Source organism: Adiantum capillus-veneris, chromosome 26 (assembly GCF_014529385.1).
Source record: "Adiantum capillus-veneris isolate H3 chromosome 26, ASM1452938v2, whole genome shotgun sequence".
Lineage (NCBI taxonomy): Eukaryota > Viridiplantae > Streptophyta > Polypodiopsida > Polypodiales > Pteridaceae > Adiantum > Adiantum capillus-veneris.
In genome coordinates, this window is record NC_140956.1 from 45,490,292 (window position 1) to 45,634,470 (window position 144,179).

The following is a 144,179-nucleotide window of genomic DNA, read 5'->3' on the forward strand; positions in this document are numbered from 1 at the left end:
AACATTCAAGGGATTAGTTGGCTAAGCATGGGCGCCCAAGCGTGAATGGGTGAGCTCATATAAAAGTCAACTAAACCTAAAATTCACTCATTCTCTCATTTGTGCAATTGAAGTGTGCTCTTGCTCCATCTCCATCTTCTTCTTCTCCATCTCCTTGTGTATGTGTGTATGCATGAGAGAGAGAGAGAGTGTGTGTTCGATCGAGCATTGTGACAACAGCACGGCGGCGGTGAAGCGGTTGAGCTCGGCATAGCAGCGTCTCCTTCTTCTTTGCGGTGCGGAATCCTCCACGAAGCAAGCGTAGAGCGGTGAGTGACACACCATCGTCATCTTTGAGCTTACTAGTTTAGGCTTGTTGTGTGCTTGGAGCCATTTGTGGCTCGCACGCGGTGTATCGGCAAGTTCCTTGCATTGACACGTACGACTTATGCACACATTTTTGGGGCCGTTGCCGGGGATTGCCATACACTAAACTTGAATGGCACTCTGTGCTTCTTTTGTGGTGCAATTTCTATTGTAGGAAAGGTAGGGAAGGAGTGTGTGTGTGTTGAGAAGAAGGATTTGGTGTTGTACTGTGTATTTTTTTTGTTAATAGAGTTTTCAAAGGTACTGTGTTTATTCTTTGTGTATTAATGTTGTTAGTTTTCTTTGTTTATGGAGTTTTCAAAGGTACTGTGTTTATTCTCTGTGTATTAAGGTTGTTAGTTTCCTGTGTATAGTAAGTAGGAAGTAGATCTATGAGAGCTAATAGAGTGTGTTAGTGTGTAACAGTAGGTGTATTAGTTAGAAGTAGGTAGATAGAGAGTGTGTGTGCTCTCGCGCAGGCCGCGGCGACCTTATCCTTTCAAAAAATTAAAAAAAAACTAGAAAAAAAATTTAAAAAAATTAAAGGTAGGACTAGGATCGGGAATATCTCCCAGACCCAAGCCCAAGCTCACGCTCAGGCCTAGGCCTCAGTCGCCTTTTAAAATTACGAATTTTAGCTTCACACGTAGCTAAAAATGGATTTTTTGAGGACCAACGAAACTTCAGATGCCCGAAATTGTGCTGCAAAGCACACAGCGACCCTCTAAGTGATACGCTCGTTTTGAGCTATCACACACTTTAATCAAAAAAATCAAACATTAAAAAAACATTAAAAACGTAAAAAAAACACGAGTGAAAACGAACGCTTAAAAAAGGTAAGCGGTTAACCTTCGAGGTTATTCGCTGACACTTGTAGGGTGCTTAAGGCACATGCATTTGCGCTCTGGTCGTGTGCTAGAGACGGAGCAGCTAGAGAGAATTTCAACTTACACAAGTTCTCAATATCCACCTACTTTAGGTTCCGGGCCCTCGGCGGGGACCCAAGGTAGTACAAACCAAGACCCGAACATAGTGGCTAGTGACTCTTCCTCTGACTACGACGTCATGGAGGGTTTCCCAATGCCTAATCCCGATAGCTCAAGCCAAGACATGCATGCGATGGGTCCTTGGTCCGGGCCGAGCGTGCTTAGCCGCCTGAAGGAAACCTTTAGTAGAGCCACTAGCTCCGAACATGGAGCTAATAATGTAAATGAGGGGGGTGGGGAAGTAAATTCTCCATTTGTGACCAACGTAGACCCTATACCGTTAGAGAATGTGCACGTGAATACTTCATTCACTGCACCTCCTGACTCTTCAGAGTTATTTCCCTCCGAGGTCATATTACCCGATGGTAGAAGCCTTGCCGAAGTGCAAGAGGTTGAGCGATATATCCTTGCAGCGAGGGAAAAGGAAGTCGAGAGCTTACGCAAGGCGAAGCAATGAAGAGAGTTAAAAGCGAAAGCCCCTATGTCAATATCCTTGCTAAGAGAGCAATTGAGTGCTCCTGACTTAGCAACCGCTAAGGGCCAACCCCTAGAAAGCAACATTGCATCTAGCTCAAAGGACACCCCTAGCACCTCAATCCCAGATGGAGTGTTCTTAAATGAGAACTGGGAGTACGAATTACAAACAAAGACTCTGACCGACCTATACACAGGTCACAGCTATCACGTGGGTTGGTTAGATGTCCTACAATCCACAATGGATGCTACTAGTGTGGAGGATCAACAACAAAGAGTTTGTGAGGTCATCTATAGGGTCATTGAGTTAGAGAGACAAAACAAGGGGATCAACATGCCTTCAACGGGTCTCACGAGATTCTTGGATACAAGAAAAGCTAAACAACCGACCTTATCACAAATGGAGACTCCCTCGGTAAGTCCGATAGATCCTCCATATGTTGTTTCGCCAAGGGTCTCAGTGCAATCTGAGCCCACAAGTGATAGCTTCACCTTTCCAAGTCTAGCTCATCTTTCCGTTGATGACACCACGGCTACCATGCCTACCCCAATGATGGGCATGCCAAGAAACACGCCATGGACCTCATTTGTTAGTAAAGCACCGCTACATGGTAGCTCAATGCTTGCAACAATACCTACAAGTGTGTACCAATCGTATACACCCATGGGTCCTCGTACTCATGTAGTCCCTACCCCTCCCATTGTTTCAACTACCTATGCTCCACAACCACAACACCCAAGTTCTTATTTCCATGGGACTATACCGGCTAGCATTAGCATGTCACATCCAATGTCTGCTATGCCTAGGTCCACATGGCACAACATCGTACCCAATGTGGAACCCAAGGGCTTCCTATGCGCCAAGCCCAATGCCAATACCTACTCCACATGTAGTTTCTAGAGCACCTCCACCCACGGTGCCTGCTCACTTAGGTGACTTGGCAACATTTGCTCAAGCTATCGGTCGATCTATTGCTGAGAATATGCGTAACGCGTCTGATAGAGACCCTAGAAGTAAGGCAGTACAAATAGCCAAGCTCGCACAAAAATTTAGTGGAGACGGGGATGTGAGAAAGCATATCGAAGTGTTTGAACAAATATGCGATTCTCTAGGAGAACACAATGACCTACAAAAGAGCAATGCTTTAAGCCTAACCTTAAGTGGAAAGGCTGGGGATTGGTATAGAACCCTAAGGGTGGAAGAAAAAACGATTTACCCTACTCTTAGGGGACTGTTCTTGAAAGAATACATACGAGAGGGAGTACTTTGGGGTGTAGCCTCTCAGCTCCACAAAGCCCAACGAGAGGAAGGAGAACCGGTGAGAGACTTTATTAGTCGCTTGAAGCATTTGAATTCTCGATGTAATCCAAATGAGCGCTTCAATAATAATCAATTGCTAGATAGATTCATTAGGGGATTACGACATGAGGATATCTACAATGGCCTAGTCATTAGAGGTATCACCACTTGGGAAGCAGTCACCACCAATGCGATCCAATTGGAGGATAATTTAATGATTCAAGGAGAAAGAGTGTCTGTTGAGCCTAAATCTATTAGCTCTCAAGCATCAAGGCATTAGCTAATGACCCTAAAGCCTATTGCTAAGGAGCCAAAGCTATCTGGGATGACTTTAGCAGATCTCACCAAGGCTATTCAAGAGAGTCTTAGAGACAATCGTGCTCCGCAAAACAATCATATGTATCCAAGAAGGGAGCAACAATGGTGCTCAGTATGCTATGGTCCGCATAGTACCAGTGAATGCCCTACTTTTAGAGTGAAATTCAATGGGAAATGCAATGCCCAATGTCCAAATAATCCAAATGCACCGAAGATCACGCCGTTAAACTTGATTGAAGTTACCAAGGAGCCATCACCAAGTACACCCGTGGTACCAATAAACGTACCCACACGATCGATGCTCCAAAAACAAAATTATATTCTTAAGGAAAGAGACACGGCATCAATTGCCCAATCTCAGAAAAAGAAGAAAACACGAAGGAAGAGATCGCAAAAAGCAGCGAAGTCAGACCCCAGTTCAAAGACCAACATAGGGACTGGTGATGACCCCGTATATAGGAATGACGCTGAAGAATGTTAAGTATGGAGCCTGATTTACCCTTGTAATTTTCTGTGGTAAAAGCGCACATTTGTAAGGCCCCCATTATGAGGAGAAGCCATCGTGCGTGAAGGAAAATCACTCACCGAAAACCAAAATTTTCACGGACAAGAATCAGGGGCAACTTTCGCCGGAATATTATGGCCAGACGGCGGCCGGAAAGTGGTCGGAAAACAACATGCCGGTTGGCCGGTGGCCGGTAGTCAATGGCCGATGGCCGGTGGTCGGAAGTCAATGGCCGGTGGCCGAATTCAAAAGCGGACTTGTCTTCTCAAGGGCAGCCACACATGGACGGATTGGAGGGTCCGATTTGGACTTATTCGCACAAGGGCGGCTACACATGGCTGTCTCTCATAAGAGAGGGCAGCCCTTTTGGCCTATAAAAAGAGGCCATTTCTACACACATTTCATAGTGTGAAGTTGATGCAACAAGGTGAGTGTGAGGTGGTGAGAGTGAAGCAAGGCGCGAGCTCCATTAAGGGTATAATCCCTTTGTAAACTACTTCTTGTTTTGAAGTACTAAAGCCATTGAGTGGCTGCTTTCCCGTGGACGTAGCCCACATTGAGTGAACCACGTATATCGTGTGTACTCTCTCTCTCTCTCTCTACTCTATAATCTCATGTATATAAATCTGTCTCTCTCCATTAAGTAATCTACTCAATTATCTATTTAGCTACGTCTTATTTTCTAACAACTGGTATCAGAGCAAGGTTTGCTCGTAGCTAAATTATCTCAAGGAAAGGATTCCTTGAATTGAGTGGGAGTTATGGCGGAGGAAGGGAAGCTCAAGATTGAGAAGTTCAACGGCAAAAACTACCAACATTGGAAGATGCAGATTGAAGACTATCTCTACCAGAAGGACCTCTATTTGCCACTAGGCAGTCTTGCGAAGAAGCCCGTAACAATGGTAGATGAAGCATGGATTGTCCTTGATCGAAAGGCACTGGGAACAATCCGGTTAAGCTTGGCGTCAACGATGGCCTTCAATGTCTCGGAGATGAAGACCACGGAGGACTTGATGAAGTCACTTGACAACTTCTACGAGAAACCATCGGCATCCAATAAGGTATTTCTTATGAAGCGATTGTTCAATCTAAAGATGGCAGAGAATGGTTCAGTTGCAGAACACCTAAATGACTTTAACACAAACATAAGTCAACTTCGATCAGTGAAAATCAATTTCAATGACAAAGTGCGAGCTCTCCTTATACTATCATCTCTACTGGATAGTTGGGACAGCCTCGTGATGGCTGTAAGTAATTCTATCCCTGGCACAAATACTCTTAAGTTTGATGATGTTGTGGGTGTTCTCCTAAGTGAGGAAATGCAAAGGAGAAGCACAGGAGAATCATCAAGTGCTGCACTATCAGTGGAAACAAGAGGAAGGCTTAAGGAGAGGTTCCAAAACCAAAAGGGTCGTGATCGCTCAAGGCGGAGCAAGTCACGCACAAAGTCAGTTCTTGAATGTTGGAACTGCGGCAAGAAGGGCCACGTCAAGAAGGATTGCTGGTCCAAGAAGAAGAAGGAGACTGAGTCTCAAGACAACAAGCCAACATCGGAGGCCAATGTGGCAGGTAAAGTAGAGCAAGATGCTCTAATTCTCTCATTAGACAATGTGTCTAATTCCTGGATAGTAGATTCCGGGGCTTCATTCCATGCGACACCACACAAGCAACATTTCCAAGACTACACCAAAGGTAATTTTGGGTATGTATACTTGGGAGATGATGAAGCTTGTGAGATTGTCGGCAAAGGTACAGTTTCTGTAAAACTGCTAACGGAAATGAATGGAATCTTAAAGATGTTAGGCATGTTCCTTCTCTTCGCAAAAATTTGATCTCTACAGGACAATTGGACGATGAAGGTCACAACATTGCATTCGGAAACAAACGGTGGAAGATCTCAAAGGGATCTTTGGTGGTTGCCAAGGGTGAAAAAGTCGGTACACTTTACTTATGTACTGTTAGTACGCAACCTTCAGCTTGTGCAGCAACTACAGAAGTTGACAGTGCGGTGTGGCACTACCGACTTGGGCATATGAGTGCCAAAGGAATGCAAATCCTTCATACAAAGAAGCTTCTACCAGGTTTGAAAGAAGTGGACTTAGAGTTCTATGAAGATTGTGTTTATGGTAAACAAAAGAGGGTAAAATTTTAAAAATCAAGAAATAAAAGAAAAAATAAAACACTTGAGTTGGTTCATTCTGATGTTTGGGGTCCTGCAAGTACACCATCACTTGGTGGCTCATTGTACTATGTAACATTCATAGACGATGCGACTAGAAAAACATGGGTTTATGTCATGAAGAATAAATCCGATGTATTTTCCATATTTCAAAGGTGGAAAGCCTTTGTGGAGAATGAAACAGGTACCAAGGTTAAATGCCTCATATTCGACAATGGAGGCGAATATTGCAGCCAAGATTTTGAAAGCTTTTGTGCTGGCAATGGCATTCGGAGGCAAAGGACAACCCCAAGGACACCTCAACAAAATGGGATTTTGGAAAGGATGAACAGGACAATCATGGAACGAGCACGAAGTATGCGGCTACATGCAGGCCTACCGCTTGAGCTTTGGGCGGAAGTTGTAAGTACGTCTGTGTACTTAATCAATCGGTCACCCTCAACGGCATTGGATAGGGGAGTTCCAGAAGAGGCATGGACAGGTAAACCGGTGAATTATGCATTTCTCAAAGTGTTTGGGTGTGAGGCTTTCATGCACATAGATAGAAGCCTAAGATCAAAGTTAGATGCAAAGTCCAAAAAGTGTTTCTTCATTAGCTATGGAGAACGAGGCTTTGGGTATCGCCTATGGAATCCTAAAGATGGTAAAATCCTAAGGAGTAGGGATGTAATTTTTAACGAACAAAATATGTACAAAGATTACTTGGAAAGAAAAAAAACAAAAGAAACAGGTGATGAGTACATGGAGCTTGAGGACGGTGAAGACTCAAGGACTGCAAACGGTGACAATGTGCAACAACGTCAACCAAATGAGGAGCCTCAACCTATTCCCCGAAGATCTACAAGAGCAAGTAGACATCCAGAAAGGTTTGTTCCTTCCTTCAACCATCTCTTGATCTCAGATTCTGGAGAGCCGGAATCATATGAAGAAGCTATGCAACATGAATCCAAAGAAGAATGGACGAAAAGCATGCAAGTGGAGATGGACTCACTACATCGCAACCAAACATGGGAGTTGGTTGAGTTGCCTAAAGGTAAGCGGGCAGTTCAAAACAAATGGGTGTACAAGCTAAAGGAAGAAGAAGGTGGGAAGAAAAGGTACAAGTCTAGGCTTGTGGTAAAAGGTTTTTCTCAAAAGAAAGGTATTGACTTCAATGAAATATTTTCTCATGTTGTAAAAATGAACTCAATTAGGCTTGTCTTAAGCCTTGTGGCTGCTCATGATCTAAATCTCGAGCAAATGGATGTAAATACGGCATTCCCTCACGGTGACTTAGAGGAGGAAATCTACATGCTTCAACCAAAGGGGTATGAAGTAAAAGGTAAGGAGAAAATGGTTTGCAGATTAAAGAAGAGCTTGTATGGTTTAAAGCAAGCATCAAGACAATGGTACTTGAAGTTTGATCGATGGATGTTGGATCATGGATTCACAAGATGCAACTCGGATCACTGCGTCTACACGGAGAATTTGGGAGATGGAAAATTCATCATCCTAATGTTGTATGTTGATGACATGTTGATTGCAAGTGCTAACATGCAGGACATCAAAGACCTAAAAGAGGAGCTGTCCAAATCTTTTTCAATGAAAGATTTAGGTGTTGCAAAGAGGATACTTGGTATGAAAATATCAAGGGACAGGACGAAGAAGACAATAAAGCTATCTCAAGAAGATTACATCAAGAAGGTACTAGAAAGGTTTGCGATGCAAAATGCAAAACCAGTTTCTACACATTTGGCTGGTCATTTTAAACTATCGAAGGATATGTGTCCAAAGACACAAGAGGAGATAGCCTATATGTCTAAAGTTCCATATGTTGCAGCGGTAGGTTCTCTAATGTATGCTATGGTCTGGACAAGGCCAGACATTGCACATGCAGTGGGACTTGTGAGTAGGTTCATGGACAACCCAGGTAAAGAGCATTGGCAAGCTGTGAAGTGGATACTTAGGTATCTAAAAGGGACAACAACAAATGCTTTATATTTTGGAGGAACTGATATTTTTCTAGAAGGGTATGCTGATGCAGATATGGCAGGTGACAAAGATACTCGAAGGAGCACTACTGGCTATGTGTTCACGGTTGGAGGCACAGCGGTAAGCTGGGCTTCAAAGCTGCAGAAAGTGGTTTCACTTTCTACCACGGAAGCAGAGTATGTAGCAATGACGGAGGCAAGCAAAGAAATTCTGTGGCTTCACAGATTCTTAGAAGAGCTTGGATTCAAACAAGACAATTGTGTCTTGTACAGTGATAGCCAAAGCGCTATCCATCTTGCGAAGAACTAAGCCTCTCATTCAAGGACAAAGCACATTGAGGTGAGATATCACTTCATACGCACTCTTTTGGAAGAGGGACAACTAAAGCTAGGAAAGGTGCATACAAGTGAAAATCCTGCAGACATGTTTACAAAGGTGGTCAACAAGGAGAAGTTGAGCTTTTGCTCATCTTCAATCAGCATTCAAGGATAAGAAGCCAGAATGGAAAGCAGTCACAGGTTTGGTTTGGAGATCAGTCTCCAAGTGGGAGATTGTTAAGTATGGAGTCTGATTTACCCTTTTAATTTTCTGTGGTAAAAGCGCACATTTGTAAGGCCCCCATTATGAGGAGAAGCCATTGTGCGTGAAGGAAAATCACTCACCGGAAACCAAAATTTTCACGGACAAGAATCAGGGGCAACCTTCAAGGCCTCGGGGGCGGAGGCCCCCGAGACTTTTTTTTTCGCCGGAATATTATGGTCGAACGGCGGCCGGAAAGTGGTCGGAAAACAACCTGTCGGTTGGCCGGTGGCCAGTAGTCAATGGCCGATGGTCGGTGGTCGAAAGTCAATGGCCGGTGGCCGGTGGTCGGAAGTCAATGGCCGGTGGCCGGTGGCTGAATTCAAAAGCGGACTTGTCTTCTCAAGGGCGGCCACACATGGGTGGATTGGAGGGTCTGATTTGGACTTATTCGCACAAGGGCGGCTACACATGGCTGTCTCTCATAAGAGAGGGCAGCCCTTTTGGCCTATAAAAAGAGGCCATTTCTACACACATTTCATAGTGTGAAGTTGATGCAACAAGGTGAGTGTGAGGTGGTGAGAGTGAAGCAAGGCGGGAGCTCCATTAAGGATATAATCCCTTTGTAAACTACTTCTTATTTTGAAGTACTAAAGCCATTGAGTGGCTGCTTTCCCGTGGACGTAGCCCACATTGGGTGAACCACGTATATCGTGTGTACTCTCTCTCTCTCTCTCTCTCTCTCTCTCTCTCTCTCTCTCTCTCTCTCTCTCTCTACTCTATAATCTCTTGTATATAAATCTGTCTCTCTCCATTAAGTAATCTACTCAATTATCTATTTAGCTACGTCTTATTTCTTAACAAAGAAGATTCTGATTCAGGTGAAACCATGGAGACCAAAATAACCACTAAGATAAAAACCAACAAGGAAGATCTTCATGAGCCACAATGGCCAGGATCCAAGAAGAGGATAGGAACTTATCCAAACCCTACAGAGGAGATTGAGCGAGTCAAGCAATTAAGGAGTTTGGTAGAAGATACCCAAAGGGATATAGAACCAGCACCTAGGAAGATCCAGATTACAGACATCGTGTTCCCTACACAACAACAACCTCACCAAGACCATAGACCCTTAGCCATACCTAGTGTCATCCAAGAAGAAAGTGACTTAAAGTCATGGGAAAGTGGGCGTACTCACTTCTTGATGGAAAGAATTTTTACAGAGGGACTACTTGATCTTATCAAAGAAATAGAGATCCCATCTTCCCGCGTCAAGGGACTGAAGTCCAAAAGGTGCCGTTAAACATTGCCAAATTGATGGATTTCATGTCTTCAGAAGTTAGAACCACCATCATGTCCAAACTATATAAAGACCCTGAGCTAGTCTCAGCTCTTCGAGCCTTCCTCATGGAGAACTAAAGTTTGGGCTACCACAATTTGCACAGATGGATGGAGCTGGGGAGATGCCAATAGAGGAGGAACACTTAGATCCACAACCCAACCTAGATGAGAACCTTGTTATAGAAATACCTGTTAACAAGTTGGGACAATACTTTGAGGGTGATGAATCCAATGCGACCATACCAATCACTACTAAGGGATTAACTGTGAATTAAATCCTTGATGGTGGCGTTGGGGTTAGCATTGTGACTAAAAATTGCTGGGAAACTATGGGAAGACCTCACCTTGCGACCACAACCATAGTAGTGAAGATGGCCAATGGGTCTATTGTTAAACCTATTGGGGTGCTAGAAGATCTCAAGATCAAGATCTTTGGACATAAAATAAGGATTACCTTCATTGTTATGGATTTCTCCAAACACACTATGGCATCGGAGATGATCTTAGGACGTCCTTTCATGAGGGAAGCAAAAATGGTGCATGACTAGTCTAAAAACCATGTCTACTTGCAGTTCCAAGATTCTGTCATTCAAGTGGATCTTGTGACGGGTCGAGCACATCCTCTAGGAAACAGGTTTATAATTGATCAAAGATCTGACACCACAGTTCACTCAGCCCCATTGTAGTATTGTTGCACGTGTAAAGCAGACACTGATGTTGGGGAAGATTCTCCTTATATGGATGTACTACCTGGGATGACTGATTCGGACAATGTGGATTGGGTCCACCTAGCAGCCACCATAGACACTTGGGGAAATAAGGGGACGACCTCGGTAACACCTGAGGGGGATAAAATGCCAGCACTTGTACCCTTAAATATGCTACAAGCAATGCATATAGCTTATGATAAGACTCATTCTAATATAATGAAGAAAACATACAAGTGGATCCCTAAAGCTTCTTTAGTGACCATAGCTAGTGCTAAAAGAACAGAAGCTTTGCAAGAAACGTACCACTCGCTCCAAGAAAAGTAAGAAAATGTGGTGTTGGATTCCTAAACGACTATTGGAAGCCCAAGGCTACTATCAAGGAAATGATCAAATATGGGTACCAAAACGTGATTGTGTTCTTACCTGTCACCTGACCTATGTGAGTCAAACCCTGTGACGACAAAGCCGATGAAAGATCATGGGAAAGGAAAAATCACAGAACACTATACACCAGATCCGGAGCTAGTATGGGTTCCCAAGCGAGAAAGGCTTGTTTTTCTCAACTCAACCATAGAAAAAACGAATAAAGCTTCTAGCTCCTCATGTACTGCATCCATAGAGGTAAAAGCTTCTCCACAGCCTCCACCTACAATAGTGGACCTCCATAAAGCTATAAAGAAATCCACACCTCCCAGTGTTCAAGAATCACCTGATGAACCACTTCAAGTTCGATCCTGGGAGAGTACCTTACCACCCTTGCAACTTGATGAGGCACCTAAGGTAAGAGAAAACTACTGGCAAAAATCCTCAACTATTACCAACTGGAACGATTGGTTTCAAAGGGTGACGAGCTCATTTCAAACGATATGATCTACCCAAGGAAGGGGGGAGTGTTTGCTGACAGTCATCATTCACTCACTCCCCTCTCAACCTTCCTCCCTAACCTCTCAATCTCCCAATCTTAGGGAATGTACATATAAAGCCTTATACTCACAAAAAAAAAAAACATAAAGAGCAAGAGCAATTAGCAAACGAGTATGCACAATAAAAGTCAAAACATTGACTCAGACCTACACATTCACATCTGGTACATTGAAACAGAAACCTATGTCATAGGACACCTTTGATCCTCATCACTCAAGTGATGGAGGGTAGGTAGGATTAGTACGATAGGAGTGTTTCTGTTTTAGAGTTGAGTGATTAGCAAAGTTCCTTTTTCCCACTGATGTGCCTCCTAGAGGTATTCTTTGTGTTTCCTTGTGTGTATAGGAACGTGTTGCTGTGGTTAGGATTTGGACCTTCATAGAATCTTTCTCTCATCCACTTTTCAAATCAAGAGCGACCATCAACACAAACAGGTGTTTCTTGTCCATTAGCATTGCCCCTTATCTTTTTTGCATCCATGTTTGTCTGCTTTGATTGTGATTGGTAGCATAATATTCAATGCATTTGCTTAGTATCAAACATTTAATTCAATGTAATCTTTTGTCATAATCACTTGTCTAGGTTTAAAAATCAAGCAGTTTGACTAAGCTAGTTTGACCAAGTTAGGTGTTACAGATCTTCTCTTAATACCATGGGGAATGCCTTCCTAATAATCAATGGTTACTTAGGTTCTTAATCCGATTTAGGCAGCATTGTGTGAAATGCACTAGGGATTTCTAGTGGGATTAGTCCCTATTGATCTTTAGCTTAAGTATTATAAAAGGAGTTTACTAGTGTGATGAGCCTGGGGAGGTGTAACAGTGTTATATATATGACCCCCCAAAGTTACAAAATTAAAATGCTGAAAACGAAAAAACAAAAAAATCAAAGTGCCACAATGTAAAATCTTAAGCTGGAAGAGAAATCTCAGCTTGATTTGGTACTTCACTCACATGTATCGCCTATGGTACTAGAGCCCTAGAGGTTCCCAGTGTGGGCGCTTTTCCTTGAAAAGCAAAAAACCCAAGGCATACAAAATAAGCACATACATTAAAATTGAGTCACTGTGAAAAGACTTTGGGGGGTCAAAGAAAAGGTAATCAGTCAGGCGATGATTTCATGACAAATTCCTTTTATTGTAGCTTAACTACAAGGTTTTCTCGGTATAGCCTCTAGTCAGCCCTCGAACATGAAATACTTGGCTCTCACGATTAAACAACTTAATTGACCAGAGAAAATTAAGAAGCTTACCCATGGTATTCATAGTCGATCTTTAGTGCCTTTCGACCATTAAATTAGCGACCCCATACTTGTTTAATTTTTTACCTTTACATCTGTTTATGCATTTGTTTATATTGTAATTTGATGTTTATTGTTGACAAATGGTTTAAAATTTTGTTACCAATCAATTTGTCTGCCTAAAACTGCATATGCTTTTTAATTGTATATGAGAATGCAATTACTGTGCCAATGTTGTTTGATTTTGCAGTGAATGAAGAAGGCTAAGGACATTCATCTCAAAAGCTCTTCCACATCGACAAGCGTGCTTCAACTCAATAGCTTCCGAGGATGGAATCTACATCAGGAAGGGGGGCATGTTAACCCTCACGGCTCACGGACACCCTATCACCTACGACGAACGTTGTATTATTTACTTCGTAGAGTCAGGTACCGGGCTTGTCGGTCCAATAGAAAAAGGGTAAGAGTGATCGTCGATGAGAGGCGCACTCTAACTGGAACATTCAAGGGATTAGTTGGCTAAGCATGGGCGCCCAAGTGTGAATGGGGTGAGCTCATATGAAAGTCAACTAAACCTAAAATTCACTCATTCTCTCATTTGTGCAATTGAAGAGTGCTCTTGCTCCATCTCCATCTTCTTCTTCTCCGTCTCCTTGTGTGTGTGTGTGTATGCGTGAGAGAGAGAGAGAGAGAGAGAGAGAGAGAGAGAGTGTGTGTGTGTGTGTGTGTGTGTGTGTGTGTGTGTGTGTGCGATCGAGCATTGCGACAACGGCACAGCAGCCGGTGAAGCGGCTGAGCGCGGCGTAGCGGCGTCTCCTTCTTCTTCGCAGCGAGGAATCCTCCACGAAGCAAGCGTAGAGCGGTGAGTGACACACCATCGTCATCTTTGAGCTTACTAGTTTAGGCTTGTTGTGTGCTTGGAGCCATTTGTGGCTCGCACGCGGTGTATCGGCAAGTTCCTTGCATTGACACGTGCGACTTACGCACACAGCAAACTGTTGAATACATAAATCCTTCTCTGCATTAGGAATATTTATGCCTTTAATACTCCCCTTTTTCATAGCATCTTGCACTAAACATCTCAAGGCATCAGAGCAGGCTACATATAATAAAGGTGCAATAGGACAACCCTGCCTTATTGAATTAGTGAGTGGAAATGCATCAGATAAATTGCCATTAATTGCAATCTTTGCAAAATCATTTCCAAACAACACCTATACAAATTTAATAATTTTTTTGCCAAAGCCCATGTCAAATAGAGATTGAAGTATGAAGTCCCTCTGGATCCTGTCATATATAAGCTTTGTCAACATCAATTTTGAAAAAAATAAACTCCTATTCACTTTCTTGGGCATATTCTACTACTTCCCACAAAGTAACGATTGAGTCATGAAACCTTTTTTCTCTAGAAGGATAATCTGATGCATGGTAGGGTTAATTCTCCTAGTAGAGCTAATGAAAAGATCTTGTAAACAGAAGTCAGACATGTTATGGACCTCCAATTGCCTAGCTTCTCTTTCACTCCCCTATTTATGGATGAGCTTGATAACCCCTGTGTTTATAGAAGTAAGGAGAGCACCAACAGTTAGAAATTTCATCCATATGGCCAAGAGATAGGGAATAATGAAATCAAGAGTATGGTGAAAGAACTCATTTGGCAGACCATCAAGCCCTGGTGACTTGCCAGGTTCAAGAGCAAGTATGGCATCATTTAACTCCCCCTTATTAAGGGGGGGCACAATTTTTGGGCGAGCAATTTCTGGCGAGCGGTTTTTAAGAATCGGGCGAGCGGATTCCCAAAAGAAGGGACAATCTACCCATCTCTCTCTCTCTCTCTCTAAAATTTGATTGTCGTTTCACGACCAACTTACATTCAAACAAAAAACACCATGGATTCATTCAATACACTATTAATAAGAGAAATAGAAGTTCCTTACACACAGTTATGGTCTATTTCATATAGCAAACCCCAAATCTGTGTGTTCCATTGCATCAAAAGTAAATACATATGGGGGGTGATACATCATGGGTGACGTGGATGAAAGAAGGGCGATGGGGGGCCATATGCTCTGGGAGGAAACAAAGGTCGTGCCAATGGGGACACTACACCAAATGGTGGGGGAACTCCTCCAAATGGCAGAGGGTACGAACTATATGTGGGGGGGGGGGGGCTGTAGGTAATGAAAGAGGCAATGGATCAACTCCGGGCGGGGCCTAAGATGTGGAGGCAATGAATGCACTGGGAGACGGTCCAGATGCACGCATGCCAAAACTGGGGCCGTGAAAGTGGGATATTGTGCTGCTACTACCCCGCCCTGACTGCTGAGTGGTGTTGGGAAAGGTGGGTCAAGCGGATGAAGCTGCTCGGACACCTGCTTCAGTTGCTCAGTTACCTGAGCTCTGACACTCCTATGAAACATCAATGTCGAGCCTAAATCAGCAGGTAGGCGCTGAGCTGGCTCCAGACAAGCACTGAAAACTGCCCAATCCTTCTCACAACTGATGCAATGTCTACGTAGTAGTAAACTGTTGAAGATGATGAAACAGGAAACAGAAGGAAGACAGCAACTCAGAGTAGGAAGAAGATGGAGAAGGAGAAGACACAGAGCTTGTGTACGAGATCTCTGTAGTCTCTCTCTCTGTATTGGAAAAATAGTGTATACAAACTCAGAGCTACAAAGCTTATATGAAACCCTAAGAGATAAGGTGTCCTTTCACACCGGATGTCCAGGGGGAAAAACCCAGTGGGAGAAAAGTGCCCCTGGTGAAGCGCGTATACACACTAACACTACTACATGTCTACAAATCCCCCCTGTAGTGATAGTGTGAATCCGTACAAGGTAGCAGATCATCATGTGTATGAGAGTAAGCCCAAAGCTTTTCGGAAAGCTTCAAACTTTTCTCGTGATAACGCCTTCGTAAATAGATCTGCAATGTTATCCTGTGTAGGACAGTAAGTTAGTGTGATCTCCCTTGCATGTAGCCTTTCCCAGACATAGTGGTAGTGAACCTCTATGTGCTTTGTTCTTGCATGAAATACTGGATTCCTTGCAACTGCCATAGCACTCTGACTGTCAGTGAAAATGGTAGTGGGTGCATGTTGACACTCACAAAGATCTGCCAATAACCTGCGTATCCATACACAATCAACTATTGCCGTGAAAGCTGCCCTGTACTCAGCTTCACAAGTTGATGTAGCCACTGTGGGTTGCTTCTTGCTTAGCCAAGATATACATGCATTTCCCAAGAAAAAACAATTGCCACTTGTGGAATGTCGTGTGTCAAAATCACCAGCCCAATCTGGATCGCTGTAACCAAGAAGCTGCATAGAACTGTGCTTTCCATACATATCCCCCCTTGGAAAGAACATGGCAAGATTAGGGGTACCTGAAAGGTAACGAAGTATGCGCTTCACAGCCTGCCAATGATGCATACCTGGGATGTGCATAAATTTGCTTGCTTGTGAAACCCCAAATTGAATGTCTGGACGAGTGTTGCCTGCCAAATATATCAAGCAACCAACCGCTGCTGCATAAGTATGTACATCAAAAGGTTCTCCAGCATCGTGCATGCTCAACTTTGATCCAGTTTCTACGGGTGTAGAGATTGGCTTACAATTTTGCATACCAAACTTGTCCAAAATTTTATGCAAATATTTTGCCTGCAACATGTATATGCCATCCTCTGATTGCACAAACTGAATACCCAAGTAATAATGTAGCAAACCAAGATCAGACATCTCAAAGGTTTTTCTCAAAGCATCTTTAAAGGCTTCAATTTCATCTGCAGTATTGCCTGTAAGAAGCATATCATCCACATAAAGTGTTAGCATAATGAGAACTCCATCTCTCTTTTTGACATACAAAGTACTTTCTGTTAGACTATTCTGAAATCCCTGGCCAATCAAATAAGTATGTATCTTCTCATACCATGCTCTTGGAGCCTGTTTGAGACCATACAAAGCTTTATGCAATCTACATACCTTTTGCTCTTGACCTTTTACAACAAAACCACTTGGTTGAATTACATAAACTTCTTCCTGCAAATCACCATTCAAAAAAGCAGTTTTGATATCCAACTGATGCACTTTCCAACCATGATGAGCAGCAATTGCAACTAGTGATCTAACTGTGGACGCACGAGAAGTAGGAGCAAAGGTTTCATCATAATCTATGCCTTTCTGTTGCACATAGCCTTTTGCCACAAGCCTTGCTTTGTACCTGTCAACAGTACCATCTTGTTTCCTTTTTACCTTAAAAACCCACTTTGTACCAATAGGCTTTTTACCTGTAGGCAAGTCCACTAGATCCCATGTATGATTCTTATGAATAGAATCAATTTCTTGCTGCATAGCATCTTTCCACTGAACACACTCTAAAGCTTGTTCAAATGAATCAGGCTCATCTGCATCACAAAGAGTGTTAAAGCAAGCCAAATCTACTTGCTCTCTGCCAAAAGTAGTACCAGCACGTGTTTTTCGTGGCAACGGTGCATCGAACTTGCTATCCTGTAAAGTTTTTTGAACCCATTTAGGCAAGGTTCTTTCTTCCCTGAGAACTTCTTGCTCTTCACGCACAATTTCCTCTACATCATGAGGTGTCACATGCTGATCAAAAGATTGATCAAGATTATCAACCTGTTGTGATTCTTGATTCTCCACAAAAGAAGGAAGCAAACCTTCAAATACATCATGTGTCTGCATATGAGGTACATCAAAAGCAACCATAGGTTGAGCAGTAGTTTCTGCAAAAATTACATCACGACTTTCAAAAATCTTGTTTGTAGCAGGATTGTAAAGTCTATAACCTTTACTTCCACTACTGTACCCCACAAATATACATTTGATTGACTTATCATCAAGCTTCCCACGTAACTGCTGAGGGATGTGAGCATAAGCAAGACAACCAAAAACACGAAGATAACTGACTGAAGGTTTTTTGTCATACCAAGCTTCATATGCAGTAATGGTCTTCAAGGCACGAGTAGGACACCTGTTCAAAACATGTGCTGCACAAGCAACTGCCTCCATCCATAGCTTATGAGGCAAACTCTTAGCCTTGAGCATACATCTAGCTGTCTCCATTAAAGACCCGTTCTTCCTTTCTGCAACACCATTCTGTTGTGGTGTGTATGGCATAGTGCATTGGTGTTTAATGCCTTTCTTTCCCAAAAAATCCTTAAATGCACCTGACATGTATTCACCTCCTCGATCAGTACGAAGAGTCTGTACTTTGCAACCTGTTTCATTTTCAACCATTGCGACATAATGTTGAAAAACTGCAAACACATCTGACTTTGCTTTGAGTGGATACACCCAACAAAACCTGGAAAAGTCATCAATGAAGGTCACAAAATAAAGGCTGTTTCCTATAGATGGCGTCCTCATAGGACCACATACATCACTGTGTACAAGCTGCAACTTTCGTGTCGCTCTAACTGAACCATCCTGCAAAAATGCAAATCTGTGCATCTTTCCAAGAACGCAACCTTCACATACATGTCTTGGTGGCATCTCCAATAAAGACAAATCATGCACCATATTATGACGTTGTAAAGTCATCAAACTGCCATAACCAACATGCCCAAATCTAGCATGCCACAACTCAGCATCCTGCATGGCTTGAGTCTTTGTTTCTGCAATACATACCTGAATCTGCTTTTCATAACGATCTAGCACAAATAGTCCATTGTCCAGCGTACCTGTAGTGATAAGAGAATAACCATTCTCTCGATCTCGTACAACACATTTGTCATCCTCAAAAATGACCCGAAGACCATTTTTTGCAAGAGAGGATACAGACAACAAATTCTTCTTGATCCCTGGAACATATAAGACATCTGGCAAGCATAAATCTGAACCATCTGAAATGGTAATCAAAATCTTACCAACTCCTTTGATTGGATAAGAAGCATTATTTGCACATGTCACCTTCTTTCCTGCTGGAGCTGCATCCAATGAACAAAACAAATCCTTCCTTGAAGTAATATGCCTGGATGCACCACTATCAAAGTACCAAATCATTTGTGTCTTGTCAACACTGTAAGCAAAAAAATCTGAACATACTACAAAAGCATAAGAATCCTGCACAAAGTTTGCAGACTCTTCTTTAGCTTTAGAAGAATCACCAGAAGCTGAAACAACCAAACTTGACTCTTTCTTCTTTTCTTTAGCAATTCGCTTTTTACACTCACTAATGTAGTGACCAGGTTTCTTGCAGTAGTGACATTTACCTTTCTTCTTGGACTTGTCGGAATCACCTTTAGACTTCTCTGAAGACTGTCCTGCACCAGACTTGGAGTGATGAGCACTCTCTTTACCCTTGTTTTTGTTCTGTACAACAAGAGCATGATCCATACCATCCACCTGTAAAGACTTGTTCTTACGTGATTGATCCTCCTGCAATAGCAAAGCCACTAACTCTTCAAAATGAAGAGGGTCAGGATTAGCTCGCAAAGACAGAGTCAAAGAAGTCTGAAAAGTCAAATAAGATGGTGGTAGTGAATTGAGTGTTTTGGAAACCAAGTCCTTCTCTGGAATCACTTCATCAATGCTAAGCAATTGCTCTTTAAGATCCCTGATTTTTGTAAGATGCTCGACAATATCGTCACCTTCGTCCATCTGTATTTTGTCAAGTTGTTTCTTCAAAAAATCTATTCTGGCAGCGTTTCTTCCTCCAAACATAGCTTGCAGAGTGTTCCAAGCATCCTCAGAAGTTCTGCAAGATCTTATATGTGGTGTAATTGTCCTCTTTATGGTTAAGGCAATCATGGCCATAGCCTGTGCATCTTTAGTATCCCATCTCTTTTGCTCTGGAGTGACTTGTGAGGGTCTTGCACCAACAGCTGCACCACGACCAGTGCACCACGACCAGGCATGGCAGGTGCAATGCTACCTGGACGAACTTCATCTCCAGATACATAATCTCACAATCCTTTACCAACCAAAACATTTTTGGCCATAAAAGACCAAAGAGAATAGTTGGTACCATCCAATTTGTCTTCGGATGTAAACGCACCAAAAATCTCTTTCTCCGTAGATTGAGCCATACTGTAGATGCACACAAGAGAGCAAAAGAACCTCCAAGAGATTCACAAATCTCCTCTCCAATCCAAGCAAAACTCTACACAAAATCTCAGCACAAAGCTAAGACAAGCTGCTTCCCAAAAGAACTGTTTACCTGAAGAAAATCTGTCAAAAAGCACACCCTCTTGATCTAAACGCCTCCGAAAAGTAACTTTTGCTACGCTGCTCAGAAAAAAATTATGAGGGCTCGAACGGCTTTGAAAGGGGGGTAAAACTCCAGATCGACTGATCAGAATACTCCCGGAACGTCGAGGATGCTCCCACGAGCAAATTTTCCGAAAACTGCCTGAAAACTGCGATTGCGCGCGCGGACGCGAAAACGCAAGTAGAGGCTATGGAAATCACCTCGCTCTCATACCAATTGTTGAAGATGATGAAACAGGAAACAGAAGGAAGACAGCAACTCAGAGTAGGAAGAAGATGGAGAAGGAGAAGACACAGAGCTTGTGTACGAGATCTCTGTAGTCTCTCTCTGTATTGGAATAATAGTGTATACAAACTCAGAGCTACAAAGCTTATATGAAACCCTAAGAGATAAGGTGTCCTTTCACACCGGATGTCTAGGGGGAAAAACCCAGTGGGAGAAAAGTGCCCCTGGTGAAGCACGTATACACACTAACACTACTACATGTCTACATAAACATTGTGCTTCCAATGTCCCAACTCCTGCAAAACAATCCAACACAGCATCTCCCATGTCTGTGAAGGTACCTAGTAGCCATCTACAAAAAAAAAAAAAGTAACCTTTAGATTTATTATACCTATAATTTTAAAGGAACAATCAGAAAAACTTCCAAAAAGTTTCTACCACCTGGCAAACGCTGGACTCCTCTCAACACCTCTACGATAAGGCCGGCCCATACGATCAAGCGTCCACCACTGTGTGGAATCTGAACCTGGTAGCTTCTCCCACAACATGTCATCATCTGCAGAGAAGCCACGTACATTTGCTGCAATCTCTCCATCCGCTCGATCGTACCTTGGAAGCCGACACCCACCGGTTCTAGGGGGTGAAAAAATGACCGGCAACAAAGTACCAACCTACGAATGGAAGTAAAACATTATTTTTTGACATGCAAACATCGAAGTTACTATTCATTATCCAAAAAAAAAAAACATACCCCCTCTAAATAGTCCTGAATAGTCGTACAACTAGACTCCGACAACCGTATGTACAATATCCTCAATAACTGGAAACCAGCTCCCTCTGCCTTCGAAGTGACAATGGAAAGATGTTCTGCACGACATGTCGCCACAACCATGCCATCAACCAAAAGAAACTCGGATGCCAGAAGGAATGCAGCATCCACAAGCTCACTATCCCATTGGTTCCATAAAGGAACCCCACCCGCGCTAGTTGCATGTGGCCTGGTGTGTAAGGGAAAGGCCATGTACACCAAACGTACGCCACCCAATCTCAAGCTGGGGTTCATCTGCCTTGTTCCTGATAGAGAGCCCAAGTATCTACGTAGTGACTGCATAGAACTGCATGCAATCTTTGTTAGCACTAAAATTGTGCACATAACTATGATTGTAAATAAGCGTGGCTTACCTGTCATTGCACAACACATCTGGAATAGCTTTTGCCAACTCTTTGGCACTAGCATGCACTGCAAGGTGGCGTGGCTCTACATGCATATCTGTATGTAGCAACATAAGATCAAATATATCTTTCAAGCAATGCTAAAGAGAACAACACAACATTAACCATTTTCACGTACCTGGATGGTTATCTCCCACAACTGTGACCATGTCTGATAGGTCCTCTGCAGCCCTACCATGTGATGGTGAACATGGAGGGGACTCCTGGATGCCCCCCACTGGTCTTGGAGTGAAGGATAGTGTCGGTACACTGTGGCTCATAGCACCAAGGCTATGAGCACTATCGCTGACTTCTACAGAATACTCCGCAACCACATGCTCGCTCTCACTATCACTGGAAACTACAGCCCTCTTCTTTCTCTTCCCACGTTGCTTGTTAGCCGGTTGTGCTTGCGAGTCTTTCTTTGAGGTCTATTTCTTCTTGTCCGGTTTCTTTGATGTGTTTGGAGATAGAGCATCCTCTATCACAACCTCTTTCTTTCGTGACGCAGTATGCTCCGCTATTAATTAAAAAAGAAGATTTATTGAGCCCATGTTGTATTGCTTCATGGCAAAGGTAAAAACTATATAGAATGATACCTATGTATAGCTCTTCCTCTTCGGGTGGATACTCCTTGTCTGTGTAGTCCAGCCACCAAGGACACTTGAGCCACTCTCCCTTTGGCCGCAAGTCGTTTATCCACTCGTCAGGATATAAGCTCACCTCCTCTCTCTCCAACCTGCACCATGCATCACTGGGGTGCTCGGGAATGGGAAAGAGAAGAGCATCTCTCCACCATCTACAAGACAGACCACAATGTTTTGAGCCACCAAGAACAAGATTAGTGTGTCCTACTACATTCTTAATTTGTCAATTAAAGATGTCAAACCTGTACAACAAGCATCGTGCCGTACAAGCAAAATGGGGTTGCTCTTCGGGATCCTTTGTGGACTTGATCCAAGCACTCCACTTCTTGAAGGCCTTCTCAAAGTGCTTGCGTCTGTATGTCAGTAATGTGTGGGCAAGTGTGCAACTATGCCTACCTTCAGCCTTCTCATGTTGGATAGCAACATCATGATTCTCAGCCTCCATTTTCTCGGCCATCTCAAGCACTCTCCTGCAGCAAATAATAAGTCACAAGTTACATTATCAACAAATTGCTAGCTGGTGCACATAATCACTAAATCTAACCTTTCCAATTGCCACCAATACATGTGATATCCAAGCCACTGGATCCAGGCCTTCTCCGTCAAACCGATGCCATTCTCCTTCAAGGATGCATCACCGCCTTGGAGCAAATCAAGCAAGCGGCACTTCCTATCAAAGGAAAAGCGAGACTTATTTTTTATTGCTACATAATAAAAAGAGAAATATATCGAATGATTTAAATGACTTTTACTTACTCTGTCGGGCTAATGCGTGCACGTGCAACCTCTGCCACTCTCGAGGGTGTCATTTTCGTGGTCTTCTCGCCCCAACCTGTAAATGATATACATTTCTAGAAAAAATCGCTGCCATTCTCTGGATTTGCAATGGTGGCTATCTCAAGCCCTTTGCACGTAAAGTATTGCTCCGTTTGAAATAGCGCTAGATTGATGCTTTCCTCGTATGCGTCAGGTGCCAACTCGTAGTCAAAACTCCCTTTTGATGGTAGCCTTTCCGTTTTACTACTAAACATATGATCGAACTCTTCCTATCATTTGCCAAGGACTCAATCAAAATACACATAATAAGATTTCGCAATCAAAACATATTCTCATTTAGCATTGGTTTAAAGCATACCTTCCAAAGTAGTTGCGCAAGGACAACCATTGGCAATTTTAGCCACTTTGACTTGTTTGGACCTCTAAAATTCAAAGTCCTTTCTGCTGCCAAACGCGCTCTTTCGGGGAATTTTTGCAAAAGTGAAGTAGGGTCTGCCAACCCTAGCTTTCTCATCATGAAAATATCATGAGCAGTTGTGTAAGGCACTGAAACCCTCGTGACCCTGTTTAACACTCGATTGTAATTTATATAGTTAAAAAATAAGATGCATTTACATTCACCCAAAAAAAAATGGGCTCACCTATTGATCATACCCAAAACCAATAGAAACTCCGCTGTCTCATGGGACTGAAAATCAACTAGAACGCACTCCACCTTTTGTGCCTTCTCAATTGGGATGTCATTCTCGTTCATCCACCACATCCATGCCTCCAATCGGTGATTACCATCCCAAACCACAAAGTACCTCTCGACCATGTGACTAAGCTCGGGGATTTGGCGAAGCTCCTCATCCAAATCATATGACATTGCAAGATCCCTCGAAGCGTGACCACGACAAGAAAATTGTTTGTGATCCTCCCCAAGAATCCGTTCACTAACAATAAATCTTGCCATGGTTGGTTGGTAGCTTTTGTTTGCAATGGAGAGTTGAAAATCGGCCACATGGTCATCATGCGTGCGGATGGCGGGGTTTGAAAGAAGTCGACATAGAGGCAAGCGTGGAAGTTTTCCATCGTATGGTACTCTATGAGAATCCACCCAGCCCAATGAAATGTGCTTGTCGACAACGTTTCCAAACGTTTCATCTCTTACATCTTCAATAGCGATACCTATTTCGACACGATGACTAGGTCCGACGCTTGATTGTGTTTTTTCATCCACTCCAGTTACGATGGACACAATGCGATCTAAAGAACTCAAGGCTTGAGATTGTTCGGTATCATGTGTGCATAGCGGAGGTACTTCTTGTGACGTAGTAACATCAACCTCATCCACGGCAGCAATATTTTTGGTTTGATTTCTTGTTCTCATGCTTGTGCTAAAGAATTAAAGAAGATAGATATAGGATGATTTATGAGAAATTATAGGTAAGAGTTTGAGATGTGAACAAGAGAAAACTTGACAGAGAGAAAGAGAAAGATCTGAGCAATAGAAGAAAATAGAGATGAAGAAAGTGGAAAGAGAACGTCAATGCACTTTATAAAGCTTTCATTTTTATTTATTAATTTTAATTTTTTAATTTTATTATTTTGTCCTTGTGTGTGTGTGTGTGAGAGAGAGAGAGGATTGTGAAGGTGTGTGTGTGTGTGTGTTGGCGTGTGTGTGTGTGTGTGTGTGTGTGTGTTGCCGTGTGTGTGTGTGCGCGTGTGGACGCGTTTGGGCGTGTACGTGTGTGTGTACGTGTGTGTGCACACGTGTGCGTGAGTGTGTGCACGTGCACGCATGTGCATGTGTGTGCAGTTCGTAGACGTGTGCGTGTGTGTACACACACACATGTGTGTCTGAATGTGTGTGCATTTGTGAGTGTGTGCACACATACACGCTTCGTGGTGCGTGTGTGTGCGTTTGTGTGTGTGTGTGTGTGTGTCGACAGACACACGTGGCAGTCCACGTGGACACGCTGGCCACCCTGGCCATCACGTGTCCATGTGGACTCGCCACATGTACCGTCGTCAGCCGCCGACAGTACACGTGGCAGGCCACGTGGCCACGTGCACTGCCACACAGGCAGCGCGTCGACCATGTGGCCTGCCACGTGTACTACCGCTGGGCGACAGTACACCTAGCACGGCGTGTGGCGCCCAGCGGCGGCAGTACACGCGCACTGTCTGCGTGGCAGTGCGCGTGGCCACGTGGCGACGCAGACAATGCGCGTGGCCACGTGGCGAGTCCACGTGGACACGTGACGGTCGGCGTGGCCCGCGTGTCCACGTGGACTGCCACGCGTATGACGTGTGTGTGTACTCTGCCTCTGGCCAACGCGTGGCCAGAGGCAGAGTACACACACACGTCACACGCGCCCATGGCCCATGCGCTGGCCATGGGCTTGGCCGCCCATGGCCAACGCCCCGCCCTCCCCCCCCTCCGTCCCCCTTGCGGTAGTGCCCCACCCCCGCCCTTTACCAACGCGCGTGCCATGGGCGCTTGGCCGCCCATGGACAACGCTCCGGCCCGCCCGCCTCCACCCCCCTTGCCTCGCCTGCCCCCCCCCCCCCCGATAGCGCCCCTACTCCCGCCTCCGCCTCCGCCCTAAGTGACGGCCCTACATGCAAACCCCGCCCCGCTCCGCCCCTCCTCTCCTTACCCCGCCTCCACCAACGCACACGCCCCCCACCCCCCTTCCTCGTCGCCTAAATGGCATGGGAGGGGGTGGGGAGTACTATCTCCTAAACGTTCTCGTTATTTGACTCCTCAACCCTTCGACTTCGACTTACAGCATCTTGCTCCCCTATCCTTAGCACACCCGATTACTCACACATCTCCTTTACACAAACATTAAAAAAAGAAATTAAAATAAATAAATTCACGTGATCACACAGTCACAAACAAACATTTTATAACAAATATTTTTATTAAAAAAATATTTGGTATTTTTTTACATTAATTTTTCAAATTAATAAAATAATATTAATTTTAAATTTATAACGTTTATATTATTAGACGTGAGTATATAAACAATTTGTTTTAGTTTATACAATGTGATCTTGTGCTTAATTATTTGCTTAGCATATTATTATGGCTTGCTCTTTATTTTTCCTGGGTAAAGAGTTTTTTTATCCTTTTTACAATGGTAAATTTATAATATCTGAATCATTCTTTTAAAATTAATTTCTCCAATGCAATTTACAACTTTAGATGCAGTCATTGAAGTAGGTGATATTGAAATGAATTTGCCTCTTGAGAGGACGCTCAACAATTTGGGTGAATTCATCTATGTACTGGATGAGCAGCTTTCACGTAAATACAAAGTCAACGTATCCCATCAAACACAATATGCTAGCTCACCTAGCATGACTCCCATTGCCATTGTGGATAGTCCGTTAAAGATGCAATTCGGTCAAAAGGAGTTAATAGATCTATGTAACCCCCCTCGAGTTTTGCCCTCAAACAACTTCAAAAGGAGTACAAGACAAAAACTCTTGCAGGCCGAAAAGAAGGGCACATTGACAAAGCTTTTAATGCAAATACAACAAGTGGAATAAGTTACAGAGATTTCAAGGTCTTACAATGGAGTTAATAGATCTATGTAACCCCCCTCGAGTTTTGCCCTCAAACAACTTCAAAAGGAGTACAAGACAAAAACTCTTGCAGGCCGAAAAGAAGGGCACATTGACAAAGCTTTTAATGCAAATACAACAAGTGGAATAAGTTACAGAGATTCCAAGGTCTTACAATGGAGATCTCGTTCTAGAATTTCCACCTACCATGGGAAAGTTGCACCATATGCATGCGATGGAGCATAAGTATGATCCTCATTTGTGGTCGAAGCCTACTACGTCCAATATTGTTTTTCCAGGTGTAGTGCGTCTTAGTCATTGCATAGGATCTCTCAAGTGCATGAATGAACACTGTGTCGCTTGGTTAATTATCATATTCCCAATACAAGTTATTTCAACAGGTACATACAAAAGGCAACTGCACCCGGGCAATATTGTAAGATTGGAGATAAGAGCCTTACATGCCACTTTTGTAAGGCAATTGCTTTCTGTATTGCAACATGTGATTGTGTAGTATACGACAACCCACTTGATTCACAGAAGTGATTCTCGGATGTGGTGGTTGCGGTCCTAGCACTGGAGGTGGTAAGGGTGTTGTTTGAACAACATTTTGGGCCCTAGGTACCATTGTGTTGTGACGTTTGTTCAAGAGGTGGGGCCAGCATAATGCAGGCACTCGAGGTGTATCTGTCCATGCTAAGGTTGGTCTATTGGCCATTGCGTGCTTAAAAAATATGCAATTCTTAGCTTGATGACCATACCTCCCACATGCATTGCAGTTTCCATTGAATTTTACTCTAAAAGTAGGGCATTCACTGGTAATATGCGGTCCATAGCACACTGAGCACCATTGTTGCTCCCTTCTTGGATACATATGATCATTTTGTGGAGCACGATTGTCTCTAAGAATCTCTTGAATGGCCTTGGTGAGATCTGCTAAAGTCATCTGAGATATCTTTGGCTCCTTAGCAATAGGCTTTAGGGTCATTACCTGATGCCCCGATGCTTGCGAGCTAATAGATTTAGGCTGAACAGACACTCTTTCTCCTTGATTCATTAAATTATCCTCTAATTGGATCGCATTGGTGGTGACTGCTTCCCAAGTGGTGATACCTCTAATGACTAGTCCATTGTAGATATCCTCATGTCGTAACCTCCTAATGAATCTATCAAGCAATTGATTATTATTGAGGCACTCATCATGCCATCCAATGAGACTGCCACTAGAGTCATGATTCATCGTGGCACACATCGACACGATGTGCGCAACGGCACATCCAAAACACTAACGGACAACACCAAGCTGATGGTGCAAAGGATTTTGACTGTTGACCCACACGCAGGAGCCAGGAAGGTTCAAATGTGTTTGCCAAAAGAAATTATAAGTATAACACTTCTTTGCAACAACACCAACGAAGGAATTTTAGGCGAGCAACAACTATTTGCAATCGCTAAGGAGTTGGGGCCATTGGTTCTATTGTGGTGACAAGACCAATACAATGAGCGGTCGAAAGCGTTCTTGTCTTTTCCATTGGAAGCAAAGCTTGAATCAACACACAATGAAGTATGTGGTGCAAGCTTCTCAACACACACACAAACAAATGTGTGAGAAGTGGAGGCAAGCACCAACAAAAGAGACTGCAGCAATAGAGGCTCATCTAATACGCCAATGGTGGCGTACGGTCATTGCATAGACAGTAACATTCCATACATGGATTCATGGCTTAGTTGGTGGGAAATTCGTATTGCACATTAGGGTGGCATTATGACATGCGTAGAAAGTAGCTCTGATGGACCAAACACTCTACGGACTAACCTTGCGGAGAGCAAGCATGGTAGCTGGCTAGTAGGGGAGGGTTTCTGTAAACACATTTCATTATATGATGCATGTACAACCGACCTTGCGAATTCCATCTTACATACCACAAAGGCCATTTCATACAGCCATGGAAAACACATTGGGAAGGGTCCATCAATACAAAAGCTTACGGAACGCCATGAAAAACGTCCTAGCCAAGTGATAAGAGAAGTGAATGTGGCTACTGAGGGCACTCCAATGTATAAACAACCAACTCCATTAACAAGAGATAAGGAGACATCAAGGCAAAAACGCAAGCCAAATGAGGTTATCAACGTGGAAGATGATGCATCACATAGGCCTGAGTACAACTCGGTCACCAAAGATCGCAAGAAGTGTGGAAGACCACGTAAGATCAACTTTGCAGAAGAAGGGATATCACAAACCCCAAAAGGAAGTATAGGTTCTGGTGGGCATTATGTAGTTGAGCGCAAGGTCAATGAGGCAATGTGGGCCATACGTTGAACTCCACAAGGTAGTAGGGTCACATGTAGCGGCACGCCAAGAGGAGGACGCAGGTGTGGATGCAATATAGCAGGTTCTAGCCTTGGTATACCAGCCCCATCGTTTGAAGGATATCAAAAACATCCAAATGGTGTGGTGTGTCAATGGTTTTGGTTTTGTCTGGATCATGTCTTGCATTGCCATATAGTAGACCAGAACATTGAGCCGCAGCCTTAGCATCCACCACACACTTGGCCCGTGCATGTGGGCACCAACCTATCGGAGGATGAGGTGCAAATATTGCATGAAGGGGGGTATCAAGTGGAGCTCAGCAAAGAAGGAGTATCTAAAGTAACTCCAGTTGCTCCTGAACAAAATATGACAAACTCTCCTTTCAAGTCAAAAGATACATCCACTCCTGAAGGCAATTCAAGAGCCACAGTGCGAGATGGTCTGCGTGTACAGTATCGAAGTTCCATTTTCGAGGATGCTGCTCGCAAGATCAGTTTAGCACTAGCCCTAAGAGTGAAGGTCGTAGAAGAGATATGTGCAGCAGATGGTGTTAATGAGGTCTTCAAAGTAGAGACCAAAAGTGAAGATGGTCATGTTGGGATGTACAAAGTTTGTATTAGCAACCAGCCATCGTGCACATGTCCAGACTTCATGGAACGGGTGTCAAAGCAAAAACCATATCTTGCATGTAAACATTTGTATTTTATTTATCTGTGTGTGCTAGGGCTAAGCCAAAATGAGAACATGTTTATCCGTCAACCAATCCTGGCAGATGTTGATATCTTCAGAGCACTGAGCCGAAGCCGGACTTATCCAGGCATGGATGCATAGCATTTGTCAATTCTCACTTTTTCTTAGTATGCTTTACCTAAACAACTATACTACTTTCTAATTTTATCTTATAATGGCCACATTTGGATACATTCATTTGCAGTTTTTTTTCATATTTGAGTACTGGTTGTTTATGTGTCAAATCGTGTATAAAGTAATATAATATTTCCACAGTGGCTATAAATTGCCATAAATTGAATTATTTTTGTGAAAGCGTCCACTAGCTTCCTAGCACACCTCTCTTTCTTTTCACGATGTCCGACGATCTTGAGAGTAAAATCAAGTCTGCGTGGGATGCCATGGAAGCCATTCCCAACGGAGATGCATTGTATGGAGCCGACTGGTTTAGGGAGGCTCTAAAGGAAACCATCAATGTGTATCGCCTCTATCGATGCCGCAAGGAACTAGCTTAATCAATTTGAACGAGACGGGACAATTTGTTTTCTCTTGCTGGAAGAAGATTGGGCTCATCACAGAGGAGGATATATGAGGAGGAAATGACGCAACAGCTAGGGAACGTGGTGAATCTTAATTTGCCACTCGAAGGGAGCACATCAACTCCTAAAACCGGGCCTTCCAGAAGATGAACATTCCTTGCCTATGTAATGCAAGTGCAATAAAATGTAACTTTTTTTATTATTAATGGGTGTTCTTGTTTTAAGTACCCTTGTCTCTATTGTTTTTGGAACAATTTGTTTAGCTTCCATATCTTTGACTATGTCTCAACCTCCCTAATACCTCTCTCTCTCTCTCTGTATCTTTGTCTATGTCTCAACCTCCCTAATACCTCTCTCTCTCTCTCTCTCTCTCTCTCTCTCTCTCTCTCTCTCTCTCTCTCTCTCTCTCAGAGAGAGATATGAAAAAGAAAAAAGAGTCGACAAGGAGGAAGAGAGAATCTTTATAGGAATCTGCTCACCTAATTCCTAAAAAGCGCTCACCAAAAACTGCTCGCCTAAAAATATCCCCCATTAAGGGGCTAATCTAGAATTCGAGCCATTTGAGGGGACATACTTTTTTTTCCTTATCTTGTCTATTTGAGCCCTGGCCTCAGTCTGGTCAACCCCTCTAAAGGGGGGGTTGGAAAAAATGCATGTATAGTACATCTTAGCAATATCTATGTTTCCAAGGTGGGTTTTAGTCAGATTGCCATTATAATCCTTCAAAAAGGGAATAAAGTCTTTATTTTTTTTCTTCTAAGAAGAGAATATATATGTTTGTTAGGCCTATCAATCTTGCCTGCCCAATGGTCTCTGGTCCATAGGATGGAAGCTCTAGCTACCAGGATCTCCTCATTATTTAACGTTTCTTTTAGCTCTAAGAGGGGAGGAGAGGGAGGGCTTTTGGGTGGGATAGAGGTTTCTAGGTCCTAGTCATCATTCTTCTTTTAGCTCTTAAGTCTCTAGCTTTGGATTTGTTGCCTACTATGAGTTTTTGAGTTTCTTTGATAGCTCTATCCCAAGCTTTGAAGGCTAAGTGATGTTCCTAAAAATATTTTTAAAAAATGCCCTTGATACCTTCCCTAACAATAGTGATGCCCAATAAAGTTTGGTCCATATGGGGCCACCCTGTCCTAAAGTTGCATTCTTCCTTTTGAAATTCACAAAGAATTGGAGAATGATCACACCTAGGCATAGAAGAATCCTTGGAGCAACTTACTTGCGAGTGATCTTGAAGAAGAACATAACTCATGTAAACCCTATCCAATCTGGCTGCTCTGAAGCAGTTACTTGTTTGCTTATTGCTCCATGTGAAGCGTGTGTCTGAGGAGATGTCCAGTATACTGAGGCTACTTATCATGTTATCCCATCTTTCCTTTTCTTTTCCATTGATAGTATGACCAAGGAGGTTCCATTTGTCTTCTTTACTCTCCACCATGTTGAAGTCCCCCATAACTATACATGGTTGCTGCAAGCTAGCAATCTCATTCCAAGTGACAGTTCTATCAGAGATTGCATTTGAAGCATAAATAAACACAATAGTGTACAAGGACTTGAAAGAGTAATAGCTACCCAACTCCCATTACTTGCCTTGAGTACATTGGAAACCAGGTGACTGTATTTTGATGAGATGGCGAGGGTTGCACCTCCCTTACCACGTGGATGGTCTGTATAGTACCAAGTGAAGGTACTTCCAACCTTGTTCAAATTACTATTGAGCTGGAATCTTGAGGTTTTTATTTCTTGAAGACAAATTAAATCAAACTTTTCATTAGAGACAAAAATCCAAATTTTGATGATTTTGGCCCTATTAGGATTTGTGAGCCCCTTGGAGTTGAGAGAAAATCCTTTAATGTTAGGGCACTTCATTTCTTGCTATTTTTAGAGGGCTTTGCCAGAGAAACTGATGCCCTGATAAGATGTTTTGAGGGTTCTTTTTTCCTCTTAGGATTGCTAGTTGAAGGGGCTAGTAATCTCTCTTCCTCAGCTTGGGTCATCAGAATGTCCATTGAGAGGTCTATTGAGGCCATAATGTGTTCTCTTGTGTGCTTATCCTGCTCTTCCAGCTGCATTTCAAACATATTATCATTGTCTTGGATTTGTATCTTACCCTTACTTGAAGGCTTATGCACCTGAGAGTTGGGAATAGTTTCTCCCTCTGAATCTGAAGATGAGGATGAAGAGCAGCACCCTCTAGCCTTGTCTTGCGGGCTATCCGTAGTTAGGTCTTTGGGAAGGTTCTGATCACAATTGATTTGCACTTGAGTGGAGGGAAGAGAATCTGCAAGGTTTTCTTGTTGAGTTCCTTCTTTAGGATCAATGTTAGAGTTGGCTCCAGCTGAGATGTTTGAGGGACCATGGATATCATAGTTGAAAGGGTCAAACACATTAACTAACAAAGGATTGAAAGAGTTTTTGTTCCTGGAGTTGAGGGTTTTAGCAATTTTGGGAAGGGTAAGGGTTGAAAAGAGTCTTTCTTTTCCTGTTGAGGCTCTTCTTGTGGTGCAATGGGCTTGAGGTTTGGGCACTTCTTGATGTGATGTCCTTGTTTAAAGCAATGAAAGCACGCATTATAGAGATTCTTGTAAACAAGAATTTGGAGGTGAAGGTAGTTTCCATTAGGATCTCTGATAAAGATTGAGGGAATTAGATCCTTGTTTAAATCCATTTCAATTAGAAGTTGAGGGTCCCATTAGGGGTTGATGCTAGGCCTTGATCTCTGTCTGAGAACTCTTCCCACAAAGGTGCCTATGGATTTGAGCCAAGGATAGAACTTGACTGGAAGGTCAGGAAAGTCTATAAGTACAGGAGCTTTTGTAGGTTTTGGGCCTCTAGGGTTAAACCCCTTATACCAATTGAACACGGAGAGGGGAGTGTTTCTTATAAGCCAATGTCCTTGGCTGACAACTTGCAAGGCAGAGCTAGGGTCATTAAAAAAAAAAAACAGATAGAAGTTATTAGGCAAGTATTGGATGTGAGAGGGTTTGAGGTTTTTATTTAGGAGACCCATGATTTGAGAGCTTCAAAGGAGGGTCTAACACCATGACAAAGGCCAATGACTACTCTTTCTTGGAGATGAGAATATCATTGCTCTAGTTCACATGTAGGGATGACAACCCCGCTTTCTTGCTCAGACAAATCCTGATCAAAAATAGGATTGGGGCTTGCTTGAGGGTCTGTTCGATCGGGAGCTTGCTCATTTAGAATGTGCTCAGTACCTCTTGTGTCTGCCCCATGTGGAGATGATTGAAAGAAATTATGATGGGGAAAATGTACAGAAGTACCTGGTTCTGACTGATTGACTTCAGTGTCGAGTCTCACATCCTTGCCAAGAGAGGCTGAGTAGGATGCTATTTCAGGTGGATTACTAACCAGAGCTGGGATTGAAGTTGGGAGCTGGGGGAGGATGTCGAAACCTTGGGCATGTACTGAGAAGATGTTGTGATCTGAGCTTGAAGAGGGAGCCCCTGCCACCGCTGCGTGCGAGATCTGAGGATGTTGAGGATGAGCAAAATTCATGACGTTATTCGAAGCGCTCAGTTGCTAGGAGCGGAGGGATTGAGGAACTAGATTAGGGGACTCGAGGCCATCATCGTTGAGGTTGGAGCATTGAAAGAAAATTCTCGCTGATTGTTAGGATTAGTAGAGGGAGCCGTAGTGAAGCCATTGAGTAGGCCTGATTGGAGCTCCATGACCCTCCCTATTCCCAAAGGAGAAGGGAGCGAAGGAAAATACGTAGTGCTTAAAGCGTGAAGAAGAGTGGAGTGCGAGGGGTGGGACGACCGAAGAGGCCGTAGGGGTCATGCAGAGACACTCACAATCATCATTCCTCTCCTCTCTCAAAGCAACCGAACCCGAGAAGTTCTTTTCTCAAAGTGCCCCTAAGGCCCGGTTCAGACTGTTGCCGTGCAACCCTTTTGTCCTTAGCTGGACCAATGACACAACGCGCCGCTCATGCAGCCATTCAGACCGCGCATCCACTCCCCACTTGCAAGCTGAGTTGGCTTGGTGACTCACACCCAACTACCTTCTAAGGCTGGGTTCAGACTGAACCGACGGAAGAAACAAGCCTTCGCAAATCTGCCACCGCCTAGTGTGAACAGTGTGGAGGAGGAAAAGTGAAAAAGTGAAGGGGGCTGAGAGAGGCCATCAACTCTTCCGAGAGGGGGGGGGGGGGGGGGGGGGTCGAAAGAAAAATGGAGGGCCCGACGGAAGAGTGGCTCAACTCCAACCAATCAAATTTCGCTATGGAGCATCGACGCCCCTTTGCATTTCTCTTCCGCCGCCTAGTCTGAACCCACCCTATGTTGTTCTGGCTTGGAAGCCCGCCCATGGGTGGAATGCTCTCTGCGCGGCCAATCAGCGTGAGAGAGAGACTGCATAGACAGCTAAAAGTGCAGCTGCCTACTCGTGGAGTGTGAACAGGAAGCTTGGACGGGCGTAGAAAAATGCTCCTCACGCCATGTGAACGGAGCCTAATTCCTTCAAATTTTGCCACGTTAAGTACAACGAATCAAGATTCAAGAACACATATACAACTACACTCTCTCTCTCTCTCTCTCGCGGACACATACACAGAGCCAGCGCAGGGCGTTTCTTTCAAGCGCTTTCCTCCTGGCTTCATCATCTGGTGCAACAAGGTGCTCTATGTGTGTTGTTCTTCGAGAGAGAGAGAGAGAGAGAGAGAGAGAGAGAGAGAGCTTAGTCCAAGAGTACTCAGTGAGACTGCTTAGTCTTTCTATGTGCACGGGTAAAATAATGATCTTGGTAGTTAGAACTGGGGATTAGTGTGTACTGAACATTCTCTGGGGGTGTTTACAACGGCCAAATGCAGCCCATCACTACATGCTATTGGATGCTATGGTGTAAAGCACTCTGTAGAGATTTCTGTATCCACCCTCAAGTGGTCTTTGGATGTATTGGGTTCTTCTGCATGAGGCTTTATCAGAAGGTGACCTTTACTTAGAAGAGAAGGGGGGTGTGTGTGTGTGAGAGAGAGAGAGAGAGAGAGAGAGAGAGAGAGAGAGGTGCACTTAACAACTGGCACCAATCATTCGGTTTTTTGGTGGGAGTTGAGGACTGCCATTGGAGGCAGGACCGCTTCATGTGGCTGGTGAGAGGTCTCACCTGTAGGTCTTTGGGTTTTCATGTTGGCATTGATGTGTCAACTGAGTAACAATTCGAGCCGGTCTTGCACTCTATCAAAAGAAAGCTTTGCAAATTGCCATTGGTCCTCTTTGCATTTGTCCTTGGCTGGCATAGCTTTGATTGTGAATCGGATTCTACTCAAGATGCATAGCCATTTGTGCCTCTTGCCAAGCTTGATACTACTTGATACTAGTTAATGGAATCACCCAACAAATACATGGCGGTTGTTAAAACTTTACTACTATGGGTTTTCTTGGTAGTGGCAAAGCGTGTGTTATATTGATGCAGCCAATAATAAATCACAGATGCACCCATCTTACCATAATCTTCCAAAATTCAACTTTTCAGTGACTAGATTATTGAAGTTGTCATCTCTACCCGGTCTGCGTGATGACTCGCCGGCCTCTTTAGGTGGATCGCCCTTCGAAGAGAGAACTTGAAAAACAAACTCTTGCATGCGGAGGTCTTTCTAAGCCCCACGCTCTAGCTCCATATCTATCCTCTTTTCTTAAGTAGCTATGCGTTGAGTTTTAGGCTCCCTTTCGATTGCGGCTTGCTGGGCCTCCTATTGTAGCATGGATTCCATCAAAGACTCCATAGAGCCTGGGGCAATCCGGGGCAAAGATGGGGATGGAGGAGGGTCTGGAAACGGCCCTCGTGGTGTAGGGACTTCTTCTCCACCTTTAGTCTCATCACCTTCACACAATATCCAGTGTGATTCTCGTGATGACCATGAATTGGGTACTAGGGTACTTGGGATCCTTGGGTTCTTGGGGTACTGGATCCTTGGTACTGCTTGCAATTTGACTTAAGAAGGCTTTTCTCTTACCCAATCTGAACTCCTTGTGGGTGCACCCCTCGGTGGCCTTGCACTCACACCAAGGTTGCTTTTCCCCACCTCACGTGGATTGGCTTGTTGCAATGTGCAAGGTTTGCTCTCCAAGTAACCCAAAAAAGAAAGGCTTGTCCAACCTTCCCTTAATCCTCTTTTCCAATAATTAAAAGCACGAATTAGAGACATCAAGTGGTCTTGGGTTAGGTGCAATCTCAAACAAGCAAATAAATTTTTTTGTGGTTCTTCAAGTTCTTTTCTTGAATGATGATACCGAACATTGTCAAAGAGCTCTGACACCAATGTAATGTGCAATGAAAGTGATTTAAGGTGATAACTCAAGATGAGTGCTCAGTGCTTACTCAAGGTTCCTTTTAATTTATGAGAGAGATGTGCAGTAGAGTAGAGAGTGAAGAGAGAAATTGTAGGGTGAGAAGAGAGAAACTGTGTGAAGGTTTTGTGTGTGATAAAGAGAGAAAGAAGACTAACACCCGATGGGGTTCAAACCTCCCTCCAAGTGCCCCGCTCTTTATTGCTAGAGAGGTATTTGCTTTAGATTGCACAAATGCCGATACAATGGTCATAGATGCTGAGATGCTGATGGGAGCTTGCAGTAGATGCTTAGATTTGCGAGGCTAAGAGCTGAAAATGCAAAACGCTAGGGAAACTGCTGGGGATTTGCAATTGTGACGAGGTAGTGGGCTGGATTCCTAATTCCGATGTTGAGGGTGCCGATAACGATGTTGGAAATGAGCTAAAAATTGTAAATGCTCGCTGATCTGAATGGCTGAGGCTGAACTATTGTCTCTAGGGATTAGTCAATACTATACATGATGGAGCTGATGGTTATATTGTCTTGTGGGTGACTACGATGGGTCTATACCTTGCACTTTCCTTCAAGGGTGAATCTGGGCTTATCCTGGATTCATCTAGGTATATATATTATCAGATAATTATCTGCTAAAGGGGCGCTGAAGGGTGCAAAAACGCGAGGGCTGATTTGTAATTTGGAAACGCTAGTGCATTTGCTACATGAGGGCGATTGCTGCTGGTGGGCTGAGGTGATTGTGGAAACACGCCATAGCTGAGGGTACTGATGGGCTGGCTGCCCATATGGTACTATTGTTTTGAATTCTGATGATGCAAGTGGTGACCCTTTATACTACCAAAAGTGCGGGTCGAGCAGCATGCCAGAGAATCCCACGACTTGCTAAAATGCTCACTTATTAATTAATGAGTTAAAACCTATTATAAGAGGTTCTTCACATGCAGGTAAACTACCTAGGCTTGGTACCATGCTACTGGTTGGGAACATTCCCAATGCCTACACCTAGCAGGCATTGGCTGTGCTCATGCACAATCAGAGGGTATGCAACTAATCTAAAGTGCGTGGACATGCACATCTTGCGTATAGGCTCACAAGGGTGCTAGAATACTTACTAGGCTATCTGAAACCCTAGAAGTAGGAGTTAGCTTGTCCACATGCACATAGGGTTCGATGTGCATGCGACATTCTCTGCCTCTTGTTGATACTTGGGTTATTGGTGGTGATTTCAACAACATTGAGTCTGATGTGGATTGGTGTTTTGCATGCAGACTAGTATTGTCTCTGATTTCAACTCTGGAGTAGCAGGCATGGAAGCGGTTTCTTTCGGCAATACACAATGCGGATGCTTGGCACATTTCGGCATTTGGTCGCCATCAGGGATCTTTTTGCTACTCATGGGGATTCAAGGGGGCAACCAGACTGCTGAAGCGTGTGATAGATTTTATGTTGGTGCATGGGCGGCCTCGAGGGGTGGCGCCACCTTGATTTGGGCTGTTACTGTATTGAGATAATTTCCTTATTTTACTTAACATCTCTTTTGGGGTTCCTTCGGTCTCACAAAGAGGTGCTTGGATCCCAAAGTGAGTTAGCACAAATTATGTCAGCAGTTACAACAGCTTTGGTCAGAGGAGGCAGCAAGGCATCATGACAACACTCATTTTCTTTAATCCAGGTGCTAAAGAAAACTTTATCTCACCAGAGTTGGCTATCAAATTGGGCATTAAAGCTCAAGAGATGGGGTACACGGCAGAGGCAGGTTTGGCATGTCTGGGCCACTCAGAGCGTGTTACTCCCATCATTGGAAAGCTGCGTTTGTATATCGAGTCGTATGTGGACACAAAGGAATTTTATATCATGCCACTGAAAGGGTGTGATAGTTCTTCACCCTTTTGCTTCCCAATGCTTCTAGTGCAGAAGAAAGATGGCTCTTGGTGTCACGTGCACATCTAACCCTATGTGTACGTGGAAAAGCTACTTCATGACAAAAGACCAATTTAGGAAAAATAGCAATTATTCAATTCCCAATTTTTGAAATGAGATTGAAAATAGAGTCTTTTTCAAGGGAATTCTTATTCTTATTGAAATTTAGAATCATGAATCACTTTGGCTTATTTGATACCACCTGATAGAGAAAACAAGTGGAATATATAGAGACAACCACTATGATATTGAAACAAGCAATCAAGAAATTTAGCACATATTCAAGTGTCAATATTGTTGTCACTTATCATCAACTGAGAAGGATTTTGTCTTTTGACACATACTTTATATTCCTCATTAATATAATTTTATTGTTTTAACTTGTAAATGTAGGATGCACTTTGTGGTTTGGTAGACTCAATTTCATGTTTTGAACAAAATGCATTGTTGGAAATATTATAAATTTTATAGTTAGTATTTATTTTTTATTTCTTTAGATTGTTGTGACTCTGTGAATATAGGATATACTCTTTGGCTTTGGTAATCTAAATTTTCATGTTTTAAACAATGATCAATGGTGATTACAAATTTGATACATACTTATTCTTATTTTTTTTAAATTGGTATAACTTGTAAATATAGGATTACTTTGTGGGTTCAGATATTATTTATTCTTAATTTCTTTAAATTGCTATGACTTGTAAATATAGGATTTACTTTGTGGTTTTGGTAGTTTTAATTCCATGTCTTAAACAATAAGCATTGGTGGAGAGATTAGAAATTTAGGAGAATAGATTATTATGCTAAAGGAAATTTGCAAAATGGAAGTGTCTTATGTCATTCATGACATATTTAAGATGATGCCTTATATTTTGGATAAAGAAGTTGAGCCTCCTTAAAATGATGATTATGAACTTACAAATACCTTTGATAAGTCTTTCTCTAAGTGTTAGTTATTTTTTGGTAGAGTCTATGTTATTCTAGCTGTAGCGACAGAGTCCAAACTCTATGGTGCCTTATGACCTAATTAACAATTTATAGAATAAACTTAAGCTTAATTGTGGAGTGTCATCCATATCTACTAAGGAGAAAAATCCTTAGCTTTAAAACAACTTGAATGAAATACAAAGACCCCATATGTTCCAATTGGAGGCTAAACTATTCCCAAATAAGAAGAGACTCATGTTCTGCCGCTTAGGAAATATAGGGTCAAAGAAGTGGAGTTTCAAGCACTCATGGTATTTCCCACGTAGGGTGTCTGGAGACTCGAACTCAAGCTCAAGACTTGTGATGGTTTTCTTATCTAGTGTGGTTAGCAGTTTCAACCTTCACCTACCTTACATCACTAGGAAATTACACTATAAGAGTTTGAGACTCCGCATCTTCACCTATGAGGAAAAAGGTTTGAACTTAAGTTGGAGCCTCAATCCTTTTAAATCACTTGTCACCTAGTGTGGCTTAAGTTCAATCCCCCATCCTTAAAGGTGGTTACTTGCCCATTGTGGGCAAAGGCTTAAACTTCAAGTTGAGCCACTGAGCATACTTATAGATTGTCTCTTTCATAGTTTCCTTATAAAGGATATTTTGTCTCGTGTGGCTAGAGGGTTCAAGCCTCCATCCTTACAAATGGTTTCCTTATAGGTGGTTCTCTTGTCTAGTGTTGTCGAAGGCTCGAACTTAAGTTTGCGAACTTAAGTTTGAGCCTCCATCCTTCCAAATGGTTTCTTTCCCACTATCCTCTCACAGGCGGTTTCTTGCCTAGTCCGGTTGGAGGCTCGAACTTAAGTTTGAGCCTCTATTCTTATAGGTGGTCTCTTGGCTAGTATAGCTGGAGGCTCAAACTTAAGTTGGAGCCTCTATTCTTATAGGTGGTCTCTTGGCTAGTATAGTTGGAGGCTCAAACTTAAGTTCGAGCCTCTATTCTTATCGGTGGTCTCTTGGCAAGTATAGTTGGAGGGTCAAGCTTAAGTTCTAACCTCTACTCTTATAGGTGGTCTCTTGGCTGGTATAGTTGGATGCTCGAACTTAAGTTTGAGCCTCTATACTTATAGGTGGTCTCTTGGCTAGTATAGCTAGAGCTCACGGATTTTTTTCGCCTTGGAGGCTCAAAATTAGGTGTGAGCCCCATGGTTATCTCCACTAATAGGGTCCCCAACTCAAGTATGCTTTAGACATTTAGAGCGGCTTAGTTCAAATACTCATGAAATTTACTTTCTTTATCATATAGAAAATACACTAATTCTACCCTAATTAATTTTTATTATACACCTCACTCTTGCCAATCGAAAGCCAAAAGCACTCAGCTCGTAACCTCCAGTGGACTCGTAGCCATAGTTGCCATACAACTCCTACTCTATCCTTTATTCAACGAATACAAATGCCTTCCACCCAACAAGGCACAACCAGTTACCCTCTATAAGCGCTAACCTTATCCAGACTTCAACGGGCTAGACCCTCATAACACCAAAGCCTGTCTTTGTACGTAGAGAAGAAATTAGCCGCTCAAAAGCTGGATCCCAATCCAATTTAGGAAAGACACAATAGAGTGTGCGGCTGCCATACTCATAGGCGTGGCAATAATGAAGAGATCCCACCAAGATTCCAAGAAAGAAGACGGTAGCGTGCTTGTAAAATCAAATCATGTGGTCAAGGCTAGGTTTGTATACTACTACTTTGCAAGCTTGTGTTCAAGGACTGTTGTAGTCTAGTTCACTATACCTTGCCAGGTTGCGAGCTTCAAGGCCTGCTGTAGTCTAGTTCACTATACCTTGCCAGGTTGCGAGCTTCACAAGTTTGCAAACCTACGGAAATCTAAAATATGAAGATATTGGCCTACAATCTGATTCATACCTTGATAGGTTGTCGCGAGCTTTGGAAGTCTCTCTTGCCTACAAACCCACCGACATCAGCAATATGGAGATATCGACATGCAGTTCCATGCGAGCTTCAGGACTGAATAGTATCTCAGTGATAACCCATGGACATCAGTCTGCACACCCATGAACATAAGCAATATGGAGATATTGATATGCAGTCCTATAGCTAGGTTGCGAGCTTCCGAGCTAGTCTTCGAGATACTACTGCACCCAAAAAAGCCCGAGCTTCAGAAATGTCTTGAGACCACAAATCCATGGGCATCAACAGTATCAAGATATCGGCCTCATGCAGTCCGGTTGCGAGCTTCAAAAATCTCCTTGGAGCAAAATGCTGACTCAAGGTGTCGTAGTCTTTGAGATACCGCTGCACCAACAAAAGGCTGAAATCTATCGAGCCTACAGAACTTTGAGAAAACAGTGAGAAAATCAACTTCAACTCACCTTCGTAAGGACACATGTGCCTTCTCCATCAATCCACCCTTGATCTCCCTCAAGCCATGGAACCTGAGAACGCTCTCTTCCTATTCAAAAATGATCTTGCCATGAACCTCTGTGTGTAATTGTCATGCCAAGCAGGATCATAGGACCAAAGCAAGGTTGCCAAGGCGCATTCCTCATTGCAAGGTTCCCCCTTCTGTCTACAAGGTACAGTTGACGGCAGCTTGCTGTCAGTTTTGAATTTTTCCGTCAGATTCAAAATTTGAAATTTGCTTGTGCAATGTGACCTCATGGCGTGTTTTTGGGTTTCTTTGTGGTGCCCTTCTGGAGTACCGTCATTGTCTTTCTCGAGTCAGATCTCAAGCTCCCTCTTAAGTTCGAGCCAGCCTAGCCCAAGTAATACTAAATTCCTTGCTCCAAATACATATGTTCATAGTCTCGCAATGTCTTTGAGGCATGCTTAAACTCTTGCAAAAGGATTGGCTCTTTTTTTCTAGATTCCTCATGACCAAACATGCACTTGCCACTCTACAAGACAAGAGCTTTCCTTAGATTCCTCGTGACCAAACAAGCACATGTCACTCTACAAAACGAGAGCTTGGGCGCTCAATGTCCAATTCTAGCTATCCTGGTTGAAGCAAGACCGAGGCTATATGGCTTTCTCAAGTCTCCTTTTCAAGTCAAGACTATCCTTTTGTGTGAACATAGTGATCATGTGGTACTAGTTTTTTTCTAGTAACCTTTAAACAATTGCAATGAACTACTTGCTTCTACAACTAGAGCATGCCCTTGCAGCTCTAGAGAAACTAGAGCTTGGCTGGTCAAGCTTGAGTTTGGGTCAACAGAGCTCAAGTAGGACTACAAGCTTTTCTCAAGATTCCCTTGAGTCAAGGCCTCCGTCTGTGTCAAAGCACTTGTCATGTGGTAATAGTCTTCTTCTTGTAGGTTGTACATTGTTGCAATGGACTAGCTACCTTGCTTCTAGAACTCAAGCTTAGCATGAGGAGAGCATCAAACTCTATCAAGTTTGATTTTCTATTATGTTGTAGGTATCCTTATGAGCTTCAATATCAAAACCACCTTCCAAATTTATGAAACAAACACTTGACTTTTAACTCTTACTTATTAACAGTTCCACACAAGCTCCAAGTTTGAGTTTCATACTTGATCTCTTTGTTTACAAATAGGTTCTAGATACACTAACAAGCCCACCTAGTAAGTACTCTAACAAGGATATCAATATATATCACTTCCTTTCAATCAGGCCTCCATGTTTTGTGTTTTTGGTTCCCCTTTGTTTCTTCATTAGAATTTGAAACACTGCAATTATCCCAGAGAAAAGTCATGTAGTGCACTACTTGATCAAGTCATTTGTTGCTACGTGAAGTAGCTTCAATCTTGGTTGGTCTATCATCCACAATGTACATATTTTGCGCATCACAAAATTTTACTACCTTATCTGTCTTCTTCTATTGTAGAATGTAAGCTTGATCCTTTAGCATACTTCATGATTAGGATTTATATTTTGGTTTGACATGGCAAGCAAGGGATCCAGGCTCAAATATGTCCCAGAATTACGAATTTTTTCCAAAATTCCTAAATAGGCATTACAAGGGTTCAATCCAGTTCAGTCAATCTAGCTTAGGAAGTGTTCTGGCACTTTTGTGAGTCTGTTCGTAGACCGTGCATGTCCAAGCACTTAGATTAGATGCATATCCTCTGGTTGCACACAACATGATCATCAGATTTCCATCAGAACCCATCAGGAGCATTTGCCATTTTTACAGTGTATAGACCTATTTTCCTATCTTTGACATTTTTCACTTATTATTTTTAAGTGACTTTTATTGGGAACTAGGTAGGGCAAATTAGGAAGTGAAGTATATAAGAAAACCTAGCGCTAGCACTTTCTGGCAGAAGAGGCAGTAAGAGCTTCGGTTTAACAGGCACCTTCTCAACAGGACTCCCCCCCCCTCCCCCCACCCAGCAAGGTCTAGCGTTTTTGCAACACAGCAGCAAGGCTAGTGTTTTGCATCCACAAGACAGCCTTGGCGTTTTTTCATGGTAGATCAGCCTCGGTGATCACAAGACACAGCAGATCAGCCCCAGCATTAGCAGATTCCCACAGCAAATAGCAGATTTTCTTGCAAGATTTCCCCGCAAGATCATTTTCAGCCCTAGCATTTTTGCATCAACCTGGCAGGCCAGCGTTTTGCACATCTATCGCGACAAGACCTCAAGAAGCACCAGCGTTTTCAGTTTTCAGCAGTCAGACATCGCAGCAGAAGTCCAAACCTCGCAGACCTCACCATCCCGCAGCGGATCCTCGCCGCACGGTAAGGTCCATCGAAGTTTGCAGTTTCAGCCCGGAAAACGCAGATTTCAGCATCTGCGTTTTCAGCACGTCGTCGTTGCATCGTCGTCATTGCTGTCGTCATCGACATAGAGTCAGAATTCAGCAGATACAAGATTTGCAGATTTCAGCCCTTAGCATTTTCAGATTTCAACCCGTCTCGTCATCGTCCTCATCGTCGGTAAACCCAAGCATTGTAGAGATTTGTGCAATCAATAGTAGACCGCTCTCGCCATAGAGAGTGGGGCCTTTGGAGGAGGGTTTTGAAAACATTCTGGCGTCGTATTCTTCACTCTCTATCTCTCAGTCTCATGCACCTTCATTCACAGTGTTCACCACTTTGTTTGTGTCCATTGCACTCTCACTAAAGGAACGGAAGGCTCTCCCTTCCCCAAGTAAAAGGAACCCTTGAGCACAGTTCGGAGCACTCATCTTGAGCAAAGTTCAACATTCACTCAAGGAAAGAACCACAAGAACCACATATTTTTTTTTGCTTGTTGCGATCGCACGTAACCCAAGACCTCTTGGGTGTGTCGATTTTTAATCGTGTTTTTGAAGAGTGACAGGAAACCCAAGAAAGAAGGGCTTGTCCAGCCTCCCCTTGTTTCTCTTTTCACTTATTCAGAGCTTTGGCAGTGTTCTGTTTCACTCAAGGAAAGAACCACAAGAACCACATATTTTTTTTGCTTGTTGTGGTCGCACGTAACCCAAGGCCTCTTGGGTGTGTCGATTTTTAATCGTGTTTTTGAAGAGTGACAAGAAACCCAAGAAAGAAGGGCTTGTCTAGCCTCCCCTTGTTTCTCTTTTCACTCATTGAGAGCGGACCGTGCACTTAGCGACCGGCAAATTGACGTGAAGTGGGAAAAAGAAACCTTGGTGTGAGCGCAAGGCCGCCAAGGGGTGCGCCCGCGGAAAAGAGAATAGCTCAGGTAAAGAGAAGATCCTTCTCTAACACAGATTGCAAGCTAAAGAAGAACCTCAAGAACCTCACAACTCAAGAACCTCAAGAACATCAAGACTCAAGAACCAAGAACCACAAGAACCCAAGTTCCTCGTAAATTTAAGAACCCAAGACTTCAGTGGATGGTCATCACCCGAAGCGGAATGGATACTTTGTATGAAGGTGGTGAGCATGGGAGTGACGAAGAAGAGTTTTCCCCACCAGGAGGTTTTTTTGACTCTCCCCCTTCCCCATCTACGCCAAGGATTGCACTAACTCCTATGGAGGCTTTCGACAAGATGATAATGGACAGGAAGCTAGAAAGCGACGAAGGAATGGCAACCATAGAGCGTAAATATGAAGAACGAATGGCAGCCATAGCACGTGAACGCGAAGAAAGATTGACAGCCATTGAGCATAAGTACGAGTAAGCACGCTTGGAAGCCAAAGAAAGACAAGCAGAATTTGATCTCGAGAACAAAGCAAAAGAAGCAAAATTTGATCGCGAGAACAAAGCAAGAAAAGAGAAGAGCGACCAACACATGAAAGAGTTGTTGCGACTCTTTTCTATTGTGCAGGCGCAATTTGAACAGAATCATGAGAAGATATAAGGTGCAAGTGAGAGAGTGCAATGGACATAAACAAAGTGGTGAGCACTGTGAATGAAGGTGTTGAGACTGAGAGATAGAGAGAGAAGAATACGACACTTGAATGTTGTCAAAACCCTCCTCCGAAGGCCCCACTCTCTATGGTGAGAGCGGTCTACTATTGATTGCACAAATCTCTACAACGCTTGGACTTGCCGACGACGTCGACGACGACGAGACGGGCTGAAATCTGGAAACGTTAATGGCTGAAATCTGCAAATCATTATCTGCTGAATTATGACTCTATGTCGGTGACGATGTCGATGGCGACGATGCGACGATGACGCGCTGAAAACACAGATGCTGAAATCTGCGTTTTCTTAGCTGAATCTGCGAACTTCGATGGATCTGACCGTGCAACGAGGATCTGCTCTGGGAAGGTGAGATCTGCGAGGTTCGAGACTTGTTATGGTGTGTCTAAGTACTGAAAACTGAAAATCGTTGATACTTCTAACTGTTCCGTCGCGAAGGATCTGCAAAACGCTAGGATGGTATGTTGATCCAAAAACGCTAGGGCTGAAAATGGGTTCTGTTGCAAAAACGCTGTGAATCTGTTGGTGCAAACCATTAATGCTAGGGCTGATCTGTCTTTTGTTGTCGCCATGCTGATGCAGATGCAAAAACGCTGGGTGATCTGGGTTCTTGATCCAAAAACGCTAGCTCCTCTGCTGTGATGCAAAAATGTTAGAGAATCTTGGGGTCTTGTTGAGAAGTTGCCTGTGAGCAAGCGCTCGTGCTGCCTCTTCTGCCAGAAATGCTAGTGCTAGGGTTTCCATATATATTAACTTAGTCATTTTGCCCTACCCAGTTCCCAACAAAAGTCACTTAAAAATAATAAGTGAAAAATGTCAAAAATAGGGAAAAATAGGTTTAATACACTGGAAAATGCTCCTAATGGATTCTGATGGTAAAGTTGATGATCATGTTGTGTGCAACCAGAGGATATGCATCTAATCTAAGTGTCTGGACATGCACGGTGTGCGAACAGACTCACAAAAGTGCCAGATCACTTCCTATTCTAGACTCACTTGATTGAACCGAACCCATGTCATGAAGTAGCTTGTCCACGGACACATAGGGTTGGATGTGTCACGTGACAGAAGAAGACTCTCTTAGTCTCTTTTCCTCCAAAGCATGACACACATGAAGATTTGCATGATGATAAGTATGATGATTTGGATGATAATGACAAGCACGATGAATTGCATGATATGATTGGCATGATCAAGATGTGATTATTCACAAGCATGATGATTTGCAGAAAGATGATGTGATTGTTCACAAGGATGATGGTTTAGTTGATGCTTTTTCTAGTGAAGCTAACCTCATTGCAGATTCGATCAATCACCAAGAACCGATCTTGGCTCTCGAGTCTAGGTCCAAAGAACCCCCACAGGAAGTATTATGTATTCGAATGATTAGTCAACACGCATTGTTCGAGTGTTTCATTCGTGATGCTTTCCTGTATTTTAGTCACCGTCCTTACGTGATCCCTTTTCGTAGGCATGACATATTGTTCGATGAGCATGATTCACTCATGAATGAGCACGAATGTATGCGGATTACTCATGAAAAGATGAAATGTTTGCATTTAAGGAATTCACATTCCATGTCTCTTCCTTGGCATGACATAGTATCAGAAAGAGCACAAGAAGGATTGAGCATTAAGCATTTCCATTGTGTTTTGCCATAGTTGATTGATTTAGATCAGAAAGTCAAGATTCGACCCCATTGTTTGCGTGTGTTTGATGAATGGTTTGACACTCCGTCTCCATTGCATGCACAGTCTTTTCGAAAGACTAGAATTTTTCCAGTCACTTTACATGAAATGGGTATGTTCATGTTTTTGTGTTAGAAGTGGTTTCAAGAATTTTCATCCTCGGAGATTCTTGAAGAAGGTAGACGCATGACTATGGACGAAGTTAAAGCATTGAAGGAGCCACAAATGACTTTGTGCTGCTTTCGGCGCGGTCCAAAGAAGCAAGCATCGCAGACCTTTATGAAGTTCAAGTATCGCATGACCCACGCATCAGAGTGGGTCGGCGAAGAGTCCTTTTAGGATTCCAAACCCTGTTGGCGATCTCCCTCGACGCCATACAGTTCGGTACCAGTACCTCACTTTGAAAAGTAGGGGATGTCACGTGCACATCTAACCCTTTGTGTACGTGGACAAGCTACTTCATGACAAGGGTTCAGTCTAGTTCAGTCAGTCTAGCTTAGGAAGTGTTCTGGCACTTTTGTGAGTCTGTTCGCAGACCGTGCATGTCCAGGCACTTAGATTAGATGCATATCCTCTGGTTGCACACAGCATGATCATCAGATTTCCATCAGAATCCATCAGGAGCATTTTTACAGTGCATAGACCTATTTTTCCTATTTTTGACATTTTTCACCTATTATTTTTAAGTGACTTTTGTTGGGAACTAGGTAGGGCAAATTAGCAAGTGAAGTATATAAGAAAACCTAGCGCTAGCATTTTCTGACAGAAGAGGCAGCAGGAGCTTCGGTTCAACAGGGACCTTCTCAGCAGGAAACCCCCCCAAGCAAGGTCTAGCGTTTTTGCAACACAGCAACAAGGCTAGCGTTTTGCATCCACAGGACAGCCTTGGCATTTTTGCATGGCATATCAGCCTCGACGATCACAAGACACAGCAGATCAGCCCCAGCGTTAGTAGATTCCCACAGTTGATAGTAGATTTGCCTGCAAGATCATTTTCAGCCCTAGATTTTTGCATCAACCTGGCAATCCAGCGTTTTGCAGATCTATCGCGACAAGACCTCAAGAAGCACCAACGTTTTCAGTTTTCAGCAGTCAGACATCGCAGTAGAAGTTCCAAACCTTGCAGATCTCACCATCTCCCAGCAGATCCTGGCCGCACGGTCAGGTCCATCGAAGTTTGCAGTTTTAGCCCGGAAAACGAAGATTTCAACATCTGTGTTTTCAGCACGTCGTTGTTGCATCGCCGTCATCGACATAGAGTCAGAATTCAGCAGATACAAGATTTGCAGATTTAAGCCCTTAGCATTTTCAGATTTCAGCCCGTCTCGTCATTGACCTCATCGTCGTCGACATTGTTGGCAAGTCCAAGCATTGTAGAGATTTGTGCAATAGATAGTAGACCGCTCTTGCCATAGAGAGTGGGGCCTTCGGAGGATTGTTTTGACAACATTCTGATGTCGTATTCTTCTCTCTCTATCTCTCTGTCTCATGCATCTCATTCACTGTGTTCACCACTTTGTTTGTGTCCATTGCACTCTCTCACTAAAGTAACGGAAGGCTCTCTCTTCCGTAAGTAAAAGGAACCCTTGAGCAAAGTTCAACATTCACTTCCGCTGCACCTTACACTTGGGACACGTGTATTGATTACCGCGCATTGAACAAGAATATCATCAAGAACAAGTTTCCTATTCCTAGGATTGATGATACTCTTGACCGTTTTGAGGGTGTTGCAATTTTCAACATGATAGACCTTAAGAGTGGATACCATCAGATTCGTATTGGGCCAGAGGATGTGCATAAGATTGCGTTTAGGACGACATTTGGTCTGTATGAGTTTTTGTGATGCCATTTGGTCTTACAAATGCTCTTGCTACATTCAACAGGATGGTGGATCGGATCTTTCGCCCATATCAAAAGTTTGTTGGCACATTCTTTGATGACATGATAGTCTATTTAAAGAATGAAGAGGAGCATAAGCATCACTTGACCATTGTGTTCGAAGAGCTATGCTGTCACGTGACACATCCAACCCTATGTATCCGTGGACAAGCTACAACATGATCAGGGTTCAGTCAGTCCAGTCAAGTCTAGATTAGCAATGATCTGGCACTTTTGTGAGTCTATTCGTAGACCGTGCATGCCCAGTCACTGAGTGTAGATGCATATCCTTTGGTTGCACACAACATGATCATCAGTATTCCCTTTAGAATCCATCAGATTCAGTCAGGGGAATTTTCCAATGCATTTAGCCTATTTTCCCTATTTTTGGTATTTTTCACTTATTATTTTTAAGTGACTTTCCAACAAAAGTAAGTAGGGCAATTTTGCTAAGTTAATATATAAGCAAACCCAAGTTAGCACTTTTTGGCAGAAGAGGCAGCAGGAGCACCGCTCAACAGGCACCTTCTCAGCAGAACCCCAGCAGTACCCCCAGCGTTTTGGTTTGCCATCGCTAGACTCCACCTCTGCCTGGTGTTTTCAGCAGTCCTTGACCGTATCAGATCCCTATCCTCTAGCGTTTCTGGATCGCCATCAAGCCTTGCAGATTTGCTTATCAGCACTCAGCCCTAGCGTTTTTCCAGACCATCGTCAACAGTACCAAGTTTTCAGCATTTTTACTAACGCTAGGGAAAGCAGCAGCGTTTTTGGTTTTCAGCCCAATTTGCAACAGATGCACAGCATTTTCAGCAAGCCTTAGAAGCAGACAGTTCATCCCTAGCTGGATGCAGAAGAACCCCCATTTTCAGCCTCGAAAACGCAGCCAAAACAGTCATTTTCAGCCACCGAAACAGTCCCGAATTTCAGCAGTTAGAAGACCACAGATTTCAGCCCTAAAGTCGTCGTCGTCATCACCGTCGTCGTCATCGGCATAGTCCCCGGTTGCATCAATCCATTGCATCGTCATTGTACCACTTTGTGCAATCAATAGTAGACCACTCTCGCCGACGAGAGTGGGGCCTTCGGAGGAGGGTTTTACAACGTCTCTGGTGTCGTATCTCTCTTCTCTCTCTATCTCTCAGTCTCATACACTTGCACGCACAGTGTCCATTTACTTTGTTTATGATCATAGCAGTTTCCATTAAGAACGGAAGGCTCTCCCTTCCATAAGAACTAAAAGGAACCTTAAGCACAGTTCGGAGCACTCATCTTGAGCAAAGCGCAAACAATCATTCCGCTGCACCTAACATTGGTATTAGAGCTTTGGCAGTGTTTTGTATCACTCAAGGAAAGAACCACAAGAACCACAAGAATTTTTTTTGCTTGTTGAGGTCGCATGAACCCAAGTTCGCTTGGGCGTGTCGATTCTTAATCGTGTTTTGTTGAAGAGTGACAGGAATCCCAAGAAAGAAGGGCTTGTCCAGCCTCCCCTTGTGTCTCTTTTCACTCATTGAGAGAGGACCGTGCACTTAGCGGCCGGCCAATCGACGTGAGGTGGGAAAAAGCAACCTTGGTGTGAGCGCAAGGCCCCAAGGGATGCGCCCGCGGAAAAGAGTAGAACTCGGGTGAAGAGAAGATCCTTCTCAAACACGATTTGCAAGCGAAAGAGAACCTCAAGAATCTCAAGACCCTCAAGAACCAAGTTCCTCGTGAACTTAAGAACCAAAGATCCTAGTGCATGGTTGTCACCCGAAGCGGAATGGATACTTCGCATACAGGTGATGGGCATGAGAGAGGCGACGAAGGATTCTCCCCACCAGGAGATTTTTCCAACCCTCCCCCTTTGCTATCTATACCAGGAGTTGTTCTAACTCCTATGGAGATGATGGTCAAGTCAATGATGGACATGATATTGGCACAACAAGAAACGACTCGCATTACGATGAAACGAAATGAAAGAAACGCACTACAACAACAAGAAGCGACTCGCCTTACTTTAGAAGCGAATCGAGTTGCGTTGGCCCAGCAAGAAGCCAATCACCTTGCTTTCGAACGCGAGCGTGATGAACGAAATGAACGAAAAGCAAAAAGGCAGGCCGAGCGTGAAGCTCAAAGGGAGCTACGCACTCAAGAATTGCTTTCCCAAGTACTTGCCTCGAAGACCGAACCACCCAAAGATCGTGGGAGTTCATCAAGTGGTGCAAGCCACGACGCGGATTCCAACCTTCCAATCACAGAGAAGTTGACTTTCAGTAAGTATGACGATAAGATGGATGCTACGGTTATTCATTCTTGGTTGCATCAATTTAATGCTTATTTTGCGACAACTACGAAGACAGGAAATAGCAAAGTTTTGACGGCAGCTATGTACCTTGCCGGTGATGCCATCAACTGGTACCATGCATGGCAAGAGGCACAGCTAGCCGCGCACCTAGAGGAAGCCGACAGATTCACGTCCCTTTCTTTCGATTGGGCTGATTTCCAAGACAAGCTCAAGGCGCGGTTTATGCCACCTTAGTACCTTGCACGATTGAAAGAGGATTGGCGCAATCTCAAGCAAAATGGTATGCCAATCATGTCTTTTCTAACTGTGTTTTGCAGCTAGGCACTCAATTACGCAAATCAGATGATGAGCGCAAAGAGACTTTTCTCTTTGGGTTAGACGAATACATCAAGTTTGATGTCGAAGTCTTTGACCCCGCGGATCTTGTAACAGACTTGGAAACTCCAAGTCAAGAATCAACCACGACAGCACCAAATAACCACTTCAAAACAAGTCACAGATCACAATAGATGTACACTAGCCCAGTGGTGTTCCGTGCCTAGAGATATTGGTCCCAAAGACTGGCGCTCCTTTCGGTATTTCTTTTTGTATTAATCAAATCAAAGTACAAGAGAGTGGCTAGGGTTTCACTCTCAGACTCTGCGTCCAGATGCTCTGAGAAGTGAGGCCCTCACCACTAATTTAAAGGTTACAAGGGATGCCCAAAAGCAGAGCCCCAAAAGCTTCAAATCAAAAGCGATTGCTCTCTCTCTCTCTCTCTCTCTCTCTCTCTCTCACAGAGAGTCAAAACTTGAAAGCAAAAGCATTCTCTCTCTCTTTCTCATATTGTAGAGAAAAAAGCAAAATTTGCATCGCTCATCATTTAAAAAAAAAAAAAAAATATTTTTAAATTTTTTTTTAATAATAGCCTCCACGATTTCTGGAAATTAGGGTTTTTGGCAAAAATTAGGGTTTGCAGGAATTTTAGGGTTTCCGGCAGAAATTAGGGCTTTTGTTGCTATTCGTAGCCACGTCATCACTTTGTGACATACCCTCCTCTTAAAAGCATTGTAATCGACCGCGATTACGCTTGCAAAACCGACAAAAGCCATAAACCGTCTTAGCAGACATTGACTGTTAGTATCTACGTACTAGGAACACACATCTAGCACATGTACAAAATCGACAGTCACATCACACGACATCACAGGACATCACCAGACATCACAGGACATCACATGACATTCAACATTCATTCGGATCTTAGACCATGATTTATCGGCAATGTAGCTAGCAATCACATCTAGGTCCAATCGGGACCTCAACGATGTCCGATTGACTAACCACTATTGCAACCATGTCTATTCGAGATCAATCAGACCAAAATGCTGCAGTCATTTCGTCCTGCACTCACAAGAAGTCAAGAACAAATCAGTATCATTGTCAGGAATTCCATTTCATAAAGTCATCCAGCAGAATACCGTCAGCTCTCAGTATCCCTGAAGCTCAAAGAGACATCAGTGACTTTAGTATCAAAATCGAGGCATCTGTTGACAAGGGAGCGGAGTGACTCCTCTCTTGTGCATCCCACTGCACCAGATCTCCGGCCAAGCTGAATTCTGGGTTCCGTTTGGAGTAGACTATGCTAAACCAAAACATCGAGGTAAAGTTTCACAATCCGAGGAATATCTGCTAGGTCCTCCTCCTCCATCCACTTCACATCAAATGCAGGAAAGTTCTTGAACTTAACCAAGAACCGCCTTCGGACTTTACCTTTCTTTGTATGGTTATGTGCCAAAATCTGTTCATGAACAAGGATCTCCTCGTTTTCTTCCACTTCGGGTTGCTCATTAGGCTCCCCATCATCAGGCACATCACCCTCAACAGGTTTCAAGAGACTCACATGCAATGCATTGTGAATCCTCCAAGTATCTGGCAGTTTCAATCAGAAGGAGACATCATTTATCTTGTCAGTGATCTGGAAAGGTCCGTAGTATCGCATACTAAGTTGTGGAAAAAGCCTCTCCTTTCCCTTTTTCTTTTGTAGGCGTGCCTTCTCAAAACGTAAGAGCACCCAATCATCCTCCTTCAATTTCAAGTCGCGACGATGGCGATCCGCTGCCTTTTTCTGTCGTTCTTGAGACTCCTGCAAAGTCTCGCGAACCTTGGCAAAAGCCGTATCCAAATCTCGCGAATATTCATCCGCTTCAAATATCTAATCTTCGTGCTCAGGAAGGATGGAACCTTCGCAGCACTTTCAACAATCTCACACGGCGTCTTCCCCGTCGAAGAGTGTATCGTGTTATTGTAGGCAAATTCCACCAAAGGTAAGTTCTTTTTCCATTGAGTCTTCTGATCCGAGATACAAGACTTCAATAAATCTAAAATCATTGAATTGGCAATCTCAAATTGCCCGTCAGTCTGCAAGTGGAACGATGACGAGAACTGCAACTGCGTGCCAATGTTCTCCCAAATTGCCTTCCAAAACAAACTCATAAATCTGGGGTCTCTGTCGGAGACAATCGTCTTAGACGCGCCATGTAATCGGAAAATCATCGTGATCATTCTGTGTTCTCGGGAGATAAAAAATGAAATCCATTTCAATACTTTTTCAAGGGCGGGTGGGTATGGGTAAAGCCTTTAACAATCCCTGTGCCTTATGCGTGTCAAAATTGACCTTCTGGCATACTAAGCAACTGCGCACAAACTCTTCCACATCCTTTTTGAGTCTCGGCCCAAAGAAGTATCTCTCTACCCCCTTCATGGTGGTGGCAATGCCGCGGTGACTCGTAAAAGGTGGACAGTGGCATTCAGTCATAACCTTTTCCCTCAACGGTTGTGTAACGCACAACATAGTCTTTTTCATCAAGTAGCCTTCCTGAAGGGAGTATCCAGCTACTGTCTCCCCATCCCGTATCCGTGTGAAAATATCTGCAAAATCTGTATCTGTGGCATACTGATCGACCATATCCTCGAAGCTCCTATGATGTATCGCGGAAATAGCCAGATCCAACGGCTTCCGAGACAAAGCATCTGCCACCACATTCTTCTGTCCCTGCTCATGGACAATCTGGAAGTGAAACTGTGATAAGATGTTCGCCCACCGCATCTGCTTTTCCGAAAGCTGCTTCTATGACAAGAAGTAGCGCAAACTCTGATGGTCTGTAAAGACAGTAAAATCCGCTCCGAGTAGGTAGTGCCGCCACTGAGTAAGAGCATGGATCACTGCCAAAAGCTCTTTCTCATATATCTGTGCTGTCATCTCCGGCCTAGAGAACAATCGGCTCTCGTAAGCAATGACATGGCCTTCTTGTATCAAGACCGCACCGAGACTACGACCACAAGCATCACAAAATACTTCAAATGACCCGGCAAAGTCAAATCTGGTCCTGTAGTCAATTTCTCTTTCAATGTCTGAAAGGCAGTCACCTTTGTGGGTCCCCATGAGAAAGGTACTCCTTTCTGTGTCAAGATATGCAAAGGGGAAGCAACCTCTGCAAACTTTCGTATGAACCGCCTGTAGTACGAACACAATCCCAAGAAGCTTCTAACTTCATGGACATTCCTCAAATCGGGCCAATCACGGATAGTCTCTATCTTGGCCGGGTCCATTTGCACTCCTCTGCTGACACACTGTGTCCCAAAAAGTGTATCTCTGGTAGAAAAAATTCACTTTTCTTTGCATTAATCACTAACTTGTGATCTCGTAATGCCTGAAAGACTTGAAGCAGATGATCTCTATGTTCCGCCTCATTCTTGGAGAAAACAATGATGTCATCAAAGAAAGTGCCAACAAATAGCCTGTACTGTCAAAAAATCTTGTCCATCATCCAGTTAAATGTCGCAAGAGCATTGGTTAAGCCAAAAGGCATCACCAAAAACTCAAATAACCCAAAAGTCGTCCGAAAAGCTGTCTTGTAGACATCTCCTGGTGCTATCCTGATCTGATGATATCCACTCTTCAAGTCAATCCTGCTAAAGCACGAGGATCCCTGTAACCTGTCGAGTATATCATCGATCCTAGGAGTCGGAAATCTGTTCTTGATGGTGATTTCGTTGAGAGTGCTATAATCGATACACATTCTCCAAGATCCGTCTTTCTTCAAAACCAACAAAACTGGAGAGCAATACGGTGAAGTACTAGGCTGGACAAGATCCTTTTCCAAGAGGTCTTTCACTGGGTTCATAATCTTTTCATTTTGTACTTGGCTCACACAGTACGGTGGCCGATTCGGTGGCGTGCTTCCAGGTATCAGATCAATGGTTTGATCTTCAGGCCCTCTGAAAAGCAATCAGCATGAGTATGGAGAAAAATCTTGGCGTTCTTTTGATCAGGTCAAAACATATTCAACCTTTATCCATCGTTCAGTTCTCTCCCAAAAGAATGAGTAAGAAATTGAAGTTCATCAAGTACAATCTCTAAGCCCTTCATTTATCAAAGTCGCTTTCTCGGCCTGATAGTCAACCACGGCGTAGTTCTTGTGGTACCAAGGGATCCTGAGTAGAACGTCACTCGCGTGCCCTGAACACCCCTATCATTGCAAACGAAGTTTGCAATGCTCGGTGTAATGGCAACATCCCATCTGGGTGCCAGTCGAACTACCTCCGTCTGTGGCGTCAGTCTGTCGGGTGTAATTCCAAATCGAGCTGCCAATTCCAAGTGAAAAGAATTTGGCCTTGGCTCCTTCAAAAGAGCTTCCTGATCCTTCATTTTGCCCCAAAAAGCGGCAAAGTTTGTACCTTCATTGATTTGATTCGGTGCAAGTCCCACGCCATGTGGTACCAGTTCTGCTTTTCTGTCTGCCTTTTTTGCAACGTTCCTCAGCTGCTCTCGAACTCTCAAGCCTGTCGTCGTCTTTATCATTCTGTTCTTTCTGTGCCTTTTTAGGACACTTCGCGGAGATATGTCCATGTTCCCCGCATCCAAAGCACTTCCCTCTCTGATGAAGCGAGCTCTCTCCTCAGAAGTAAGCTTGGGTCGTGCATCCTTTTTCTCTGGGTTGCTCTTTTTCTTTCTACTTCCATTCCTAGAAGTCTATTCGGCTCGTTGTGTCATGGCCTCATCTGTGGGGTAGGTCAGACTGCCAGAGTGAATGGCAAAGCCCCGCTTCACATGACTCATCAACTCTTGAATAGAAGCTGACTTCTGTTCCAAGCGATGATCTCGGATCTCTGTAGGTAGACCCAAGGTAAACCGCTCAATCTGTTCTCTGAATGAGATCTTCTTGAATGAAGAGGCGGGTAGAAAATGTTAGGGAATAAAGGCCTAAGTGCCTTGTACTTATTAACTTATAAGTTAAAAGACTTATAAGTGAGGGGGCCCAAGTGTGAATGGCCCCCTAGTCACTTACTCATATACTCAAAGGTCAAGCCCAAAATATAATCTATCGTGACTTTTCCCAAACTTCTACGAGTTCTCTCTCTCTCACGTATTTTTCTCTGCGTGTGCTTCTTCTGCGGCACTCTCCTCTTCTCCTTCACTCTCATTGCATAGAGTAGCAAGTGGGCTCTCTCTCCTGCTTCCCCACACATGGTATCAGAGCTTTAGGGTTTCAGAGAGAGCCATTTTCGCAACACAGATCAGAATTCTGTTCTTGCTCGCTGCGGGAAGGATATTCAACCGTTTTCGATTAACTCTGTCGCGAAGGGATCCTCTCACCGTGTAGAATCGACCTCCGGTGACAGTTTCCCCAAAATTAGGGTTTCAAAAACTGGCGAACAGCAGCCTATTTCTGCTGAAATTGACCAATTTCGGGGTCAATTTGATGCAATTTCATTAGGGCAAGTCTCACAGGTCAATCTTACAGGTGTTTCCACCAACGAGGTTCTGAAAATTCAGCAAAACAGGTGTTTACAGGTCTGATTTTTGCCCTAAAACAGGGAATTTCAGCAAGCAAATGATGTATACACCTTGTGGAAACCTTTGGTAAGGGTTTGGCAGTGAATGTACGCCGTTTTGGGGTGATTTCGCGTGAAATTTGCTCGCTGTTTTTCTGTAACAGCAAGCTGTTTTTTTTTTGCCCGATTGCGCACATTTGGGCGTGTTTAGGTCGGCAAAACAGGGTTTCAGTGTTTGCAATCACTCAGAATGGCTTCTAGCAGTGAAAGTGGCAATTTGTTGCACATTCGCAAGCTTGAAGGGGTCCATAACTTTGCTATATGGAAGAAGCAATGTTATAATGTGATGTTGCAGAAGAAACATGCGAAACCTATTAAGTTACAGGGTGTGAAACCGGATGATATGGAGGTTGAAGAATGGGAAGAAGTGGACGAGTTGGCTCGCTCCACGATCATGCTTTCGGTGTCTGACAATTTACTCTTCAATGTAGAGAATGAGCAGACAGCATGGGGCATGTGGAAGCGTTTAGACGAGTTGTATGCACAGCAGAGTGCTGCCAGTAAAGTGTATTGGCTTAAGAAGCTTATGGATCTCCGCATGAAGGAGGGCACGCACATGTCAGTGCACCTCAATGAATTCAATTCTATTTTCAGCCAACTGACAGAGCTGAAATTCACGATTGATGAGGAGTTCAAAGCTACTTTTCTGCTATGCACATTGCCCGAGAGTTGGGATGTATTCCGGACAGCTCTTAGTAACTCAAGTGCGTCACTTAAGTATGCAGATGTAGAGAGTTCTCTCTTGATGGAAGAGATGAACAGGAAGAACACCACAGGTGGGTCTTCTAATGCATTGCACTTGAGAGGCAGGTCTCAACAGAGGGAGAAATCTGACAGTAAGGACAGGGCACGCAACAAATCTCGTAGGAAAGATGTTGTGTGTCATCATTGTGGAAAGAAAGGGCATTATAAACGGGAATGCTATGAGTGGAAGAAAGAGAAGAACAAGGGTGCTGAAATTGATGCAAAGGACAAGGGAAATGCCAAGAAGAGCACTGTGTTGATTGAGGAAATCAATGTTGCTAGTAGTTGTGACAGTGACAGCAGCACTGATGTACTCAATGCCTCTTCTGTGGATGCACATACCCTTGCTATGGGTTCTGATGTGGACATGCATACTTGGATTCTTGATTCAGGTGCCTCCTTTCATGTAACACCTCATAGGGATTGGTTTACACAGTACTCAGGTGAGGTGCAGGGCACTGTTTATTTGGGAGATAACTATGCATGTGACATTGCAGGTATTGGCAGTGTCCAGTTTTCCTTTGCTGATGGTATGACTTTTGTTTTGCACAAAGTGCGCCATGTGCCACAACTCAAGAAGAGTTTGATTAGTACAGGGCAGCTAGATGATGCAGGCTATCACACCACTTTTGGTGATAGCAAGTGGAAAATTTGTAAAGGGGCCCGGATTGTAGCCAAGGGTTGTAAATCGGACACTTTGTATCCTTTGCATGTATCTAGTGTGCGTGACCATGTTGTCGCCGTAACCGAGCAGCCAAGTGTTTCTTTGTGGCATGGCCGGTTGGACACATGAGTAAAAGAGGAATGGAAACTCTGTCTCGTTGTGGTTATTTGCCGTGTTTGAGGTATGCTGATTTTTCTCATTGTGAGCACTGTATTTATGGTAAGCACAGTCAAACACTGCACAAAAGGTCTCTTTCTTTGAAGTCTGACAGGTTAGACTTAGTGCATTCCGATGTATGTGAAATGCCACAGTTGTCCTTAGGGGGAAAGAAATATTTTGTCTCGTTTATCGATGATGCTACACGTAAGGTGTGGGTGTATCCAATACGTGCTAAAAGCGATGTTTTGGATACTTTCAAGAAGTTTCTTGCGTTTGTTGAGAATCAAACTGACAAGAAGCTTAGGTCTTTGCGCTCAGACAATGGGGGGGAGTATGTATCAAAAGCATTTATTGACTTTTGTGCTACTAAAGGTATTAAAAGAGAGCTCACGGCTCCTTTTAATCCCTCTCAGAATGGAGTTGCAGAGAGGTTGAACCGGACTATCCAAGAGAAAGTTCGGAGTATGCTGTCACATGCTGCATTACCTCATGGTTTTTGGGCAGAAGCTGTGCAAACAGCTATTCACTTGATTAATCGCTCACCTAGCAAGGCTTTGGGTGGAAAGGTGCCTGAGGAGGTGTGGTCTGGCAAGCCACCCTCATATGCACATTTAAGAGTGTTTGGTTGTGAGGCCTATGTTCACATCCGGATTGAACTGCGCACCAAACTAGAACCAAAGTCTCATAAATGCATTTTCCTAGGATATGGTGAGGATGGTGAAATGGGGTATAGATTATGGGATCCCGCATTACGGAAAATCATACGCAGCAATGATGTTCATCTTCAATGAGAATTGCATGCACAAACAGCCCACAAAGGTCGAGGAAGTGCGCCGGTTGTTTTTCGTGAAGATGTTACATATGGACAGCCAAGAAGGCCCAATGTTCAGCAGCCTTTACATGCTGAAAATGGTGCTGAAAATCAGCCATTAGCTGCTGAAAATCAGCCCCAACAAGTTGCCATTGATGCACCACAGGTAGGGGAACAGGTTGATGCTCCTAGACCGCCCGTTGTTGCGATGCAACCGGCTGAACAGCCTGCTGTTTTTGATGGTTTACAGGTTGAAAATCCACCTGTTATGGATCATTGGGTGCGTAGGTCTACTCGGGTGACAAGGCCCCCGATAGATATGAACCGTCTTTGGACTATGTCATGCTTACTGATTGTGGTGAGCCGTCTTGCTATAAAGAGGCTATGCAACGGGAAGACAGTAAGAAATGGTTCAAAGCAATGGTTTCGGAAATGCAGTCTTTGGAGAAAAACCATACATGGGACTTGGTTGATTTGCCTAAAGGGCATAAGGCTCTGCCATGTAAATGGGTTTACAAGACCAAGGTCACATCTGATGCTTCTTCTAAGTACAAGGCACGTTTGGTTGCTAAAGGGTACAAGCAAAAACATGGTGTGGATTTTGATGAGATTTTTTCTCCTATTGTAAAGCTTGCCACATTACGTCTTGTTTTAGGCCTGGTTGCTTCTGAAGATATGGAGTTAAAGCAAATGGATGTCAAAACAGCGTTTTTGCATGGCGATTTGCTTGAGATGATCTATATGATGCAGCCAGAAGGTTTTGTGTCAAAGGGGCAAGAGAAGAAAGTATGTAGACTCTTGAAGAGCTTGTATGGTTTGAAACAGTCTCCCCGTGCATGGTATCACAAGTTTGATACATTCATGAGGTCTCAAGGATACAAAAGAAGTAATTCTAATCACTGTTTGTATATCAAAACGGCAAGTGATGGATCTCTTCTATTGCTGATTTTGTATGTTGATGACATGCTTATTGCGGGTAAAAATGTCACGGAGTTGGATGCATTACAGCAAAGCTTAAAGAATCGCTTTGACATGAAGGATCTTGGTGATGCTAATCATATTTTGGGCATGCGTATCTCTCGAGATAGACCCAACAGGCGTCTGTATCTATCTCAACGAGATTATGTTAATAAGGTGCTACATCGTTTTCATAAGGATGGGGGAAAGGCACTTGGTACTCCGCTGCCTCCATATGTAAAACTGACTGCACATGACTGCCCAAATACAGATGATATGCGGGCTGAAATGGCCAAGATTCCTTATGCATCAGCCGTTGGCAGTTTGATGTATGCTATGGTTGCTACACGTCCGGACATTGCATTTGCGGTGGGAGTGGTAAGCAGGTACATGAGCAATCCTGGCAAAAAGCATTGGGAAGCAGTGAAGTGTATCTTGAGATACTTGAAAGGCACTAAAGACTTGTGCATTTGTTTGGGAAGAGTGAGACATCTGTGCATGGCTTTACAGATGCAGATTTTGCTGGACATCCAGATTGCAGGAAGTCTACCTCTGGATATGTGTTTACATTCACAGGAGGTGCAGTTTCTTGGATTTCTAGACTGCAAAAATGTGTTGCTTTGTCTACCACTGAGGCTGAGTATGTGGCTGCCACTGAGGCATGCAAAGAAGCTTTGTGGCTCATGCGTTTGGTAGAAGAGCTCGGCATTAAGTCACCGGTTCCTGTGCTACACTGTGATAGTCAGAGTGCTATTATGCTTGCAAGGAATCCTGTTTTTCATGCCAAGACAAAGCACATAGAGGTGAAGTATCATTTTATCAGGAGTGTGCTTGATGACAAGAGCATTACACTTGTCAAGGTGCACACAGATGACAATCCTGCAGATCTTTTGACCAAGAGTCTTCCAGCAGAGCGGTTTGCATATTGCCGTCAGATGATGGGTGTTGGATGAGTAAGTGCATGATCAGCTGATGTATCATAGTTAGCTGATTCTTTGATCTCCCAAGGTACATTGCCTTTAGGTGGGAGGTTGTTAGGGAATAAAGGCCTAAGTGCCTTGTACTTATTAACTTATAAGTTAAAAGACTTATAAGTGAGGGGGCCCAAGTGTGAATGGCCCCCTAGTCACTTACTCATATACTCAAAGGTCAAGCCCAAAATATAATCTATCGTGACTTTTCCCAAACTTCTACGAGTTCTCTCTCTCTCACGTATTTTTCTCTGCGTGTGCTTCTTCTGCGCCACTCTCCTCTTCTCCTTCACTCTCATTGCATAGAGTAGCAAGAGGGCTCTCTCTCCTGCTCCCCCACAGAAAAGAGCTCCAGAATCTTTCACAATAAGCATTGATTGTATCTTTCTTGGTCATCCGAAGATGGTCAATCCAAGATTCCAAGCAGCTCGTCATATTCATCTTTCAATCAAGAAGAAATAAAAAGCTTCTTAAAACTTCAGCTTTACTGCCCAGTCTGTATTAAAAGAAGCGTGGACCACCATTTGCATTCCTCTTAAAGTAAAGGCACACCTCTCCTCCTGGTCTGCTCTGAATAGCGTCCTCATAGCCCGCGAAAGCGATGTCAAACTGCTGTATAAAAGACAAAGCCTTTTAAGCATCTGAGTATCTTGAAAAAGTATCAAACTTGATCGAGTGGCCACCTTCCTTAAACTCTCGGACTTTCTTGCTTTTATCTTCGAGAAAGTCATACTGGTTAGCTTTGTAAAAATTCTTCTTGTTCGCATAAAACTTTCCGTCATCGGAATCTGAGCTGTTTGTAGACGAGTCCTCAATAGAACTGTCGGTCCTGGGCGAGATGTAGCCTTCTTTGCCTTTTTCTTGCCCTTTCCGAAGCTTTGTGTCTTGCTTCGCTTTTTGCTTTTTCTGTCTTCTTCGCTCGAGTCTGAAGAGCTAGAAGAACTGTCAGAAGAAGAAGAAGAATTGAGTAAGCCTTCAAACTTGACACGCTTCTTCTGTTTCTTTGCCTTGTCAAAAGTTGACTGACGACCCAAATAACTTGGAAAGTCGGTGCTTTTCTTCTGCTTTTTGCCGTGCTTTTTGGCTTTCTTTTGCGCGTCAAAAAGCTGAGCAATCCGTGCATCAACCACGTTCTCTAGTTCCTTCTCCGTATATTTTCTTGGAGACAGAAGGTTTCTTGAGAGCGGGTTTCGGGAGTGGTTGTGGTTCTCTGCCACTCCGTCTGTACCTCTTCCAAAGAGGTTTGGTTCATATATTTTGCCATCTTCGGGTCCTCGGCAAAATTGAGCATCATCTTTGTTGCATCGCCGATCAACTGGCGATGCTCCATCTCTCGTCGCTCCGCCTGAGTAGGCCAAGGCGGGCCATACTCTCTGTCGGAATCTTCGTTGTGATCCCTGCCCGCATCTCCAGATGCAGAGGGAGTCGACTGATCCTTGCGTGAAGCCATAGGTGCCGCGGAAAAAAAAAATTGGGGATCGGATTTCCCATAGAGGAGTGCTTTGATACCACTGTAACAGACTTGGACACTCCAAGTCAAGAATCAACCGCGACAGCACCAAATAACCACTTCAAAACAAGTCACAGATCACAATAGATGTACACTGGCCCGGCGGAGTTCCGTGCCTAGAGATATTGGCCCCAAAGATTGGTGCCCCTTTCGGTATTTCTTTTTATATTAATCAAATCAAAGTACAAGAGAGTAGCTAGGGTTTCACTCTCAGACTCTGCGTCCAGATGCTCTGAGAAGTGAGGCCCTCACCACTAATTTAAAGGTTACAAGGGATGCCCAAAAGCAGAGCCCCAAAAGCTTCAAATCAAAAGCAATTGCTCTCTCTCTCTCTCTCTCTCACAGAGAGTCAAAACTTGAAAGCAAAAGCATTCTCTCCTCTTTCTCATATTGTAGAGAAAAAGCAAAATTTGCATCGCTCATCATTTTCATTTAAAAAAATAAAAATTATAATAGCTTCCGCAATTTCCGAAAATTAGGGTTTTTGGCAAAAATTAGGGTTTGCAGGAATTTTAGGGTTTCTGGCAGAAATTAGGGTTTCTGCTGTCCGTAGCCACGTCATCACTTTGTGACATATCTCAACAAGGCGGTAGCAATCGCTCTCTCCCAAGAGATGAAGCACAACAAGGGAAAGCCTAAGGAGAACAAGACTTCCACAAGTACCTCGCAAACTTCTTAGAACCCTTAAAACGGTAAGAATGATAACTCTTCTAACCAATCTTCCAACAGTCTCTCATCAAAGAATTCTTCCAATGAATCTAACGGGAAGGCTAACACAATTGCTAAACCTAAGCTTACTCCAGATGAAAAGGTAGCACAAGGAATTGTAGGAGGATATATCACGTCGGAAGAGCAAAGCACTTATTCTAAGGAAGGTCATTGTTTTCATTGTCACATTAAGGGTCACATAAAAAGAACATGTCCTAAGCTTGAATCGAATGAATCTAAAGAACCCATAGCACCCACTTCCTTTGTCAATGCAATGAATGATAACACGAATGTGCCCCAAGTTTCTCATGACCCTCCCATTGATAATTCTCTCATTAAATGTTATGGTCGTATGTCGGGGCACCGTTTTGTCATATTGTTTGACCCAGGTAGTATGCATGATGTGATCAGTTCCTCGCTTGTTGAGAGAGCCCGCCTCGAAGTTAGTCCGAGATCTCCTATCGAGGTCTCTGGCTTTCGTCCTGGTATGGACGCTCTCATCACGGAGGAGTGCCTTGATGTGTTGTTTCCAATTCAACAGACCGCCTTCACTAGAAGATTTGTTTTTTCTCCTCTCTCAGGATGTGATATGATTTTGGGCATTCGATGGTTTCGTGATAATGACGCTCTCATGGATTTTATGACTAACACTATAACTCTCAATTCCACAAGTGGTTCTCCTATTGTCATTCATGGAGAGGACATTGCTCATTCTCAATCTCTCATTGCTAATATGCATGACAAGATTGAAAGGATTCAGGAGAAGGAGACTCTCTCAATCTCTTTTTCTCCAAAGCATGACACACAGGATTTTCATGATTATGAAAAGCATGATGAATTGAATGATAATGATGAGCACAATGATTTGGATGACAATGACAAGCATGATGATCAAGATGTGATTTCTCACAAGCACGATGTTTTGCATGATCAAGATGTGATTTCTCACAAGCATGATGAGTTGCATGAAGATGGGGTGATTGTTTACAAGAATGATGTGTTAGTGGATGCTTTTTCTAGCGAAGTTAACCTCGTTGTAGATTCGATCAATCACGAAGAACCGATCTTGGCTTTCGAGTCGGGGTCAAGAGAACCCCCATAGGACGATTCGATCGTTCAAGAAGAAGCGATCTTGGCTCTCGAGCCTAGGTCCAAGGAACCCTCACAGGGAGTATTATGTGTTCGCATGATTGATACACACGCATTGTTCGAGTGTTTCATTCGTAAGATTTCCTGTATTTTAGTCAGCATCTGTATGTGATCCCTTTCCCTAAGCATGACATATTGTATGTTGAGCACGTTTCTCTCATGGATGAGTACGAATGTATGCGGATTTTTCGTGAAAAGCTGAAAAGTATGTATGTAGGAAGTCACGTTCCATGTCTCTTTCTTGGCATGACACAGTACCCGAAAGAGCACATGAAAATCTGAGCACCAAGCATGGGCATTTCCATTGTGAATTTCCACAGTTGATTGCTCTAGATCATAAGAGAAAGATTCTATCTCATTGTTTGCGTGTATGTGGTGAACAGTTTAGCACTCCGTCTATTTGTTCATCTACATTGCATGCATAGTTTTTGAGGAAGACAAGATTTTTTCCACTCACTTTACATGGAATATGTATGTTCATGGTTTTGTGTTAGAAATGGTTTCATGAATTTTCAGCCATGGAGATTCTTGAAGATGAAGGAAGCATGACTCTCAACGAAGTTGAAGCATTGAAGGAGCCACAAAAGACTTTGTGTCGCTTTCGGCGCCGCCCAAAGAAGAAGGCATTGCAGACCTTTATGAAGTTCAAGTACCGCACGACCCACACATCAACGTGGGCCGACGAAGAGTCCCTTCCAGGATTCTGGATGCTATTGGCGATCTCCCTCGATGCCATACAGTTCGGTACCAGTACCTCACTTTGAAAAGGAGGGGATGTCACGTGACACATCCAACCCTATGTGTCCATGGACAAGCTACAACATGATCAAGGTTCAGTCAGTCCAATCAAGTCTAGATTAGCAGTGATCTGAGACTTTTGTGAGTCTATTCATAGACCGTGCATGCCCAATCACTGAGTGTAGATGCATATCCTCTGGTTGCACACAGCATGATCATCAATATTCCCTTTAGAATCCATCAGATTCAGTCAGGAGAATTTTCCAGTGCATTTAGCCTATTTTCCCTATTGTGGTATTTTTCACTTATTATTTTAAGTGACTTTCCAACAAAAGTAGGTAGGGCAGCTAAGTTAATATATAAGCAAACCCAAGTTAGCACTTTCTGGCAGAAGAGGCAGCAGGAGCACCGCTCAACAGGCACCTTCTGAGCAGAACCCCAGCAGTATCCCCAGCGTTTTGGTTTTGCCATCTCCAGACTCTACCTCTGCCTAGCGTTTTCAACAGTCCTTGACCGCAGCAGATCCCTATCCTCTAGCGTTTCTGGATCGCCATCAAGCCTTGCAGATTTGCTTATCAACACTCAGCCCTAGTGTTTTTCCAGACCATCGCCAACAGTACCAGGTTTTTAGCATTTTTACTAACGCTAGGGAAAGCAACAGTGTTTTTGGTTTTCAACCCAATTTGCAGCAGATGCACAGCGTTTTCAGCAAGCCTTAGAAGCAAACAGTTCATCCCTAGTTGGATGCAGAAGAACCCCCATTTTCAGCCTAGCCAAAACAGTCATTTTCAGCCACCGAAAAAGTCCCGAATTTCAGCAGTTAGAAGACCACAGATTTCAGTCCTAAAGTCGTCGTCGTCATCACCGTCGTTGTCATCGGCATAGTCCCCGGTTGCATCAGTCCATTGCATCGTCATTGTACCACTTTGTGCAATCAATAGTAGACCACTCTCGCCGACGAGAGTGGGGCCTTCGAAGGAGGGTTTTACAACGTCTCTAGTGTCGTATCTCTCTTCTCTCTCTATCTCTCAGTCTCATACACTTGCACGCACAGTGTCTATTTACTTTGTTTGTGATCATAGCACTTTCCATTAAGAACGGAAGGCTCTCCATAAGAACTAAAAGGAAGGCTCTTCAGCGAATGTCTGCACCTTTACGCTGAAGGGTCATGACGCTACAGCAGAGGGTCACGACTATTGGTCTTTGACCTATGGTCATGTTTCTTTATCGTGTCTCTTCAGTTTCTATATAAGAACATCCTTGTAACACATTTCAATCAATGAATGAATCAATCAAACACAGAGTCTTCTAAGTCTTATCTTTGAGTCAAATTTAAGTTTCATAAGCCTTAATCATGAGTTTAAGTACTAAATTAAGGATTAGTAACTAGAATCCTTATAGTGGTATCAGAGTAAAATTTTTTCCCAGGACCCGAAAGTTGTGAGTCTCTCACCCTTGCCGCTCCCTCTTTACCCTTTTCCCTTCCGGGAGTTGTATGGAAGCTGGTGAGAGATGGTGGACACATCTAGTTCCTAAGTGGTCCATGTGAACCTCTTCGCATCCCAACCCACCCATCCCCATGGAAGATTCAGCCTTGCCTTTATGAACCGGCTGAAGGAATCAGGTGCACTCGTTCTCTCTCCTTTGTTCTTAGTCATGCTAATGCTCCACGATTCATGTTCTTCGCGCACTGAGCATATGAGAGAATGTTCGTTGGCTGTGGTTCCTTGCAAATGGAGAGCACCTCTATAAGCATGTGTCGCCACCTTGTGTGTGGTACCAAGAGAACCCAACTGGGGCCTCTTCGAGTGCCCTTTTCTCGGGTAGTACCCCTTCCAACGTGTACTCGCACCCCTTCAGGTGAAAGGGCACAAAGACAGCTAGCTACCACCTTCCCCGGAGCTCGCACCCCTTTCCCCAAGCGACATCTTTTCCACAGGCTGGACTAATGAAATCGCTGGGCTGCACCTCTTCGCTGGTGTTTTTACGTAAACAAGCCAGCAACGCATGGTATTTTTCTATGCTATCAGCCATCAGATTTTACGCACTTCAATTTTAATGGTCACATTACCTGCCAACCCCCAAAATTTAATCCCTTGTGTGAAAACACCCCTTGCTAATAACCTTATGTAAAAGAACACGACGACCAGCCAGGATTCTATATTGCCATGTGTTCCCCCTTCCCCTCTTCTTCTAGCGTTGGCAGCCCTCTCCTACGTACACCATGGCTGACGAGCCGGAGAACCCCCTTCCTGTCCATGAGATTCTCCAAAACAGTACCTGCCTCCCATCAACGAGGTCAAAGATTTGTAAGCGTTCAGTCTGGGTTGAAATTCCTTGGAAGAGCTCGACGAGACCTCGGCATTGGGATCACCTGATTATATACCCCACACTTTTTTTTTTTCCGAGAAAAAGATCCTTCTATTAGTTAATGAAACTGCCCATAGGGCTACAACCACCTCTACAAGAGAGGGCTACAACAACATGATGGGGAGACTCTCCCAATGAAAAAATAGCATATGTACAATGAGGCTAAATCAAGAGATGGGAGGGAAAAGCCACACAGGTGGACGGTAGTGCCATCTGAGTACACCCTTGACCATGGTGAAGAAAGGCCCAGGACGCCAGAGTCGAAGAAAAGCTTCTTTGCGCTCTCGCATGCGGTTGGAGCTGCCTTGGAGTCTCTCGAGCTGTCCTCTGAGAGTATGAATCAGCTCTAGCCAAAGATCCCGAACAGTCTTTGCTGGTGGTACAGGGCGACCCTCGAAGATGCGGAAGCAGCGAGCCTGCCAGATGAACCAGAGTGTCAGACCACTGATGAGCTCTCAACACTCCTCTCTCTCACTGCACCACGTGGTCCTGTGGAGTAAGCTCTGTGGCAGGGTTGGAGTGTAGGTCGACCCTCGTGCATCACTATCATCCTGCTGGTGGAAGATAGCTCAAACTGAAGTGTCGGCCCATGAGAGTGGACCAAGCAACTACTCCCCAAGTGTACTGCCGAGTTGTGGAAAGGGATGGTATCAGGTGAAGAACACGAAGCCACACTTGTTGTGCCAAAGGATAGTTCCAAAGACAATGACGCTGACTCTCCACAAGATGGTCACAAGCTGCACATGCGGCTGAGAGACCACTATGTACAAGCCAGCTTCCAAATGCTGTAGCTTTGTGTGCAACCAGCCACTGGAACAAAGTGACTCGTCTCGACTGTCTGGAGTCTCACAACCTCTCCCAAAAAACTGTCAAGAACTGAGCTGTGAGACCCTCCTCTTGCCAATGAGGTGGTGCAGCAGGGCGAGCCTTTCTCTGTGCTGCCAGTATGTGATGTCCCAGTCGAACAGGGTACTGAAAGAAAGAGACACCTGGGTGGTCTGCAGAGGAGAAAGGTTACCTCCAGAGCCACTCTCCAAGATCCCACTGTACTTGTGCCAGGGGACAACTCTCCCAAGTCCACAGTCTCCAGTGGCCAGTCTCAAGAGCTGTTGGGTCGGGATCTATGACACAAGTCCTCCCATAGATGCCCACCACTCGGATCCTCTGAAAACAGCACTCTGCCAACTGCGGGGCCTCTACTGCAACTCGGTGTAAGCGTCCCTCACCCTGTAGCTTGAAGAACATGGAGGGTACAGTCTTTGAGCAAGCCCAAACTGAGATGAGAACCTCTAGTCGCGTGAAGGCTCCCATCCACCTGGGCGCTGCTGACTCGAGAGGTGTGAGCCACTTAGCTGGTACTGCCTCTGAGATGTCCTGACACATGCTTTGCACCCCTCTCATGCCCTGTAGCTGAAGACTCTGAAGCTCCTCTGACAAGCCTGAAAACTGTAACCAGTCACCTAGAGAGCGTGCTGGACCCTCTGCCATGGGACCCTAGGAAACATGAGGCGGACTACCAACCAAGTGGCCTCTCTGAGTGTTAACCATGGGGTTCCAAACAAGGGGCTGTCTCAGGCGCTCCTCCGTGCAAGTAGGCTGACGCTGCTCCAAGCCTTGCCGCAATTGCTCCCAAGATCGGAGCAAACTCACAGCGGAGCGGTCCTCCAGTCTCCTGCTCAAGCAAACTCTGCGCATCTGTGTGAAAATCCATCTAGTCGAGGGTTGCCAGTGATGGGGGCTTTTCACAAGCCAAGCTCCCATACCCCTCTTCTCTCGTCTCCACCCCATGAAAACCCCCTCTTAGGGAGGGAGTGATAAAAGGCATTGGAAAAAGTAAGAAAAAAATAAAGTATGATTATGTAAATATATAAGAAAGGTAAAATAGGCCACCTCATGCCTGCGGGGTAGCCCATCCCCACCTTGCCTCCTTTTTCTTCACTGTTGCCCCGCCGGGTGTCCCTTTTCCTCTCCTCCACTCAAAAGGTCAACCCCCTCTCTCTTCCCCTTGTCCTTTCTCCTTTCTCTCTCCCCTCAAGCTACCCCACCTCTCACCAATAATGCATTATAACTCACCAATAATGCACCCTAACTCACATGCAACTTACCCTATCTTCCAAAATAGTATACCCCACCCCCTCTTTCTCTCTCCTATCATATCCCATGACCCAAATACCCCCCCCTCTCTCTAAAGGGCGCCATGTCTCTTGTCTTGTAGCTAAATAACCTCCCCCACACTCACACACACTCAGTTTCACTGAAAAAGGTGTCCACAGACCTATCCCCACTCGGTGGTTACCTGATTTTTCTTGTGTTCACACACATCTGCACACAGATTCACCTCTAAACACACTCCCCTCTCTCCCCTCTTGTAATTACTTTATTCTCCATGTCACCTCTCACTTTTTTTCATCAACCCATCTCTCTCTCTTAGTCTCTCTCTCTCATGAGACTGCTGTTCTGGCACATATACACACAGCCAGACAAGTGGGGCCCACAGTCACATGGCCTATGTAGATAATGATTTCTTCATTTCTAAATTCTAGAATTCCTCCCCCCTCCTCCCCTATATAAAGAGGGGTCACCATCACACTAAATGCACACACACCATCACCAAAGAGTACACTATGCACTGTGTGTGCCTAGTGCACACACACACACCCACACCATCACCATCACCGCAATCACCATGCTCGTCTTGAGCATGACCTCTACACCCTTGGGCTATGGAAGATGAAGGGAAACTAAATGAAGGATGATGGCCATAACCCTCGTGCGAGTCTTCGCCATCAACTCCCACCTATCCGCCATGTGCTCTACCACGCTCTCCCTTCTCATTCCCCTACCCTATGCTCCCCATTTCATCGCCTTATTCTCTAAATAAAGCTTGAGGTTTTGTGAGTATGTTTTCTTGCAATGTTTTGCCCATGTGAGGTGTGCGGAATCGCCACCTAGTCTTGTGTTTGGAGTGAGCTTGTGTATGTGTGAAGGGTGTGCGGATTCGCCATCCTTTCGTGGTGCCTAAGTACTAAGCCGCTATACCCTCTCCCTCACCCTCTCTCACTTGATCTCATTCCATTTCCTCTTCATCATTACTCCCAAGCATCCATCTCTCTTGGATGAAAACTTTGTTATGGTGGTGTGTTGTTTGCGTCCTAGCCGCTGAAGCTAGGTGGTGCCCCCTGTTTGCTTTACCATGACAGGCTCGAGGCGCGCCATTCGGTCCCCGGTGTTTTAGAGGCCGTCGGGGTTCGGGGTTCGCTTTGCTCCCGTCACCAGGGGCCTCCAGCCTAAGGCACCCTAGCACTAAGCCGCTAAAGCAAGAACTCCTTCCAGGGCTCCTCACCTGGAAGAAGTCCTTTGACGATGAACTCCCCAAGAAGGGCTTTGCTCTGCTGTGCTGGATCTATGATCCCTAGCCCTCCCTGAGAACAAGGAAGAGTGATGACCTGCCATGCCACTTTGGCCCGGGCTATTTGAGTGTCATGCCTGACCAAAGGAAGTTCCTGACCAGTCTCTCAATCTGGCTGATACAAGAACTCGAGAAGATCCATCAAGAAGTGATGTACCACATAGTAGCCAACAACACCTGGTTGGCCACTACAACTCTGCCTGCCAAAGAAAGTCGTGCGGAGCTCCAATGTAACAACTTACTCTTGATAGACAGGAGGAGGGGAGCAATCTGCTGCTTGGGAGACAAGTCCAAACCAGCCTGACAGCCCAGGTACCACTCTCTGAGTGTTAACCATGGGGTTCCAAACAAGGGGCTGTCTCAGGCGCTCCTCCAGGCAAGTAGGCTGACGTTGCTCCAAGCCTTGCCGCAGTTGCTCCCAAGATCGGAGCAAACTCATAGCGGAGCGGTCCTCCAGTCTCCTGCTCAAGCAAACTCTGCGCATCTGTGTGAAAATCCATCTAGTCGAGGGTTGCCAGGGGCCTCCAGCTTGACGCACCCTAGCACTGAGCCGCTGAAGCAAGAACTCCTTCCAGGGCTCCTCACCTGGAAGAAGTCCTCTGACGATGAACTCCCCAAGAAGGGCTCTGCTCTGTTGTGTTGGATCTATGATCCCTAGCCCTCCCTGAGAACAAGGAAGAGTGATGACCTGCCATGCCACTTTGGCCCGGGCTATTTGAGTGTCACGCCTGACCAAAGGAAGTTCCTGATCAGTCTCTCAACCTGGTTGATACAAGAACTCGAGAAGATCCAGCAAGAAGTGATGTACCACATAGTAGCCAACAACACCTGGTTGGCCACTACAACTCTACCTGCCAAAGAAAGTCGTGCGGAGCTCCAATGTAACAACTTACTCTTGATAGACAGGAGGAGGGGAGCAATCTGCTGCTTGGGAGACAAGTCCAAACCAACCTGACAGCCCAGGTACCAAACTGCAGTCCCTGGTGGAATCCACCTGAAACCCTCACCTGGCATCCAATTGGGCATAGGAGCACTACCAATCGATAAAGCCACTGTCTTTCTCCAGTTGATCAAGGCGCCAGAACAGAAAGTCTCAAGAGCCTTCTCACACCTGTGAAGGTTGGCCTCCTGGCCATCCAAGTACAAGGCTGAGTCGTCTGCAAACTCAGTGTCCAGTAGCTCATCTCCCCGAATAGGAAGTGCCAAGCCACGCAAACCAACCTATTGTGAAACCAAAAACTTGCTCATCGCCTCAGCATAGAATAGGAAGAGGAATGGGGCATGAGGGCAGCCCTGTTTGACCGAACGTGTGAGCATGAAACGATCCCCTCTACCTCCTGAAAAAAGTACCTCACTGTGTGGCCGTCTGTACAAAGCTGACACCCCTCTGATCCAAGCATCTGAGAAGCCTATCCTGCGTAGAGTGCCCACCAGAAAGTCCCAGTCAACTCTGTCGTAGGCCTTCTCAAAGTCGAGAAAAAGAATCACCATATCCTCACCGCGGAGCCACGCTAGGACAGAAGCCTCCCAAAAAGTAAAGATGTTGTCAAGGATACTATGCTCCTTGACAAAACCTGTCTGAGTCCCATGTATAATGCTCTCTAGAAGTGGCTGAATCCTCAAACTCAGAGCCTTGGCAAGAATTTTGTAGGCTGAGTTGAGAATGGTGATGGGGCGCCATGTCGAATCTCATCCAAGGAGCCACCTTCCTTGGGAATGAGGTAGATGAGGCCCTCACTCATGCTGTCAGGCATCTCTCCTGTGTGCAGGATGTACTGGACAGCTACAAGTGGGAGTGCGCTAAGAGCCGTGTGTAGCTCCTCTAGTTGAAGAGGCAGGTCAAGCTCTGGCGCATCTCCTCAGTCACAAGACAAGGCATCTGTGCCCACACCTGCTCTCTGCATGCATCCTGACGCTCTGGCTGAGGCTCTGCAGACAGTAGATCACGATAGAAATCAGTGGCAACTGCACATATGTCCTTTGGCTCTGAAGCAATTGACCCGTCGGGCCTCCTCAACTCGCTGACCTTGGCATGTGAATGCCGAGTTCCCACTGCCTCAAAGAAAGCTCCCATCACTCTGTCACCCACTTGGGTCCATTGAGATGCCTGTCGATGGAAAGCAAACTCATGGCGCCTCTCCGTTGTGCTGACGAGCTCCTGGCGAGCCTGCTGTAACCGCTCCTCCAACCAAGGACTATCTGGATGTTGCTCCTACATCCTCTCTAGGGAAGCAACGTCCCGTCGAAGACGCTGCTCCTCTGCTCTCGCTGCAGCCAGGCGAGCTGAAGTCTCCTGGAGAGAGAGTCGACTAAGCTGAGCAAGTCCTGAGGCCACTCTGTCAGCAGGAGAATCCTGCATGTCTAAGCTCTCTGTCCAAAGAGCCTCCACTCGCTCTCTAAGCGCCGAGTCCAGCAAGACCCTCTCTGGGATGCAAAGCATCGTACTCCCCCTCTGTCTATCAGTCACTGTAAGGATCATTGGAGCATGGTCCGAAACAGGAGGTCCCTGCAAGAATGCCTACTGTCCCTCCCAAGTCACAAAAGTGGTCACTAGTGTAAAAGCAATCTATCCGAGATAGATTCACGCCTCCCACTCTGCGGTTTGAACGAGAGAAGGCCAGGCTGTCTGGGGGCCTCACAAAACTGGAATGCTGCCACACATCTGTAACCCGCAGTCATACAAAACCTCTCCCAAGCTACCAGTTTAACTCCATGCACAGTAGTATGGCTACCACCAATCCTGTCAGAGGGTTCCTCCAACATGTTGAAGTCACCCCCTATGCACCATTGCTCTGCTTGCGGCAGAGACTCAACAATCTGAGACCAAAACTCGGCACGTGCACTCGCCACATTGGGCGCATAGATGTTCAGGAAGCCCACTAGACAACCCTGAACCTGCATAGTGATCCACTGAGCCTTGCGTGGCACAATAATCCCTCTGCCCACAATAGCTTGCTGCAAAGAATCTGCAATAGTCATACATACCCCACCCTGGATGCCTCCAAGTCCAAAAGCAGCTGACCAAATAGTCTCATACCATCCACACAAAAGCTTACCACAACGTCTAATGCGGCTCTCACACAGATAATGCTCCTGTAGCATACGCAGGTCAATCTCTCCTCCCACGAGGCATCATTGAAGCTCCTGACGCAGTCGGCCCCTCTGACGTTGAAACTGGGGCCCACGTAGTCCATGTACATTCCATGAGATAATCCTCATAGGAAGCGAGAGAGAACTGATGCTGCCGCAGCAGCTAACCGTGCTATCTTCTAGGCAGGCTTGGATGGGGAGTAATCCGCATCCGAGCGTCCTCGAGATAGGCGTGACTGCAAAGAGTGTCCAACCCAAGCCCAAGTAGACCAAGCCGTGCGTAAAGCAACCTCCTCTGTCTAGGAGTCCTCATGTACATGTACATAGCATGGTGGGCTTTGCGTGTCAGCAAAAAAGTAAACCACAATGTGTCTACATCCTGCTGCATTTGGAGGTGTCACAACAAACTTGGCCAATGGCCAAAGAGTCTGAAGCATGTCTGTAACTCCTAGGTCTCCCATGTGATGAGAGAACTTTAGGGCCTGTGTCTGCAGCCACTCCATCATTCAGTCTATAGTCCACTCAGCTTGGTCCCTGCCACAGAGGGGAAAAGAGAAGCCAACCGTTGAGTCCAAGGCCTCTAAGCCCCTAGCTGCAAGGAACAATACGTGTACTCTGAAGCAGGCTGCCTCAAGGTCTGGTGAGGGGTCGCTGAGAAAATCCCAACGACGACGGATGCTGAAGACTGTCAGACCACGAGGAACTGCTGCAAAGGGAGACATCTGCGAGAAGAGGAGGTCGCAAGAAAGACTGTCCCTCTCTCGCCAAACGACTCGTGGCAAAGGCGCTGCCAAGAGATCTCCTAGCAGCTGAAGAAGACCCTGCCCCCTGGGACGGCTGAGGGACTGGAGCAGGAGGAGGAGGGGAAGTAGGGGGAGAAGGGGGGCAGGGGGGGCGAGGGGGATTGGTAGAGAAGGGAGGGTGAGGTGAAGAGGCAGAGGGAGAAGGGGGAACTCGAGGGGAGGGGGGGGGGGGGGGGGGGGGGCTGTCGAGGGTGAAGCTGAGGTGGAGGCTAGAGCAGGGGGGACCTCATCCTGTTGAAGAGAGTCGAATCGGTTTCTCGTGGGAACCCACTGTTGCTGGGCAGGAGCCTGAGGACCGCTCTGAGTGCCAGACTGGCGCGTGGCCTCTGCCGATGTCGACCACGAACCTGTTGCTTGCCCTCCTCTGCTAGAGCCCGAGGCTCGGAGGGAGGCTTTGTCTGTGTACTCTGTGGCTCTGCCTGCTGTTGCTGGCCAGCCTTTGAGGGCTGGAGTTGGGCATGTGGTGTAGGTCGGGGTCTCCTCCGTGGACAGGCCTTCGCGAGATGGCCCATCTGTCGACAAATGAAACATTGATTCGGGAGGCCCGAATACTCCACGCTCTGTCGGAACCAACCCCCACTCACCCGAGGAAGTAAGATAACCTTCGGGAGAGTGTGGGTGTTCCTAACCAGAACACATACCGAGAGAATGCCGGCCGCCTTGGCAGCTACTGAGGCTGCCATGCGAGGTGTCTCCAGGACTGTCCCAATCGTTGAGCCTATCCTGGACAAAAGTGGTAGTTACTCCCTTCTCAAACCAGGAAAGCAGACGGAGATTGGAAGGTCTGTCTCCTCTACCATGTCTCCACTGTCGAAACCATGTCTCCACTGTTGAAAGTGAGCTCGAACTGCTCGGATGGTCAAGGGGCTCATGGCGATGACCTTGGACGCCATCTCGAAGGTCTCAAACTCGATTTGATAGTAGCCGCGTCGGAGGAACTGAACATCCAAGATCTTGTCCACCTGTGCGAGAAGGCGGGCCTGGAGAAGATCACGTAGCTCTCCTCTGCTTGGTATGGTGTCGAGAATCTTGTAGATGACGGAGGTCGCTTGGAGACACTCCACCTTTGCGGCGACGCTTGCTTGCTCTGTTGGTGAAAGAGCAAGTCGGATGGTGGGCTTTGCAGGGTCGGGCAAGGGGGCTTCTGAGGAGTCCCTCCGGGGCGGAGCATAAGCCTCCATCTGTGTCTATTGCTGTGTAAGAAGGGGGGGGGGGGGGGGGGGGGGCGTGAAGACTAACACCTGCGGAACTTGGCGAGTAAAGTCCTAGCGAGAAACTCCACTGTAGGGTTGAACAAAGCGAGGCCTTTGGGGGGGGGGGGGGACTAAAGGTGCGTAAAGGGGAGGAGGGTGGCGATGGAGGGCTGCGGCAGACGCGGGCTGAGGGGGGGCTGCGGGCTGAACAGGCTGAGGGGAGGGCTGAGGCGGATGCGGGCTGAGGCAGCAGGATTGGGGGGGGGGGGGGCTTGCGCAAGAGGGCACAGGCTGAGGAGCGGGGCTGAGGTGGATGGGGGCTGAGGCAGCGGGATGGGGGAGGTGGGCTGGCGCAAGTGGACATAGGGCGGGGGGGGGGGGCTGGCGCGCGGGTGCACACTGTAGGGCAAGGGCGTGCGAAGCTAAGCGGGGGGGGGGGGGGGGGGAGAGTGGTCAGGATGGCGAGGGGGGGGGAGCGCACAGCAGCAGCGAGCTCAACTTTTGATGTTTGGCCTTCTTGTTGATATGGTATTCATATACCGCACACTTCTCCAGCTTCTCCTTGGTATTCCCTCTAAGATTGGACCATGCCAACATCTCAGGATAGAGAAGGCCAATCTGAGGACACCCTTCCTGCTCTCAAGGAGCAAATGGCAGCACTTTCGACAAGCCTCGCATCAATCAATACTCGCTTGGAGCAGTTGTAGATGCAAAGCAAATTTTCTTACCCAAAGCATGGTTTCTCAGAGATGACCAGACACAAAGTATCTTTGTGTGAGCAGCAAAAGTCTCAGCATGAATATTCTTGCAGTTCTAAGCAACATACTTCTTATTGGAATTATCAGCAACAAAGGCATCAATATGAAGCTTCCAAAGGATCTCATCTCAAAAAGAAATCAACCATATAAAGATGGTCTTACTTCCTACTCGGTTGTGAATGCCACGACGTTGGACAAGTTCCCCCTCGTGAGCCATGCCCTACATTTAAGTCTTTCTTGTCTAATGGTGGTAAAGTTGAAGATTTATTGATCCTTTCCTTGTGCAAGAGGGTTCTTCAGAGGTCTAAGAGGCAACAACTTTCTCGACCTCCCCCTTCTCAATTGGAAGCCTTAATACTCGCTGAAACAGCTGAAGATTTAGAAGATTTTGCTTCTTCTGTGACACCCAAGTGGCACATAACCCTTTCTTCGGCCGTGATCTAGGTAGGAAACTTGGCCTCGTCACCGCCCTTGCAGAATAAAGTCGTTGTCTCTAAACAGATACCAGATGCTATGGTGAATGATAATTTTTCAAACTTGAAGATTCCAGTCCTTACCTTAAGCGGTGCAAAGGATAAAACAAATGCAGACTCTTGCAGCACGACTTCAGTCGCTGCAATTGAATCTTTGGACACAACTTGTTTTATTGAAAAACCTTTACAGCTGGATATAATTCCAAACACTACTCTGTCTCAGTCTACGACATCCCTTCAAGAGTATCTTACCGTTCTAGGCAAACTAATGGAATACCTTGTAGATTTTCAACCAATGGTCATCACTCAACAGAAAACTCAAGTCAGTTTACCAATAGTTTCACTCAAAGCAAATAAAGATTCAATCTTTTCTTGGACAAAGCTTGAAGTTACAAATAACTTTGAAAAAAGCACTAATCAAGTTGCAGAAGTGATATTGATACTTTTGACAAAGATGAGACAAGTTGCAGATATGATCAGTTTTGAGTTTGGCAAAATCATTATGGTCAATAACAGTGCCATGACATGGGACTTAACAGTTAGAGCTTTGGATATAGATGTAAGCAGAAATACATTTTCCTTCTCTCGGAGTTTCTACAACTACCCTGGGTTTTATTTTAAATGGGAGGGAATGTCATGATTGTGACATATTCTGTTAGGTGCAACGGAATGAATGTTTGCGCTTTGCTCAAGATGAGTGCTCCGAACTGTGCTCAAGGTTCCTTTTGTTCTTATGGAAGGGAGAGCCTTTCATTCTTAATGAGAGAGTGCAATGATCACGAACAAAGTGAGTGGACATCGTGCGTGCAAGTGTATGAGACTGAGAGATAGAGAGAGAAGAGAATACGACACCATAGATTGTTGTAAAACCCTCCTCCGAAGGCCCCACTCTCGTCGGCGACGACGAAACCGACCTAAGGGCTGAAATCTGCAATCTTTTGTTTGTTGTCCAAAAACGCTATGGGCTGAAATCTGCTATCGCCGAAAATGCTAAGGAAAACGCTGATTTTGCTGGTCTTTAGGGCTGAAAATCTACATCTATTGTAGGGCTGAAAACTGTTGTTCTTTGGGCTGATCTGCTACTCTTTTAGGGCTGAATTTGCAAATGCTTCATTACTGAAAAACGTTGCATGGCTGAGGTTGTATCTGCTGAAAACGCTAGGCTTGAGACTCTGCTGAAAACTCTAGGCTTGAGAATCTGTTGAAAACGCTAGGATTGAGAATCTTCTGGCGATGGGTTGCTGATGCAAAACGCTAGGGCAAGGACTGGATGGCGATGACTACTTGTTGGAGAAAACGCCAATGGGGGATGGTTCTTGCTTGGAGGGGAACCACCAAGGGGATCTTGCTTGAGAAGTTGCTTGTTGAGCGGTGGAGCTTCTGCTGCCTCTTCTGCCAATTAGTGCTAGTCTAGGTTTGCTTGTATACAAACTTACTCAATTTGCCCTACCTACTTTCCAACAAAAGTCACTTAAAAATAATAAGTGAAAAATGTCAAAAATAGGTAAAATAGGCTAAATGCACTGAAAAATTCCCCTGAAGGATTTTGATGGGAATGCTTATGATCATGCTGTGTGCAACCAGAGGATATGCATCTACAACTAAGTGTCTGGACATGCACGGTTTGCGAACAGACTCACAAAAGTGCCAAATCACTTCCTATTCTAAACTGACTTGACTGAACTGAACCCTGGTCATGTTGTAGCTTGTCCACGGACACATAGGGTTGGATGTGTCACGTGACATATTCCTTGTCTTGTATTACCTTCTTCACTTTATTCTTTGCAAATACAAAGACGCACCAGATCCGATACTCTCAATCCTCCAAAGGATGCGTCTCTTCGCTCAAGAGTCGCACCTGTTCGGCGAATAGCCATGCCTCTTCAGCGAATGGCTGTACTTTTAGGCCGAAGTGTCACGACTCTTTAGCGGAGGGACACGACTATTGGCCTAGAGTCATGTCTTTTGACCTATGGTCATGTCTCTTCATCGTGTCTCTTCAGTTTCTATATAAGAACACCCTTGTAACACATTTCAATCAATGAATGAATCAATCAAACACAGAGTCTTCTAAGTCTTATCTCTGAGTCAAGTTTAAGTTTCTTAAGTCTTAATCATGAGTTTAAGTATTTAATTAAGGATTAGTAACTAGAATCCTTACAAGAGATCCACCTTTTAGGCCATATAGTGTCAAAGGATGGTGTTTGAATCCTTAAAAGAGATCCACCTTTTAGGCCATATAGTGTCAAAGGATTAGTAACTAGAATCCTTACAAGAGATCCACCTTTTAGGCCATATAGTGTCAAAGGATGGTGTTTGAATGGATCCTGCCAAGGTTGAAGCAATCAAGACATGGTCAGAACTGAAGACTGTGCATGATGTCCGAGCTTCTTGGGATTATGTTCTCACTACAAAAGGTTCATATGGAACTTTGCTGAGGTTGCTTCACCCTTACATGCTTTGCAAGGTCACTTTCAAATGGACAAAAAAAGAGACTTCAGCTTTTAATCTCCTAAATGAAAAGATGACTCTGAATCCATTGATTGTCTAACCAGATCTCAAGAAGTCATTTGTGGTCTAGTGTGATGCGTGTGGCAATAGTATTGGGGCAATGTTAATGCAAGATGGTCGGGTAGTAGCCTATGACAGCAAAATCTTGTAAGGGCGAGAAAAGACTATGCAAATCTATGAGAAAGAGAGCCCATGATTCATGCGTTTTCAAGTTGGAAGCACTACCTGCTAGGTGCTGATTTTGTTGTCCAAATAGATTATCAGACCTTGCGATACTTTTTGACACAATCAAAGCTATCTGAAAAGCATATGTGATGGGAAAACATTCTCTCTATGTTCCACTTTTAGGATTGTGCATGTGGAAGGCAATAAGAACGTTGTGGCCGATGCGCTATCAAGAAAGCCACAAATTTTAGCTGTGTCAATTCCTTATTATCATGAGCTTAATGACATGAAGGAACAATATGCTACCAATGAAGATTTTGCATGAATCTTTGAACAGTTGCAAGATGGACAACGCCGTGAGCACTATCTCCTCAGGGACGGCTTCATGATGATGCATGGCAGACTATGTGTCACTAGGCCATTGCGACATAAGGTTATCGTAGAAGTCATGTCCCACCGTATGCAGGGCATCATGGTATAGATGCAATAGTGAAAGCGGTCGAGACATTCTTTTATTGGCCTACTTTGAGCAGACATGTGGATGCCTTGTGCGAGCATGTGTAATTTGCCAAAAGGTCAAGTTTGACAAGCAAAAGGCACCACGGTTATTGCAGCCACTGCCTATTCCAAATAAGCCATGGGTAGGTATTGCTATGGATTTTATCTTTGATATTTGAAGAACGCTGTCAGGTGCAACGGAAGTGTTTATGGATTTAGCTCGGATCTAGTACTTTGCACAGACACAAGGGACACTTTACTTCACTTGAAAGAGTTGAACTGAACTGAATGAAAGAGAGAGACATAAGAGAGGGAGAGAAAAGAGACGACATCGAATGTCGGGTCCCAAATCCTCAAGGGCTTCCTTGCTCTGTTACCAGAGCAAGTACTTTCTTTATTCTTGCACAATGCTCATACAATGATGCTAAATGTTGAGGTGCGGATGCTAATGGGTACTGATGTTGGATATTGGTATTGGTGCTACTGATGCTGGGTACTGAGGTACTGAGAGGTTCTATGTCGACGAGCGACGATGATGTCGCCAACGAGGTATTGTTGGTTCTATGTCGACGATGATGGTGTCGAGGACGGGTACTAATGAGTTCTATGTTGACAATGATGATGTTGATGACGAGGTTCTGATGGATCTTTGTCGACGACGACGACAACGACGACGAGGATCTGTGGTCTATGTCGACGACGATGATATTGATGACGAGGTATTGATGGGGTCTATGTCGACGACGATGATGTCGACGACAAGGTACTGATGGAGTCTGTGTTGACGACGGTGATGTCGACGACAAGGTTCTACGGATCCTTATGCCGAGCCAAGGCACAAGGGGTACTAGGTACTGGGGTTCTATGGATCCTTATGCCGAGCCAAGGCACATGGGGTACTAGGTACTGGGGTACTATGTCAACGATGACGACGCTAAGGTTGAATGCCGGAATTTGCTAGCGATGCCGATGGCTAAGGAATTGCAACCAACGACGAGGCTAGGTTGAGGTTTTGGTGGTGCTTCAAGCTGAAAAGGCTGGCTGTCTTGGCTGAAAAATGCCGATCATGAAGGGCTGAAAATGCTGGTTAGAAGGGGCTGAAAACGCTAGGTGCTGGCCTGCGATTCCAAGTCTGCAAGTTCCTCTGCTATACTGTTGCTTCTCTTGCTTCTCCCAGCGCCCAATGGCCTGCATATATAGATGCATAAGGCTGGGCCGAGCAGGGACAAAGGCAACCCCACGACCAAGCCAATAATAGGCTGAAAATGAGTTGTTAAAAATCATCATGATAAGAGGTGGTTCACACGTGGCAAATTACCTACTGAAATGCTGTCTTGTGCAAGAGAGGGTATGCAACTATGACCGGCCTGAACATGCACGTCCTGCTAGAGGGTCACAAAAGTGCCAGGCTAGGTCCTAAGCTAAGACTCATGCTAGATTGGAGCAGAAGCATGTCCATGTAGCGCAAGTGAAGTGCGCACATGACATCCCCCCCTGTTATAGGTGAGGCACAACTACCGAACTTCTATCTTGGATTCTTCTGTACTACTGAGCTGATTGCTTTTGATGCTTGTGGATGCATAACCAATGGAAACTTCTCCAACGGGTGGATACCGTGGATGTAGGTCTAGTGCGATGTAAACACCTACCATACGAGTTGCAGGGTCCTTCGCCCCTTTCGGTATTTCTTTTATATTATCTACTGTCTCTCTCCTCTCCTCTCTCACGCTTCCACACACGTGCACTCTCACAATTAAGACCTTTCAAAGGTGAAGTGCCAGTGGATAGGGAGCCAGATGAGCAACCCGAAAGTAGAAGAGACGAAAGAAATCTTGATTCCAGAACAGGTCTTGGCTCACAAGGAAAGTGAAAGGTAAGCTGATATGCATATATTTGGTCAAGTTCAGAAATTATCATGCTCTTGATGTGAAATGGATGGAGGAGGAGGACCTAGCAGATACTCCTGAGATAGAAGAGCTTTACCTTGAAGCTTTTGGTTTAGCGTAGACTATTTCAAAAGCTACCGGTGAATCAACAAGTTGAATTTGGTGCGGTGCGGACTGCACAAGATGGGGGTTACTCCACTCCTTTGTCACATGTTACCTCGAAGGGAATAAAGTCACCGATTTTTTTTGAGATTTTAGGGATACTTGAGAGGCTGATAGTGTTGACTTCATGTAAAGAAATACTTTGCAATGGGAATTCCTAAAATGAATATAAAACATGTGCTCTCTCATGTGTGTATTGTTTGTCTGAAAGATGAAATAGTTGCAACATTTTGTCGTAGTTACCTGAGGGGTGATGTGAATGTGATAGTACCAAGATGTAGTAGGTCAAAATCTACGAGAAACGATCAGGGCGGACTGGATGTGTTTGCTATATAAGTTACAATGATCATGATTCTCATCTAAGATCTTGACGGGGAAAGTACCAAGAAGGGATGCCAATCTTTATGGCCAGTGCATCTAGGCTCGGAACTACGCCGTGCCGTGTCGACTCTCTCTCTCTCTCTCTCTCTCTCTCTCTCTCTCTCTCTCTCTCTCCAAGTTTGCTCAATTAATTGCAGTTTCTCACGTGTGCTGCGATAGATCTTTGGCTTGTAGTGCCCAAGCTTATTACATCCTTGGTCTAGAGAAAGCTCCCATGATCATATTTAGAGTACAGGTTTTGCACGATGACTCCTTTTGGACGAGGGAGGCTGTCTATGATATCATACAAGAGCAGACAATGGTTGAAGCCAATAACTCTATGGATATCAAGCAATTTGCAGATTTGTTTGAGAGTCAATTTAGAGAGGCCTTAGGGAAGTTGGTTTGGTCAAAGAGATGTGCTTCTTGGTACCTTCCCTTGGCTTTTGAGGTGGATAGCGAGTGGGTCCCCCCTGCTTCGGTTACAATTTGGTTGTGTTGTTGTCAGGTGCGATGCAAGAGAAAAAGGATTTGCTCGGATTTAGTACTCCGCACACCAACACAAGGGACACTTTACTTCACTTGAAAGAACTGAATTGAATTGAAAGAAAGAGAGAGACGAGAGAGAGAAAAGAGATGACACAGGGATGTCGTGTCTCAACCCTCAAGGGCCCCCTTGCTCTGTTGCCAGAGCAAGTACTTTCTTTATTCTTGCACAATGTTGATACAATGACTAAATGCAGAGATGTTGATGCTAATGGGTACTGATGCTACTGATGCTGGGTACTGGATACTGAGGTACAGAAGGGGTACTAAGGTACTGGGCTTCTATGTCGAAGACGGGGAGGTCGATGACGAGGTCTATGTCGAAGGCGATGAAGTCGACGACAAGGTATTAAGGGTCTTTGTTGACGACGGTACTATGTAGAAGACGGTGAAGTCGACGACGAATTTCTGTCGATGACGGTGAAGTCGACGATGGTTCTGTGTCGAAGACGGTGAAGTCGACGACGGGTACTGCTGGTCTATGTCAACGACGACGATGGTGTCGTCGTCAAGTCCGGGACTGCGATGATGATGACAAAGTGTCGTCGTCAAGATAGGGACTTCGACGACGACGACGATGGCGATGACAACGATGGTGTCAACGACGACAGTGTCAAGGCTGAAAATTGAAAACGCTAGGTGTTTTGTGAGGGATCTGCTACTGCGGCGATAGTGCGGCCTGGATCTGCAACCGCTTCGCCGGGCTAGGACTGAAACGCAAAAATGTTGGCTGATTTGACTGAAATTTGAAAACGCTAGGCTGATCTGGTACTAGATGGGGAATCTGGCGAGGATTTGCAACCTGGTGGGAGCGGGTTCTCGTGAGGCTAAGGCTGAAAACTGAAAACGTTGGGCTGTTTGCTGAAAACTGAAAACACTAGGCTGATCTGGGTCTTCTTCTTCTTGAGAAAATGCTAGGGCTCCTGCTGAGGTGCTGCCTGCCTGCTGGGTGCCTGCCTCCTTGGGCCCCTGCTTCTTCTGCTTCTATTGAGTGTCCAATGAGTTTCTTTTATAGATCTTTAGCAATTTGCCCTACCTACTTTTCCAACAAACTTACAAAAAGAATTCCAAAAGTCACTTTTAATAAAATGACTTTTAAGAGGTGGTTCACGCGGTAAAATACCTGCATGATGAAATGACTGTTCTTATGCAAGAGAGGGTATGCAACTACGACCAGCCTAGATATGCACGTCCTGCCAGAGGCTCACAAAGTGCCAGGCTAGGTCCTATGCTAAGACTGACGCTAGACTATGGCAGAAGCGTGTCTACGTGGCGTAAGTGAAGTGTGCACGTGACAGTTGTAAATCCGCTTCCTTTTTGGGTGTACACCATCAAGAAATGTTAAGAGTGGATGCAAATGATTTTGGAGGCACAACCTAGAGGTTTTTGGCTTTTGTGAGCTACTACAAGAGGTTTTTATAGCACCCCATAGCCTCTTCATCAGCTTCTTCATCTTTCTTGCTCGATTTCCAACCTACCTCCCTACCTTCCTCAACACAGAGCTCGTCAGGACACTTGTCTCTTAACTGGGGAAGGTTGCCTCCGTGCCCTTGCTCCCACATCAGCCTTGCGCGGCACTTGTTCGGGCGTTTCTCCCTATGTTGATCATGCTGATTGTTGGTGCTTTTCAGTTTCGGGTTTGATCTTTCCTCTTTGGTTCTTGTTTTGTTTTTCTTTGTGGGTGTGTGTGTCCCTCTATTGGCTTCCTTATGATGTGCACAAGTTTGGGTGCGTGCGGGTGTGTGCGTGGAAGCTTGCCTTTATAGTCTTTGTGTGTGTATATTTGTCGCTTGCTGACAGGTGTGTGCGCATGCGTGGTAGCCTGTCCTTGAGGTTTGTTTTCTCTGTTTTTTTTTTTAGTTTTGTTTGTTTTGTTTTCCTTACACTTCTTTTCGTTGGGCATGGGTTGTTTCTTTTTGAAGTTTTGGTTTCTGCTGTTGCTTGATGGTGGTGGGTTTGTTCAGGGTCAGCTGGTTGCTCTCATCGCTGCTCTCTCTACCAAGCTTCTTTGGGAGGTTTTCACCTGGATGCAGTGTCAAAGCCTCCGCCACTGTCTCCTGATCGTTCCCTCTCTAGCCATGGTCTTCAAGAGCCACCTTCAACAAGTGGACTATTCGATCTTTTGGATGAAAGCTTCTTGGCAGCTTTGGTGTAGTGCTTTGTTATTCACCTTGTGACCTCCTACTGAAGTCTCTTGGTGATGTTAGTTGCCTCTTCACCCTCGACTTCAGGCTCTTTCCCTTGTGTTCCTCCTACCTCTTGCTGTCATATTCTACGAGTTGGTGGTCGATACCGAGCTTCTCGCAGTCGCTCACTATCATCTTCATCGCTGGTGGCTTTTGCTGGCTCCGGTTCTTGATTGCAGTTGCTAACTGGGCTCGTGGTCAAAGTGCCTATTCTACATAGGCTATTGACATCCCCTCTCCACTTAGCTTGCCAGGGCACTTTTTACTCTCTTTAGGAGAGTTTTTCCCCCCGGCCTTCAATCTTTTTAGTTTGGCCATGTGCCTAGTTGTATCTCGTTTTTACAGTTTTCCGTTTGATGCCTACGGGCTTGCTATGTAAATAGTGATGTACTTGCTCTCAGCATAGGCACCATTTGGACGTTTTGGGAGATTTTAAAGTAATAGAATCAGCCTCTTTTCCTTGAGAGAGAGACCTTGTGGGAGGTGTGATCTTGAGGCTTGCAAACTCAACAAAAGCATGAGAGTTCCCGGTGAAATTTGATTGGTTGCACAATGCATATCATTCAAAGTACATCTTGTTGATTTGCCTCAAATGTAACTTGAACTCCTTTCTTTTCATGTTCTGCAAAGCAATCATTCTGAGCAAATGCTTTCTACTTTGTAGGCTTGAAACGAAGAAGAAATGGCAACTTTGGATGAAAGCACTGCTCGTCTCATCACCTTCAAGCCCAGTTTAACCATATCTGTGTATGCTGGCTTTGTGACAAATGCGAGTACTTTCTTTCTCTAAGAGCACTCTACTTCAGTATCGTAACTCTAAAGTGCCCTTTTGTCTTCAGAGATGGTCATGAGGCTACCTGCTCTTGCTTTTCTGAAGATGGAAGCTGGCTTGCAATTTCTCACACAAGTGGCATCATTCAGGTTAATAGTTCAGTGATTTGTAACCTTCTTTCTTTTTGCATAAAGTTGTCTTACTTTCTTGCTTGCAAACAAATTTCTTCGGTTTTTATTAATGATTCAATCTATGCTTGAAAGATGGTGGACATGTTCATATCTTCATTTAGCGAAGGTGATTTTGTTGTTGCACAGATATACAGAGTACTAGATGGAGCATTGTCTTTTACTTTGAACAAACAAAATGCACAAAAGTATCCATCCTTGTCAATGTGCTTTAGACCTTCAGAGGGTCTTTTTTCCACCAAGAATGTGCTCATCTCAGCAGGTCTCTCTCTCTCTCTCTCTCTCTCTCTCTCTCTCTGTGTGTGTGTGTGTGTGTGTGTGTGAGAAGAATGCTCTATTATCAGTACTGAACGACCCTTAGATGCTCTAGAAGGATCCTGTCTCCAAGGTTACAAAGCTGAGGTTGACAAAGAAGCAATTAAGGAGGAGTTAACAAAAGCAATCGCTGAAAAAGCCTCGAGGGGAAGGTGGGGCCACGAGAGATGCATGGGTGTAGGTGGTGAAGAAGAACCTCCCAAAAATGGTGAAGGAAGAAACACAAAAAGGGAAACTACAAATTGGGTACTGTATGATTCAAGAAGAGAAGATGAGACATGCCCATCGGCTTAACGGACGACTTAAGTAACACATAGCATTAAAAAAAAGGGGGGTGGGGGGATCAACGGTCCGGAAGTCCATGCACGAAGGCCGAGGCGGATTAAACCCAGACAGCCCGAAAATCGGGGTGAAATTAAACCCGGGCAGCGCAAAAAATGGGCCCCCCATCACCCGGTTTTGAGCCCAGGGCCTCTCAGCCCGGGTTTTGTGACACATGAGGTAGCCATCTCACCCATGCGCACTCCTTACCTTTGCGCATTTTTTCGGCCCTTTATTGTAATCCAACATGCATTGGCCGGGTTTAAGGGGTTTAATTCATGGCCGGGTTTAGTTTTAATAGCCATCTCACGATTGCGATCTCCTCGGCCGTCAGGCGTGGACTTCCCGACCCTTGATCCCCTTACCCCGCGCTCTTTAATGCTATGTGTTACTACTTAGTCATGAGGGCATACGAGTCACTTGGCACGTAGAGCATGCATGCCACGATAACTGTAGGCAAGCAAGGAGGAGAAGGCGGGGCGGTGTTTTATAGAGACCGCCAGGCCATTAACTTGCAATCCACGGCCTATTAACATTGAATCCCTCCAGTGCCATCCAGAAGTAGAGGTTATATAAGAGAAAGTTTTGAAGTATTAGATCTCTCTATCGTTCTTTCATTAGCCGACCACTGTGCATGACTATTGGGGAGGCCTCTCCATCTCTATCTGCTTGTGTTACAGACTTTTGCTCAACGTTTGGCATCAGAGCAAGGTGGCTCTTGCTGCAATGATACAAGCTGAGCATACCACGATTTAATCACCGATTTGCAGCCTAGGAGGTTTTCAACTTCTGCATAAATGTATACTACAGCTGGTGAAATGCAACGAAGACGATTCCATAAGGGACCTTGTAAAGGCGGTGTCTTGTTTGTAGTTTTTGTTCATTCTCTATTTTGCCATACTTAAATGCATCAAATATTATAAGGTCTTTATTTGGATTTGTTGGAGCCAATTTGCACGTGAAAATGCCCCTCGTCATGTCCCCATCATGTTGTCCATTTCTTCCTCTTCCTGAGACAACGCTCTCTGCTCTCCTAACTAATGGCTTCAAAAAAAATATAATCACTACCTACATAATGCAAAAGCATTCTAAAGAGAAGAAAACGTTGAAGGAAAAACAAAAAGAAGAGAAACAAAAATATACCAATGTGCACTCGACCACCTCTCTTCATATGGACACAAAAAGTCTTTTGACTTTCCACCTTCATCTGTCTTTTCATTTCTTAAACTCACCCTTCACTTATGGACTTAAGATGTTTTGAAACAATTTTTATTTTTCTGAGATTGGAGGGACCCTTATGTCTTGGTCAAAAATTCATAGAGCAGAATCGATTTTAAAGTGACCAAATTTTTTAAATCAGGGACAGCTTTTGTTGTTTATATTTTAGATGTGGCAAACCGAGACTATACATGTAAGCTTTGCATGTCGTTTTTATGAGATTTTGTGGGGTTAAGTTCAAACGAATCTCCAATTCATGACAACTTTATATTTAGTTCTAGTTCTTCAGTTGATCCTATACAACACTATCTCTCTCTCCAAGTTCTAGAAAGGTTTTCTCGCTAGATGGACACAGGGGATGGATTTCATTGGACTTGGAATTGCAGTTACAGCTAGATTTCCAAGTCTTCCTCCAGAATCACATGTAAATGAAATTGGGAGATGTATGGGCTTTGTGGTTCAAGGGGCATTAGGCCCAGGTTTCATGTGGGGCGTTTCAACACTACCCCAAACATTTTAGGAGTTTCAAGGTTTCAAGTTTCACCCTTGCCGAAAGGTGTTTCATTGTGACACACATCCCCATGGCACCAGCTTTCATGAGAGTCTCAAAGAGAGGTGACATGTTGTTTTATAAAATCTCAATGAAAGTTTAGTTGCATGAGCACGCAATGGAAAACAAATACCATTCCTAAAACGGAGTGGGAGGGGTTCTTTGGGACCGAGTCAGCGTGTGGTCTCCTTTTTCTATGCATGCACACACAAAAAAAAACTCTCTTGCATGTGTTCATTCGCTCTCACGCCCAATTAAGTGCACATTTATGCACTTGCGTGTCACCTTCACTTTTCTTATACAACACGTACAAATCTAGAAGCATGTAGATCTAATGGATCAAGGATTTCACCATTGTGTAGATGTGGGTGGGCACATACATCATTGGCATGCTACCTCAGGCAAGCTCATTAGCACCATTCAAGAACCTGGAAATGAGATATTTTCTATTGTCCATCAAGAGACTGGGGTGCTGTTTGCCACAGCTGGACTTGACACTAAGGTAAGCTTGGCCAATGTAAGTGTATCATGGAAATCAAGAATTGTTAATGCATTCTGGGAAACTTATAAAATGACTTTGGCATTCAGGTGTGTTAATAAAGTAAAAAGATCTGACCTCTTTGTGTAGCTGATTGTGACTATGTTTCACCCTATACATGCAAGTCTTGGCTAGAAAGGTTTTACTAGTTTATTGAAATCAAAGTAAAAGAATTCTTTTCAAGGATTTGCCCTTAATCTTGTGCACATAAGGTCAATGTACTGAAAAGTCCATATAAAACGACACATATACTATATTTGCACTATTCAGATTCTAGATTTATGAAGTTTAGTGCAAGCTTCCGAGAGAGCAGTCATACCACATTCTATGGTAATGTTTAAAGGGCATCTATTTGTTGATAAGATTTATGCCTTAAGTCTGGCATAATAATGGCACTCGTATCATTTTCGTGTGCGTCAAATTTTAAATGCCATAAAAGTTCTTGTGTTCTCACTTCTTTAGAGTGTTCTCCTTTATGTTCATTGAGCAAATCATCTTCATTCTTTCTGCTGAGGGATTTTCTAGGTACTGCAATGACATGGTTTTTTCAGTCTCCTGAAAAGTTATGGTTTGCATTGGACAGTTGTCAACAAACATGTTGACACTTTCTGCTCAGGAAGGTGCGTAGGTTCTGTTTCATGACAACGATTTCTACTACCTTTAAAGGTAGAAGTTGGAAGCAGAACGACTCTGTTACATGGTTGCATCCATTTACATATCTAATCCTCTTGTTTCCATACCATACATACGGTATTTTACCAATTGGTTCATCTCACACAAGACTTTTTTTAGTGATAAAAAAAGCTATGGTGAAAGAACCATACTTTACGCTCTCAAGTTATTTGTTGTAGTTTAATAGCATCATTGTAGACCCACTTGAAATATCTTTCTATGTATGTAGTTTATATGAACTTTAATCCTTGATCAACAATGCTAAAATAAACTAAGTTTTTGTATGTTTTTAAAACATTGCATACTTTACATACCTTACCCTAGGGTGATGAACAATACGCGTATTGTATGTGTATTAATGTATGGTACCTGGCGGACCTAATTGCCTTGGTCTATTAATGAACATGCTATTTCAGGTTCGAATTTATGATGGATTAACGAGGAAGATGTCTGTGATTTTGGATGAAGGGTATGAGATTGTCTTATATAACTTGAAGTCCTTTTTATGTTATGTTGCTAATCAGAAACTTTCCTAGTTGTCATCTCATAGATTGTTGTGTATAATTCAATAATGCACTAACTTCCATTTAAAAAATTCCTAGTGAATAACTTCTCGTAGCTCGATAATTATAGACTCTGTTTTGTTGATTATGAAGCCAGCAATGGATCCTCTACAGCAGGCCACACCAACAGGGTTTTTGCTCTAAAATGGGCCTCAATTGATACAAATGTCCTGATTAGTGGTGGCTGGGACAAAACAATTCAGGTGTTGCCAGCGTTTTCTTAGAAGAATGTAATGCAACATTGGATATGTCACAAAGATACACGAATGGTCCTTGCTTTCAAAATGTGAAAATATGCATCATAGACTGAGTCAAAATACTATTTTGGCTTTAGTTATGGGACTTACGAGTTGGAAAGTCTGTGAGAAGCATATATGGGCCATATCTATGCGGAGCCTCTCTTGACTTAGACATGAATACAAAGAGAATTCTTACCGGATCATGGCGAACCGTAGAGCAGTTACAGGTTTTTTTTTTTTTTTTTCATTTATTATGTTTTAAGGGTTTTGATCATGTAAAAAGATCTCATGGCAGTGTCTCTTGTGAAGGAATGGGACTATGGCAGTGGAGCTCTTATACGCACGCTTATGTGGCCGCAGAGTATGAATTTAGAGAAGGTATGCTTGGCTTTGCTGATTCTATGTTCTTTTGATGACCTTCCCGTATGTTTTGCCTTTTGAAACTGTTGATGAAGCTTTCAAATTTCTACCTGATCTCATTATTTGCTGAAGGCAGGGTTGTTCCTTAGGAATATTATGGCTTTTTTTAGTAGAAGAAAATGTTGTTTCTTGCTTGCATATTCCGTACGTGAATGTCGATATTCTGGGTAGGAAGGATGATTAATTTTCTGAGGTTCAGCTGGCTTAAACATGCTAGGCAGGCACCTCAGTTTGTCAATAAATCTTATGCCGGAGGTCAAATTAACCCAGCTCCACCGATCGTTCCTTATGGCATTCTTATTTGTATGTCTGCGCTATAGGAGAAGGTATCCATTGTTGGGATGGATGTCCAGTTCAAGTAGCCAGGAAATCCCTCCTACTTGCTCCACATACCTGTAACCATGAATGAGATTTAGTCGTGTACTAAGGTACGTGATCAAGATTCAATTTAATGAAATCCAGCTTCAGTCTTCCCGCCACAGTAACATGGACGTCCCTTTTTTTTGGGGGGGGGAGGGGGTGGGGGGGGGGGGGGTTCCGTCCCCACTGTCCTCCCGTTTCCCTCGTCCCAGCACCATCCCCTTGTTTCGAAACCCTTGTGGAAACAAGATTCCTGTCTAAGCCCTATCCCCCGTTCCTTGTACCAGCTGTTCGGCAAGCTCTTGATAGCCAAGACTCTGTAGAGGTAAGGTCAATAACATTGGTGGAGGAGAGGCTTTGACCCGAATACTCTATGATGCTCTAGGAATGGCCGACAATCTACCAACTGCTCCTGAACAGAGAGAATGGTTAGCTCCAGAGGAAGAAGAGCAAAGGAAAGCACCTCCTGTTAGAACCAGGTTAGCCAGAAGATTAGTCAATATAACTTCTTGAGAGCACATTATTTGAGCACATCTGAGTCACCTTCTTTACATTTTGTTTCTGCTGGGATGCTAGGCAGCTGTAGACATAGGTGGCTTGCATATTATTATCAATGGCTGTTAGGTGGTTATGAGGGTGTGGCTTGATTCATAGTTTTAACATGCCAAAACAAATTATCTGGTTTTATGATGCATTTAAGATGAATTATGATGGTAGCAAACAAAGCCTAATGTTTCTGGAATCATTGTCAGCCATGTCAAATCTATTCTGCATGCTATGGGAGAGGCATGGCTCAAAACTTGGTAGCAGCAGGGGGAACGAGTCCAAACCAAGCTTCTTTCTTTCTATCACAAACGGGTCAAGTATGCTTTTTCTCTCTCTCAAGTTTTATGTCGATTATACACACACTCATGAACTTTCTCGTTAAAAAAAGAAGAAAAAAAGCCACTTTTGTGGGCTTTTGCAAAAAAAAGTTACCAATGATTTTTTAGATTGTCTAGAGATCATGGTAACAAATCGTAGGAAAATGAAGTCAAGGATCAAAATTGTTTCATGGCCATCTTTACAGAAAATGGGAGTCATGATTATTTTGACTTAAACTATGTCATTTGAGATTCACCTTATTTGCAATAAACAGTCTTGTTACTAGCAAAGGAGGAATTAAAATGCTATGGAATGCCTAATGCAAAAATTAACCTCCAAGAAAAAAGAGTAGAAATGTAGTTGGTCCAGAGTAGTTGCAAAAGAATGCCTCTTTTCACTTCGGTGTGCAAAATGACTTCATTTAAGGGACCTTTGATGTTAATTGTTATCGAGGATCAGACTATCATTAGTCATCCTTGTGGACAAGATAGATACCGTCTCTTAAAAATGTGTAAGCTGTAAATGTGTAACAAGATAGATATGGTGGAGCTCTTAAAAAACCGTCTCTTAAAAATCTTGCTTTGTTCCTCACAAAGATAGTCTGAAGTAGATGTGATGAGAAAAAAATTGATACACAATGATTAAGAAGGTGCACTAATAGGCAATATAGGATCTTGCTAGATCTTAGGGGGTTTTTCTTACCTGCAAAGGAGTTGTTTTGCTATGTAAATAAAGAGGGTTTTAGTGTAGTGAGCTAACTTACCTTCCCCTTTTGACTTTCCAGGTGGTGGGTAGCTTGGATCAGCTGGATAAAGGTATGGTTTCATTTTATTTTGTTCTCCCATACTAACTATCATTTAAATCTATAGGTGGGTAGCTTGAAAAATGCCACAGCTATAGGCTTAAGCAAATACTGTTCTCTTTTTATAGTTTAGTACTTCTGCACATTTACAAATTTGATAAGGAAATAGTGTAAGTTTTTGATTACATGGAATTAAGGCTATTTATCAGGAAGTCTCAATGGTATTATAATGAACTGATATATGCTATGAATAGTTTATATATGGGCAGCTATAGGAGCACTTTTCCTTTTTGCCATGTTGAAACATGCCTTAGAGGAGAAGGAGAAAGGCGTATTGCTTTTTATGACCTCTGTTTAGTTACAGACCACATGCCTTCCTTTTCAACTTTGTTATGTTTTTCTTCACTCATAAATTGTCCTTGCATTCAATGCCTCAACAATTTCTTATAAGTTTTTGTTTTAATATGCCAATGTGAGCTTTCACCTTGTTGTTTTAATGGTTTTGAAAGGTTTATTTATGCATGTGATCTTTGTTGCAGGTGTTGTATCAATATCATTCAATAACTCCGGAACACATGTTTGCGTTGTCACATCAAACCAAATTTTCATTGTGATGCTCAAAGAATAACTCTCAAAATTTAGAAATCTTGCTTTTGGGGTTTTATCTAGCTAGATACACCTAATTAAGCTTGCTGGTTGGCATGTGAGAAAGAAACTAAGGGTAAACTTTCACATAGATTATGGAACACAAAGGTATCACCATAAAAAACATTGTATTTTTTTAAGAGGTAACAATCAATGATCTGTCATTGTGAAACCCTAGCATCTCTTAATGAAAAGGACTTTGTAGAATCAAGAAAAGTCACACTTAGCGCAACAAAAAAAGCTATTATGGCAATCGTACATTTTAAGTATAAATGATAATCAAATCATTCACTATACAATGGCAACTAATGGGAGATTTCTCCTCACCTTTGCTTTGTTAATTGCACCATGTAATTGTGTTGGTGCTTGCCGAGTACTTGCTTATTGTAAAGACTCGTTAAAATATGCTATGGGAGCAATGACCACATTCTTGTAGTTCTAAAGTATGAAAAAAATAATGTCAACTTATCATTCTCTTTGCTGTAATTCTCCATTTTCTCCAAAAATTGGTGGCACATCTCTCTCTCTCTCTCTCTCTCTCTCTCTCTCTCTCTCTCTCTCAAAATACCTAATTTAAAAAACCATTCCCTCCTATAGTCGTCTTCTTGAAGCTTTCTAAAGCAAGCTTTGGAGTAGGGAGCCTCTCAAGGTAGTCCTACTCTACAACCTTAATAAAGGGCAACAATGGTGTTATAAAAGGGGTAGTTTTGGAGAGGTTGATCAGGAAGCTCCATGATCCAAGAAAGGCTCTTGATAGTCATAAGAGAGCTAGATACCAAAAGAGCGAATGAAGGTGCAATTAGGATGTTTGCTACGTATTTGTTTAACTAGGATTTTTAAATGCAACTGCTAGAGTGCAACATTGATCTTGCATTCACTTGGGTGACTAGAAGATGGAGAGAGATAGAGTGAGTGAGTTGGTTTAGCTAAATGCACTTGTCTTCCACTCGAGCAAAGCAAATTCATACATTGATTGCATGAGGACAAAGTATGGGCTTGTTAGTTGCAATTGACTAATTTATTGGGCATGCAATATTCTACATGTATTATTATGTGTAATCCAAATATTGGTGGAAGTTTCTTGAAGTTTTCCTAGAGACTCCAACCCATTTTAATATGTTGATAGCACTAGATATTCCTTTCTTTTCTGTGCTTCGATGATGGTGTATTTGATGGACTCAAGAATATTCTATTAGGCAAGGGGTGCTCTCTCTCTCTCTCTCTCTCTCTCTCTCTCTCTCTCTCTCTCACACACACACACACACACACACACACACACACACACACACACACACACACACATTTTGTCACTATTCTTAGCTTGACCTAAAGACTTTCCTTTACAGGACCCCCCATATGGCTTGAGAAGAATGCTTATCTCTATGTTTCATAGGTACTTTGTACTCTCCTCTACACGAGAGCATAGCTTCTACTAGGCTTATGCTGGGCTTGTTGGTACTAATGATTATATTGTCACTTTAAATGACCTTTTCCTTAAAGTCACCTGATCAACTTTCTTGGCTTCGAGGACACACAGACATACTTGGTTTTGATTGCTTCATCTCTGAGAGACACACGCACTATTATGTCTTGTGGATCATTACTATGGATATTTAACCTGCTTTTGATTCTATGGTATAATCTCGTCCGCTTTTTCCTCATGGACATGGTGAGTAGGATTGCTTCACTAGGCTTTGATTGCTACACCTGATTACATTGTTTTAATGGTCTGTATTAGTCACTATACTGACAATGAATATCTCCTTTAGCTTGCTATTCTACAACCACTATGGTTGGGTTTTATTTACTAGATGGTGTAATTGGTTATATTGTCTTGTGAGTGCACACCTTGAATATTTAACCTACACTCTCCTAATGGGAGATTTTGGCTATTGAATCTAATAGGTATATTGATATTGATGCTAGTTGTTTACCGTGACCTATGGGTTGTTTGACTCGGTTCATATACTTGCCATCGCCCACATGTAGTGGGAACCTATTGGTTTGAGATAAAGTGGTACATATTTGCCAATTTGGTGGGAACTCCCTCACCTCATTTATGAGGGCGTACCATGTAAATGCCTTTCTATTACAACAACTATAATTATTTTTCCTCTCCACATGCTCTCTCCTTGTGTTGAACCCTATTGAGCTCCGATGAGCCCGATGTTGAACTTGCATATCTTAGCTTTAATTTTTTGTACCACATATTAGGGTGTACTCTCTCTCTCTCTCTCTCTCTCTCTCTCTCTCTCTCTCTCTCTCTCTCTCTCTCTCTCTTCCAACTTGCAACTCGGTCGATGAGCTGGCTTTGGTCTCCCTCTCTCTCTCTCTCTCTACTGAAATGATGATACTCCTTCCCACCATTACTTGGTGTACCCGAGCTTGATACCAACCCAGGCTCCCGCCCTTTGGAGAAAACTGGCCGCCCCTCATAGCACCACTAAATTAGGACGACTGAGGCAACTTGGGATTTGTGACCAGCTGTATATCTCTATATTGGTGCTTTTATGAGATGATTACTTGCATGGAAATTTGGCCCTATGGATATTTCCTTGATAGGGTGTGGATTCTATTTGGATATTGATATTTCTATGGTAATGGTCTCTTGTTGGGTTTTTGAAATAATGATGTGCATATATAAAACAACCAGGAACAACTTATGAATGTAGGCTCGGCCTTGATGATTTGAGAAACTTGACATTAGTAGTATGCTGATATGACTAAATAACTAGGAACATTGCCGATTATAAAATCTTTAAAGAAATAAATTTTTGTTAGTAAATTGGTGAGCCATGGTAGGCTACATTATGTTGATTGGCGATGCTGGACTTATTAGGATATTGATATTTCCTTGGTAATGGTCTCTTGTTGGTTTTTTTGGGATAATGATGTGCATATTCAAAACAATTAGGAATAAATTATGAATGTAGACTAGGCCTTGATGATTTGAGAAACTTGACACTGGTAGTATGTTGATATGACTTAATAACTAGGAACATTGCCGATTAGAAAATCTTTAAAACAATAAATTTTTGTTCGTAAATTGGTGAGCCATTGTAGGTTGCATTAAGTTGATTGGGGATGCTGGACTTACACCTAGGAGTTTGCTGCTTCTGTGATATTCTCTTTGCATAATGATATGGTCTTACTGGGATTTGATTTTTATTTTAGACTAAAAACTTGGTAATTGCTATTGGCTATGTCTTGACCTGAATTTTTGACCCTTGCTTTTGCTTGTCTTTTGCCTGATAAAGGTCCCGATATTCATGAAAAAGGGTGATAGATAGGTCTTCAAGGCATATAAAATCTTGCTTGGGCCTTTGGAAAACAAGTGTCGACTATTATACATTGACTTTTAGAAGCATGGTCTTTTCTCATGTGACTTTAAGTGGATGCTGAAAACAACTTCATATTCAATCACCATAATAAAAGATTAATTTTATAAAAAAACTTATTAGGTAACCCAATTTGATTTGACAAAAAAACTTTTGATTACTTTTGTTATATCACTTGAATCAGAAGGGGGTGATGGCCTTCTAATCCACACAACAATAATTTTTTTTTCATGCTGTAAAGCTAAGAACAAGATTTTCTAAAAAAACCAAAATTATGAATAACTTTAATAAGTAACCTAACTTGATTTGAAAGAAACACTATTGGTAACTTTGGGTATGCTACTTGAGTCAGAAGAGAGTGATGGCCTCTTGATCAAGTTATTTTTTTTGGAATATATGGTTTAAACTTGGCCACTTGCACCAGAAGGGGTGACGACCTTCTAATATTTTATACTATTGTTTACTCTAAATTTATTTTAGATATGTAGTTTAAGTTAAAAGAAAAAAACTATTGATAATTCTAGCTATGCCACTTGAATTAGAAGGAGGTCATGGTCTTTGGTTCCATAAAACAATACAAGAAATATATTTATTTTAGACAATAGTTTCAGTTAAAATATTATTAAGTAGGACAAGTATCTGCTCTCTATGCAGATGATACAAAATGCTAATCACTTTGATTACCATAGCATAAGTAGATTTGCAAATTCCACGTTGTATAACATCAAAGCTGATTGAGCCGTTGGCTATGTATCAGTTACTAGAAGGAAGAGTGTATCAAAAAAATAGACACGGGATTCTACTTTTGTGCATAAGCTTTGAGAAACATGCTAACCACTTAAATCAAGATCATACAATAGTAGCGGGGATCCATTTTGTGGTCGAACAAACCTTGAGAAGACTTACATGGTTAGGGGTATATTGGCCAAACATGAAATGGGATGCTCATGCTTATGTAATGAAATGCACAAATCACATGCAACATATATCCTTATGGCCACAAATTATCTAACCAAGTGGACCAAAGCAAGAGACACTAGAAAGTACGATGTACAAACCACAGCTTCATTCTTATGTATATTCACAAGATACGAGCTTCTAATTGAACTTGAGCGATCAAGGTACATATTTTCTCAATGAGGTGATAAAATGTTTGCTAAATGAGTTTAAGGTTATCCATTAAAAAATTGCACCATATCATCCTCAAGCGGCTGGCCAAGTAGAGCACACAAACAAGATCCTTAGCTCTATGATTACAAAGATTTTGAGTTCTGGATGCATTGACTTGGGGAGGAATGTTCATTTAGCTCTCTAGGATTATAAGGTTTTGAAAAAGCTCTGAATGCTACCCCTTTCAATCTCATCTAGGGACTTGATGCAATATTGCCAATGGAATTTTTACTTCCAACACTCTCAGCTGCACACGACCTAGAGTGGAAAGGTCATAAACTGTTAGAATAGTTAGAGAATCTTGAACAATATTATGAGCAAAGAAAGGAAGCCATTGCACATATCTATGCACAAAAACAAAAACAAAAATAGTCCTCTGACTCTCATTAGTTAAGTAAAAGCTTCAAATAAGTGGATCTCGTATTGGTCTATTCCTTGAAACATCACATTTCAAAATTCAAGAAAAAGGGGCATGGGCCATTTGTGGTTGAAATAGTTTCACCAAGTGGGATAGTTAAATTAGCCACCTTAGATGGAGAAATCATGGAAAAATTGATAAGTGGATGTCATCTACACAAATACAATCTGCCACTAACCAATGAACTAAAAGAACAAATGTATGAAACAAAAGAATGTAGAGTTAGATGTCAGCAGGTCATGGATGAAGCTCAGGAAGAGGCTCATATTCAAGTACTGAAAAGAAAACCAGCAACTTGATCGACCCCTGTACCCAAGCTTTTTACTTTACACAAGGCTTAGCGGAAGATAAGGTCAAAATAGATTATGAATGGTTGGATGGGCGACATGAGAATAATGGTGAATTTAAAAGATGGAGTTAGGGTCAATGCCGTAGCAAAGACAAGTGCTTTAATTCGGACAACTGAAAGTACCATTTTCCTACAACAAAGAAGTATGGAAGGCTGACCTACAAGCTTCAAAGCCGACAAAACCATGTCACAACACCACACCTATCAACTGCTTGACACAAGATTTACCCTTATTTCATAGGCATGTAGAAAACCAGGAAATGTTGGGCACCAAAAGCTCAACTTTGGACAAATCTTAAGTAGCTTAGGGTACCCAAGGATCAATCCAAAAACAAACAGTGTATATACAAACCTTAGGTACCAACTTTGAACTCAAAGAGCAAGAAGAGAGCACAACTACCTAAGACCAGATAGGTTTGGAAGCCAAAAAACCAATCAAAAGCAAAGATGCCAATCAAGTTGACTTATAAGTGGGTGCCAAAGATTCAGAAACCATCACTTCCCTTGTCAAAGCAACAACCAATCTATCAAAATATTGATCATCGATAAGACAACAATGGTTGTTCCCAAAATTGACTATCAAAGAATACACTTAATTGCTCCAAGATCTTTTTCTAAAGAGAAATAACAAGTAGGAGTGTTTTACAATCCATTGATACCACAAACATAGACACGAGTTTGAATCTCCATGCACAACACTACCTAGCCTACATACTCCCTTCCCCTAATGGGCTCCAACTAGGAGGGGGAAATGTTCTGTATGCGGATCTGGCTATACGTGAAAAGCACCATACAAAGGGTTTGAAGAGCCAATCAAGTGTTTATATGTTAAATTGTGATTTTTTCTACAAAATCAGCTTAAATTTTCTTCTAAATACAAATATCGGGGAACATGCAATAGGATAGCCCCTAGGTGTGTGTACATAGTGTATATATAATAAAAAAGTCAAAAAAAATTGTACTATTTGCTCTTTTTGTGTGTTTTTTGGCCAAAAAAATTGACCAGAATGGAGCAATCTGAAAAATATAGCCTAGCATTCATGTGTGTTTTGATAATTTTTGGTTTGGATTTCTATTTTTTGGATGCGATTTTTTCTCTTTTAATTTTTTTGATAAAAAGAGAAAAAATGCTAAACAAATGGCAAACAAGCTCAAATTGACAGACAAAAGATACGACATGGATCAAAATGCTATAATGAATTAGTATGTCAAATGTGGTGCAATTCTAATGACTGTGAAGAGAAACCTAATTGAAATTAGGCCCACGGTGCTTGATTTTGCAAAATCTCCCAAAATTGGGCAAACAAAGTTCAAAAATGAAATTTTTTGGAAGAAAATTATGATTCACAATTTATTTGTACTAACTGGGAGACATGAGAGAAAGTGAGTCGTGGGGCTCGAGTATGTATATACTAGGTAGGCGAAATAAAGTCTCATTTTCACTTGTTGCTTTTGGAGAGACCCCTGGGGACCTATTTCTACATGTGGTTTTGAGCTTCAAGACATGGGGGGTGAGTTTCTAACTTACTACTGAGTTTGTTATATCATGGGTTTGATGAATGGGTAGCTAAAAAAACCATGGGTTAGTAGGGCCTTTTTGGGATAGAGAATGCAAAATTGACCATAACGATAGGCTCAATACACCAGAGTGAACCAAATTTGAAGGGGGCCATAGCATAGATCTATATAACACTTCAAAAATCTCATATGACCATTGGACTAGGGTCTAAAGAGATCTATATATAATAATCTCTATTTTTACCATTTGGGAACTGAGTTCCAACTTCACAAGAAGCTTTTATATAGAGGTTATAGTGAATGTACCTGATTGGGATCATGGGAAAACATCTTGTGATACATATGGCCTTATGAAATGTCATGGAGGTGCAGCAAAAGGTAGGGTGAGCAAAGCAGCAAGTGCGTTAAAGTGTTGCCACCTATTCTAATTAAGGAACCATCTCAAAGAGAAAGAGAAGCCTTTGAGAGGGAAAGGGGCCTCCATTGAGACTTTGAAATTTTTTGGAAACCAAATTCTCACAAGCTCAAGATTAAAACCCTATGTTCGACAAGGCAAAAATCCTCTAGCTAAATTAGAATTCTTATATGGAAAAGAAGAGAGGGAAAGAACACATGAAACTGAAGCTGTGAAATACTCAGCCCATGATGGCAAAGAGGTAAAAGGAACCATGTCAGCTATACAAGAGTCTAAAGTGCTAAAGGCCCTTTCACCAATACAAGAAGATCCCCAAGAGGAAAACGCCATTGAGGCAACATTTTCAGATCCTCAAGCTACTAAAAGAGAAGCACTAAAGGCATCCAAAGAAGTACCAATAATTAATTTTAAGCATGCATACACTTGAGTCTCTATCTTTTCTATGATGTGGTGGGCACCAAAGAAGGACACAATTTTCCCACCACATCATAGAAGAGATGAAGAATAACGTGTATGCACGTCAAACTAGAATTCATGATATTGAAAGTGCTCACTAACACTTGACAAAACAATTGAAAGTAGCGGATATCTTCTTAGAAGAATATTGTGGCTTGCATGATAAGTTCCATGCACAAATCCATAGCCTACAAGAAGCCAACCAAAAAGAAATGGATGAAATGATAGATATGATAGTAATTATATAGAGCAGCTGTCCTATGCAAGCAAAGAAAAAGAAAAGAAAATCAAAGAGCTCAATGACATAGTATTAGACACAAGTGCATACTCCTAGTGGATGTAGGCATAGTGGGATGTCGCTAACATCTAAATAGCTCAAGAAGAGTCTAGGCTCAAATACCAAAACAAAATTCTATACAAGCTACAAACCAACCCTACGGTTCTTGCTCTTCAAGGGTAAGATTTGCCTTAGAAAATCAAAGCAAAGACCCGGAGATAGATAAAAAGTTGGAACATATGCATTGAATGGAAGTATCCCTAAGTTTCATGCATAAGGAAGAAGATTAACAAAAACAAATTGCAAAACTTCAACAAGATTTATAAAGTGCCAAGCACAAATCAAAGACAAAAAAATAGTGATAGAGGAGGAAACCTTGGAGTAGGCTACAAAAGACAATGAGGCCTTACTATTTTTGAAGTGCATTGAATATATGGAGGGAGCTATGACATAGAATTAGGCTATGGTTCGCTCCAATTATGACCAAAACACCATAAGACCTGCTACAATGGGCTCCGTTGGCATGACCTCGACGTGCCCCAAAAAATGATCCCAGTAGCCCTCATTGGTGTCCTCTCCATCTTGGAGTTCTTCTCCTTCCTCACTGTAGAAGCTCACCAAAGAGCCTCCCTCGTTGTAGCTCTCCTTCTCTCAAAAGACTCCCCAAAAAACCTTCCAATTGGCAAAAAAAACGGGCCCCATATGGGCGTGGAAAAGCACCCTATTCTTGTCGACTTTTTCCTTTTTTAGCGTTGCCTTTTTGCATGTGACCACCTCTATTCTTGACAAGCCTTGAGCCCAAGCCACCGTATGAGCACTCCCTTAAATGGAGCCGCAACGATTTCGTCGGTGCTCTCCAACTTCCCCTTCAAAAATATTTGCCCCTTAGGGCGCGGGAACCACCCCTTGCTAGCTACCACATCATCGCCGTTCCGCATGCTGCCCAGCTTATCCGTCCAACTGTATCAACATCCCTGTCGATGGAAACCCCAGCCAAAACCACCATTAACCCTCCTAGAGATGGTGCACATCGCCGAGTGAGAGGCCAGAGGAGAGGCCATTGTCATAGCTTGAGATGCCTCTCTCTTTACCTTGATGCTCCCTAATGGAGCCCCTATCAATTAGGGGCTCCATTAGCCAGTATATGTACCCTTGCCTCCCAATTGGCCTCAACACATGTGGATTGGGGTGGGCCATGTGGCACGTCCATAGTAACCCACCCCCAAACTTTTCAAAAACGTCAAAAAACAACCAAAAAGGTTGTCTTTTTTCCCCATCTTCAAGGCCCTGCCATTCTTTGCATAGTGATCCAACTGCCAAGCCACGTATTCCAACCAAGAGCCATCGTCTTGGACTTCAATCCTTGCAAAACCTGTCAATCGAGGTCGCCAAAACGCTAAAAAACATCAAATCCCCCCCGACTGACAACCGTTGCCAACTTCAAACTGCTATATCTTGTCGATATGAACTCTCTCTGTCAAGCTGTCAAATCCTCTGGCCTTTATATGCTGCATAATTCACATAAAAACCCTGGCAAGGCTCCAAAAATCTTAGATGGCACACCGATGAGGTGACAAAAAGCGGCAAAGAACTGGTCCCTGGTGAAACTTCAACTGCTGGCAATATCTTGGAAACCAAGACTTCGATTGTCAATCCAAAAAAACCGACATGCACCATATGATGAGCACTTCATATCTACTCATTCACATTAGCTTTGACCACTTGTCTCCACTTGCCGTGTCCATCAAGAATATGCAAACCACTTAAACTTTGAACTGCCATAACTCCCACACTGTAGCTCCCTTTGAGGAGACATTTGGACCAGCTCACATAGCATCTCAAGCTCCACATTCCAATGCAAAAATCTATCACTTTGGACATCTTTTCATGCCATCCCATCTGGCCCATTTTGGGGCAATTTAAGCCTATAAAACCACATCAAGCATACATCTCCACTACCATTTGCCTACCCAAGTCCTTCACACTTGCTTTAGCACTTCATCATGATTGGCAAGAGGTACACAAAATCACTAAAAAATTGGTTTTACAGCATCGATTTTTTAATCCTAACATGCCACTCCTACTTGTAACTACCCTAGCTTCACTAACTTTTCCTCTCAATTTGAAAAATTGGATCTCACGTTTGTACTTTGACTCTTGAAATTTGCGAGGATCATGAAATTGAGCATTGGTTAACAAAGGACTAAACCATACTCCCTCTCCTCTGCTCAACCCTCACTTAGCATTTTTAATCCTAACATGCCACTCCTACTTGTAACTACCCTAGCTTCACTAACTTTTTCTCTCAATTTGAAAAATTGTATCTCACGTTTGTACTTTGAATCTTGAAATTTGTGAGGATCATGAAATTGAGCATTGCTTAACAAAGACTAAACCATATTCCCTTTCCTCCACTCAACCCTCACTTAGCATTTGTTGCCCTAGTTAATTGCCTAACCGACTTGGTTAAGAAGCTCCAACTAGAGTCAGAGGTGCATCATACCCTCTCGTAACTACTTTTCCATTCCTTCTATGACTCCAACTGGAGTTAGAGGTGCATCATACCCTCTCTCAAAACTACTCTTCCATTCCTTCTCCAAAAAAGAGTTAAACTTAAAACCACACTGACTTATCACTAATACTGTTTGGTATACTCGAAATGTACTTAATAAATTTAGAGATCTCTTAACAAAATTCTTTATTGTTGGACTCAACAAGGATAGATATACGGCCACAATTATCTATAAACAACTTGCACACTTGAATGCACTAGAAAGATTAAATGGAAATAAACTCTCCATGATTCCTCTCCTTAATCCAAATGAAATTGGATCCCTATTTACAACACAACCTCAAAAACTTGGTTACAATTCCGATAACAAAAAACTACCTATGCTTTTTCCTACTTACAAAGCACAAAAACATAAATTTAGATGGATTTTAGATGCATCAAAAGGTATTTATATAGAAATTACAGACTTTATGACTAAGTGTCTTAATTGATTCTTAGAAAAATAGAATAGCACTATGCTGCTAAGCAAAAAACAACTTTGGACTTTCTTAGACTCGATTACAATCCATTTTGGATAATCAAGAATAGTACAAAGCTTTTCTTAAACCTCCCAAAATATATTATGCATATCTATATGGCAGATATAACACAATGCTATGAGAATATTCCTATATTTGGGCCTCTAAGATTTCTCTCTATTTTAGAAGATCTAGTAGATCTTGCCTTAAAAAAATAGCAAAAAAAACTATTTTGCTATTTCACGTATCAAGGAACCAAAGTGGGTTAAAAAATACACACATACAACCCTTTTCACTTTCTTCAAGTGGAGCTAATACTACACATCCATTGGACACTAACATTCCCCAACTTGGTGTTAAATGTTCTAAACAACAAAGGGAATTCCCATGGGGTTCTCATGTTCACATGATGTATTATGTAATCTCTATTTGGCATACTTTGAATACAAATGATATATCATACAATTGAATAACCTGAAGCTTTATTGTTATTGATAACTAAGTCTGATAACTCACACATGCCAATGTACAATAGAATTGAGAGCTAGATTCTCCATAATATGGTGATCTTGACACCAATGCGGTTTAATATAATTACAAAATTTGGTAGTCATAAAATCGCTATCATTTAGCCCTCCCCCTAGATCATTAATTCGATTGATTTATTCACATGGATGTAGCATGTAATGTTTTGCTTTCATCTAGCTTGAAACACCTTTGCTATGTGATCAAAAAACCTTGTGGGCTCTAAGAAAATTCTCTAAAAAAATCAGTTTAGCATAATCTAATAAAGTGGTTGAGTAAAAGGCAAAATTTCCATAAGGAGCTCCCAAGATCAAAGATCTTGAAGGTTATTTTCCAAGGACAATTTCATGGTATGCAATCACTTACCAAATTTGGATGCAAAAAGTTGATGCTTGTATTATCAGTTATCAACGTAATGAACACAATATAGAAAATTGAATTCTCTTCCCCATATTCAAGGTTGATATATCTGATGCAATGTTCTAGAGCTTAGATGAGAAAATCTCTAAATCCTAGCTCATGAAACTCAACCAAACTAGGAAATTCCTACAGTTTTTGAGCTCCTTGACATTATTGTTTATGAAGGGTTTGATCTTGGTCTTAAATTGCTATAGAAAAGTGTTGCAAAAACTTCACCACATAAGTAGGAAAAAGACCAAGTTTCTTATCGTTTCCAAGGTATAAAAAGTGATGAGATTTTGGTAAAGACGTCCACAAGATCCATATGTAGTATTCCATAATTTTTCCATCTATCTCATGAAGACAAATAGTAGTAGAGTATAAGACTTCTATGTACCAAAGAACCAAATGTAAGCATAAGAAGTTTGGCAGGATCACCATTTTTTTTTGGTGTTTTGCCAAAATTTTAGAGGAGAGGAAGCCTTGGACAAAAGACATATGAAAAGAGAGAAAAGGTTAGCTTCATATAAGTTAGGGGCATCAAATTGACGTGGTTTGGTGTGGGTAATAAGGAGAGTGGACTCTAAATACTCTTTTAGGTTCCCATGCTGCTCAATTGGGACCATGGCACAATACAAGACAATACAGCAAACAAAATTGCAACCAAACCCTAACTACAGTGGGTCACCACCTAGTTATATATGTGGACTAGGACGTAGAGAGAGAGAGAGCGAGAGAGAGAGAGAGAGAGAGAGAGAGAGAGAGAGAGAGAGAGAGAGAGTACTTTGACCACTTTGGATTATGCTTACAACATGGAAATTTGATCACAACACACACAAATAGGGAGCTTCACAATAAAATTAATAGCAAAATATTCATCTAATGACTGATCTTTTACATGCCAAGCACTATCTTAAGGTTGAAAGAGCTCTCTTAGCCATTTCACCCTCTTACCATGGCTTTTTGAGAAAAGACTAAGACCATAAGACTCAACCCCGCACCAACATCAAACAACAAATATAAATATAACAACAACATGTTTTATACTATTGGGAAGCCATAAGTGTGTCGCCAAATGGATGGAAGATCAAGAAAGTGGTAGCCTTGAACATCTTTCTTTGTGCACAAATCTCAAGACTTTTATTGATATGAGCAAAGTAGTTAGAAGTAGCTAAGTAAATGATATACTCTAAAACTTCTTGAGGGCATAAGGCATAAGTAGTATAGCTAGAGTATAATATCTATGGCTCAATCATAAGAGTGGGACTCTCTCTCTCTCTCTCTCTCTCTCTCTCTCTCTCTCTCCACTAATGGCTACTATATGATTCAATCATGGTCCTCTACAAGGAAGAAGAGAATCCTATTTATAGATGAAGAGAGCCCTTATTAGGAATATTCTTGATTGTAATTATAAGAGAAAATTATGGTTTAAGAGTTTTTGATTTTCCAATTGGGGTGGGTCTCTCTTGTCCCCTTGATTCACACGGATGTGGGCTCAAAAGTGAGAGAACTTTTTAGAGTGAATGGGGATGGAAAAAAGTGAGACGCGAGTATATTCTATTACTTCTCTCTTACTTGCTTGAGATTGAATTTGTGAGGTGCTAAGTGAAAGCATGGATAATTATGATAGGATGTGGGCTCACTAAAATCAGCGAAGCAATGGGGAATCTATGATTTCACTAGTGTAGATTGTCAATTCACTACCACCTTCTTCAAGCTTCTCATTTGTGTTTGTGCACTGAGGCTTGGTCGTTGAAGTGAGAAAAATGTGGGTAGTTATGAATGTGAAAACTTCTATTGTAAAGGTTATTCATGGTATGTGTGATGATTTTGTTATACATTTTTGTGAAATTGTAAGGAGACTTGATAATTTAGGAGAAGTAGAAATATAGGGAGAGCCATGTTCTTGTGTGGGGGGGGGGCATTATGTAAAACTTGTGTATATCACATTCGTTCAAGGACTATTTCTAAAACTTCTTATCTGTGAATGTTTGATAGATTGAATACATTATTTTCCTATGTAGTTTGCAATTTTGATTCCCAATTCCATTTTATCATATCCTTTTTGTATGTGGAAATGTGAGAAAAATAATATCTAATAACCCATTCTGCTACACTCATGTGATAATCTCATAATGATTAAGTGATCCCCCAAGGCTATGTGTGTAGAGATGGAGCATGAAAATGTTAAAGATAAAGAGAGGAAGGTGATGAGCAAGAGGTGAGAGAAGACAAGAAGATATACATGTTTGAGTGAGTAAGAGAAATGGATGAGTGTGGTTGTGAGTGTGAAAAAGGAGGTGGGTAAGGTTGAGATGACCTATGTCAATGTGATATGGGCAGATAGTGGTCCACCATTTTTGTTATATTTCTCCACTCATAGCTCCAAAAATGATCAAACAAATGTTCAGAGTCGATATGGAAAAATGCAACACACTTAAGCACTTGAAGCTGTTCTTGCATTATCGTTTGCTTATTTTCACAAAAATAATGACAAACATGCCTTTTCTTATCGTAATGAAAAATTGATTAGTTCCAATATTAGATCAACACTTTATGTTTAGGTCCTGTACAAATTTTGCTACATGTTTTATCATCATGGTATGGGCTAGAGATCCTTGCAACAAGAAGGAGAAGAATTACTAAACATAGAAACAAAGACAAGCTTTGGAAAGTAAAATTGAAGTGACTCAAAAGTAGCAAGCATGCTAGTCATTGGTGGAAAAAAGGCTCATTAGGACAAGTACAAGATTCAAAAACAAAAGAAAGCTTCCAAGGGCCAAATCTCAGGAAAAAAGAGTCAAATGGCACAAAAATATGCTAAGAGATTGCTCACACCATGAAGGAAAAATAATATTAGCTACAACACGAGATACCAAGAGAAAATATGCAACAAAAATAAATCCAAAATTTGTAGATATTTATAAGAAAATTTGAGGAATAGAGGGACATTTTGATGTTTATTTGAACTCCAGAACAAAACCATAGTGCCCACTAGGGTGCTTCAATTTCCAATCACTTCTTTCACTAAGAAAAAAAATCTACCACAATTTGCTAGCCATTGAAAGTCCTAATCACGTGCATAAATAACCTTTAACAAAGCCCATGAACATTCTACTAGGTCATCATGTGTAGTACAAGGCATGGTCAAAATGAAAGCAAAAGCCAAACTATTGGCATAGGTGGTAACATTGTCACGGATGGTAGTAAGATATCTCCATCACAAGGAGAGGAGGTGTAGTGAAGCAAGGAACCCTTTCATTTATATTCGGAACAACATGTCATAGAGTTCTTGATTGATGATGACACTATAATCTAACAAGGATCTCGTATCCATAGATGTAGCTTTAAGAACTTCTCAAGGAGAAGAAATAACCTCTTGTGTACTTACCACCACCACTATTCCACACACAATGAAAAGATTACGTGAGGTGAAACATGTTGAGTTACTTGAGAGATACTACTGCAGTTTATGCATCAGATGTTTCATTGGAGATGTTGTGGAATTGAAGCTTATTTGGAGCAACAAGAAGTCTATTACCACTTCTTTTAAGAGATAATTATGACAACTCAAATCCACAGTATACATTAATATACATGAGTAAGTAGAGATGCCTCAATGAAACCATTTTTAGGAGTTCATGAGATGATGTTGGACTTGAGGGAGATACTGAGAAGTCAAAAGATTAACATGAACTAGCCTCAATACATAGAGGCGTGATTATTACAACCATCGATGGATGTGATACAAGACACTATCGTTGACAAGAATTCTTGGTATGATGATGGCCAATCCTATCTTTCCACCTCCCCAATGTTTTCACGTTATCGAAACATGTCCAGTTTTGCATGCCCCTTTCTTTGATTTCTCAGAATAGTCAAGAAGAAGGAGAAAAATGTATAGCATATGGCATTGCATATTCTTGTCTAGGTTTGTGGGTGTGTGCATGCACATCCTTAATCTCCCTTCTGCACTATATCTTTCTTTTGTTTGTTTGGTTAAGTACTTGGGGGAGGGGGGGTCACTATATACAAAGCTTGTATAGCACGTGCGTTCAAAACGTATTTAAAAAACCCTCTATTCTACATTTTTTTGAGGTATATAGAGATTCCTTATGCGCTACATTTCTCTATAAAAAGATCTCTTATGTACCAAAATTTTTATTTTTCATATTTCAAACACTCTTCTGTATATATTTCCTCTTCTGTATATATTTCCTGCAAACTCATAAAAAAAATTAACCCTTTTTGTTGAACTCACATGCTATTCTACATATTTTTGAGTGAACCCCTCGAGATTAAGTACACAAGTCACACACAAATACGAATTTTATGATGAAAACCCATAAACAACTAGCAAATATAATAATAGCATCATTGTTGAAGGACTATTTTTTATAAAAAAGTTTCTAACCGTCCAAGCAAGCGGCACCAAAAGTAAACATTGCCCATCCTTCACAAAACATTTCTTTTCTCCTATAAAGCGTTTTGGACCTCTCAAAAAGTCCTAAAGAAGAAGAGTAGAAGTTTGAGAGACACAAGATCTCTAGAGGCAACATGTATTGGTGAGGAAGATTTGATCAAAAGGCCAAGCATCTAGAATAGTATGGCTTTTGATTAGGTTTTTAAAAAAAAGGGTACATCACCAAATTGCTTTGCTTGGTATACACATTAAGTTTTGCTTTGTGTACACAAGATACTAATGCAAGGACCACTGCTTTGAAGCTTTTCAAAGTATATGGTGAAATTCACAAGACCGCTTCCCTTATATCTATCTTCAAAAAGCATCCTCACATGAGTGCCTTTTACTTTCCTTGCTTTGCTTGGAGAAGGTGAAGGGACTCTTTTGCCCTGTACCCCTACATAAGGCATTAGGTGTCTCTTTTGCCTACTTGCTTAGCTATGGAAAGTCTTTTTTTCTTGGGGCAAGCTATGGAAAGCCTTAAATGAAGCAAAGAGGACTACCCCTATTTTATAACTTTAAAAGCTCAGGAGCATGCACACGCATGCGTGCGCACGTGCACACACACACACACACACACACACACACACATGGAAATGCCAAGCAGGATACGAAGCTTCACATGTTTGTCATTGCTTGCTTTTGGTTCTATTAGCAATGCCAAAGGTAATCATGGAAAACTACGGTGAGTGGTGTTCTTTTTTGATGCATTTATTTGGCCTAAAACTACAAATTCACACAATTTTACAGTGAATTTGCCAAGCATGCTTGACTTTTGGACGCATGATAGTCTAAGTTGTGATAGCAACCATGGCTGTGGCAATGGAGGAGACAAGTTTCCAACAATGAGAGCCCAAAAAATTCATGTGAAAGAGGTTAAGCAAGGTGTAAAGTCAGCTCATAAAAGGAGAGCAATTCAGAGATGACTTGTTGAAGGTGGGGATGCTAAAGCAAAATTCCAACATTCAAAAGCTATTAAGAAGGGACTTGGAAAGGAAAGTGACACGTTGTGAGCTCCTATTGCTTTCTTTTTCCATCATTGTAGGGTGTGTGTGTGTGTGTGTGTGCGTGCACGTGTGTGTGTGTGTGTGTGTGAGAGAGAGAGAGAGAGAGAGAGAGAGAGAGAGAGAGAGAGAGAGAGAGAGAGAATTGACAACTAGGCCATGGGAAGGAATTTGGGTGAAAGAAGAAACTTCAATAGTAGCATGCCTTTGATTAGAAGATGTGCAAAAGTTGAGCTTTATACAAGGAACAACCCAAAAGGCTCTATTGATCAATCCCAAAGGTTTTGAACGAGAGAGAGAGAGAGAGAGAGAGAGAGAGAGAGAGAGAGAGAAGAATAAGAAGAAGAGAATTTTAACGTCGTAGGAAAATTTCAAGAGACGAGAGAGAGAGAGAGAGAGAGAGAGAGAGAGAGAGAGAGAGAGAGAGAGGCTCAACACTAAAACCATGGGCACTACTCAACACTAAAACCATGGGCATGAGGTGGTGAGATCCACGATGGTCATCACACCCCTCAAGATCTATGGTGGAGATTCGACAAGGAAATAATGTTGGGAGTAAAAGTAATATCTAGAAAAACATGATCTCTAGAGAGTTCAAACCATGCCACCTTTTGCACGTCATGAATCTTGCGTCCTATTGCCGCCAACAAGTTTTGATTGTTAATCGCACACGAGATTAATAAGTCCCTTCATCTAACCTTATATATATATATATATATATATATATATATATATATATATATATATATATATATATATATATATATATATATATATAGATAGATAGATAGATAGATAGATAGATAGATAGAGAGAGAGAGAGAGAGGAGTTTAGGGAAAAGAGAGAGAGAAAGCGGGGGTGGGGGGGAGGACGGGGGGGGGGGAGAAGGTACTAGAGATTCTGAAAAAAGAGGGACTCACTTGTGAGAGCTATAAGGGACAGGGATGGTGCACCACGCTACCCTCAAGCATCAAGTTGCTAACAGAATACGAACGTGTGCGGGCGTGTGTGTGTTCAAGCGCAGAGAGAGAGAGAGAGAGAGAGAGAGAGAGAGGGAGAGAGAGAGAGAGAGAGAGAGAGAGAGAGAGAGAGAGAGAGAGAGAGAGAGAGAGAGAGAGAGAGAGAGAGATGTCAGTACTGAAGAGGGTGAGGCTGGAGAGCGAGGAGGGCTTCGAGTTCGTAATGGAGCCGGAAGCAGCAGCCTTACTCTTGCGTTCCCTCCTGCAACAAGACCAAGGTGTGTGTGTGTGTGTGTGTGTGTGTGTGTGTGTGTGTGTGTGTGTGTGTGTGTGTGTGTGTGTGTGTGAGAGAGAGAGAGAGAGAGAGAGAGAGAGAGAGAGAGAGAGAGAGAGAGAGAGAGAGAGAGCATCACACTACTTAAACTGAATGCCCACATAAGGATGCAAAAGCCCCAAATCAAATGTCTCAAATGTAGCATTCAAATCAGCTTATGTTTCATCTTATAAACCCAGTTTGTAGTACCAATGGCCTTCTTACCAGGAGGCGAGTCACATAAAAAATAAGTATTGTTCTGCATAAGTGCATCATATTCATCTTGCATAGTAGCCATCATAACAACCATCCAATTCTCTAGATTTTATGCATCAAACGTAAGAGGTTCATCCTTGTCACACATTATTAACATAGCCAAGGCATAACAATCTGATGCACAAGAAGCATGATGAGAATCTCAACGAGTGTATGACAAGACAAAGGTGTGTTCAATTTACTGTCATTTAAAGCATGCACTAGTCATTTTGGCATAGCTCTAGCTTCCTCATTTTCAACCCTATCCTCATCAAGTGCATCATTTACATCTGAAATAGAGTGACCTCTGACGTCACTTGAAACCTGTGTAGATTGAAACTTTGCCTCATTTGGACTTACATTTGAATTCCCACCATTGAAAAGAGGCAACAAGGTATAAAAAAATGTTATGTGAGCTTACACATGTCTCTTTAGTACATGATAACAAAGGCTACTACATCTTCCACAAGAAAAACATCTTGAGAAGTCAAGATACGCTAGTAATCAAAAACACGCAAATGACCAATAAAAACCATTTAAGATGAAATGGGAAAATCCCACAACTTTTAACCGATTTCAATGCCTATGGAGTCCAATTTCCATTTGATTTGGAAAAAAAATTGTTTTATTTGGGAATGTTATAAATAAGGTTTGTTGATGAGTCCTTGTGTTACATTAGACAAAGAGATAGATTATCAAGAAAATGGTGGTGTTGAGAAACACCTTTTTTTCATTAAAAGTTTATTTTCATCTTGGCATTAATAAACACCTCGTAAAATCATACATAGCATGGAAAATTTTAAAAACACCAAGATATGAATATTAAATGCTATTGATTTTCTCCTATTAAGTTAGCTTGTGCCAACAATCCTACACTGTTCTTGGATTGTGAGATTTATTTTTGATGTTTTGTGTTCTATATTGAAAGAAAACTTTCTTGTAGTTAGGAGATGAGCTGTCTACATCAAACTCTGACTGTGCAACTCCTAGCCATATCGGATATTCTGGATCTGCGGGTCTTACAAGAGAAAAATCCCCTCTCCTTACATTAATTTGAGCCTTAAAATCTTCTTATGACCTTGCACTTTGAGGACAAACATAGTGATCATTCAATTCTTCATAACCTTAAAACTCATCTCTATCTTTCTCTATCTGTTGCATTCGATGACTCCCTGTAGTCTTTGGCCAAAATTGTATATTATTCCCCATTGTGTTTGTTGGTTGATTGTTCAATCTCACCAATTATGTTTTGTCAATAAATAATAATTGGCTCCATGTATTTTGTAAAATCATGGTCATTTCCCTTCAATAGAGAACATCTTTTCCAGAATTCAAGATATGTCTTCATCCCTTGGATAACTAGCAGACTATCCCTCACATAGTATACTATAAATACCACATCTAGATAGCCTATCGGAAATTTTGATTTCCCTTGATCATCTTTTTTTTGCAAGTCAATTCCTGACTCTCTTGGCATCCAACTAGGTAATTTGGGTTGAATTTTGTATTACATTACTAAGATTCCACCTTGCATATAATAATGAAATTGAAGTGGCTTAGAGTGTCCAATTAGAGCATCTTGTCCATCACACATGTACCCTTTAACAAAGGATTTGAAGTCAGGAACCTATGTCATAAAAAATGGTACCAGAATTGAGATTTCACATTTTTGGAAAAGTTCCATCAATTGTGGAAAAGTAAATGTCAACCCTATTCACAATCTCTCTGAGAACCTACTAAACATTGCATCTATGTCCTCATGTGTATGACCCACCATTAAGAACCCGCGATGCACGATTTTGAAAACACCTTTTGCTACTAGTAAGGAAAAGTATTCAAATAAATATCAACTTTTATTCTCTCCTGTATAATTATCTAGATGTAGCAAAAGATTCTCATGCAATTTTTGAAATACAGGAATGGATGTGGTATCCATAATACATTGAGAGGAGGCTAATTGTAAGTTAGCAATCTCTTCATTACATCCTCTATAGCCAACGGTGGTGTTATTGTTGATGCATTCCTCTCACGCTCTTGCTTCATTCTATTTTGCTGGTCTAGATCCATCCTTGAGTTCAATGCATTGAATAATGTTATGTTGTTGCGTGGTATACCTTCATAGCATAAATCTCCTTGTCCATGGTTTTCTATTCTTTCCAAATTCTGTAAGCATAATGCAAGGAAACAAATTGTAGCATTGCCCTAGATTTGAAGGCCATATACCATTAAGAAAGAAATGACCATACATCTCATGACCATGTGCATGCATTATTATACCTATTAATGATACTTGTAGTTGAAATGTATTTGCATAATCTTTTGACTTCACACGCAGTCTAGATATTGCTATTTTTCTTAAATCCATTTTATCATGTATATTGTGCATAAATACTCATCCTTTTGTAGTTGTGAGAACTTATGCTAGGTGTAGTACACGGTTTTACAACTTTGTTGTTGCATCATGTGAATTCTACGTTCATCCTTCAAACATGCAATCAGCTCATCATCCTTTGTTGACTCTAGTTGAGACTTTATCCAACTACACACAACACATTTGGAGAACTCACTTGTTTTTGACAAGGTCACATCAGAAAACTTTGTATTCCAAACTCATTTCTATTTAATGTAGTGCTAGACATTGGCTTGAGACTTATACTCTCGAATGTTTTATTGACATCATGTAAAATGTCATTTGCTTGTACGTGTTCGATATTGCAAGCAAGGTTTCCCTAGTACCATCTTCCATAGTTCTACTCTTATGTGACATTCTCTCTAAGTTTTCCTCTACAAAAGAGCTCATCAATGTCCTACCTAATTTTGTATGGTCTCTTCCTTTTCCTATGACACCATCATTACTATGCAGTGAGCATCAAACCCCATTTTCAAATTGTTCACAGGTAACGATAAAATGAGGTTTTTGGAATGTCATGAATTTTGTACCAAGATCTATTTCAAATTTCCTTGCCATTGAAAGGAAATATATAGAAAGTCATTGTAATTGTTTTGTTTTTACACCAAACGGCCAACATTGTATCATACACATAGTTGGTTTTATTTTGCAAACTCTATCACCAAACTTCATTGCGCATAGTCATGACCTTATCTCGATTGGCATATCGACAACACCTTCTGGAACAACAATCTATGGTTGAAACAAGCTAAACAGATGCTATGGATGCTTGATTGGATTTCTTAGAAGGTTTCACATACAGTTTTGGCTTCCTATTTATAAAGAAATACTTTCAATTTTTTTTGAGATAGGGTCTACCAAACGAGCTGGTTTAGTGCATGTATCTTGTAACACATTTATAGCATGGTAAATCCTCATACTGTAACAACACTTTTCCATCCATGGTTGTCACTCTTGTGACAGGCTAGCAAACAAGATTGATACTGCATCCATCAAATTTTGCAAAAATACTAGCCTCACTGACATAGGATGTTTCAATACCAATATTGATGTTATCTTCCCTAATAAGCACATTACACCATTAGATCTATTTCACATACACTTCCAATGGAAAACTTTTATGTGGCTACAAACAGCAAATTCTATCACCATGATTAAAACCCATACCTGCAAGAAGGTTTCAAGAAATATTTGTGAAACAAACTATCAGAAAGTATTTTGAAAATTACATGGAAAGTGTGTAAGTATGGAGCTTTTTACTTTTACATTGACCATCTTATGGCCATAGGGTGCTTTGTTGTTTATGTAATTGGACAAGAAACTTAGAAAAAGGACATCCTAGGGCCATGGTGTGCTCTATGTAGATGCAACAAATGACACCCGTATTTTCTTAGGAGGGTAAACTCTCAAGCTTTGTAGATGAGTCATGGAGATTATATGTGCATCCTATGGCCCTAGGTCCAAAGGGTTCTATATGTAGGTGTGAGAAGTGCCCCATATAGCCCAAAAGGTGAGCAAAAAGGATATCCTATGGCCTAAGGGCCATAGGATGCTCTATGTCAGTGTGTGACAGGAAACCTTTAAAGCCAACAAGCATCACAAAGGGTAGCTTATGGCCTTAGGGTCATAGGTTGATTTTTGTAGGTGTTTCATGAAGAGTACATATAGATTCCTCAAGGTCACCTCACGGTGAGGGTATATGTAGGTTTTTTATGAGTACATATACATCCTATGGCCTTAGGGCCATGGATGCTATATGTAGGTAGCCATGGCTCCCCACCGATGGCAACCTCCATAGCCGGTTGCACCTATCACAACTAGTATCAGAGCTTTGGCTCAACTCGGCTCGCGTGGGAGCAGACCCTCACAGAGGGAGAAAGCCAGCTCGACGCCCTGCACAGATCTCATCACAATCAATATCATCAGCCTCGCCTTGGACTAAACAACAACTCTTGACACTAGGAAATCATCGCGTTGTACCTCTATTGGCCGCTCTAAGACTCCACGCCATCGCGCGTTGTTTGCTGCTACAAAATTCATCAATTTTGTTTTTTTTTAAATTTCCTGTTTATTAAACTGTCCACCTTATTTGAAGTTTTTGGATTTAAGTGAGAGCCCATTCACACTGTCACACTGGCAAGTCTTGCATGCAACCCATTGAAGGGCTTCTTAAGTCAGTGTGTGACTCGACTAAGGTTTTGACGACATCTCAAGACTACAGCTTCTCTTTAGAAAGATTTGGTTTTGAGAGAACGGTGTTCTGGTGACCATTGAAAAGGAGCATTTGTTTTGACAATATTAGCATCATCTTACAGAGCCGGATGTATTCGAAAGTGAAAGCATCTTGTGGCACTGTTATCGGCTCAACGGCGATAATTATGCCTGATAAAAGTAATACCGAAAAAGAGCAACAAGGCTCATCCAACACCATAGCTCATGTGATAAGCAAGTCACCTATGATAGGTGAGACCTGCAGTTGCAATACATGTGGTGCATAGGCATGTTCCAAGTGCCAAGCAAGCTTTATGAAATGCTCAAATACATCGACAATTGCAAGAACGAAGAAGAATCCGCTTTGAGCCTACAGTACAAGTTTTTCACCAACTATTTTTTTTAGTTTAGTGTCATAATTTTGTCAGCTTTTGTCTATTGTCAAAACCATCATAAACTTTCAGTCAAAGCCTCCTTTTACATTATTTTTGGTGAGTTATTGTCATGCTTGTCAGTTGTCATAATATCAAAATTGTACGGGTTATAGACACTGCCACAAAAAATAAAGTGATAAGACATCCCAAAAAACATTTGTTCTCAATCCTATATTGTTCCGCTTCTCATGAGGTTACTGGGTACACCTTAAACCCAAGGTTGGGCAGTGAACCAAAAACTCCATTTTGGTAGCTAACTTTTTTGACCTACACCCTACCTGTTCAAGGGGGGGTTACTGACATGGCACCAGGTTATGGATACACCAAAAATCCTTGGTTGTGAGAGAACCTAAAACTCACAGTTGACGAGTACACCAAAAACTCGAGGTATCATGAGTTGTTTGTCTAGTTCGGGCTTGAGGGGGGATTGTTAGGTTTTTGCAAGCCCTTGGAAGCACTATCTATAGCATGCAAGGGAAAGTTTAGTTAGAAGTTGAGTGTTTTGTTTTTCATGGCTATCTTAAGCCTACTATATATGTAAAGCTTCACATAAGTAATTTAACAATAGCGTGTCCAAGCTGTGTTGAGCTTTCTCTCTCTCTCTCTCTCTCTCTCTCTCTCTCTCTCTCTCTCTCTCTCTCTCTCATTCTGCTCCATCTTCTCCTAGCCATGGCTCCCCACTGATGGAAACCTCCATAGCCCATTGCACCTATCAACAACAACTCTTTTGCCTATTTACTTAACATTATGTAGATCCTAAGGACAAAGGATGTCTTCTATGTTTGTCAAAGCCCTATTGCCCTAAGGACATAGGGTGGCCAAGGTGCCCATTAAGAGAATAATTTAGTGCATATGAAGAGTAATCAATGGCAACCAAGGGTTATATGTGGACTAGGTGTCCTTCTAGAGCATCCATATTGACACCCTTTGGCCATGGAACCATAGGGTACCCTCTTTATGACTTTCATGACCATAACATGCTTCTTTTTTAGCCTAAGGGATTGTAATCTTATTTTTATGTATTTGTATATTGGCACCGTAAGGACCAAGGACCATAACTATTACTCTATATTTTTTTAATACAAGGGTGTTGATAATAGGTTTCTAGAAGAAATCCACATTTTACCCTATGGCGTAAGGGCCATAGGGTGTTCTTTGTAGGTATTTTTACGACTTTGTGAAAGCCTAGAATATGCCTTTCTATGGAATTAGGTCCATAACAAAATTATTTCTTGTAGGTATCAAAAGAGAGAGAATTATAGTCCTAAGATTGTAGAATGGTTTGTTTTTGTACCGCCCTATGTTCTTATGGCTATAGGTCTTGTATGGAGTACCCTATAGAGAAACTAGCAGCAATTTATAGCCTTTGGGCCATAGAATGCATTTTTTAAATCTCACACAACCCCTTGAACTTTTACTCAGCATTACATAGATCACAATGACAAAGGGTTCCCTCTATGTTAGTTAAACAACCCTATGGACCTAATATAATACAAAGAAAGAGTACTCAATGTCCCCAAGGCCATTGGTGGCCTAACTCCATCTATAGGGGCTCTATATTGGGACCTTAAGGCCCAAGGGCAATAGGGTGCTCTCTCTATGGTTTTATGACCATAACATGGTATGATTTAAACATAAGATCTGGTAGTGTTGAAACGATCCTATCGCTCTTAGCTACTTAAGTGTCACTTAGAACATCACACAAGACACCCAAATAAGCTTAAAACATGTGATGCTCTTGGTATGCATCTTGAAGACTACATAAAAACCTAAACTATGCCACCCTTATCGCCTCAAGACCATAGGATTTTTTGCAAGTGTAGACTATAAAAGGAATTTGGAAATGGACAATAACCTATGGCCCTATGGAAAGAAAAAAGTACAAATAATACTAACGATAGCTTTCAAAGTGCAAATGGGAGCATTATAAAGAGAATCAACAATAGCTTTGCAGGCGCTCATTTTAAATGATAGATAGATTACCAAGTCTTCAATTTCATGGTTTTCTTAATTTTGAAGTCACATGATCGCATAGAATTCTTTTGTGTATTATAAAATTCAATAACACATTTATTTTCTTCAATGTTCGTAATAATCATGTATGGAATTTAATGTTCGTAATAATGTTCATAATAATCATGTATGGAATTTGGTTGTTTGATAGAATAATAAAAAATATAGGATATTGTGTTACCATATACATGTGGTAGTGATCTGTGTGAACACACTTAGGACTGCTGGATCATTTGTTCCCTCTTTGCGAGGTTTTTTCCCCATGCATTGTATATATGTCGATGATTCTAGGGCTATCTATCATTTCACACTAAGTAAACCACTCTCTATTGCGTGGCTCGAGCTTCCTTCATATTCTCCAAGCTGTGTGTGTTTTCTTGCAACCCTAATTCCAACAATTGGTATTAGAGCAGGTTGCATCCTCACGGGCTTAGTCACCAACAGCTCCAGCACATGCGTGCTCACTTTCTTCAATTTTTGTGAGCTTTGGCAAAGTGGATAGATCAAAGAGCAGGGTCTACTCACATTTTTGATTCGGATCATTTCAGCCTCCATTTCCACTACAGGTAGTACTGCACAGGTTATTTTGTCATTTTGTGCAAAATTTATGTCAATGAAATTTTTTGCATAACAGGTCCCTTACAGCCTTCTACGGTTTGTGCTATATAGCACGTGTTGTTCTTGCTTTGTTTCTCCTCTTTTTGGGCATTTTTCACATCAAGTGCAGGAATTCACAATGGCCCGACAACAACATAGATGTGTTCAAGATGTTTGCTGTTGAGGACAAATTGGATGCGGACAATTATCCTATGTGGGCTTACATGATGCAGCATGTTCTTGTGTCAAAGGGTGTCTAGAATATTGTGCACTGTGTTTATGTACGTCCTGGTTCTGAGGATGTAGGTGATGTTGAGGATGTTGCAAGTCTTGCTACAAGGATTGCTTCTTTTAGAGTTGTTTTGCCTACAGTAGAACAAGCATGTTGAAATGTAAAAGATGCACAAGATCATGCATTGATTGAGTTTTTTGTGAAGTGTACTTTTACTCCTCACATTCGTTTAGTAAAATTTGCAAAACAGGCTTGGGATATTTTGGCTAGTCTTTATGCAAGTTGCAATGAGGCTAAAATTGTATTGCTGCGTAAAGAGATGGAATAAAAAATTTATTCATGATGAAGATGACATGGACACTTTCCTTGGTGGGGTCAAGGATATCAATGAGCAACTTATTTCTGCAGGTGAAGTCATTTCAAACAGTTCCCTTGTGCAAACTAGTCTTGATGCCTTGCTAGATTCTTCCAAACTTTTGCTAGTACTAGGAAATCTTGAAGTTGTCAAGTTTGATGCATTATGCGCATTGCTGTTGCAAGAGTCACTTAGTAAAAAAAACACGACAAGACAGCGTGCAATTGAACAGGACTTTACCGTTGCTCAAAGAAAAGGTGGTAACAGTAATGCAACCACTACTCATGGTTCTTCTGTGAGTGGAAAATCACCTATTTCTAATGCTTCTATTGGCATCAATTTGTTTGGAAATTTTTGTGATAAGGGCAAAAAGAAGATGCATTGCCATTATTGTAAAGATAATGATTACTTGATCAAGTAGTGTGCTAAATTGAAGGCCAAAGAGGCTAAGAAGAAAGAAGGTGGTTGCATTGAAAATGCTGGTTCCACTACAAGTGCAACTATTGTTGAGTCTTTTGTGAAAGAATATTGTAATGCTAACATTGATGCAGAATGGGATTTTAGTGCAAAGTGTACCTATAATCCTGTTGTCCATGATGCATGCATGTCAATTGCTGCAGATTCACATGTGTGGTATTTTGACAGTGGTGCTACAAAGCACATTACCTCACATCGTGATTTGTTCACCTCACTTGAGTCTATCCTCATGGGAATTCAGTTACTTGTGCCAACAATGCCTCTTATCCAGCTCAGGGAGTTGGAAAGATTGTGCTTACTACTGTAGATGGCAGTTATTTCACACTTGTTCATGCACTTTCTGTACCTGGGATTAAGAAGAATCTTTTGTCTGTATCTGCACTTGCTAGACTTGGTCTTGTAATCAAATTTGTGGATGACAGATGTACTATACATGATCTCAATTTCGGTGATGAAATTGTTGCATCTGGCATTTTATGCCATGGACTATATAAGCTCACTTTGTATGACAAGTGTGGGGAAAAATTTTCAAATGCAGTTGTGTATTCAAAGATGCAAAACTTTGGCATGCACACTTTGGTCATCTGAATTTTGCCAATTTATTGCGTTTGCTGAAATCTGATATGGCTGCTTCATTTCCACCTCTTGAAGCACCTGCCAAACATATTTGGGAAGGTTGTATTTTGGGTAAGATGCAGCGTTCAAAGTTTCCAAAGGATGGTTTAGTTAAGGCCATATGCAAGTGGCAACTCGTGCATAGTGATGTTTGTGGGCCCATGCGAACTCCGTCCTTGGGAAATTACCTTTACTTTGTGACTTTCATTGATGATTACTCTAGCCATGCATGGGTGTATCCACTTAAAGCAAAGTCCAAAGTTTTTATGTGTTTCAAACAATTTCTAGCTATGGCTAAAAATGTCTTGAAATGTACTATGGGCACCCTCCGTTCCGATCGAGGGGATGAGTATATGTCTCATGAATTTAATGCATTTCTGGCTAGTTGTGGGATAAAACACCAATGTACAATGCCTTATACACCTCAGCAAAATGGTGTCGCTGAGAGGAAAAACAGGTCACTATAGAAATGGCATGATGTATGGTCAAAAGTCAAGCTTTACTGCATTCGTTTTGGCTTGAGACCATCTTGTGTTCCACTTATGTACTAAACAGGTGTCCTACAAAAGCTTTGCAATCTATTACTCCATATGAAGCATGGCGTGATAGAAAGCCTACTATTGTCATGTTTGTTTTTGGCTGTTTGGAATATTCTTTGGTGCCACAAACACAACACAAAAAATTGGATGATAAGGCTTTCAGATGTATTTTTGTTGGTTAGAGTGCTAAAAGCAAAGGTTACATGTTGTATCATCCACAAACAAAAAATATTCTGGTTTCACGGGATGTTGTGTTTGTGAAAGATTCTATTTAGTTCTTGTTGTTATCTACTAGAGATGGTAATGTAAGCTCACATGACATTTATGACACTTTGTTGCCTGTTTTCAGTGGTAGAAGTTCGAATATAAACTCCAATGAGGCAAATGTACAACCTATGGGGGTTTTTGAAAATGTTACAGACCAACCTATTATTGATGCAGATGTACATGATGTACTTGATGAGGAAAGGGCTGAAAATGAGCAGGCTAGAGGTATGCCTAAATGGCTGGTGCATACATTGCGTGAAAGTAAATTGGATGCACCTTTTCTTCTTTTTATCGTTTAAGATAAGGTTAGATTTAGATTTTCGTGTAGGCGCAACTCAGAGAGCCGCCGACGCTTGGAAGAAATGGCGAGAAAATTTCCTGCGCTCACAGCCTCGACAGTCCATGAGGACCAGCAATTCCACCTGCATGTTCGACTGCTGCTACCATACAATAAGCCGTCATGTTCAGCTAATGGAAGAGAAAATTGAGCCTACACAAAAATTAGTGATGCAAGATGACGATTCCAAGGGTCACACACACACACACACACACACACACACTCCACATCCCGTCAAATCTAGATTAAGAATTAAGTGCCTTGAGCAAACATCAGCTACATTGCAAGAATGGCGTACCTGCATGCTACAAACAAAGATCTACTGTGAAAAGGTGTTAAGATGCTGTGAAATGCTACAACTAGAGAAGAGGCAAAGGGGTTTTGTCCACTACATGCAGTATCATGTAGTGGACAGGTGTAGATTTCTTGTATCCACAAATATAGGCATTGACCAATAAAGACGAGATTATAACCCGGTGGTTCTGATCTCCGTGCACCTCTAGACCGAGGTGTGTGGGGATTAGACATGACTAGAGAATGTGAGGTAGTTTACAGTGTGAACAAAGAGAGAGAGAGAGAGAGAGAGAGAGAGAGATAAGACGAAGAATGCCAATAGAAGATTAAATTTGTTGTCCAGGTTATAAGATTTTTACCCTCATCATGAGTAGTGACGAGGATGTGGGGCCGTCCAACCGAAACACCTATCTCTCAACGAGGATCTTATATCCTTGTAATCATTGCAAGCATGCTGTGCGGCGGACAAGACGCATTTCTTTGCAGCACGTTCACGAAATTTGGCGAGTTCGATCCATCTATTATAGATCGAGTTGTTGCCAATTATAACTCGTTGGACTCTGACGCTGGCCAACAGGCAGCAATCTTGCAACCCAATAGACGTGTTCGCAGGCGCTTTGGTCAAGCAGCATATGTGAGGCCACAAGATGTAGTCTCTGACAGCTCGAGGGATGATGATGCAGACCACATTCCCAACGAGGCAATGTTTGAGTCCGAAATTGATGAAATAATCGAGACGATCATGGATTCAGAAAGGCTTGTCTATGATGATATGAAAAGTGAAGCCGATACCCATTGTATAATGGAGCACGTGTGTCTAGATTGAAAGTGCTCCTGGTTCTTCTCAACATGCAGACAAAGTTTGGATGGAGTGACACTAGCGTCACATCGCTTTTCAGGTGATCTATTACAATTACTTTACTTTAATAAAACTCTAAATGTATAATGATCTGATAGATTTTTACACAATTGTACCGTATTTTTATGTTGTGTAGATTGCTCAAAGAGCACATACTACCAGCTGATAATGTGATGCCAGATTCCCGAGAGGAAGCAAGAAAGATTTTTTGTACCCCCGTTGACACGCCGCTAGAGACCCCTGTCGAGACACCCAGGTTCACGCGTCAGCGGCAGCGAGAGAGCTTGCCTTACTCCGTCGACTTCAGCGGCGGCATCATCTTGGATGATGAAGGCAAGAAGGTGATTTCGCGCATGCGCGGTCTTTGCTCTCAGGTGTTTAGACACTATATACTAAACACCTGGAGTGAAGTACTGAATGAATTAAAAGACAGAGTCATCAGCATGATTCATGACGAGTTTCCCGTTCCAGCACGGGATAACCGCTTCAATGAATATGTGATGAAGGTTCGAATGCACGAATACTCCAAGCATAAGCGTTCCGAAGTGCAAAAAGAAATCAAGCATGGGTGGAGCAGACCAGATTGGCTGGCCAAAGAAGATTGGAAGCATGCGAAGAAAGAAGCGCGCGATAATCCCGACAAGTGGAAGCAACAAAAGGAGGCAGTCAGAGTGCGAGTAGAGGTAGGGAGCTCGCACCACTTGGGGAGCGACGGGTGGACATCATTTGAGGCCGATTTTGTAAGTGTTGTTGCATCTATGTTTGATAGTTTAGGGTTTATGGGATTTAAAATTCTAACATAATGGATTATTTGTATGTTTTGACAGTGTTCATTTACAGGACGTGATCCCACACCGTACGAGCGTGAGTACGCAAGCAGGAAGGGCTTAAACGCCCTTATAGACATCTTGAGTTCTCGCGGTGGCATGGTTAGTATTAGGGTTTATTCTTTTCTATTTATTGTATTGTTTTATAAACGTCGCTATATGTTTATACTTACAAAAAGCTATCTTATTGTTTTTTTTTGCAGAATCCGATAGATACGCCGCTTCGATGTGATGAGACGTCTGATTAGACGACGTCAGTTTAGCCATAGCTAGATATCATTAGTTTCTTTTTGTCATAGATTATGTATCATGAGACGACTTTTATACGTCTTTCTGAAAACCATGTATATTTTTTAAATAATGACAATGGTTTGTAACTATTACAAATTTGCAAAGATTAACAATCAAGTGATTTTGCCTATGTGTACAATTGTCATTGATTTACTTTCATCAATTCACGCTTGTCATTTTTGTATCTTTATTTTGCAAACGATACGTACTATGGATGATAGAGTTAATGATTATATTGTCTTGTGGGTGACTATTTTGGGTCTATATTTACCTTTGCACTTTTTTTCAAAGGTAAATAGACAAATGAAACATTCAATATGGTTGATGGGTGAATGCCCTGCCACCAAAAAAGTTTCCACTCGGGCGTCGCTATATAAGGCTCTGCAACATCACTATAAGCGTCGCTATTGATGGCCCTGCAGCGTCGCTATAGTCGTTGCTAGATAGCGACGTTTATAGCGATGCATATAGCAACTGTCATAGCGACGCGTATAGTGACGTCCTCGTATCGACGCTCATAGCGACGCTGGGGGTTATAAAAACCTAGTGTATTTCCATCGCTAAAAGCGTCACAAGAGCACACAACCTCTTGTAGTGTGTTTTGACACATGAGTGTCCACAAGTGGTTTTTTTTTCATGCTTGGAAGCTCATGCATATCATGGTTGAACAAGAAGCAACCTACTATGGCCCCTTCCAATTGTGAGGCTGAGTATAGGGCAGTCTTCACAGGTTCAATTGAGAGTGTATGGTTTAGACGCCTTATGGCTGATTTGGGTGTTGAAGAAGACACTACCAACACTATCTACACTGACAGTCAGAGCGCATTGGCAGTTGTGAGGAACCCAATTTTATTCTTTCAAAATCTCTGTCCAACATCTTTTCCTCATGGTGAGTGTTGGTTGGGAGAGATCCATTTTAGACTTTCATGATCAATGATTAGCTAAAATTGATGTCCCAAAAGATAATGTCTCCACAGTTTGAGAGCATGAATAATAGCTAAAAGTTCTAGATCATGAGTTGGATAATTCAACTCACGAGTCCTTAATTTTTGGGAAGTAAAGGCGACATGTCGACCTTCCTATTTACGACTCCTCCTACGGAGAGTCCTTTTGCATCCGTCACTACCTCAAAATCTTGAGTGGAATTGGGTAGCTTGAGTATGAGAGCAGAAGTGAGGTATTGTTTTAGTTGTTGGAAACAATCTTACTTCTCTTTCTCACATGTAAGCATGGATGATTTCTTCAGTAATTGAGTCAAGGGTGCAACAATGAGCGCATATTCCTTGACAAATATTATGTACCATCTTGTAATCCTAGGAAGCATTGAATTTTGCATTCCCTCTACATGATTGACCTATTTCTTCTGTTAACAATACCATCTTATTGAAATGCATTCAGAACTATAATTTGGTGTTTTATCCCATGACTATCAAGAAATGCATCAAATTATTTTGACACAATACCCCATCCCTTGATCAAAATGGAGGGTTCCATAGTACAAATAGCATTAGGAAAAATTTGGACTCACAAAGGGGCCCTTTAAGGAGTTTGACTTTACCTCTCTCTACCAAAACGGGCGCATGGATAAATTTTTGCAAACAAACTCCAAAGTTGGCGGAGGCTTGACAATTAGAATGTCCTCTTCAAGCTCTATCTACTGATATATAGCACGCCATGAGATTCCTCATATTTTAGAAGATTCTTTTTTTGATTCACTTAGATTCCGACAGAGTTGTCACATCATAGGTGAATCAAAAAAAGAATCTTCTAAAATATGAGGAATCTCATGGCGTGCTATATATCAGTAGATAGAGATTGAAGAGGACATTCTAACTGTCAAACCTCCGCTAACTTTGGAGTTTGTTTGCAAAAATTTATCCATGCGCCCATTTTGGTAGAGAGAGGTAAAGTCAAACTCTTTAAAGGGCCCCTTTGTGAGTCCAAATTTTGCCTAATGATACATTTTCCATCTATGGTTAAATTTTTTTGAATCAAATAAATCACTTGAAACTTAGATTTAAGTGGATATACCCATGCATTCCATGAGTAATCATCAATGAAATTAACAAAGTACAAATGATTACCAAAAGGAGTGAGCATCAAGCCAATTTGGACACAACGTTCATGCATACAGTCACAAAAATTGAAGGTAATAGGGTGGCGAGGGGAAGGTAAAATGACAAGGGGACCAACTCCGGATGCATGACAAGGTGGTTGATGTGTGTCCCTTGTACAGGTTTTGGATTCACTCACTGTGTCAGATTTTGAACGTCCTGAATTAAGCGGTGAATTCTTTTCTCCATCCGGGCTTGTGAGGGTTGGGGTGTCTGGGTGGCTATAGAAAGCCGTGATTACATAAAAAAATCACGTGATCATGTTAATTGTTAACGTGACTTTGATTTTGACCTGCAAAAACCTATAGAGCCGGTTAGCCCTCCTAGGTTTCCATTTTTCCCTGCGGGGCCCACCGGGCTTTTTCATTTTCTCGGCGGGCCCGCCGGGTATATGCTTTCAGGGAAAAAAAAACCCGACGGGAGTAATTATATATAGTAAATAGTGTGCTAACCGCGGTCTTTTAGCTAGGAAAAATCCTTGGGGAGTGTATCCGAGTGCCGGCTATAGTCATCTCCTTGTGAATTGACCTAAGGTTACAGAGTCACATGTCCTTTTTTTGGGCCAAACGTGATTCTTAATTCGGTACCCACTTCTAAAATTGTTTAATTCGTCTACCGACATAAAGGTACGAAACCAAAACAACTGAAAACTTGGAGAATCATGCTCATTGCGAAGAAGCCATTGGTCCAAATGAGGACTGTAATTGGTTTTAAAAGATGAGCATATGTAAATGACGAGTTGATAGTCAAGGGTCGGATGTCATATACTAGTGTACTGGGCATATAAAGATCCTTGAAGTCTTGAATTTGAGTTGATTTACACTTTTCACTCCACAATATAAGAGCTATAATCCTTGATTGGGTTAAAATAACTTTTATATATTGAATTGGTTGCATGGGTGGGCTACAATCCTTCACTAGGTACAAGTAGTCTTCAATTGAGTGATTATATTGAAGCTTTATTTGCGTTAGTTCATGCATTGGTTTATACAGAGAGTGCATTATGTATTACGATAGATTATTAGTGCATGAAATGACCAATCATATATTTTATTGCTTTCGTTTGTTTTTTTGTAGAAAATGAAATTAGATGTGTCTTATTGTTTGCAAATCAAAGTGGACATATAAATAATCATTATAATAATAATTGCATAGAGAGATTCATAGCATTGTTATAGTTATTATGCCAAGCATAGACTACATTGCAAAGTGTATGGTTGCTCACAATATAGGTGATCGATATGTGGATTGACTAGCGTGCATTGAAAAATCTCATATTGTGCATCATGGCTACTTTCATATTGAATGGTTTTTAAATTATAATATATATTGAAAATAAGAAAAATGTTTCAAAAACTGAACATCTTGTTCTTTTGTCTTAAGTTTTAATTTAAAAGCAATGGAGCAAAATGTGGGCACAAGTGGTACAAAGAAGCCAAAGAATAAAAAAGCTCCTGGCAAAGAGTGGGATTTTGCTCACAACATATGCGGCCGATATATGGAGTGGCAATGTAAATTTTGTCACACAACAAAATCAGGTGGTGCACCATGTATTAGGGATCATTTTCTGGGTAGCGCTAAAAACAGTTGTAAGAAATGTGAACATTCTCAGGCACCTGTAGTTGCAAAGCGTTTGAGAGAAGAGCTCGCCAAAAAAGGTGGGAAGAGACAACATATATATAGCTGTGTGTCTTTGAGTCAAGAGTTCCCAGAGCCAAATATTAACTTTGCAGATCATGTAGTGATGCCAACTAACCTTGGAGAACAAACTACGCAAGGAGAGGAAATTCCAGGCAGTGTTCCTTTTAAACGTCACAATGAAGGTGGACTTTGTCAAATGCGTTCAAAATCATTACATCAAAGCTTTCGAGTGCAGTATCTAGAAGAAGCACAAGCTGCACTCTCCAAAGCAATATTCTTTACTAGAAGTGCTTTGGTCATGGTAGACAGCAATCATTGGAAGGCTGCTTGGAAGAAAATTAGTGAGTTTGGTCCAAGATTTTCAGCTCCTTCTTATCACACGATAAGAAATGTTTTCTTGGACAAATGTTACATCAAAGTCAAAGAGTGCGTTGGCAAAATAATACTTGGGAATATTTTGCTTTCAGAATGTACGGTGGTGAGTGATGTCTGGTCAAATGTTCAGAGAAGACCGTTGATTAATGCCATAATGCTGGTTTGTCCAAGGGGAGAAACGTTTATGAAGGCGATTGATAGTTCTGGTGCAATTAAAAGTGGCAAATACATTTTTGAGGTCTTGATTAATGTAATTAAAGAAATTGGTGCTGAACATGTCGTTCAAGTAGTCATGGACAATGCAAATAATTGTAAAAAAGCTAGTAAATTAATAAAGAAGTGCTTTCCACACATTTTTGCCAATGGTTGTAATACGTACAGCTTAAACTTGGTGCTGAAAGATTGGTACACTAGCGAAGAAACCACATGGTTTGCCAAAATAATTGATACAACACGTCAGGTTGTGAAATTTATCTTGAAACAACAAAGAGTGCTCGATTTGTATAGGATGCGCATGTCAGTGATGTTGAAACTTCCTGCTGAAACTTGGTTCTGCACACACTTTTATACCTTGGAATCACTTCTCCGTAATAAATACGTTGTGATTTTCACATTAAATTGCGCGGCCTTTGATGAAGGGCAGCTTGAGCAAAAAGCAAAAATGAAAGATAAAATTACATGTCTATATGGCAATGTAAACAAGGTTTCTTGGTGGAGGATTTACCAGTGTAATGATGCCCATTATGTTCGCAATCCGCAATCTTGATCAAAGGGCGCCAAACTTAGGCAAAGTGTGGATGACATGGTGGTCAGTCCAACAGAGTCTTGAAAATCTTGAAGAGCTGAAAGAGTCTGTAGTAGAAAAGGAGTGGTGATTATCATTCTTTGGCAAACAACGAAAATTTTTGGCTAAGTATTTTCATGCAAAGTGGAAGAGCACTCATAGTCCACTCCATAGTGTTGCTTACATGCTCGATCCAGAGTATTGGAATTTAGATCTGATGTCCAATACAAAGGTGGTAAGCGATTTCTATCACGTGGTCAACACGTTCTACTCCAACGTTCAGGACCGAATTGATTGCATCAAAGAAATGAGTGAATTTAGATTAAAAGAAGGTCCTTTTGCGAATGATTTTATACAGGTAATGGCAAAAGAGCAACCCGCATATGCAGATTGTCCAATATATTTTGCAAAAATCTTATATGTTCACTTTGTGTAACAGCGACCAATAGACTTCTCGTCAAAGGAGACAACTTTTGCCACTCATGATTTAAGGGAGAGTTGTGTCACTTTCACCCGAGATGAGTTGGCATTGATAGTGGAAGGCACCAACCTACAGTTAAAAAGAGAGAAGGATATTTACACAACACAGCTGGCAGAGAAAGATGCAGAAATAACATGGCTTTCTATAGTTACCCATACACCCCAACCCTCACAAGTCAGGATGGAGAAAAGCATTCACTACTTAAGCCAGGACGTTCAAAATCTGACACAGCGAGTGAATCCAACATCTGTACAAGAGACGCACATTAGCCACCTTGTCATGCATCCAAAGTTGGTCCCCTCGTCTACTTCAGATGCATCCGCATCTTCCCAATGTCTAGTTTGCTACAAGAATTTTGATATATGGAGTGGATATTATACATTGACATGTGGTCATTATTATCATTTAGTTTGTATTATTCGTTTAATGCAAAATAGTAGCGGATGCGCAATCTGTTCACAAGATATTTCACAAGGAATATATATTATGTTTGGCATGGCAAACGAATATAAATTCAAGCAAGCACGCCCAGATACCCCTAGCACAATTAGAAATCTGTTGGATGAGCAAGATGCTGCTTCAGGGAAACACAATTGAGATCGACAAACTATGTACTATCGTGAATATGAATCATTCTAATTACTCAAAACACATTTGAATACAAGGTCTTTTACAATGGTTTTTGATATTTACTCGTTCTACTCATAGGCTATATTGAATCAGTTGATTTGTTATCTGGTTCTAAGTCTGAGTGTTGTGGTTCTCCTTGTAATTCAACCTCTAATCTATGATCAAATTCTCTTCTATTTCATCTACAGTGCATTGAGATACACCAACATTGAACTCTTCTTCATCTTCATTTTGACAATTATACAACCAGGTTCGCATTTCCTCCTCGTAGCCAGCACTTTCGATGTGATTCAATATCTTTTCATTGCAAGACATATACACTAATTTTTTTGCTCTGTCTACTAATAGTCTGTTGCAAATAGTGCTGTGAACATACTTGTACATACTCCAGTTTCTCTCTGAACTTCAGTTTGTTGCACATTGTGCGAGTACTTTCATTGCAAGGAGACGTAAGGTAGAGTAATGCTCTCCACCATTAATCATCCACCACTTCAGTGTAGGGGATGGCCATAAACCTCCAAATAAATCCTCTCAGTGTTTTCTTTGATCGCATCATGGTTGCTCTTCAAAACCTTCCACCTTCTTCTTGATCTCTGCATCCTCACATGGCCATATTGTCTTGATCATGTCCTTTGTCACTTCTTTATTGATCTCTTTCCGTCGCATATGGTTTGGATTTGCCCACTTTGAGAGTTGGCGAGCAGTACTCGTCGCTTGTTGTGCTGACATGCCGTCTGGAAGAGACTTCATGCACTAAAATGCATTGACAGCCACTTGTTGTTGATCATCGGGCAATGATTGGGTGCCAATATCTTGTTCTTCATCGACCATTTTCTCTTAGAGCTGCAGTCTACAGATAGACAAATATTCAATATCATTGGCAAATATATATTCTCACGATTCAACAGTCTCACAGATGTAGAATATAGCAACTTCTCATTCACAGGGAAAGTGCGCAGAATCCACTAAATCAAACCACAACAAATGCGACTAATTGAACCACAAGGAAAATTTAAAATACTGACAGTTAAATGACAAATTTGAACTGACTAAAGATAATAGAATCAATTAGGTGAACCACTTCAAACCAGATAACACACTTCAATAAAAAAAATAATACACTAGACAAGACATATGTATATCATAGAAATGTTTAAATAGAATAAAATGATGGTGCAAGTTCAACAAGTGGACGTTGGACAAGGTTAGGGTCTGTCTTTAAATTTTCTTTGAAAAATATCAACACGTCAGAAGCATTCCTTCTTTGGTCCCGCTCTTTTAACTTCATCCAACAATCTACTTTAATTTGAATAGCCCTCATAACATCTTCCGTCTGTGTGGTGAAAAACTTCTTCTAGAAAATAAACTTTTCTAGCTGCACTCCAAAAATTTGCCAGCATGTCGAATAGGTAGCCCAATGCATAAATGTCGCTCGCTTTTGTGTATGCATCTGTGCACCGTGGATCGTATAGTTTGGGAGTATTCCATGGTCGCTTAGCCATCTCGGCATTCCTTGCTCTCTGTGCATTCAAAACTTCTTCATCCGGCTGTGTGCTTGGATGCAGATAATTATTTACTACGCGCTTAGTTGGTGTTCTCAGCATCATACCCCAATCAATGATGCCGATGCGGGTTTTATTAGCGCGAGTAAAGTCCAACATTATGTTGAACGGGTGCAGGTCACTGTGCACTATACCGATCGACTGGGCAGTCGCAATGCCGTCGATTAAGGCATGAAAAATGACTGGCATCTGCTCGATCACTGCTTTGATCCGCACCGTGTCTATCTCGCTTACAGGAAGATTTGCTACAGGAAATGACCTCTAGTCGTGTTGTAGCATGTACATGTGTCTTCTGAACAATCCGTGAGTGAACGATAAGCGAAACATCATGTCGCCCACGGTACCCCCATTGTAGTATGGGAATATCGTTATCCAAGGAGCTTCGGTAGTAAACCCAATGCACCTTACAATGGAGGGGTGAAGCCTTTGCATTCCTTGCTCTGTCTAAAAGTTGTCAAATTTTGCCTCACTCCCTCCCTTGTAACATTTTTCCACATATGTAATGTGGTCTGGAAAAAATGAGATGCCTTTGATGGTGTACAATGTGCACACACCGAAGGAGCCTACTCGAATCCTCATACCTTCTACCAAGGCTTCGTGAGGGATACCGATAAGATGAGCGCACTTTGCATTCAAAGCAATGCACATGATTGTGCCAGTGCTGTTGGCATCGGATCGACCTCCCAAAGCTGCTTGCGCATCTTGGGCCATCTTCAAACTCTTAGGTAGGTTTGCTTGGTCCTGCGCTTTCACACGCTTCATCTTTACCTTCTATTCTTCCCACAATTTATCCGAGAGCTCTAATTTTGACATGTCGCAGGCAGGTGGGATATCTTCCTTTAAGTCTCTGCAACATACTTTCATATTGCCCAACACTGTCCTAAGCTTGTGGTGGGGGTCAAATTCTCGTATCCCTGCTGGAAGCAACAACTCGTATTGGCCTTCAAGTCACAACCTGGACTCTGTGTTCTCCCATATAGCGCTAGTGATGTCTTTGATGTAGACATCGCTTTCACTAATCTGTTGTATGCGATCAGCTGCACATGATGAGATTGCCGAAATACATTCTTCACGAATGGCATGCATAATACATTTCTTTTGATCTGGCGTCATATTTACACTGGACAATAAAAAACAGCATATCAAATACAAATTCATGGTTGCGAATGACACTAACACTCTCACACTATCTCAGGTAAACTCTTAACCACCACCTGAAAACTTTAACAAATGTGCAAGGAAATATTGATAAAAATTTGAAAATAATCTTCACTTAAAATTGCAATCTGTTACACATGTAAAATGCAGTTCAAACAAGTGGTTTATAAGAACTTAATTTAGATCAAACAATACATGTTAACAGTCTGACATATTTCAGCATATATTGAATTTTTAACTTATATTTTTCTCCATGCGCACATACTAATTCAAACAAAGCACACACCGACTTAAAAACTTCAAAAATATTTAAAACATTGGAATTATACAAATTAGACTAGCAAATTGTGTTCGCACACTTTTCTACATAGAATTTATGTAAATGTAGCAATCAAAAAGCGATGATAATTGATGCTCTTTAAAAAGATACAAAAGAATATTTAACACGCAAATTGTGTGCATTTAGATTTTTTATAGAGAATTTATGTAAATGAAGCATTAAAAATAGCGATAATGCTTGAGAGTCCTTTGAAAAGATTAAAAAAGAATATTTAACATGCAATTTGTGTGCAAATACTTTTTTACATATAATTTACATAAATGGAACATTTAAAATAGCGATGATTGATGAATAAAGTATTCTTTTGAATATGATTAGCTAGTATATATTTTCAAATGGACAGGTAAAAACAATAGAATCAAATAATTCATACATTTTGTATATGAAATACTCTTCACAGCCGCATTATCGACCAAGTATTTAATATACTTAATACTTAAAAAATTAATTGCACATGCACATACAAATTATATGACGTTTGTACGGCCGGGTTAACTACCTGAACGTCACATTTATGCAAAAAATAGATGCTTCTAACAAACGACACTCTATTAGCTGCGTTACCGATCGAGTGCCGCCTGAATCTAAGGAAAAACAATGGCTTGCATACGAACATCATATAGCTACGTTACCAATCGATGCCCATATGTTTTTTGGCAAAGGGGAAGGAACATTGACTTACCATAAGGATACTAGATTCGCTGCGTTGCCGACGTAGTACCCATACAGTAAGCCAATACTTACCACAAGGACACCATCTTCCCCGCGTCACCAAGGTGATGCCCCCGTGATAAGCACTGTTCCGTATAACAGCTTACACACACACTCCCATTGTGTGGTAAGGTACCTTATTACTGCCGTGCAATACGACAAAAGGCACGCTACCACACAACACATACACACACTCACAATACATACTTGGATCGTGTGGTCAGGTACTCTGCTGCTGTTGCCGCGCACTGCGACATAGAGCACGCTCCCACACGACCCCCTCTCTCCCTCTCTACTCTCTCCTCTCGACGTACCTGCAAAGGTGGTCGACGACTCAGGAGATCTCTCTCTCTCTCTCTCTCTCTCTCTCTCTCTCTCTCTCTCTCTCTCTCTCTCTCTCTCTCTCTCTCTCTCTCTCTCTCTCTCTCTCTCTGAATATGAAAGCAAGACAAAATAACACCCAGCGGGCCTGATCGGGCCCGCGTATATATTGTTGGGATATAGGCGCCTGTGCCTTGCCCGACCGCCCAGAGTCTGGGCGCCCACTGACTTGTATACCTTATACATAGCATAAGTGTATAGGGGGCTGCTCACTCTTTGGAGTCTCCCCACCCACATCGTGTGTGTCTCTCCTTCTCTCTCTCTCACTCTCCGTCTGTGGTGCTCCCCGATCCCCTTCAATTGGTATCAGAGCTATGGTGACCGCGGAGAGCACGACGGCTTTGAGAGCTTCGAGGCGATAGCTCGCTCGCTCTCGACGGTGGAGTTCGATCGCGGAGTTTCACGGAGAGCAATTTTAGCTTGAGGAGCATTGTCTTTGGAGCTTAGGAGCTTAGTCGAGGAGGCGGTTGCGGCTTCCTTGGTGAGAGGAGCTTTTGAGCTCAGTGGAGCTCGTTAGAGAAGTGCTCGGCGGAGGAGAGCTTGACATTCGAGTGCTTGGATGTTGTTGTGGCAGAGCTCTTGTGTTGGAGATTGCATTTAGAGGACATTGCATCACGCAGAGTGGAGTAGGAGCAGGTTCAAGACTGTGTGCAGCTCGTTTTTGCCATTTTCGGGCTCTAAAACGCAGTTTTTTGCGTAGCTCCGTCATACAGAGTCAGATCTACATGATCCAGGAGTTTAGGTCAGGGTTTTGGCACGCTCCGAACGTGATGGTGATGTCTATTTGCTGAAATTATGCTTTGAATTACAGCAGGTATAGCAGCAGGTTTATTTGTGCACTTTCGGGTCCCAAAAACACTGTTTTTGGTATATCTCACACACACGGAGTATTTTCTGCAGCAACCAGCAAATTCATAGGTGTACACAGGTTTTTGGATATGCATTTTCCCAGAGAGCCACTCATGCAAGATTGAGCTATGTTGCCATGGTCTTGGCGGTTTATGTATGCCATATATGGATTTGTGTATTTGTTTATGGCTGAGATTATTTGAGTGGTACTCCGGCAAGAGCGGGTATGCTCATATGTATGACTTTGTGAGGTGATTCCGGTCGAGTTTATTCCCGGATTGGCCATTGTGGCATATATTATTGCCTCTTTGAGGTTTACTGTTGAGATTTTTGCTCCAGTTACAGAGGAGACTGCCAAAATTTTGTCAGATATTTATGCGCGATTGAGTCATATTGACTTGTGATTTTGTGCAAGGTTTTGCACAGTTATTGGTGCAACTTTGCATCAGGTTTTGAGCCATATTTGCAGACTTTTGTTGATGCGATTCGAGCCAGTTTAGGGCTGATTTGGTTGACATTTGCTACTCATTGTTGGTTGCTCTTTTGCGAGCATTATGGTTGATTTTTCATTTGACTTCCAGCGTTATGGTCTGACACAGTTTGATGGTGCAGATTTTGTTGCTTGGAAGGAGCATATGCTTGTTGCATTGGCGGATTTGGGGCAGGATAAACCCTTGCGTGGTTTATCGGTGAAGCCCAAGTCTATGCGTGATGATGATTGGCAGGATCTTGATGAGTTAGCAATGTCTACGATTCGTTTGCATCTGGTTGAGTCTGTTGACTGGCAGGTCTCGAGGGAGACTACAACTCATGCTTTATGGCAGAGTTTACATGCTATGTACGCGACATCCATGTCTACAGGGGAGTCTAGTCCCACTTCTATGTCCATGGGAGAGATTGGTCCCACACGCAAGTCTCGACGGTATAGAGACTTGACATGTTGGTATTGTGGACATAGAGGGCACATTAGGCGTCGATGTTTCAGGCGTTTGAGACAACGGAGGCGACATATGCGTGATGCAGATTTGGGCATGACAGATGCTAGTGAGATCAGTACGGTGGTTACTGAGTATGCTTGTGACGGCGATGTCACATTTACATCTAGCTTGTCTTCAGACGATCTTATGTCTACGGATTGCATATCGGATTGCACATTGTCTTCACATTGGTTACTAGATTCAGATGCTACTTTCCATGTCACGTCGCATCGTGAGTGGTTTAGCACGTTTTCTAGTGGGAGACTTGGTTGTGTGCACACGGCTGATGGTGCTGTGTATGACATTGAGGGTACAGGAGACGTATGTTTGTCCTTGCCCAGTGGTATGAGATTTACCCTGCGTCATGTGCGTTATGTGCCAGATCTGAGACGGGATTTGATCTCAGTCAGACAGTTACGGGATAGTGGATGTCAGATTTCGCTACGAGAGCAAGATTTTGTGATGCATTTGGGTTTGCTAGTGATTGCGAGAGGTGCCAGGAGTGGTACAGGTTACCCATTGCATGTGGATCACGCGAGAGACGGTGTTGTCTCTGTGATCATGCAGCCAGGTAGACAACGAGAGAGCAGGCGAGTCTCTTTTGTTTGCGGGTTGCAGGATGCTTTGCATGGAGTGCAGAGTAGTGAGCTCGTTGTGTACACAGTTGGGGCACGACTTGAGCAGTCACACAGAGAGGTGATAGAGTCGGACATGCATGCTTTGCTAGTGACTGAGAAAAGCAGAGAGTCAATTGTGCAAGATACTTCTATGCAGGATAGACAGGTAGAGCGGTCTTGCTCTAGTGAGTCACGACAGGAGGACATTGTGCAAGAGTCTATGCATACGGAGTTAGAGCATGAGAGCTCTAGTGAGTCACAGTAGATTGAGTGGTCATGTTTGCAGTGGATGATTGCAGAGGAGGCTGAGATGTCAGCGATTATGCAGTCATTCCTTTCTATGCTCGACAGTGAGCATGGGGATATAGTTGTGCAGGATATGTCTTCCAGCAGACATCTAGAGCAGCTGGTTTGCTCTGAGGTTGCACGACAGGTTGATGCGTCTTTTGCGGACAGTCAGAAGATGCATGTGGCTGACACGCCTTGTCAGTCAGAGATTCCTATTGCCAGGGATATATATGTTGATGCATGCTCCGTAGAGCTAGCAAGGCCCGCTAGCATTGCATCGGCATTCGGTGGTCTCATGTATGAGATGCTGATCTTGAGACCAAATATCGCAGCTGCAGTGGGAGCATTTGCAGTTGGGGTTGTCAGTCGTTTGTTGACTGATGATGGCATAGTGCACGAGGGAGATATGCAGGTATTGCGTACATACTTGCAGTACGTGTGCGGTACGTCTGGTGGTGTATGGACTTACACGGGAGCAGGACAGCCGGATGCACACGATCACAGCCAGCCAGTGGGCATCGGTTGAGAGCGATTTTCTCTCACCTTTGTAGTCTTTAGACTAGGTTCCCTTGCTTAAAGGAACAGTCGCCTTTAAGTGGGAGGTTGTTGGGGTATAGGCGCCTGTGCCTTGCCCGACCGCCCAGAGTCTGGGCGCCCACTGATTTGTATACCTTATACATAGCATAAGTGTATAGGGGGCTACTCACTCTTTGGAGTCTCCCCACCCACATCGTGTGTGTCTGTCCTTCTCTCTCTCTCACTCTCCGTCTGTGGTGCTCCCCGATCCCCTTCATATATAATCCTGTGAACCCGCCGGACTTTTGAGTATTCCCGACGGGCCCGCAGGGAAAATGATAAACCCCGGCAGGACCTTTTGAATACTAAAAAGCCCAGTGGGATTTAGTGGGTTTGCATGTCTCCCTTAACCGGGTTCTGTGTGATCATGTTTAGTGTAATCATGTAAATGTGTCAATAAGACCTTGTGATCATACAAAATTTGATGTAATTTCATAAATATTAAATCCCTGAGATTCACTGCTCACGGCTACTTTCAAGAAAACACTTGTGTTTGGGCCAAAAAGCCTAAAGTAATAACCTAGACTTTCAAACGATATAGCACGTGACATAAAGAAAACTTTAACAAATGCACGGTTTTATGATTGTCTAGATCAAAAACCCAAGAACCAAGTCACTGCTACAAGAATAAAGTACATCATAAGTGGATTCCAAAATCTTTGGTGGAAACGCAACTACAACAAGCACCCTCATACATGGCGCCCATACACAAAGAAATGACTCAGCCACAAGAAGAACACAGCCATGTCAACAAGCTGCCAAATCTCTAGTCAAGTGGATACAAAAGTCATCCCAAAAACAACAACCCAAGAGCAAGCAAATAGTAACTTTACATAACCAACCAAACCACAAAGGGAAGGTGCTAGAATTCAACCTTGTTGATGATAGTAGCGCCAGAGATGATTCTCTTGATACCCCTACCAGGTACTCAGGTCATCACCATCACTAGTGACTTTTGTTACAACCAAAGAAGGCCAAAAGAAAAGAACAAGTCAAAACCAAAAGGTTTGACAAATTTGGATAGCAAAGAGCCAGATTGGCCAAAATCAGGTGTGGATCAAGAAGACAAAGATCCTTGGTGAAAAATCACGAGATCCAACACCAAAAGAAAAACAGTCTAAGTCTCAAGTACGGCTAAGCAAATCCAAAACTCGCAAGATTTCGCAAATCGGATTTGGGTTCCAAAGAAGTTGACTCAAGCACAAAGAGGTCAGGAGTTCATTTGGATTCCAAAATGGTTAAATTGTCAACTCCCAAAGTCTGAATCTCATCCTCAACCGAGTGTACAAGAGTTGAAACAAAGACCACTGAAGACTCACAAAAAGACAAGGTGGATCCAAAGAAATCTCTTCAAACACAAACAAAGCAAGGACAAGTGTGGGTTCCCAAACGAGCAATATCACAAAACAGCCAGTAATCACAAAGAAGTGGGTCCAGAAGGAAACCAATAAAACTGTTGTTACTGAACCACCGCTTGAATTCTTTCAATTCCTCCTACAACTCTATTGTTATAGTACAGTTAGAAGAGAACCCACTCTATGGAACAATGTCAAATAAAACAATTAACCACAAGGCTGAATTAGCTTCCAAAGAAGCATCGAACATATATGTAATCCTTCAAAAAAGCTCTACAACCTTCCATCAAGCAAACGGCACATGAGCTTCAAGGATCATCAGATTGCTTAGACTAGGAAGCCTCGTGAGCAAATGTCAATAAAGCAAATTGCTTATACCCACAGCTTACACAAAATAAATCTTTTTCATGCATTGACTGTGTATGTGTGATAGGGCTACATTACGAGGCCTACATAGGCATATTTTTTGATCACCCAAGCACAACACATATACTTGGTGATACCCTGTCACCAAGGAGGACTCCAAATGGGGGGGGGGGGGGGGGGGGGGGGGGGGGGGGGGGCATTATAAATGCGACCTAATATTTGAAGATTAGAGGGCAATGTTTTGTGAATTGCATTGAACTTTTGCATTTCATTGTGATGATTTTTTGACAAAGTTCAAAGCATATGCCCTCATAATAGCGTTATAAGAGGATTATGAGGAAAAATTCCATATATGAGACCCTAGGGACATGTGTACAATGTACATAGCGTCTTATTAACTTGATTTTGGTTTTTTAGTTGAGTTGATTTTTGGTTTTACTTAGTCGTTTTTTGAGATTTTCTTGAGAAAAAAATTCCATAATCCAGATGAAGAAAAGATTAAAGAGATACCTGAGCATACAAAGCAAAGAAGTTCTAAGAAAATGACGACACTTCATGAAGCATATCTCAAAAGCAATATGCAAAATGGATAATGTCAAAGGTAAGAAAAGAATGCCGATCAGTCTTCAACAACAACATGAGGTCAAAAATGACTGAGAATGGTCATAAAGCTCCGTTGATGGACTACAAGGACAAAGCACGTTAGTGATGCGACTAAACAAAAGCACCCATCAAGTGTAAAGTTGCCTATCAAATTTGTTGGAGCAAGTGATGGATGGAGCTGTATCTATCCATGATTATAAGAGTCAAGCTAAAAGAGATTGGGTTCTTTTTGAAGTTAAATCCGGCAATCGCCCTATAATGACAACAGATGATGTTGCACCTCAAGGCTTGGCAGTGAAGGACATAAAGTTCGTCTCATCAATTATGATTTTCCTGAATCATGTGAAGACTATGTACATTGGATTGGAAGAACATGATGAGCTCGTGCAAAGGCTACATCCTACACTTTCTTTACATAAGCAAAATGACAACAAAGACCGCACCGACATAGACAATCAGGTCATGTCAGGGACGACATGAACTAGGAGGGGGGGCATGTTGATGGCTGGGTCAACAAAACGACATAACTCAACAAAGCCTTATTTTTTGAGAGTTATGGAATGCTGAGGATTATGGTTATAAACATCATCTGCAATAAGTAGGTAGTCTAGTTGCAGAAGCCGGGGTGCAATGGCACTTCTAGATTGTAAATACCAAGCCATTTAAACCCTTTTGGTTAACCTAAGGTAGCCTTAGTATATAAGGTACCTAGGTCACTTTTTTAACACACTCAATCATATTAAAATTTTAAGCTGTCGTTGACCGTGTGTGAGAGAGAGAGGAAGAGAGAGAGCGTGAACTTCATCTTGGCACTACTCCCCGCTCGTTCATCACATTGTAGATCCGACTGCACCATTTGCTAGCCTTGGCAAGAGCTATAGAACAACACCAAGCATTCTTGGAGGAACAAAGCGAACATGCTTGTGCATCGACGAGATATTTGCAGTCGTAAGTATATCAAATGATGTCTGTTTTCTGCCTGCAAGTAGTTGTTAGAATAGTAGCAACATAAGATACACCTAGGTACTCATAGACTTCAATTTTGGGCACTTCAAAATTTTGCTATGTCTTTATTGTTGGAATTAGGGTTGCAGAGAAACACACACAGCTTGCAGAAGATGAAGGAAGCTCAAGGCACACAATAGAGAGTGTGTTACTTAGTGTGCAATGGAAAGATAGATAGCCCTAGAGTGATGGGCGTATATACAATGCACGGGGGAAAAAACCTCCTAAAGAGGGAAAAAATGCCCTAGCGGTCCTAGTGTGTTCACACACATCACTACCACATGTATATGGTAACAAATCCCCCCTGGAATGATGCGATGAACGAGAGCTGGCACATGAGTAAAGGGAAGTGCCATGTCCTAAGGACATGATCAGTCCACAAAGGGGAGTAAGACCAAATCTTTGCGGAAAGCTTCAAGCTTCTCACGAGACAATGCCTTTGTGAAAAGATGTGAAAGGTTGTCCTGTGTTGGCACATAAGCCAAGCCGATCTCTCCTGCTGAGAGCCTCTCCCTGAAATAGTGGTAATGCACCTCAATGTGCTTTGTGCGAGCATGAAAAACTGGGTTCCTCGCAACTGCCAATGCGCTTTGATTGTCAGTGTAGATAGTGTTGGCAGTGTCCTGTCCAACACCCAAATCAGCTATAAGGCGTCTGAGCCATACACACTCAACCGTAGCTGTGAAGACTGCCCTGTACTCAGCCTCACAACTCGAAGTGGCCACAGTAGGTTGCTTCTTGCTCAACCATGATATACATGAAGTGCCAAGCATGAAACAAAAACCACTAGTGGAAACTCGTGTGTCAAAACAACCAGCCCAATCTGAGTCCGAAAAAGCATGTAAGTCTGGCGGCAATGACCCCACCTTGGGATAAAACAAGCCAAGATGTAAAGTGCCACTAAGGTAGCGAAAAATCCTCTTGACAGCCTGCCAATGCTTAGACCCTGGGCTATGCATAAATCTGCTGACTTGTGAGACTGTAAACTGAATATCTGGCCTCGTGTTGCATACATAAATGAGGCAGCCAACAACAGTTTGATAAAGAGTGACATTAGCAAGATCGCCAGCATCATGTAGAATTAACTTCAAACCTGTTTCCAAGGGAGTGGCAATAGGTTTGCAATCCTCAAGTCCAAACTTACATAGC

At 42.6% G+C, this 144,179-nt stretch overlaps 1 protein-coding gene and 1 long non-coding RNA gene across 3 annotated transcripts; both read left to right on the forward strand.

The window, feature by feature from the left end:
• Positions 1-34,576: 34,576 nt before the first annotated feature.
• On the forward strand, positions 34,577-95,808 carry LOC147423360 (CCR4-associated factor 4 homolog). Of its 2 annotated transcripts, XM_086501984.1 has the most exons (12): positions 34,577-34,681; positions 86,768-86,850; positions 86,943-87,024; positions 87,193-87,325; positions 89,830-89,969; positions 91,094-91,146; positions 91,338-91,443; positions 91,575-91,706; positions 91,789-91,857; positions 93,012-93,122; positions 93,908-93,938; positions 94,465-95,796. In XM_086501984.1, the coding sequence occupies exons 2-12, from the start codon at positions 86,786-86,788 to the stop codon at positions 94,551-94,553; spliced, it is 1,011 nt and encodes a 336-aa protein (XP_086358110.1). In that variant the 5' UTR covers positions 34,577-34,681; positions 86,768-86,785; the 3' UTR covers positions 94,554-95,796. The 2 variants fall into 2 exon arrangements, with proteins under 2 accessions (XP_086358110.1, XP_086358111.1); XM_086501985.1 differs by lacking the exon at positions 34,577-34,681 and having other exon boundaries at positions 86,695-86,850; positions 94,465-95,808.
• Positions 95,809-111,316: 15,508 nt separating this feature from the next.
• LOC147423361 (uncharacterized) lies at positions 111,317-111,902 on the forward strand. The gene is made up of 2 exons (XR_015186575.1): positions 111,317-111,593; positions 111,678-111,902. It is a non-coding gene; the product is annotated as an uncharacterized LOC147423361 (long non-coding RNA).
• The last annotated feature ends 32,277 nt before the right edge of the window (positions 111,903-144,179 follow it).

Coding starts and splice junctions, on each gene's coding strand:
- LOC147423360 (XM_086501984.1), top strand. CDS start 86,786: ATGGCAACTTTGGATGAAAGCACTGCTCGTCTCATCACCTTCAAGCCC. Junction 89,970..91,093: donor CAGCTGGACTTGACACTAAG/GTAAGCTTGGCC, acceptor ATGCTATTTCAG/GTTCGAATTTATGATGGATT. Junction 93,123..93,907: donor TTCTATCACAAACGGGTCAA/GTATGCTTTTTC, acceptor TTGACTTTCCAG/GTGGTGGGTAGCTTGGATCA.